The sequence below is a fragment of the Eumetopias jubatus genome, unplaced genomic scaffold (assembly GCF_037043125.1).
Source record: "Eumetopias jubatus isolate StellerSeaLion01/CBP00866 unplaced genomic scaffold, mEumJub1_p1.0 scaffold_1, whole genome shotgun sequence".
NCBI classification, from domain to species: domain Eukaryota; kingdom Metazoa; phylum Chordata; class Mammalia; order Carnivora; family Otariidae; genus Eumetopias; species Eumetopias jubatus.
In genome coordinates this window covers 29,082,192-29,226,370 of record NW_028274807.1, presented here as the reverse complement: position 1 = coordinate 29,226,370, position 144,179 = coordinate 29,082,192, and the positions used below count along the sequence as shown (strand labels likewise).

Sequence of the window (144,179 nt, the reverse complement as noted above, 5' to 3'; positions counted from 1 at the left end):
AAAGAGGCAAGCCTAAAATCATTTTTAAAAGATGAGTTTACTTGATTTTGGCTCAGGTCATGATCTCAGGGTCATGGAATTGAGCCCTATGTCAGGCTCCATGCTGGGCATGGAGCCTGCTTAGGGTTCTCTCTCTCCCTCTCCCTAGACCCCTCCCCTCCCTCTCTTAAAAAAAAAAAGGATGAATTTATTTGGGAATAACAGAGGAAGTGTAATTTGGGACAGGTAAACTGTAGCAAGGTACAGGAAAATCCACTGAGGGTTTGGGATGGGCTGAATTTGTGGGCAGGGGTTATAAAGAGGGGAGAGTTCAGTTAAAGTCTGATAAAATCAAAACAAATGGAGACTACTCTCGAAAATTCGCCAAGCAGACAAAACTAGTCCAGTCATGCAGACAAAGTTCAATTCAGCTCATTTGCCAGCCCAACCCAACCTGGGACATTTCTTGTTCAAGACTCTGAAAAATAAGCAAAATTCTCCAAAGTCGATATGAAGCAATCCCTGATTACTTCCTATCATTTTAAAAAAATCCAAATATTACCAGTTTTCTATAAATTAGGTATTTGGGGGAAATCAGTCTCTCAGTCCTTAAGTTTTGCTTTCCCCAGGGCACATGTATGAGATTTTCCGTTTATATTCTCCAGTTCTGTTTAAATAGACATTCTTTCATAGTACCTTTGAATCAAGTAGACTGGGTATTGATTTTTCTTAGCACTCATCTGATGATATCATTGTCTACTGGTACTTAATACTTAAGTCAGTGTGCATTGATAAATAATTTGATTGCAGGAACATATGCAATTAAACTGACATATCGTTTCTTAGGACATTTTCAGAAATTGCCATATGCCAGTTGTCCTAAATTCTCTGGATAACAACAGATCCTTTAATGTTTCTTCAAGAAGCTGAATGTCTGAAATCTATATCCAATCCAAATCAAATATAGAAACATAGGCCATGAAACCTGTACCATTCCTATTCTTAGTTGATTCATATGTGAAGTGGAAAACAATGATCTATTTCACATGTTAAGGATAAAAGTAACTAAGAATGTCTTAGACAACTTATAAATATTTAGTAAATATTTTTTTCCTTAGGACTACAAAAAAATCTAATTCATCATATTTATTGGAAGAGTTCTGTTTGTAATCATAAGAGGGTGCATGGAAAGGGACTGATACTTTTTCCATACAAACACTTAAAAGCAAAGCTCTGTTCCACGTCAGTGAGAAAACACTCAACACGGCAGTACCATTTAATAGGTTTCAATATTAATACAAGGATGTGCTCTAGCTTTTTCGTATCTCTGGTTATGTTTACCCACTGAGTCAGATAATTGATACAATTCTCCAATTCAAGTTATCTGTGTAGGGATGAATTTTAATATTTTTTATCCTGTAGAAAACATGATTAGAAGAGAAAGCTCATTCCCTCAAATTGTTTACCCATTATCTAACTAGTATAGTCAGATTGTAAGGGATAAATTGCTAGCAGGAAAGAGTTAAAATTCTTAGCAAGTCCAAGGCAACTATTTGGGTATTCCAGAGTGCAGTAAGGACATGGCCAGATCATGCAAGTGTTCACCAGACAGCCTTACTTATTCTATGGTTTTATTGTTGCAAAAACATTAATGTTTTGACTCATTATCCCCTTTGCTACCATGGATATAACAATCATGAAGTCCCTTCCAAAATTCATTTCTGTAATGAGAAATAGGAAAGAGAAAAGTTACACCTTACATGTGTCTGAGAGTTGTAATATTGTAAAATTACAGCTTTCTGAGAAGAAAGATGGCACTCACGAATACAGAATAGTTATACTGAGTCACTGATCCTTCTTAGCAGATGTCAAAGGAAGGCTAAGAAAATCCTGCCAGTCCTAAGAACTATAGGGCAAACTACAAACTACTTCCAGAGAATAGGACTCTTGAGTTCTAACCATGGGCACTTACTTTGGAGTTTTATAAATATGTGTAAACAAAGAGTTTGGTAATTAATCCAGCTAATCCTGAGTAGAGGATTTTTTTTTTTTTTTTCCGGTCTGAATGATCAAATCCTGAGATTTTCTTTTTTTTTTTTTTAAGATTTTATTTATTTATTTATTTGACAGAGAGAGACAGCGAGAGAGAGAACACAAGCAGGGGGAGTGGGAGAGGGAGAAGCAGACTTCCTGCTGAGCAGCGAGCCCGATGTGGGGCTCGATCCCAGGACCCTGGGATCATGACCTGAGCCGAAGGCAGACGCTTAACGACTGAGCCACCCAGGCGCCCCTCAAATCCTGAGATTTAATAATCACAATTTGTTATCTATATATTAAACAAAATCAAACTTCACTACTTAATTCAAGAAGCTTTAGACGTTGAGCTTCTAGTAAAAGGTACAGAGTCAAGGGCACTCAGTATATTTTAGGACTGACCAATACATCTCCTTTAATCCTTTGTTCTTTTCTCGCTATGTTCTTTCTCAAAAATATCTCATCCATAATCTCTGTGAATCATACCTGTAGTCCATATTCCAGTACTAGTCACTTGTTCTCTCCTGACCAGTCACTTGTTCACAAGTACCTATAATGTGCCTTAACTGCAGATATTTGATGTAGTTGATTGTTTTGCAGAACAGAAGAGGAAAAGTGGAGGTTACAGCTCTGCTCCAAAAAAATAAGTCCTGTTCAGATTCAGCAGGGAACCCTCCTGAGTTGTATCTCAGGGGTGACAGTGGACACCTTTAAAATATATACATATTTTTAATCGCACGAGTGTTTGTATAGGTGTTTGACCGGCACCTGATCATTGGGAATGAAAAATATCATTTCGGCCAACAGAATTTTACATATGGGTAAAAAAAGCCAGTTGTCGGTGTCATTAAACAAAACAAATAAAATACAAAACCCTCCCTATGGCTCCTTTAAACCTTCTAATTTTAATGATTTCCTCTGTTACACGGAACATGATGAATCACGCTGGTATGTGGCCTAGTGAATTACTTCCTGGAAGATATTTTTATTTTAGGTTGTTCATTGAGAGATCATTTCTTTTCAGAGAAACCATGTTCTTGCAAAATATATGGAAAAATACTTAACGTCTTTCTAATCAGTTCCTCAACAACTTAAATAAGTTACAAAATAAAGTTATATAAAAATTGTGCTGGTAACTGGCTTAATCTATTGTAAGTGAACTGTTTAAAAATGAATTACGCTTAACAGCTGACATGAATGATTAGGCAGTAAGTCTTTGTTTAGAATACCTTGAGACGCCGTTAGAGGGCAATGCTTAGTGGGAAACTGGGAAAAATATCAGCCCTGCATAGAAATGAATAGGATAGTGTGGGAGAGAGTAAAGAAGGGAAACTTAGGAAAACAGAAAAGAGAGCAAGAGAGAAGACAGATGATCAAAATAGTGCGAGACTGGACCCTTTGTTGGTGGAAAGCACCACTAGATGGTGTTTTAGACTCAATTTCAAATTATTTACAATTTCAGGTTATTTTACAGCAATGTCAACCTACGTCATCTGTCCAGATTATCAGTAAAGTCAACTAGGCCAGTAAGGACCTTCTGTGCGTGTGCGCGTACGCATGTGTGTTGAAAATGAGGAAAACCAAGCTCAGTGTTTGAGTTAATAAGGTGTGGAGCAGCGCCAATGTATTATTTGTACTAATTTAGTGGAAGCAAGAATTTGAAGATAAAGATGACTATAGCTATGACTCTGCTGGGTATTCCTAGGAATCTTGAGGAGCCCCCTGCATACTTCATAAGATTTGGGATTTGAATCAATCTTACAATCTTAAGTAGTAGGAAGAGTTTAGCTATCACAGAAGATTCTAGATGACACACACGTACACACGTCTTTTTATTGAGACAAAGATTAGCATGGAGCTTTTAAGGGGTTACTGGTTCACGGTGACAGATAAAACAGTCTCAGAGGCAAGTAGACTCTCCTAATTACTAGAAATGTATCTGTATCTACATCTATCTGTCTGTCTGTCTGTCTACCTACCCACCTACCTACCTACCTACCTATCTATCATTTGCCAAAAATGAGGGATTAAAAACCCATAAGGAATCTTCGAAGAAAGAAAAGCATAGCCCAAACAATCATGGAATACACTGTTCCTAATGGTGGAGCAACAATAAAAGTACTCTAGACCCAGAGTCTGTAGAGAGCGAGAGCCAAAGAAGGTGCAGGTGTGACTCACAGTGTGATCTGTTGGGTTATTTGCGGAAAGATCCTCCAGATGGGATGACCCCCAGCCCATCCACTGTGAGCACCCCCTTTCAGCAGCAGCCCTAGGGCCTCTGTATCCTGGTAGCTCTGGAAAGGTGTGTCACACCTACCAATGACTTTGTGAACTCTTCTTTGATTCTATTTCATTTATATTTAAATTTTTATGATAGAAAGAAAACTATAGTGTTAATACATCAATAGTGGTACTAATTCCAATGCTGTGGGCTTAAGAAATAAATTTAATCAAAACAGTTTTATGTTACAAAATTCCTGACAGATCTGAAGAGTTGTTAATATAGTTAGAATATAGGGAGGTCAGTATATCATAAAGCACTAGGGTGATACTTGGTGCCTTCCCTTAGAAAACGATTCCTTTAGAATTCTGGACCATAGCTCTCAAATTTGGGGCAATGTTCTGTCACCTTGAAACTCAGTTTTGGGTTCATTTGATTTTAGTGTTCTGCTGGTTGGGAGGAAATACAAACGGCTTCTTAATGGGCCTAGGAGGAAATCTATAAATAGAGCAGTATTGGGTATTGAAGGATTTGGCTATTAAAAGTTGGAAGCTATTTGCCCTGATAGAAGGCTGGTCTCCCCCTCTAAAGGGAAATATCCTGTCCCCAATGGGTTATTGACTTAAGGGTTAAGCCCAATGGGTTAGAGAATGAGAAGCCTAGGGATGTTAGAGGGAGATATGTTGTTCATTCACCTCATGTTTCCATCCCATGGACATCCCCAAAATAATTCTTCATGGCCTTTTATCCTAAATCTTATTCACTTGACCCTATGAAGGTACAGGGTTCTTCACTGAAAAAAACCTGTTAATCCACATTTTCTGATTATATGGACATATTGATAAAAACTAGATGTCCTAGATATTTAACGCCTATCTTCTTCCCCATCTGCCCTGGACTCGCATGAGGCCACAGTCCTGGGAGCTTATGTCAGCTCTGCAGAACCAAATTTTTCATTGCTTTGTTGTGTCAATGTCTACACTCGATGGGAGGCAGTGTCCACAGGTCTTTCCAGTTTGCCTTTGTTCTTTCAAAGGCCCTCCTTAGAATACCTGTTTGCAGTTTTCTGTTGTGTTTCATAATTTTTTCACCTTGGAATTTGAAGCTCTGTTTTTCAGTCAGGGTCAAGGAATTGAAACTGGGAACTGCAAATTCTGACTTTGCACTCCCACTATGTCCAGTCATGAGAGCTAATGCAAACCACAGGTGGTGAGGCCAGGAAGACAACCCAACAAGGAAATGCATGAAAGCTTCAGTAATAAAATACCAATATAAGATTTCCTCATTTTAATATAATCCCTTACCAAGTTCCCAGGGAGAAATTAACAAAATTAATCTCTTCACAACCTAAAAGAAATTAAAGGAAATTAAAATCCCACAGACTGAAATCAAATAATCTTGTCCTGTGAGTTAAGGCCCCAAAACTCTCTAAAAATTTTAAGTTAGAGTCCAAGGAAATTTAAATATTTTGTGGTTTTGTGTTCTTCTCAGTAGCAGCCTGAGCAATTCTCCACATCATGGAGCTGGGTTTCCTTTGTGGCTACATCCTGGGTTCTGCCTCACAGTCCCCATAAGTTTTCCAGATCCAATAAAAGCAACTGGAGAGCACTCCCGTCCAAGGATTTATTATGGCAATGTGTTTTATCACATCTGGAAGGAAAAGTTGATCTGTGTACCCATTACCTTTCTCAGAGGTATTTAGAGATTGCTGCCTTATAAAATTTAGAAAATCCCTAAGGTAATAGCCCTGGACCCCAGGTTTTTTGAGGTTTCTTATTTTGGTACTCCCCCAAATATTCAGAAGTTTATCACCTCAATTGCCCCCTTTCAACCCTGATTACTCATCCTCTAAGCTTGCATGGAGAGTAAGGGCTCAGTCCCACAAGTCTGAAAGGAGTTTAACGACCTCCATTTTGACCTTAGTCTGTACTTTCTAACTGATTAAGTTCTTCTTTCCAGCTTATCTCTTAACTTAGGCAAAAGACCTGGCAGACATAGCATCCTGCGATGGGAACCTGAACTACCCCTCAAGCAGTAACGACCGCCCTGACTCCAAGACCCCACATGATTGACCCCAAGACAATGATCTATCCAACATTTACAGCCCCGCTGCCTATACCCACTGACCTTTGTCCCACATCTTCCTTATATAATCCTAGAAAGTATTTTCAGCAGTTTGGAGACAGTCTTTGAGACATTAGTCTGCTGTCTTCCCAGTGTTGGCCTCACTGAAATGAAATCCTTTCTCATGTCACCACCACTCACGTCTCTGCCTTTGGGTTTTGTCAATGGTAAGTGGCCGAACATGGTCTATTTGAGACCCCTGTACCCAGGTGCTCTTGCACCCTTGGGTCCCAATTACAATATCCCCTCTTCAGACACCACTTACAAGTCTGGGTTATCATCTGTGCTTCTGAGCAACTGGCTCTGGATCCCATACCAACAGCTCCCTCCTTGGTTCAATTAATTTGCTAGAGCAGCTCACAGAACTCAGAGAAATGTTTTACTTACTAGAGTACCAATTTATTTATATATATATATAAATAACTATATATATAAATAACTATATAAATAACTAAGGAACAGCCAATAGAGATGCATAGGGCAAGGTATGGGAAAACCATGCGGAGCTTCCATGACCTCTCTCTGAACACATCACTCTCCCCAAATTTCCACGTGTTCACCAACCTGGAAGCTCTCTGAGCCTATCCTTTTGGGTTTTTGTGGAGGCTTCAGACCATGGGCATGGATGACTAAATCATTGGCCATCAGCAAATGATTCAACCTCCAACCCCTCCTCCTCTTCTGAGGTCAGGGGGATAAGATTAAAAGGTCCCATCTTCAAATCAAGAGTTAGGTCTTCTCTCAACCAGCCTCCACCCTCAGGTGGATTCCAAATGTGACCTCATTAACATAACAAGAAACTCCTTTGTAACTCTCATCTCTTAGGAAATTCCAAGGGTTTTAGGAGCCCTGGGCCAGAAATGGAGATCAAGACCAGACATTTCTTCAGTATCCAAAGTCATACCTCAGAGTCATCCCACTGGAGGGTGAGGAGTCTGGCCATTTATCCTTGGACTCCCATCTGCCATCAGTTAGGAGTTGCCCTGGCACATCAACTTACCCATGCCAGCCTTTCTAGGGCACTGGAGAAGCTACAGACAATCGCGAAAGAGACCTGCAGGGAGAGAGCTGTGAGCTATGGGGCACTCTATTCAACTGCTGGGGAACTCAGACGTGCTGGGGGTGGGGGGTGGGAGGTATGCATGCAGTGAAGATGCATTCACAGCATCTGCTACATACTGTAGCCTGAAATTTTCCTGTGCTATCCCCCTACTGCTTCAGCTAAATTCAACACTGTCCGGGAAGTTTCTGAGAATTTAACTTTGGAGGATGATTCTTTTCCTTAAGTTAGCTGAACCCTAGTGCTCCTTTCATTTTAGTTTTTTTTTTTTTTTTTTGCTTTCTGGTCCTCTGGTCCAGATACTAGTCTTGTTTGCTTTTTTTTTTTTTTTTTTAAGATTTTATTTATTTATTTGAGAGAGCATGCCCAAAAGAGAGCACATGGCGGGGAGGTGTGGGGAGAGGGACAGAAGGAGAGGAAGAAGCAGACTCCCTGCTGAGCCAGGAGCCTGATGCAGGGCGTGATCCCAGGACTCTGGGATCCTGGCCTGAGCGGAAGGCAGATGCTTAACTGACTGAGCCACCCAGGTGCCCTTGACGCTAGTCTTGTTTTGAAAGGCCACCCACAGTGGGATATTTATAAAGCATGCACAATAAATTCTGAGTCTGTGAAAAAGACGGATTATACAGATCTTTCTCAACTGCACCTCACTCAACTGGATTGTGTCACCCAGAAGGTATTCTCTTATCAGAACAACATCTAACCCAGTCTTGGACTCTTCTTGCTCAGATCCCTTCAATATGTATCAATTCTACCATGCCTTCCCTTTGAAAACTATTCGCTTAGATTCTGGAACATTTCTCTCAGAGTCAGGGCAATACTCTGTCACCTCGGCATTCACTAAATAAAGGTTTGTGTATATTATACTGATTTTACTTGTTTTCCACTTTCACATTTACCCATGCTTTATACAGTCCTTTGATATGGGTGTTCTGCTTTTTAAAGGATGTGTCACAGTTTGGATTCTCCAGGAAGTAAATTTTGAGATGGAGTTTAGTATACAGGATGTTTATAGGAGAGTATCCTTGGGATCAACACCCAAGGAGGGAGATGTGAGCAGTAATGGGCAGGGAGACACTGAGTGTCCTATCATGATCAGAGCTAACCTGTTTTGGACTGAAATGACCTGGTCTTTATACCCCAACCTCTATCAGCCTACATTTAATGTAGCCTACCCCAGAGTGCATGGCCTTGTGCAATGCCATAAAGGCTGAATAAGAAACACAGGACAAGAAAAAAGAAAGAAAAAGGAAGAAAGAAAGACACAAAATAAGATGGCATATTTAAACCCAAATACATCAATAATAACATGAAATATGAGAGCTCTAGATAAATGACATTTTCACACCAACTTTTTTAGAAGTCCACATATCTGTTATTTACAATAAACCAACTAAGGGAAAAGGATACTGAAATGTTGGAAGTAATGTAATGGAAACATAAAGAAAAGACCTAGCATAAATGTATTAATATCAGGAAATAGAGACTTTAGGGGCGCCTGGGTGGCTCAGCCATTAAGCATCTGCCTTTGGCTCAGGTCATGGTCCCAAGGTCTTGGGATTGAGCCCCGCATCGGGCTCCCTGCTCAGCGGGGAGCCTGCTTCTCCCTCTCCCTCTGCCTCTGCTTGTGTTCCCTCTCTCTGTCAAATAAAAAATTTAAAAATCTTAAAAAAATAAAAAAGGTTGCGGTGCCTGGGTGGCTCAGTCATTAGGCGTCTGCCTTAGACTCAGGTCATGATCCCAGGGTGCAGGGATTGAGCCCCACATCGGGCTCCCTCTCCCACTCCCCCTACTTGTGTTCCCTCTCTCGCTGTGTCTCTCTCTGTCAAAGAAATAAATAAAATCTTAAAAAAAAAAAGGAAATAGAGACTTTAAAGCAAACATGATTATACACGATAAATTGGGCACTTGAAAATAATAAAAGGTTCAATTCATTAGCTTGATACAAATCTCAGGTTGTATGTACCTAATATCATCCTCAAAACACATAAAGCAAAGCACTGCCAGAGATATGAAGAGAAATAGACAAAGTCACAATTATACTGGGAGAATTTTTACACATTTATACATAATATGAAGAAGCACATACACAAATCAATCAAGGATTTAGAAAAGTTGAACAATGCAATTATCAACTGTAATTAATTGATAGTGATAGCAAAATATTGATAATTCATATTTGCTATTGATAACAATTGTAACTGATAATTCAGTTTTTGACTATTTATCTCTGTCTCTCTCCGTATCCATCTATCATCACAACAAGAACACTAAACAATTAAGAAAGCTGAACTTAGGCTGGGTCATAAAACAAGTCATTAAAAACTATAAAGATTTATATCACATATATCAGAGGTTGGTAAATGATGCACCACAGGCCACATTCAGCTTGCTGCTTATTTTTCTAAATAAATGTTTGTTGTAGTAATAGAGCCACACCGTTGTCTATGGCTGCTTCCGTTACTGCAATGGCAGCGTTGAGTGGTTTCGTCCTTAGGGCCCTCCGGATTTGTGCTTCTGCTCATTTAGTGATCTTGATTCCCCATGGAGTAATTCTTTCATGGGGAACCGAGTAATTTTGTGCCATTAAATTGGAAGTTGAGCCTACCACCTGGCCACTTTGAGCTCCTCATGCCTGTAAATCAACAGGCAAAAAAGGGGGTAAATGTCCTGAGCGGGCAATTAATTCTGACTAGGAGAAAATGGATTGCTACTACACAAGGCGTTAAGTGGAATTCAGGAGTTCTCCCTGCATGCATCTCGGCATTCTCGAGTTCACAGCAAATGGAGTATTATTAAAAGTGTCCAGCAGATGGTGCCCAAGTAACATGCATAGTTGATTTGGGGGCTCCTGCAGGCTAGTCCAAGACTTGATTGGCTCCCACGGCCAGCTGTCCTTTGTCTTGGAAGGTAAAGTCTGCATTTGCAATTGTAAATGCTAGCTGGACAGCCTCCTGCCTCTATATAGAAGCTGAACGTAATTGCCGGTTTTACTTTGGGTGTAGAAAGAATAAAGGTTAAACCAGTATCTTCCAGCTTTTATAGACTTACTGATACAGTTTTTATAGAACCATAAAATATTCTTAAAATTAAATCAAAAGTGTGTGGGCCTAAAGACCATACTTTATAGCCATATATCATATATTTTAATTGAAAAGTCACTTTTGAAAGATGTGCTCAATTTTTAATCCATACTATGCATACGATTTTGTTCTACGGTTAGTGTTTAATCCTGAACAAGAACACTTGTTAAGCTTTATTTGATTTTTTATAGGAATTCCCCCATCAGCTGAAATGAATAGCTGAGATTTTATAAGGGATTTAATTTAAATTTACAAAGCACTTGTTCAACAAAGTTGAAGTTATAGTATATAAAGGACTTAATTGTTTGGGGCAAAATGGTTGAAAGCAAAGCCTCAGGAGACAACCTGGGTTCATACACTTCTTCTGTACAATTTGGAGCAAGGTTCTTAGACTGGCTCTATGCCTCAGTTTCCCCAGCTATAAAATGAAAATAATTATAGTTTCTTCTTCATAATATTACTTTGAGATAACATGAGTACAAATAAAGCACTTAGAATATGTCTGGCATATAAGAAGCACTAAATAAATGCTGATAATATTATCACTATTATTTAACAAATTTAAATTTCATGAACATGTGTCTAAATATTAAAATTTTACTGTATAATTTGGACCACTCATTTAGGGTAAATGTGTCCTTATTTCTTATTTGAATATTTTATGCAAATCAAATTTCTTTGTGGGATGCAATGTTATTATCTTTCATTAAGTAGCATGACAGAGTAAATGTAATTAAATTTAAATGAATTTCAGGTAAATCAGGATTTAATTCAGGAATCAGAATTAATTTCCTCTTTCTATTTTATAAATGGCACATTTTGGCTCGGTATACCAATATTTACATTCTTGATAATTGAAATATAGTTGCAAATTTTATCCTTAAATGTCATAAACAGTTGGAATGCATACCTTATATATTTCAAATAAGGTATCCAATTTAATATATTTCAGTTAATCCTATAGCTACAATCATATAATTCTATAGCTATAATCATATAATCATATCATATAGCTGTCATAGTTATAAAAGTTTATTCAAGTGACTTTGATGGGAGCACCAGAAGGTTCCTCACTCCCCAACAGTCTCATTTAGGGAGATTGCTGCACCTGTGTTACATTGAGAACCTAGCAACAAAACCTTAACAATTTCACTTTGGTTATATTGAAAGCATTTCAATACTCCTGACGTTAACATATACATTTAACACAATCCCACCCTGTACATTTATTTTACAACTAAAGAAATTTTCTGGTAAAAATAAATTTGCAAAACCAAAGAATGTATAGCCTACCAAAGAATGAAACATATTTTGACCCAGTAGTTACTAAAGTATTATTGTACAACCATAACAATATATCAATGAAAAAGAATAGAAATTTTAGAAGTAGATACAATTGTATATAAAAATTTAGAATATAAGGATTATATATATCTTTTTTTTTTTCCTTTTTTACTTACATTAAATACATCGGTAAATCAGCAGTCGCATTCTGTTACCACGATTGTTATGTTGGGAAAGGAAGAAAAGGGGAAAAAGGCAAATGCTTTCTTAGAAGCAAAAAAAAGGACACCCCTTCCCCCAAAAAACTGATCAGAAAAAAAATGAAGAGCTGGGAAATAAAAAGTAAGATCCCCAAGCCCAAGAGAGCTCAAAGGAAAGCAGAAGAGCTGGTAGGAAATAGAAGGAAGGCAGCAGATAGGCCCAGAAGCTAAGGCCAATCCTGTTCCTGAGGGGGCTGGGGAGGGGAGAAGAAGCCTGGAGAAATGGTTTCCCAGCCCCAAGACAATGAAACACTTCACTCCTGTTCCATGGGGAAAGATGCACAGAGACAAAACAAAACAAAACAAAACTTCATTTCTAAGGAATTTAGGAGAGCTATCCCAGTTCTTCCAAGATAAGGATGCACTGAGTGCTTTGGGAGGCTGGTGGGTGCTGGGAAAGGAAGGGGAACATGTGTGTGTGTGTTTCAGGGCCACGGGAGCTAAGGCTGCCCCTGGAAAAGGAAGGGAAATGAGTCTTAAGTGGAAGAACCTAAGCTGGGTCCTTCAGAGTCTCAGCCGCAAGGATTTTTCAGCTGCTCTGGGACAGAATAATGGCAAAAGGGATTACTTAATTAGCAATGTTGTGATAAATGAAAAATTTATCTAAAAGGATTATATTCACGTATTTTAACATATTAAAAATAAATTCCAGTTAGATTAAAGGGGTAGATTTTTTAAAAAATTCAAGTCTTAAGAAAACCAATTCTCTTAAAAATCCTGCAAGATTTTTAAGTACTAATTGCATAGCATAACTGGGGAAACTTATCTCAAAGAGATTAAGTAACCTACCCAAGGTCACTGAGCTCATTAGAAGAGTAAAGAATCCAACACAAGTTCATTTGAATATAAAATCTGTAATTTTCCATTACAATTCTATATAAGGTGCTTAGAATAGTGCCTGGCATGTTTTGAACTGGATTAAGGTTATCATTGTTAGCAGTATCCACAGAGCTGGAGGAGTGTTGCAGAACCAGGTAAAATAATATGTTAGTAGTATATACTTTTGCATAATGCTGCCAAAGTTAACTAGAGCCATTGAATGTTTAAACCTCCTGAACTAATAATTCTTGGTAATTCATTTCAAGGAAGTAATGAAAAGACGTGGATGGAAACACTTTCTGCACAGAGTCCTCTGTGACAGTACAAATTTGAAAATAATCTAAAATTTACTCCATTACTTCATTAATTAAATTATGCCTCATTAGCCATAGAATATTGGGTAGTTATTTTAAAATAATTATGTAGAAACTGTAGCAAAGGGAAGAATATAAATGTAATCCTGGTAAAAATTGCAACTAAATTCAGTAATGGTGCTTATAGAGAGAACTAGAACATAAAAAATCATACATAGAGTGGCCATTAGAGGAGGATGGAATTTGGGTGATTTTTTTTTTCTTTGCTCTTTTTAAACATCTTCTTTATGATTGTTCAATTCATAAAACTGTGAGATAATACATCAGGTGATTTGCTTAATATACTTATAAGCGTAATTATTTCAAACATGAACATAGGTATATTTGACATTTAAATTCAAAATAATGTGACCTTTAAATAGATAGTGTTACCTATTAAGAAGAAATAAATTTAACATATTAAATAATACATATTTTCATTTTCTCTTCCATTTTGTCCAAATCAGATAAATGTTTTTTTCTCTTTAATCCTTAAATTAACTCTCAATTACCAACTAATCATTGCAGGGAGAACCCATGTCTAAATTTTTGTAGGGTCTACTACAATTAAGGCTAGATAATAGTCTTGGAAGAATCTAAAGCTTTTTTGACTTTTCTCTGTTCATTAATGTGCATTTTAAAAGCCAAATTAATAAAACTCTTGCTTCTATGGCTCATCCTTATCCCACAGATTCATCTTGTTAATGTTAATGGGAAGATAATGACTACTGTCTTGTGTCATAACCACCACCTTTTCTTTAACAGATAAAGATTGATGGTGATTCTGAGTAAGAGAATGTTGGCCAAGCAAGGGACAGGGAAAGAGGCAGAAATTGTGCACAGCCTGTCATGACCCCTTTTCACGCTTTTAAATACATGTGTTTTTATCATTTCTACTTCTAGGTACTTGAAAAACATTAGCTTTATTTTGAAAAGATGTCTTTTTAATAAGAAGCCTCATTTGCAAATCTCTATCCTTTACAGAATTCCACTATCTGCTGTTCCCAAAACTGTAATTCATTGGATCTAAGATGTCAATGATTAGGGATTTACCTTTATTTCACGGACCACTAAGGAAAAACGATATTACCAACTAAACTATGAAACAATGTTTTCTTACCTAGCAGATGTGTTCTTTTACACGTACATGGAGAATATTTTTAGGCTTTAGACCGAGGTTTTATTTATCACTCTTGTGCCTACAAGAAAATGATATACAGAAGTAAACCAAATCAATTGACACATTTCTAAAACTTCTTTGTACTCAGATCCAACTTTTATGACTCTCTCTTCCAGTCAGAGCTGCTGTGGTCCTCTGTCTGCACCCTGTCGGCCTCTGGGCCATCCAGAACTGGTGTGGGTGGACGTTCTGAAAAGTGTTCCACTGTTGTCCCAGTTTCTTCCAAACCGCAGACGCCCGTTCTGCAAATTTTCATTGCAGAGTTTCCTTGAATTTTGCCAGATACCACATTCCTTGTTCCTCTTTTCCCTTAGGTATTTGCTTAAAATCGTTTTTCAGAGAGACCTTTGCTGATCACCACATATAAATTGCAGCAACATCACTCATCTTCCTTTGCTTCTTCCCCTCAGCATCTCTCCCCATAGCATGCTATCTGACATCAAAACATTTCTTTATATGTGTGTTCATTGTCCCCCCAAACATAAGACTTGCAAGATTTATGTGGGCGGGATTTGACTGCCTTTTCTTTTTTTTTTTTAAAAGATTTTATTTATTTATTCATGAAAGACAGAGAGAGAGAGGCAGAGGAGAAGCAGGCTCCCAAGGAGCAGGGAGCCCAACGCGGGACTCGATTCCAGGACCCTGGGATCATGACCTGAGCCGAAGGCAGACGCTTAACCATCTGAGCCACCCAGGTGCCCTTGACTGCCTTTTCTAATTTTTTTAAAAAATTGTATCCAACACCTAACATAGTGCCTACTCCATAACAGATATTTAATGAATAACAGATGAATGACTAAATGACCATTCACCTGCACTGGAAAATTCAGAAAAGGTAATTTGCAGGAATTGCCCTCCCTTTGAAATGCTGGGTTTATACAATGAGAAAGTGTCTTCCTCTCTGAAACCTATTCTATGATAAGAACCCCACCCCTTTGTGTTGACACCATCTTCCCCCAGCTGTGTTAATATCACTGTGCACGCAAGCTGCTCCAGCCTTTGGGCTTTGCTTGCATGGTTATTACCCTCTATTCTAAAGAGCTTGATGGTAAAACTGCTTCTGGGCAATTCTTAAGTTTATCAGCCAGGTGACTCTTTTCAAGTTACTTAGTTTCTCAAAAATTCATGGGTTTGGTTGTGTGGACTTAGATTATAAGTGTAAATAGTATGCCAACTGGCATAATAATTGCACTATGAATATTAGCTATTATTAAGTTTGGAGCTTAAAGTCTTCAGGGTTCTGTCCTAGCATCTTACATGAGTTTGATCAAACTATTCAAATCTATTGTAATAGATGTGCATTATGCATGATGCACAGAATGTACAGAAATAAACATGTGCAGACATGTGTAATGTGGCTCAATAAATGTTCATTTAAAAAAGATAAATGTGGACTTTGCCCCACATACGTCTCTTTGGAAACCAGATAATGATTCAGGAAACGGTGGGGAAAGATAGAGAAATAAAGAATACAGTCCTGGGGGTGCCTGAGTGGCTCAGTTGCTTAAGTGTCTGCCTTCTGCTGGGGTCATGATCCCTGGGTGCTAGGATTAAGCCCCTGCTTGGTGGGGTGTCTGTTCCTCCCTCTTCCTCTGCCCCTCCCTGCCCCACTCATGCTCTATCTCAAATAAATAAAATCTCAAAAAAAAAAAAAAAGTATACAGTTCCGCTGCGGGTTTAGCAATACCTAGTCATGGGCAGATTATATGTTTTATATGTTTTCAAGTAATTTGCATCATAAAAAGCATGAAAAAAAACACAAAGAAAAAGTGTTTAGGTTTCTGCCTACAGTATTTCCTTACCTGAAATTGATTGCCTCCTGCTATTCCTGTGGCTGGCTATAGTTTATCATTATGTTCTAACCTGTGAGTCTTCCCCAACTAATTTGGAAGGTGATCCATATCTTGATTCATTGTTCTCTAATACTGCATCTTGTTCATTGTCTTCATAGCACCATACATTTTGTAGTTATTTATTTACTTGGTGTACTTGTTTCTTCTTGGTCTCTCCCACTAGTGTATAATCCAGTGAGGATAAGTACAATTCACTACATTTCCAGCACCTACCAGAATGCCTGGCACATAGAAGTAGTCATTTAATGCTTGTTAAATACATTAATTAAATAAAGCAGTGCATATTTGAAGAAATTCTCTGGAAAATATTTGGAAATTTCTTTTAGCTAAATGATGTGCATACAACTTTGGGGGGGTCAAACAAATATGATCACAATTAAATTGTACCAGAAGATGAGCAGACTTAGTAGCTTCTCTTACATGTTTGCAAATCATTAGTTTTTTGAAGAAAAATGAAAGTGTAGCATATTGGTATAGCGGCACAAAGAATCCTGGATTCAAGGAAATCTAATACTTTTCCCTGGTTTTCTTTCTAACTGTAATGGTGGGAAAGTCATTGAACTCTACCTCTGTGACATGGTGGATTTAGAATAAATCCTTTGAAACTTGAGACCTTTTCTACTATTGCTTAGTTTTTAACTTCTCTGGTGTTGATTTTTAGCTTTTGTAATGCAGTCGAAAGCAGAGCAACTTGCACTTGCTTTTAATACATGGAATTAATAAGTGATTTGACTATTTCGACTATTTTTGGGAAAAATATGTAAAAGAAGCCACATTTAAAATAGAGTCAAGAATCCCTGACGGGGGCGCTCTCGTGCACTACAACTCAATGAAAGAAGCATATTTCACATTCCGCAACTGAAAGAAACTCGCTTTACATAACCCAGCAAGAAGAAGGCTTTCTCTATGCCCATCAATAGCTCAGCCAATGAGAAACTGCCACACTGAGCCAATGAGAAGCCATCACCACCTGCACGCAAGAAAACAGCCCCGCCCAGCTTCTTCCTTCCTCCTATGAAAGCAAGCCCCTCTCCTGTGTTCTCCTGCCGCGGCTCTGCTTTGCCAAAGTTTGCTAGTCCCAAGTTGCAATTCCTCTGCTGTTCTTGAATTAACTCATTTTGCTGGTAAAATGACTGGCTCTTTTGTTTTTTAAGGCCAAGATGTTCTGCTCACTTCATTTTGCTATTGGCTGTCATTTTAGGAAGAATGCGGGGATTAAAAAGTTGGCCATTTTCTCAATGGTGTCAGATTCTGAGGTCTGAGCTTCATAGAGAAAAACCTGTGCATAGTCAATAGAAATAAACCAAGGCATTCTAACTTTAAAAATGTTTGATTCTCCCTGTCAAAATCATTACCTGCCCTTTTGCTACTAAATGCTATTGTGATCGGTATGGAAATTCTGAGGAGATTTGGTTATGCTTACTACTGGGAAAAAAACAGTAGCCATGTTCAATCAAGAATAAAGCTATCAACGAGGTACCTGCACATGCCTTTCCATGTATGTAAAAGAAAGCCAAGTTCACCTTTAACAGGCAGCAATCTGTTGGCTGACTCAGGTGGAAAGTTGTTCCATTTATCCCTCCAAGGGCATATTTGGAATTGCGATCCGGTGACTGGTTAAATATAACTCATAAAGGTTTGTATCTGAGATGTTTCCATCTCCAGTTGCCTATCACTTTTCTATCCAATCTGGACAGGCACAGTGACACTTGCAAGCATTTTCAATTCTTGCGTCTTTTTTTTTTTTTTAAGATTTTATTTATTTATTCATGAGAGACGGAGAGAGAGAGGGAGAGAGAGACAGAGAAGCAGAGGGAGAAGCAGGCTCCCAAGGAGCAGGGAGCCCGACGTGGGACTGGATCCCAGGGACCCTGGGATCATGACCTGAGCCGAAGGCAGATGCTTAACCATCTGAGCCACCCAGGCGCCCTTCAATTCTTGCGTCTTAATATTTTACCGGTTCTCTTCGTCAAGCTCTCAATCATTCCTTTAAATACTCTTGTTCTCCTTTTGAGAAGCAGATCTGGAAAGACAGCCTCATAATTTTGCACACTGGCCGTGCTTTACATTTCTGGTTTCCAATCCGAGCTGAGCTCAAAAGCCTTTAGACTTTTGAGATATGACTCTAAATGTAATATGATTGCAGTATGTACTGAGTACGTAACCGCATGCCAGGTTCTGTGCCTAACATTTTAAACTGGTTTCTAATTCAGTTTCTAATATAGTACTTTTGGTGCCCTGTGAGGTAAAAGTTAGGCTGAAAAACTGAGGCTAAGAAACAAGAAGCTAGGTGATTTGCGTAGTTTCACACAGCTAGCGAATGAAAACTGAGATTCTACCTCTGGTCTCACATTCAAGCCCTGCTTTCAGCCACGCCCTCAATCATCTCCTTTCCTACGCTGATAAATCATTTGGGGAAACGTGAGCCATGGAGGTGCAAAGTTTGTGTTGAAGAATTATGTGCCTGTTTATAAACACATGGGCCTATTGGCGAAACCGCCCTTTTTTTTTAACATTTATTTTTGTCTACTTTAAAAACTAATGCAGGGGCGCCTGGGGCGCTCAGTCATTAAGCGTCTGCCTTTGGCTCAGGTCATGATCCAGGGTCCTGGAATACAGCCCCCTCTTGGGCTCCCTGCTCCGTGGGAGGCTTGCTTCTCCCTCCCCGACTCCTCCTGCTTGTGTTCCCTCTCTCACTGTGTCTCTCTCTGTCAAATAAATAAAATCTTTTAAAAAATAAAAATAAAAAAATAAAAACTAATGCATGCTTGCTATAGGGAATTTTGAAAATATATAAATACAGAGAATAAAAATCTTTCATAATCTCACTATCCAATGGGGACCACTATAAACATCTGATTATTTGCGAACAGTAAATAATTTAATATTTTAAATAATTTAACACTTTTATACTATAGTAATTTAATTAATTACATATACTTGATATCATCTATAAAGGCTATATCCTTTAAAATTATATAATTATATTGTCATGTTCAGATACTTTTATCATAGATGTCATTTTTTATCATGACATAATATTGCATCATGTGGATGTATATATAATTAACTCAACAGTTGTCCTATTGTTATAATTTACTTTTTCTTTGTTCCAAATATATATGTAATGACCCAGTGAAAATATTTAGCAATAAAGTATTTGACTTCATTGCTGTTTATTCTCTTGGGAGAGAATATGAATCAATGGTGAATTCTGTTATTTAAAATTAAATTTTAAATTTACATTTCTAAATTTAATGTAAACCCTCTTCAGAACTTTCTTGGATGGTAGTCTTGTTATGCACCAGAAACAAATAACTAGTCTTAGCACCTAGTCTTTTTTTCACCTGTCCTTCTCACTTTGTTAACATTTGGACCCATGATGCAAAAGTAATCATGGGTAAAACTGCTGGCTCTTTAGAACAAATAAATGCAGCAAAGCCAAGTACAAGTAGTCATCGCATTCTTTACCACTGTGCATTCACAGTAGGTTAAAATGTGTGTGTGTACAGCTATTCAGTTTTGACCCTTGAGTATGTGTTTCTAATATTTTGTGTGATGAAATTCAAAGTACCCACAAAGCACTCCTGCTGCATGACAAAGTACAATGGTAGCTTTGAGGAAAAACACTTAGACAGTAGTTTGAATGGAAGCTGAATTGGCCACTATTTCATGGAACACCATTTTTACACGAAAGAATGACTGAAGACAAACTATGGTTATTCAGATTTGGATATCTGGCAGAATTTGCTCAAGAGAAAATAAAGTGATTCTGCCATTTCAAGGGATACAACTGATGGTGTTTGTTGCCAGTGAAAACTTCAAGTTTTTTTTTTTTAAGATTTTTATTTTTTTATTTATTTTTTTATAAAGATTTTATGTATTTATTTGAGAGAGAGAGAGCATGAGAGAGAGCACGAGAGGGAAGAGGGTCAGAGGGAGAAGCAGACTCCCTGCTGAGCAGGGAGCCCGATGCGGGACTCGATCCCGGGACTCCAGGATCATGACCTGAGCTGAAGGCAGTTGCTTAACCAACTGAGCCACCCAGGCGCCCAAAAATTCAAGGTTTTTAGAGAAAGTTATATTTTTAGAATACCAGTATCCAGCATTATGAGCTTGACATCTTTCCTATATTTAAAGAGTTTTTTGATGACATTGGTGGTGATATCAATAAACTTTTTTTGATATTACATAATGATATGTGTCAACATTTGGAAGATATTCATTACTCAGGGAACTAATACATTCCAAATAACCAAGACATCATGTTACAAAATCATACAGTTATAAAAGACTCATTCAAAATGCAAGAGAGACCAATGAATTTTAATGTAGCACAAAAAGTTTACTGATAGGGCTTCAGCTTCTACATTGCAACTAACTTTTAAGAAACTTACAGAGTTTTGCTGTTCTATCAAAGAAAAATACCCAGAACTACCCGAAAAGCAACAAATTAATCTACCTCTTCCAACTACATATGTGTAGGAAGCCAGATTTTCTTCATCTACTTCAATCAAAAGCATATATTATAATAGGTTGAATGCAGACGCAGATATGAGAGTCCCACCATCTTTTACCAAACCAGACATTAAAATGTAAAATAACGGGATGCCTGGGTGGCTCAGTGGGTTAAGCAGCTGCCTTCGGCTCAGGTCATGATCCCAGGGTCCTGGAATCGAGTCCCGCATCGGCCTCCTTGCTCAGCAGGGAGCCTGCTTCTCCCTCTGCCTGCCGCTCCCCGCCGCTTATGCTCTCTCTCTCTGACAAAAAACTAAACAAAACCTTTAACAACAACAAAAGATTCTCTCTCTCTCTCCCTGCTCCCCACCCCCTCACTCTCACATCTTTTTCTTAAAAAAGGAAAAGAACATGTAAAACAATGTCAGTATTCTCAGAAAAAAATTTCATTCTTTAAATATAGCTACTTTTCATAAATAACCTATCATTAATGAAAACATGTAATGGGTTTATTATTATCTTTAAATAAAATGATAAGTAAAAAATTTTAAACTTTAAAATTTTTTAAATTTAAAGAAATTACAATTTCTAACATAGTGAATATCCAGAGATACTCCATATACACAGAAGTTAGTTAAGTACTCAATAATTTTGAAGAATGTAAAGAGTTCCTGAATCCAAAAAGTTTGAGTTAGATCTCTTGGTCTAAGAGAAAGTTACACACCAGTCCTCAGAGAGATATTCCTCACAGCACTGACCAGGGGAATAAGGAGTTGGACTTAGCCTACATCTTGCTCAGTAGGTGACTAGGTAAGTCATAATCATCATAATAATTCATTCAATATACACCATGTGCTCTTGCTGTCCTATGTGTTTTACTTATTATATGATTGAATTATGTCATCCTTACAACAAATCTATGAAGAAGGCATCTCTATCACTTCCATTTTATAGATGGGAAAGTGAGCCCTGAGAAGTTAAATGACTTGCTTTCATCTTCCACTTCTTAAATGGTGGAGCTGAACTTTAACCTGAAGTCTTAACTTCAGAGTCTATGTGCTTAATCACTTGAAAGTTCTTCTAAGTTGTGGTATTTGCATAGAACAAAGCACCATGGAGAAGTCAGGAACAATAGGTGAGTACTGCATGGCCTCACAATAAGTTAAAAAATAAGGGGGGAAGGGAAGGAATTGTATTGTAATGACTGCATAAGAAAATGCCATTTGTATACTTTTGTGTCACTCTAGTTAAATGACTTATGGTGGGTAATAAATGGTTGGAAATTCAGTCAGTGGGGAAATAAAAAGAAAACAAAACAAAATAAAAATGGTACTTCACAAAATGATGGTAGTATGCCAGGAACTGAAGAGTACTATTAATTCAATTTTTAATACCAAGGTTAACAAGGACAGTGAAAATAATGTCTACTCCAGACTCCACCCCGTATACAAACACAACCTACAGTTGCCTTGAGGAAAAGAATTCTCCCCTCTCTGCCATGGTGACAACCATTTGCTCAGCTAACTATGGGAAACACGCAGCTCTTTCTTTCCAGGCTTATTCTAATCAGGCTCAGGGATTCTGACCCTGATCTGTGAAGCTCTCAACAAGAAAGGATGAGCTGAGTGCCTGCAGAACTTGTAAAGTAAGAACAGAATCCCTGGGAGGACAAGAGTCCTCAAAATTGGGGCGCCTGGGTGGCTCAGTCGGTTAAGCGTCTGCCTTTGACTCAGGTCGTGATCCCAGGGTCCTGGGATCGATCCCCGCATCGGGCTCCTCTGCTTCTCTCTCTCTCCCTCTGCCGCCCCCTCTGCTTGTGTGCTCTCTGTCTCTCTCAAATAAATAAATAAAATCTTCAAAAAAGAATCCTCAAAATGAGCTTAAAAAAAAAAAATGGAATACTGTGACATAAAACATGCTCCACCCATTACTAAACCCACATACCCTTTTATTCCATCTTTCCATGATTTTATTTTTCCTGAGGAGGAAATATTTATTTCACAATTCAGCTGGTGTGAGAATTCAGTGATAGAATGCTAACTTGGCAGCAATGCTTTGCTTATGTCAAGGTCATTTTATTTTATACTTTCCGTTGCCTAGGCAAATCTGAATATTTTACTGTTTCTTTCATTGAAGCAATGAAAATGGTCATTCCTTTCTTGAAAATTCTCATGCCTTCCTTCTTATTAGCACAGTCTTACCTTGAGCCTCCTTCAAAATGGAGAAACTTAAAATGGAATCCTGTGGCGCTCCCAGAGATTTTTCCCCCAATTCCTTTGAGTGGAGACTTCATCATTCCAGTTCCCCAACGCACTGATAGCCCTCTCTCACCTTTATTCATAACTTACTAATAATTAATTACCTTGGGGATCTCTGCCTCCTCCCACCAATCAGTGGATTGTGTGTCTATATTAGAGTGTGTATAGAAATCTGTCTGCTTTCAGCTGCCAGAACACCAGCCTTTTCTGAGGGGACTGATTCCAAGAAGAGGGAGGAAAACACATGTTGAATTTAAAGCCTGAGCTATTTTTAGGCTTCTTCTTCCTGGCTTCCTCCTCCAAGGCACAGGTTCCAAGTTCCTTCTTTCCTTGTATCTGAAAAGCAAGGACTAACTCTACAAAGATCTCGTATTTTCCACATGGAATCCACACAGTGAGCATTTTATAAGTACAGATGGAGCAGGGGCCCCTCAGGCCGGGCTGTTGAATATGAAATGTCCCCAGATTGCACTTGAGTTTGTATAAAGTTCTGGAAGAAGTGAGACAAAGTTTCTAAATCCCAAGCTGCAACCTCAATTCTTCACAAACACATTTGTTTCAAACTAAAATCTACAACTTCCTCTTTGCAAAGGGCCAGACAAATATGGTCTAAAGAGAGGAAGAAAGCCAAATAAACTGTATTCTAAACATCCCCCAGAACTTTAATTCTCGGATGAATCATTTAGTCTAATCCTTAGATAGAAATTGTCTGGTTTCTCACAGCTTGGCCCATTCTATGGGCAAGCCAAAATTTCCTCTGGGTATCATCTATGGGCCTTTTTTCTCCAGGAAACAGGCTTTCTTCAATCCTAAATCTCAATTCTTTTTTTTTTTTTTTAAAGATTTTATTTATTTATTTGACAAAGAGAGACAGTGAGAGAGGGAACACAAACAGGGGGAGTGGGAGAGGGAGAAGCAGGCTTCCCACTGAGCAGGGAGCCCGATGCGGGGTTTGATCTCAGGATCCGGGGACTATGACCTGAGCTGAAGGCAGACACTTAATGACTGAGCCACCCAGGCGCCCCTAAATCTCAATTCTTTCCATGTACCTCTAACATTAATTTCAAGATGCAGACAGAATCTTCCTTAGTCCCAAAACGTAATTACCCATCCTTGTGATATTATCACATTGCTTTATCTTTATCCCATTATTCAGAATTTCTAAAATTACTCCCTCTTAGGATGCCTGGCTGGCTCAGTCTTGGAGCATGCCACTCTTCACCTCAGGGTCAGGAGTTCAAGCAAAAATAAAATAAAATTACTCCTGTTGCTTCAGGTCCTAAGTAAATTGAAACAAAATATTTTCTCAGACCAATGACACATCGCAGGGGTCAGCAGATCTTTCTCAAAGTACTGCATACATCAGTACTTTATACAAGGCTCATGGTTTGTCAAGTTATTAAAACTCAAATGCCATCCTTAATATTCATATTCCCTTTTATATGTCATGTTTCTCATTTAGCCCTTTGCTGATTCTAGTTACTACGAAGTTTTTCATTTATTATGTTGCTTTATAACTAATATGAAGAGTAAAATTTAGATTTCATATACTGTTATGGTTTCCTAATATTAGGAAGTATTAAGGGAAGTATTTCATTTGTTTCTAATTTTAAAGTCATTGCAATAAAATTCGCTCCATAAAGTTCTACTGACTCCTGTTGTCCTCAACAGTTTTCTGTTCCGGACCGCTGTAATGTTCTGTTTATAAACATGTCATCCCAGGGAGAAATGAGCTTTGTGCTTCTATAATAAAGAAGGGGCGCCTGGGTGGCTCAGTCGGTTGAGCCTCTGCCTTCGGCTCAGGTCATGATCCCAGGGACCTGGGATGGAACCCCGCGTTGGGCTCCTTGCTCAGTGGGGAGCCTGCTTCTCCCTCTCCCTCTGCCCCTCCCCCTCGCCTGTGCTCTTTCTGTCAAACAAATAAATAAAATCTACAGAAAGAAAGAAAGAAGGAAAGAAAGAGAGAGAAAGAAAGAAAGAAAAGAAACATTTTCTAACAAAGCAGTCCTGCCAAGTGAAGAGTGGAGAACTTACTGAGTCAAGTGCAAACTGCCCCGGAGGCAGAGATCATCGCCCTCTACAGAAGGTCCCGCCTCTGCTCATTCCGCCCCTTCCCCGCCCGCCCCGGGCCCGCGAGGGTCCGCCCGCCTCGCTCCCGCCCCCTGCCTCGCCCCGGACGCGCTCCCGGGAAGGGCCGGCTCAGGGCAGGGCGACAGCCAACTACGTCTGGCTGAGTGCTCGCGTCCTCCCAACTTCTGGGCGCCGGACCGGCGGACCCCAGCCGAGAGAGAGGTAACAGCCTCGGTACCTGCCCCCGCCTCCCCTCGCCAGGCGCCCGCGGACCATGTTTTCCAGCCCGCGGAGGTGGGGCGACGGCAGCGACTACGGGCGGGTCCCCGAGGGGCCTGAGGCGCAGGTAATGCTCATTGGTCCTGGGGGACGCTGGGGGGAGGCGGGCGGTCTTCGCCACTCTGGGTGGGGAGAGGGAGGTGGGGGAGAGCGCCGGTTCGGACGCTGGCCTGTGAACTGATGTTTTAGAGCCCCCGTTTTAGTAGTAATCACACACAGACGGACGGACACACACGCGCGCGCGCAGTCGTGAGAGCTGACACCAGTCCTCAGGATGATGTGAAATCTGAACCATCAAGATCTCAGTCAAGGTGGCTGCTGGAGGAGAGAAAGAGGCTTCTTTGAAGGGGTGAAACACTCCCCCATCAACAGAAACAAGCATTTGAGAAAAGAATGAATGGACCTGGCATCAGCGGAGGAGGAGAGGTTGGGATGGACTTCCACAAGCAGTGGCAGAACCCACCGAAACTGCAGGGGGAGATTCGGCATAAATACCACGGGGTTAACTGACAGGTGTTAACTGACCGGGTATTGGGAAACTGCGGTTGGGGCAATCCAGAAACTGCAGACACTTAACTGTGTCTTGCTCTGCCCCCATGATTAACACGTGCTTCTTCCACAATAGAAGTCATGTGCTAGGACCGTAGTACAGGGCGACCAACGCTGCAGCGGTGTGTTAGGAGCAATTTCCCTAACAAAAATTCCACTTGTTTTGTTTTTCACTACTGTACAAGACAAAGTCTTAGAAATAGCCCCTCACATAAGTAGTTCTGTAATTCTAAAAAGGAGAAAGAAAAATTCAGGTTCAGGGGATCTTGTTTTAATCCTGGTTCTTGTTAGTGGCTCCAAGTGTCAAATAAATATGACAGCATTCTTCTAATTACATATAAAATGAAATTATAAATGTCTTTAAAAGTAAAGCAAATTATATGTAAAGTATTCTTTTTAAAAGTCTATAAAATATAGATGTTGAATAAATCCCTTGAAAATGTGAAAGAGCTCCACCAGGACAATACACTTTTTTTTTTTTTTTTTAACTTTACAGGAGAGATGGCAGACTTAAGCAGGGAAATGGGTTTAACATCATTGGTGCAACTACAGAAGTGGCCAAAGGCAGTGAATCACAAACTTAATACAGTGGGAAATTATAAAACTCAAACAATTCTCTCACCCAAAATTGTAGTCAGTTCTTCCTGTAGGATTCCAACAATGTTTATATCCTTGACTATTATTCAACCTGGATAGCTTTACGGACCAGGAATCCATTTAGACAGGACTAAAAATACTAGTTTTAATCGCATTTTCTTTTTGTTACTTCATGATGCCAATTTAAAAAAAAAATTGATGGCTTCAAAGCATATTGAAAACCTTATATGATTTCATTCTGAGACTATATTTTGACATAATAGATCTCAGAGAAAAATCCCACCTACTTATAAGCTAAGAACATGACTTTCTGGTAGTTTCTAGGGTTGGCATGGTGACCTATGAATAGAATACTTCTAAATACTTGTGATTAGCGGGGGCCATTCATTCATCACCCCGCAACATGTTTATTGTGAGCTAGGCCCTGCGCTAAAACTGAAAATATAAAGATAAATCGAATACAGTTTTCTGTCTTCCAGAGGAACTAAGTCTAGCAAGAGAGAAGCACCTGTCAGCAAATGATTTGATAGGAAAGAGTGAGGGTACATTCAGTGAAGACAGTTCTGAAGAGTTCCTTAAATCCTCCCTGAGGCATATGTTGAGATTGCTATGGTAACCCAGAACAAGAATATAAGCCCTAAAAAAAAAAAAAAATATATATATATATATATATATACATACACACACACATACACACACACACACATATATAAGCCTTGAAGGCTGGGATGGGAGGAAAGGAATTATCAAAGGCCATAAATTTTTTTTCTTTCCCAAAGGCAATAAATCTTAAATAGGATTGAAGTACAAGTGAGAATTAGCCAGAAGTGAAGTAGAAGGATGTGGGCAGGAGGAAAGATATCTCAGTAGCAGCAGCTTGTAACAGAGTTGAAGAGTGTGGAATTATGACTGGAAGATAGAATGGACTAACTGGATTAGATCCAATCTCTTAAACTTCTTTAAGTTTCTTAAACTCTAGGCCTTAGTTTCCTCCGCTGTAAAATGGAGTTGACAAAAATGGTTTCACCACAAAGACATGACAGATATATATATATATATATATATAAGATTTTATTTATTTGAGAAAGAGAGAGGAAACATGAGCAGGGGGGAGAGGCAGAGGGAGAAGCAGATTCCCCACTGAGCAGGGAGCCTGCCGGGGCTTGATCCCAGAACTTGAACCAAAGGCCGCCACTTAACCGGCTGAGTAGTCGGAGCCCCACAGACATGTTGTATTTAATGAGATAATATACTTCATACAGAATCTGGCACATAATAAGTGATTAAGAAACATAAATTATTTTTGATTTCTGGGTGTTTTCCCTTCTCCATGAGGCTGTCCTTCCACTTCCCCTAACTTCCTCCACCAATCCCAGAACCTTGCTCCAGTATGCACAAAGGAAGTTCCTGAAGTTAGGCTTTACGAGATACTGTTAAATGTAGCAGTCGCACAAACCATATCCTTGTGGGACCACATCTCAAGGTTGAACCCAAGGAAGATTGAAAGCAAAACACTTCACTAATCCTGGAGCCTGGCTATGGTGTGGTCTCACGGTCTAAAAATTTCCTGCTCCTCCATCATAATCCAAAAATAACAGGACCTCCGTTCAAATGAAAATTGCCCTCAAGTCAGCAATGTTAAGGTATGTTGATAGGATACCTGCTATACCTGCAATGGTAGATAAGTATAATAGATAAGAAAATGGATTAGAAAACAAAGGCCTGTAGTGGGCTTGGGGCAACAAGGGAAATGGGAAACACTGGGGTCAGTTAGGTCTGCAGACCAGAAGTGTTGTCAGAGTGAGATAAGTGAGTTAGAAGGATTGAGAAATGTTTAATGGACAAGATGGGAGTAAATTAAGACACTGGAAGATACTCGTTTCGGAACCTGGACTGGATCGCCTGATGGAAGAACCAAGCGGCACTCGGAGATCTTGGAGGATAGGAGGTTTAGTTAATACCAGCGGGCTCAGAGAAGAGTGATCTCCAAAGGTCTGAGCCCCGAGCTCAAACAAAGGGGGTAATTTATACACTTCCGCATACTTGGCACATTTGGCGCGTTTGTGAATCCGGGCAGGGAGAAGACCCCGCGCGGGAAGCAGAGCAGGGAGAAGAACCGGAAGAGCCTCGGGGCAAGGACTGGGAGTCCCTCGCTGGCTCGGTGGGCCATCTGAGGACGCAGATTTTCCTTATCACTCTTAGAATTGTCCTGTCTTGGTTTTCTACAAAGAAGTTACTTTGTAGCAATATATCAATAATGAACTCAGTGAGACCCATGCTATGCATTCAGTATTTATTGAAAAGTCATTTGTATATTCTTGGTGCTTGATAAGGCTTATTACCTTCACCAGATATTTTACCTGTCTACTATAATTTTTTTCTGGGAGGTAAATTTGGAATTTACGTGATAAATTCAGTGTAAGAAGCCTGGCCCACATCTAAGGAGGCTACTTACTAAAGGACTCAAAGGGCTTCATATGAGATGCTTTCACTTGGAAAATGGGCCTACAGGGAATGTTAAATCAAATACCGAGGTTTCGGTCTGCTAAAATAACCCTCTCTAGTAGCTTTGCTGGATATGGGTGCTGAAAACAACCACCTTTTTTACTTAGCTCATGATTCTCTGGATCAATTGGGTCATGACCTGGTTTGGGTCAGCTTGGCTGATCTCTGCTGAGCTCTTTCAGGCACTAAAGCCAACTGGAAAGTTGGCTGGTGACAGGATCGTCTAGGACTAATTTACTCCTATGTCTAGCACTTGTTCCAAGCCAGGACCTGTCAGATGAGCACCTCATTTCTCTCCTATGAGGTCTCTCATCCTCTAGCAGACCAGCTCAGGATCAGACACATGGTGCACTCAGGGTTCTGAGCACAGCAAGCCTCTCGACACTTAGAATTGGAGCTCTCTTGGTGTCACTCTTGTGGCATTTTCATGATCAAAATTTTCAAGGGGTGGAGACTAGCGTTTACCTCTTGATGGGAAAAGCTGCTAAAGATCTGTAGCCATTTGCAGTCTGCCACAGAAATGCGTGTGTTTTGGAGGTGAATACGATCTTTGCTTGGTGCTAAATTATCAAGTTGGCAACTCCCTGTGAAGTAAAATGTGACTTGCAGGTTCATTCAAGAATTTTCAGAACATTCTCCACAATATGTGCACTTATTTTCCAAATAATATGTTTGGTAATAGTAGTGATGATGATACAGTTCACATGTGCCAAGTATGATGATGGTTTTACATCTGTCATTGCATTTACTTTTTGCAACAATAATATAAGGATAGATAGCAATTGAGTAAATGATTTATAGTAGATCATTTGCTATAACTCGGAGAACAGATGTGGAGTGAACAGTGTTTTCTCAGGACATTTTGCTGTATAGGTTGGAATTTTGTTGCACAAATTCCTTCTAGGATAAGAATTTTTTTAAACATAGTGAACACTTTATGTCTGAGATCAGAACTGGATTAGAGAGGGTCAGTGCTAAAATTGTTAAATATGGACAATTTCTCATAATGAACTTTACTATGGTGATCAGTTTTACTTTTTAAAAATACAGACATTGGTGCTGACTCTAAAAATATAAAATGGTTAGTTTTGAGGCCTTTTTAAGCCCTTCTTTTGGTTGAACTCACCAGGTCAACAGGAAGAATTTTATGGTAATGTTGTAAACTCCCAAAATAATATGTAATTGTGATAAATAAATGTTTATATCTTTATACCTTTATACTAAAATATGTAATTAAGCACACAGATGTAAACCAAGTGCCTATTATATTCTCTTATTTTTATATTTTTAGAAAAAAACAAAACTATCTTTAGTGATTAAAATGTTTTAAGTTTAGCTTGTATAGAGAGCTAAATTATGTATGTATACATAAGCAAATACATACATATATACAGAGTCATAGGAATTCAAGGAGATATATATATATACAGAGAGAGAGAGAATGAGAAGTAGAAATTTCAGAAATGATTTCCCTTTCCTACGTGATTTCTTGCTATGTAAACAGAGTCATAATGATAATGTTGGGAGAAATCTTAAAATGCCTCTAGTCCAACCACCATTCTCATATCTTAATTTTATTCCTTAGGGATTATGATAGCAACATAGCTGCAACTATTGGTAGATGAAATTATTTCATGTTTACTTTTCCACCTGTTGACAAAGATATTTCAAATTTGAAATAAAGGCATTTTCTTCATAGACTGCTTGTTATATTTTTCTTTTTAGAAATGCAGTCCAGAGAAAAATGCTTCATTCTTCAGTAGGATGACATATTCCTGGTTTAGCAGGTAGGAATTGTACTAATTTGTTTGTAGCATACCATCCTGAGGAAGATTCCAAGGAAAATGACATCTAAATGTTATTCCTCCAGTCTAAAGCATGGATATTTTTATAAATTGACTTTGTTAAGACTTTTTTCTTATATTATTTATTACAGAGAAATCACAAGATAGTAACATACTAAGTAGTTCCACAGATAAGGTTGCTAATATTCCTACGATATGTCTGTCCCTTCATAAGATTCGTAACCCTGTTAGGACTATGCAAGGAGAGAAATTTGAATTTTTTTTTTTTTTAAGATTCTATGTATTTATTTGAGAGAGACAGAGGAAGAGAGAGAGAGAGAGCACACACGAGCAATTGGGAGGGGTGGGGGGCAGAGGAAGAGGGATAAGTGGAGAATCTCAAGCATACTCCGTGCTGAGTGGGGAGCTCGTGGGGAGGCTCTGTCCCACGACCCTGAGATCATGACCTGAGCTGAAACCAAGAGTCAGGTGCTTAACTGACTGAGCCACCCAGGCACCCCAGAAATTTGAATTTTTTTTTAAAGATTTTATTTATTCATTTGACAGAGAGAGAGAAAGCACAAGCAGGTGGAGTAGCAGACCGAAGCAGAGGGAGAAGCAGGCTCCCCGCTGAGCAAGGAGCCCGACATGGGACTCAATCCCACGACCCTGGGATTGACCTGAGCTGAACGCAGACGCTTAACCGACTGAGCCACCCAGGAGCCCCAGAAATTTGAATTGTTTTTAACATCCAGTATATATGTGCATATAATTTCACTTAATTCTCCCCCAAGTCTTATGAGATAGGATTTACATATAAGAAAATTGAAAATTGAAGCTTAGGGAAAGGAATTAACTTGTCCATTGATACCCAGGAAGGAGCACACCAAGTTGGTGTTGGAAGTCAGTTTCCTTGAGTCCCTGTTTCATGCTTTTCTTTTCACTTTGATTAGTCTACTCTTTACTAGGAATGCTCCCACAAATATGTGTGTGTGTGTGTGTGTGTGTGTCTGTGTGTGTGTATACTACTATTAAAACACATAGTCATTTTTATAAGACATATAATGTGGTTTATCTCACAGAATAATTCATCTATAATGTGTGATGAGGGCTTTAACTCAGAATTAAATCATATTAAAAGAGAAGAATTGATTTTTCCAATTTTATAAATTCAGAAGCTTTCTTTAGAAATGTATTTCTTTCCCCCATAACAGAAAGATTATGATACTTAAAACTATTATCTTTATGCCCCTTGTTTTATAGTTAGTAGAAACAAAATTGCCCAATATGATCTACAAATATGCTCTCAAGAGTAGATGAATGCTTAAAAAAAAAAGAAAGGTTGATTGTATGCTGGATGCCCTGCATTATGTTAACCTTTAAGAATGCAGAGATAGGGGTGCCTGGGTGGCTCAGTCATTAAGCATCTGCCTTCGGCTCAGGTCATGATCCCAGGGTCCTGGGATTGAGCCATGCATCAGGCTCCCTGCTTGGTGGGAAGCCTGCTTCTCCCTCTCCCACTCCCCCTGCTTGTGTTCCCTCTCTTGCTGTGTCTCTCTCTGTCAAAGAAATAAATAAAATCCTAAAAAAAAAAAAAAAAAAAAGAATGTAGAGATAAATGCCCTAGTTCCTATCTTCTAGGAATTCATAGATTTAGAAAGATTCAAAAGTATGCTGTCAATTACCCAAAAAAGGCAAAAGGCAATATAAGCATGATAGAGAAACACAGTTTTCAGGAATGCCATCTAACCACATTTGCACAGTTAGGGAATGTTTACAAGTAATTAATGCTTGAACCCAACATGTAACAATGTAAGAGTGAACCAAGTGTCATTCCAAGTTGAGCAAATACTGTATGCAAACCAGAGAGGCAAGCGTGGACTGACACCTCCCACACTGCAGCCTGTTGATGTGGCAAGAGATCGAGCAGAGTGTCATGTAATTCTTGTTTGAACTTCAGAAAATCCCCTTTGCAGATGTGTGGATATGGTATGTACCAGGTGAGAATGGAGACAAAGGGAGTGGTTAGGAGGTTCTTCAATTATGCTGTAAATTTATGCTCATGGTCTGAACTATGGTAAAGAGGATGAAGAGGAAGGAACAGATTCAAAAGCTAATGAACCACTAGATAAGGAAATTGAAGAACTGGGAAAAATTTTAATCAGTTTCTGGCTCAGATAACCGCCAATTCAGGTGTGGTGGAAAAACTGTATGTTCAGTTTGGAGAAGCTTCAATTTGAGATGTCTGACTCATCCCCATAAAAAATATCTAATAGGTGTTTGGATATATAGGCTTTTGATCTATGGATATGGATTTGGGAGTCATTGACTGCATGTCAGTCGTTGAAGCCATGAGTATGAATGAGGTCATCCAGAGGGGAGAGGCTATTGAACAGGATGAGCAAACAGAACGTTGAGAATCCTCAGTATTAAATGGTGAAAGGAGGCGTAATCTACCGAGGAAGCTAAGGAAAGGCATTCCGAATGTAAGAGACAAACCAAGGAAAGAGTGTGTTTGAAAGCTAAGGAAACTGTCAAAAAAGGAGGAAAATAAGGTGATGAAATAAGGTGATCAATAAGTGCCAAATACTGAAAAGGGGTAGATTAAAAAATGAACTGAGTATTCTTCATTGAATTTGGCAATGTAAAGGTGATTGGTGATTTTTATGAAAGCAGTTTAAGTAGAAAACTGATATACTTGGTGAGCAAATAATTGGGCAGAAGCAAATAAATTGCATTAAATTATAAGAATTCCAAGTTAACACAAATCTAGGAATCACTTAAAGAGGATGGCAAAAATTTTACATCAATATGCTACATTAAGTTACACACTAGAAAAAAGAGTGGTTAAATAGGAATTATGTAAATGTGGGCTATTTACATTTAATGATTTTGATATTTCAAATTTGTATATGTATAAATATATTTTCCAAACCTGAGTTATAGTTCATTCATGTGTTGAGAGGAAGAGTGATGTCTATTCTGGCTTTAAAAATTTCAGACTAAAGTCACGGGATATCATAGAATTTAAATAATGCAAATAAAATTAATTTTAAGGAAATGTACTTTCGAAACTTTATCAAACTATAACGACTATATGCATTTATTTTAAATATTACAAACACCATTTTAGGAGGCCTAAAATATGAGCTGAAATTAAATATTATAAGCAAGATAAGGCTTAGCAAATTTTAAAATACAACTACTCAGTGTCTTGAACGAAGCAATAAGCTGTAACTGTTGAACATCACATTTATTTCCTGTTTGGATTTAACATCCCAGAACTAGATAGGAAATATTTGTATAGCATGCTGCTATCTGGAACTGTCATTGGCATGAATCTAATTTGATTTCTTATCTGGTAATTAAACAATTGCAGCTAAAATATAGCTATTGTTTAAGAGAATGTCTCTTTGAAGACAGTGGTTAATTGTGTTCTCAGATCTTTTCTTTGAGTTACAGAATAAAGTCAAATTATTTCCTAGGCCAAATTCAAGCTCCCATAATTATATGAATAATTCAATTAAAATGTGCTCAGATGATATAAATAATTAGGGAATTATATGCTTAGGAGCCTTAATTCCTAAGGCAGGAAATGTCTAGATAGTTTTGATGATCAAATAATTATGAATCCTTTATTAGCAAATATAATCTGTCATCAGTGTATATTAATCATTGTCATAGAATAATCCCCTTGACATACATGGAGAAATCTAGTTAAACTTTTTTTTTTAAGATTTTATTTATTTCTTTGACAGAGAGAGACACAGTGAGAGAGGGAACAGAAGCAGGGGGAGTGGGAGAGGGAGAAGCAGGCTCCCCGCCAACGCGGGGCTCAATCCCAGGACCCTGGGATCATGACCTGAGCCGAAGGCAGATGCTTAATGACTGAGCCACCCAGGCGCCCCTAGTTAAGGTTTTTATAGGTCACAGTTGAATCACTATTTTAACCAGGGATACACTATTCAGTCTGTCCTCCCTTTCCTTACATATTAATAAAACTTATATATTACCTATGTCATATCTTGTAAGTTTTGGATAGACTGACCTTTTGCCTTTTCCCATAACACAGTCACCCCTTTCCAGAAATGTTTTAAAAAGTGATTAACAGTAATGAAATTGATGATGCAACTATATATCTATATTTTCCAAGTTTTCCAATATTACTCATCTACAAAATTTATATTTCATCTCATCTTCCTAGCGAACTGCTACTGGTTTGCTGCTCTTAAGATCAGTTGGATGAGATGTTTACTCATATTCGTTAATGTCAATATCAAATATACTCAAAAATTCTCTCTAAGATCACAAAATTGAAAGCAGAGTGGAACATGACACTGAACGGCATTGTCTGCCTTTGGTTAAGTTAGCCTTGGTTTATGTCACATTTAAAGAACTGACCAGTCTCTGGAGTTCTTGGTGTTTAACCACCTATAATAATGGAAAATTAATACTGCTCTATCTGCTTTAGAAAGCTGAATTTAATTTAACTGAATGACCTTTGAAAAGAAATATCAGTCTAAAGCATACAAGATGCATGCTTAGGAATCAAGTGCACAGGTTTATGGGATCTGGTGCATGCTACATTCCCCTTACTGGGACAGTCACTTCTTGGTCTCAGTTCTTCCCAAACATAACAATAAAAAATTTAAAAAAAAAGAGAGAGAAGCACTCCTTCCTCTTTTCCTGGATGCTGATGTGTGATAGAAAGACCAGCCAGGGTGATGAGAGTATTTAAATTAACCAAAAGAGAGCAAAAAGAGGAGGAGGGAGCACACACCTGGGAAAAGGGAAGTCACATTAGTTAAACAGCTGAACCACGGGCATCACAATCAATTCATCTGAAGTGTCACTTTTAGATGCTGCATTATTTGGAGACTCAGCATGAAAGCCAGGGGTCACTTATCCCCGTGAACCAAAACCGCTGAGTTTTGCACAGTTCTAACTCAAAATGCTGAGGCAGTAAATGTTATTAAAAATGCTTTTGTGAAAACCAATGCAATCTTATTTTGAAAATGAATATTTATTTTGTGGAATGGAATAGAAAGACTTAATATGACATAAAAGTAGTTTATTGCTTAATATGTTTTTGAAAGTGCACTGCAGGAAAATGTCCAGGGTATTTGAGCCAACAGAAACATGATTACTGAAGATCCTTTCTTACTACATTTAAACCTTTTTGTTAAATGTGAATTGTAATATGATATTATGTAGTATAATAAAAGTGAAATTGAATCCAGTGCAGACTCTGGTTACCATAGGGTTTAAATCCATCTCAGGGTCAATCAATAGAGATTGTTCAGTAATAATGACAATGAAACCAGTCCCGTTGTGGAGTAGTGTAATACTTTGTTACGGTCTCTTGGACTAATAATGTATTTTATAATGGAAAGAACAGAAACTATTAAGTCAGAAGGCCTGGGTTTAAACGTGGGTTTAATTTCTTCCTGAACAAGTCGTGTCACCAAGCTCATAAACTGAGCATGTCTGAACTACATCACTTAGGAACTTGGCTGGCTTTCAGATCCTTTGGGTAAATACCTAGTAATGCAATTGCTGGGTCCTAGGGTAGTTCTGTTTTCAACTTTTTGAGGAACCTCCATACTGTTTTTCAGAGTGGCTGCACCAGCTTGCATTCCCACCAGCAGCGTAAGAGGGTTTTCCTTTCTCCACATCCTCACTAAGTGAAATAAGTCAGTCAGAGAAAAACAAATACCATACCATATGATTTGACCCATGTGTAGAATTTAAGAAACAAAACAGATAAACATATAGGAAGGAAAAAAGAGAGAGAGAGAAGCAAACCATAAGAAACTCTTGACAGAGAACAAACTGAGGGTTGATGGAGGGAGGTGGGTGGGGGGTGGGCTAAATGGGTGATGGGTATTAAAGAGGTCACTTGTTATGATAAGCACCAGGTGTTATACGTAAGTATAACCAATCACTAAATTCTACTCCAAAAACAGATATTACACTATACGTTAACTAACTAGAATTTAATAAAAATTTGAAAAGAAAAAAAAAAAAGGAACATATCAAGCAACAGAGTAGCCAAATAATAACAGCTGAAACAAATAGGTATTTATTTTCTGGTTATTGAGCAGAAGGCGAGGAATAAGCGGGTAAACTATGTTATAAGGGGCCCAGAGTTTTTCTGCTTTCCACTTCCCTTCCTTATTATTTGGTGTTTCGCCGATGGTGGCAAAGTTGGCTTCTCTGTGTCAGAGCATTATACCAGTGCAGGCAGAAAGGGGGAAGGGAAAGGAAGAAGGAGGCAAAACATTTTCTCCTCTTGAAGTTTTGTACCTCCTTTTGAAAAAGAAAGTTCTCCTCAGCAGACTTTTGTTTAGGTATCCCTAACCATAACTGAGTTAAATTATTAATGCTAAGCAAAAGATACTGAGATTACCAGGACTACTTTAGACCAATCATAAGTTATGATTGGGATAAGGACTTACCCTGAGTTTGAGAGATTTTCTGGCTGGGATAAGGACTTACCCTGAGTTTGAGAGATTTTCACCTGAATAAGTACCACATTCCTGGTGTAAGAAGATGATGGGGCAGAAGAATGGCTGTAAGTATAATTTATTGTCTGCCACAACATTTGTGGTGTAACTAGACCATGAATCATAGTTTGCCAGGGACAGTCCTGATGTAGACCCATTGTTCTTGCATAATTATTCACAGTGTCCTTTGGGGTAAACTCACTGAGTGGAAGTACTGAGACGTGCAGTAACTTGCCATACTCCTTAAGGCATTTTAAGAAACAGCACTGTCACACTGGCTCATATTCTGTTGGCCAAAGTAGGTCATATGGCCAAGGCTAAAGTTTATGTTGCAGAGACAGGTACTCTACATCTAGTTGGACAATTTGTCAAGTCAAGGGGCAAAGGGTATATAATGTCCCAGTGGAATAGGAGAAGTTGCAAATGCAGAGGTTGGATCCCTTTCTCCTCTGATACAAGACAGAGGAGTTGTGGTTTTTGTTTTTTTTAAGATTTTATTTATTTATTTGACAGAGAGAGACACAGCGAGAGAGGGAACACAAGCAAGGGGAGCGGGAGAGGGAGAAGCAGGCTCCCCGCTGAGCAGGGAGCCCGACAGGGGGCTCAATCCCAGGACCCCAGGATCATGACCTGAGCCGAAGGCAGACGCTTAACCATCTGAGCCACCCAGGTCCCCCAGGAGTTGAGGTTTTGAAGTGAACACCTGACTGTGAAAGTTAGCTATGTAAATTTCAGTAAGGGAGGTAAAGTAGTAGGTGCCTCCAATATGAGATGAGTAAAGGAAGTTGGTGTTTCACTGAATAATTGGATATCCAAGTAATTCTTCTAAAAGCTACAAATGATTATTGCACATTATTGAACTGCAGGATATGTTGTATGATTTTTCACAATACAATCTAGTCATTGCAGCCTGATTTAAAAAATAATTTATAAACCAAGAATAAGATAAATGCATGCAAAGTTATTTTTAACTTGATTATTGGTTTTGCTGAATTGTTTACCTTACTCTTTCATTTTTAGAATAATTGTTTTAGGCTATAAGAGACCTTTGGAAAGAGAGGATCTTTTTGAACTAAATGAAAGTGATTCTTCCTATATTGTGTGTCCCATCTTTGAAAAACAATGGAGGAAGGAAGTTTTAAGGAATCAAGAGAGGCAAGAAGTAAAGGTAATTAATTCTTAAAACCTAAGTACCTAATTACTACCTAAAACTAGAAAGAGGTTCTTCCAAACATGAGATAGTATTATTATGAATTTAGAAAGTCCTTAAAATATGTGCAATGACAAGCCATTTTCATAAGTACAGTTGGTTGTTATTGCAACGAATTTCTGTCATCAAATTATTCGGCAAACCTTCCCTTTAATATTAGGAACAATGTGTTGATATGTTATCTTTGGCTTTTTACCAGTATCTTTTGCTCAACTATCATGGCAAAGATGGTTTCTGTATCTCATGGCCTCATATCTGTTGGTCCAATTAATAACATGGTGATCAAGACCAAAGCTTATGGGGCAGGGATGGTTACTCCTTATCTATCTAGTATCATATATACACACATATATATCCTCTTTAGAATTCCCAAAAAGAAAATACAATTTGAAGATAAAACTGTATTTATATTAATTAATTAATTAATTAATTATATTAATGAAACAGTTTCAGCATTCACAAAAGTAATAAAATACAGCTGTTTCTCTTGCCCATTTATACCACGTGTAAATAATACCTGGTGGTCTGGAGACATACAGTTCCAATGATATAGGTCATATTTTCAAGTTTAACTGAATTTATCCCTTCTTACCTTGTTATCTTTGGAGTACATTATTAATTTTATGGCTGGTTTATATATATATTTCATTTTTTACTTCTATTAGCTCTATCCAATTTTCTCATTGTTTCTTATTTTCTTTCATTATGTAGGCACCCTTTCATAAAGAGGCACATGCCAGGAAACCATCTCTGGTCTATGCATTGTGGAACACCTTTAAGTTTGTCCTGATTCAAGTTGCTTTATTCAAAGTGTTTGCTGATATTTTGTCCTTCAGTAGCCCACTCATAATGAAGTAAGTTGTAGTCTTGTTTTTTGTTTTTTTTTTTTTAATCTCCCCATAGGTAAATGATAAGCAAGTGTTCCACTCTCAAAGTTGTACTAAAAAAGAGTAGGGAAGGTCCTTATTGCAAATTTTATGTAGGATATGGACATTCTGTTAGCTTTGCTATAATACAAATGTGAATGATGGTAATATAGTCAATATTTACTGAAGTCAGCCATGTACTAAACACTGTTCTAAAATCTTTATATTAATTATCTTATTTAATCTTTACAACAATCCTATGAGACAGGAAATATTACACTCATTATCACGATGCAGAAAAAGAGGTTCAAGTAATTTGCCTAAGTTCACACAGCTAGAAAATTCCAGAGTTATGATTAAAAGCTAGGAAGTCTGTCTTGAATATATATTTAGAAAATGAAATGGTACATACCCTTACTATTTTTCTTAGCTGTGGCCTTTTGGGAGTTGAACTTTTATCAGCCAGGGTAGTGATATATAAATATAAATAAATATAAATGTGTACATATATATATACACACACATATACATAGAGAGAGACATAATGTTTGAAGAATTTCCTTGATATTTCTTTAATATCTATATGCAAGGGTTTTTTGTGTGTTTTGGGTGACCCTACTGAAAGAGGTCTTTTGGAAGCCTGTATCTGTTTTCTCCTGGACCCATGTATCTTTCCTCTTTGTTGATTTTTTTTTTGTAACCTTTCAACATAGTAAGTCATAGTCATTAGTATGACTAGATGCTGACTGTTACAAGTCCTTCTAATGAATCATTTAACTAGGGAGTGGCCTTGGGGATCCCTGACAGCTATCTAGCCAATCCAAAAAGATTGAGTGAGTAATTATCTACATAAGCATGGAGTTAACAAAAATATTGGCTGGAGTAATAAACTGGGGAACTGTTCCAAATTATACTGGGTATGACAAAATGTTCCAAATTATTTCTGGATGAGACCACCTTAGCATGGATAAGGAGAAGTAAAGACATCTATAGACAAACAATCCAGCTATTCCAATTTGTGGAGTTAGTGAAGACAGGGAAATCCACCAAAGGACAATGAGAAGGAGTGCTTAGTGCAGAGAAAGGAGAACCAAGAGACCATGGTGTCAGGGAATCTAAGGCAAGAAGGTGTCCCTTTTTTGTCAGAAAATATGCACCTGTCATTTTTCACGCCAAGGTCTGTTTGGCTCCCTTGTCTATGTCTGTGTTATGGAAATATGAGCCAAATGTCTCCTGGATTAAAACCCCCCACAGACAAGGTAACATAGCTCTTCTTCCCCTGCCTCTGCCTCTCGCCTTTGTATCTCACAGCTATTTTTAAGGAGTTGCCATAGAGTTCTCTCATCTGTGGCCAGAAATCTAGCTCTTAGAAATGTATTGACCAGCATCTTCCTTTTCTGCCCAACAGATCACCATGATCTGTTACTGTAGTATTAGGATTGTCAAAGTTTAGTGGCATAAAACAATGATCATTTTATTATGTTCACACCAAAATCTATGAGGCAAACATGATAACCACTAAGCTACAGAAACAAGGCATGATTTTATGGATCAGAACTTCAGAGAGGGATGGGTTTTCTTTGATCCACCATGATGAGGGCCCTAGCTGATTAGCTCGGCAGGTGATAGCTCTAGAAGTTCAAGTAGAGACGAATGTTTGGGGCCTTGGTTTTGGCTGTCAGCTGGGTTACCTTGGTTCTTTTTTATGTGTGCTGGTGCTGAAATGTCCAAGATGGCTTCTTAGCTTACATATTCATGCCTGGGCTAAGATAGCCAGATATCCATCTCTGTCTATCTGTCTGTCTGTCTGTCTCTCTCTCTCCCCAAGCCTCTCGACATGGTTAGCTTGAGCACAGAAGTCTCAGAGCAGTTGAACTGCTTACGTAGCAGCTGGATTTTTTTCAGAGTGAACATGCCAAGAGGTTCAGACAAATCATTTTATGATCTAGGCTTGGAAGCCCCAGAATGTCACTTCTGCCACATTATTTTGGTCAAGCAAGCCCCTAAATCAGCCCAGATCCAAGGGGAGGAGACTTCGAATGGTTAAGTTTGACTTCTGAGTGGAAGGAGTAGCAAGAGATTCCCAGCCATTTTTAGTCATGCTCTGATTCCTAGTTTTCAATGTCTACTGCTCAAAAAACGCATTCTAGAATCTCACTGTGGCCACTTTTTTCTAAAATAGCTACAGGTCGTGGTAATTCAGTGTCTCCAAATATTTGCAGTCTACAGGGTGCTAAATAATTACTAAGTCCTTGTCTATGGGGTAAGGAATGGTCTCCCTAATTTTGTGACACACTTTTGTAACACACTAGCCTGACCATACCTGCAAAATAGTAATGTCAATATTGCATTGAAATCAGTTGGTTGATGTATCTTTCTTCCTGCCTAAACTATGAGCTCCTCATGGTAACGGATTCTATGTTACTCAGTGTCTGTGTCCTTACTGCCTAGCACAGAGCCTGGCACGTAGAACTCAAATACATTTCCTGAATGGAATACTGAATAAATGGGCTTATCCAAAGTCACACTTTTTCAAGAGATTCTCATTCTAGAGTAGCTGAATAGCCTTAATATTTCCACATTGAGGATTAAATGATCAGAAATAATTTTATGGGTTTAACATTAGAATTTAAATAAAAACTTGAAACATAAAGAATTTTATGAGTTTATATGATCATAAACTGAGCCTGGGGGAGCTAACTTTATAAGCTAATTTTGAGATGTATATTTTTCCTTTTGATAAGGGAAATTACTAGAGACTACTATTTTTAAGGATGAGAATACATTGTTGTGTTATCATGACTCATGTGTAGTAATCAAACATATAAAAATAATACTTTCATTAACATACTATTAGAAGAAATGTTTCTTGTTGATTGTTATGCTTACTCTTTCCCATTTTCTATGAATTTTATTATTATATTCGTCAAACCAATGAGTATTCATAACCAATATGATGATTTTGGTTTTATGGTCTTCACCATTTCTTGATCACAGATTATTTTTAATATTTCCTGATTTATATGTGTAGAACCACTAAGGTACCTGTTGATAGTCATTTAGTTGTTTGATTTTATGAGAAAGGAAAAAAGTCCAATTGGTATATATCCACAATAAGAATAGTGCACCTCTTTCAGGAAATTTAATTCATAGACCAAGAAGACATTTAGTAAGTTGCTCTTGTAAAAATAATTTGGTGTCCCAATGGAAAGCATCTGATAGAGATCCACTAAGAGATACAGAATTTCCTGTTATTTCATGTAGGTGGGCTGTGGTATAATTCAATACTGTCATTGAGAATACACAATGCTCTCAGTAATATTCAGTGACTAGAGGTTTTAATAGTAATTTTAGAAACACTGGTATATATTTGACTCCAAAGTACAATTCCAATAAAGTTAATCTCTTGAAGTACTTGGTTTATAAAGCAATTTGGGAAACACAATTGCTTTTAATTTTTTTACCCATAAGTTGTCCAAGCTGCAAATAAAATAGATCAAGGCTTAGACATTAATTTTTTATTTTTTAACAATGTAAACTTTAAAAATGTAAACTCACATAAAGAATGAGTTTTTAAAGTCAATGTTCTTAAATAGATATGGTCTTACCTAATTACATGTGGCTTCCTTCTGGTTATAATCTTAAGTTAACTCAAAATTGCTGTTTACAATAACAAGCACATTTCTGCATTTCCAGAACTCAGAGTAAAAAAAATGTACATTTCTAAAACATCTAATATTATACTTTTTACCTATAAAATAAATAACAGGAACTACTTCAACCAACCAAGAATTGAGCCTGCAAAATAAATGACATATTAATCTGTAGTATCTGAGAGAATATATCCAAGTTGTTTTCAGCATGATGTAGAGTATATGTAGACTTTTTACATTAGTATTATTATTAGTCACACAGATGCGGTTTAAAAAAAGTTGAGAGCATGTATATAGTATTAACAATGACATAAGGCATTTTAACCAGTGTTTACAGTTGAAGGGCAATAAGCAACCAAGGGAGCTATGATTAGAACTATCCCCATTGTCTAGCTGTACCCCAGCATTGACCATGATCATCATGACCATGCTATCGCCAAACTTAAGAGAAAATAAGGGAAGATAGAGTAGAGAGAAACTGGATATGGATATAAGTAATAAGAAGTGAGATATAATTCAGGCCTTTGAAAAAACTGTGTGCCATTCTGAGAGATTCACTACTTAACGTTCTGTCATGTTTCCCTATATTTAACAAAATGTATGATTATGATAAAAAAGAAGCTTTAAAGGTCTTTGTGTCTCAACTTGTATGATGAAGTTAGACCAGAACAGTTGGTGAGATTACCATATGAAAACTAGAAATTAACCTTGTACTCAGAAGCCTCTGAAAGTAACTGTTGATTCCTTGTACTTTATATAACACTTGAATTAAAAATAAAGGGGGGGGCGCCTGGGTGGCTCAGTCGTTAAGCGTCTGCCTTCGGCTTGGGTCATGTTCCCAGGGTCCTGGGATCGAGCCCCGCATCATTGGGCTCCCTGCTCCACGGGAAGCCTGCTTCTCCCTCTCTCACTCCCCCTGCTTGTGTTCCTTCTCTCACTGTGTCTCTCTCTGTCAAATAAATAAATAAAATCTTTAAAAAAATAAATACATAAAAAATAAAGGGGCGGGGGGAAGAAGCCAAATTGGCAAGAAGAGAAAAAGAGCAGGCAAACATGTGAGTATGTGTAACATTTTGACATTTAACTTTCATAAGTATTTAACTACTTTAGATGTTTAACATTTCTTACCCTTTCTCAATTTCTATATGACGTTTAGGCAAATGATCATTTTCTGTGAACATCGCCCAGATTTTGGATGGAGTGGCTACGGTTATGCTTTGGCACTTTTTGTTGTAGTCTTTTTGCAAACCTTGATCCTTCAGCAATACCAACGTTTTAACATGCTCACTTCAGCAAAAATTAAGACGGCCGTAATTGGACTCATCTACAAAAAGGTAAAAAGTTAAGGAATTCTCAATTTGTAAATGGATTCTTTCCTTGCATACTTTAAAATAGGAGAGTACGTTAAAATGTTCCTAGGGTGCCCTTTGAGTGTACACTTGTTTTGCCTTAAAATAACTGACTCATCAATGTTGGTTGTATTAATTTCTCTATAGTTCTCTCTATAGTCCTTACAGCCCCTGCAACTTCCAGTGAGCCCTAATCCATGAAACTAGATGATGGTTTCTGTCCACTGTGTCACTGAACTCCTCCTCCCAAAGTGAATGGCAATGAATGTTTTCATGGTTGTCTATGTTTATGTATCAATAAAGTTTCTTCTTTTCATGATTATTTTCATGCTGCATGCTACTTTTTTCTTCTTCCTCTGCTGACTCCACTTCGCTTTCTCATGCGACAAAGCCATCTTTCTCTATGTAATCATCTACTTCTCTTTTATTCTAAGCCCTGCCTCTGCACCCACCCACCCTTCGGAACAACCTGGCTGATTCTTATACCTGTGATAACACTGAAGTTCAATTTGTTCTTTCTTGAAAATGGAATTTTAAATACCACTTCTTTACCATCCAGAGCCTTTTATTTACATCATAATTAAAAACAATTGAAGAATATCTTCCTTCCCGTAGTTATCACCTGAGTTAGTCAATCAAGTGTATTTTGCATTCTTACTCTGTACTCTTCTGTAAATTGTGGGCCCTATAAGATTTGGAATAGAAGCCTATTTACCTATTGTGCCTTTATCATCTGGGAGAGTGACTTTTATACCTTTTTATAAAAGTTGGATGACTGAGTAAATGAATAAATGAGCCACTGCCTTCAAGAAATTGGGGGGGAATTATTAGCATACATAATAAATGTGTGGAACTAAATGCAGGTTTTATAAGAGGTCAGATGAGCAGGAAATCTACAATGATTGTGTGCAGTTAAAGAAGGTTTCACATAGAAAGAAAGACTTGAGATGGTTTGTGGGAAAGATGTAGAATTTGTATTAGTGGAAGGAAGTATTATAATTTGGGCTGAGCTGTGCATGAAGCGTATAGGCCATTTGGCCATATTGGGCCAAAATGGGGGTATGGAATGGCCTTAGCCCAAATGCAGGGACATACCGCTATGGTCGTGATTCTAGAGGCTGTAAATTCTCAGAAATCCTGGTTTGGATGAACGATATCAATGAGTCTAGGAATCAGTTTAAATGTTAACACTTGTTTTTGATATACAGTCCATATGGAATAGGATTTCATTCAGTTATTAAAGCATTGGAACTTGGGAATAGGATTTGGATGGATTTACAAATATAAAAGAGTGGACTGCAGTAGAAATTAGAACAAGCTGTCAAATAAAAAAAGAAAATCAAGGGTTGTGGGTGAGTCTGTTACAAGGGCAGGGAGACCCCAGAGATAATAATGGAAGAGGTAACACTGACTATAGGGATGAAACCATAGATTCCTTAGAGAGATTGTTTAAGAACAAAGAGCACTCCAGGGCGCCTGGGTGGCTCAGATGGTTAATCGTCTGCCTTCGGCTCAGGTCATGATCCCAGGGTCCTGGGATCGAGTCCCGCATCGGGCTCCCTGCTCCTTGGGAGCCTGCTTCTCCCTCTGCCTCTCTATCTCTCTCTCTCTGTGTGTCTCTCATGAATAAATAAATAAAATCTTTAAAAAAAAAAAAAGAACAAAGAGCACTCTGGATCAAAGGAGTACAGCAATCAAGCCAGCTCAGTAGAGCTGGCTCTATGGATTACCGTTTAATGCCAAGTCCATCAAACAAGCAGTAGAAGACATAGCCTGTGTTGTTATAACCTGTATTGATGCACTGAAGTAGCATGTGCAGGTGGCACTGATGTAAGGCTGGCCTTTTTTCTTAGTCTCATATCCTACACCTGTTTTCCAGAGAGTCTATCTCTATGGGACTAATTAGGGTAGTTGGATTTCCATTCTCTTTACGGGTTGTAGAATTCTGATTTTTATCATATTTAGAGAACTTCAATATCCAAAATGGCTTTCAGAGTGGCACCAGATGACCCATATTAATCTGACATTGGCTCTACTACATCAGGGACTTGTTGTTAGAGTGGGGTAAACGTGGTCTCAGATCCTTTTCTTGGTGAGGAAGGGAGATGTTAGGACTTTTCTTGTTCTCTATCCATCCACATGACTGCTGCTAGTTTGGAATAGAAATACCATTTTTAAGGTTTGTGGGAAAAACATGGGCCCCATTCCACTTGATCACTTTAAGAGTTCATGAGTCTCAAAGCTCAGATTTTGTTACCTGTTAGCTCACAGGTGCAGGCCCCATGACAATTCTTGAGGACTAAGAAATGGGATATGCTTCAAAAGCAGTATCAGTTAGTCCTGGGTTTAATATGGGAAGTCTGGGGGCATTCTTCCACCAAACAGTAGAATCTTTGTGATTTTGAAAATGGGTAAAGATGATCAGAAGGTACAAAACTTCTAGTTAAAAAAATAGATGTCATGAGGATGTATTGTGCCGCATGGCAATTATAGTTAATAATACTGTATCGTGGGGTGCCTGGGTGGCTCAGTCGTTAAGCGTCTGCTTTCAGCTCAGGTCATGATCCCAGAGTCCTGGGATCGAGCCACACATCGGGCTCCCTGCTCAGCGGGAAGCCTGTTTCTCCCTCTCCCACTCCCCATGCTTGTGTTCCCTCTCTCGCTGTGTCTCTCTCTGTCAAATAAATAACATCTTAAAAAAAAAAATACTGTATTGTGATGGGCACTTGGGTGGCTCAGTTGGTTAAATGTCTGCCTTCAGCTCAGGTCATGATCCAGGGTCCTGGGATCGAGCCCCGCATCGGGCTCCCTGCTCAGCAGGGAGTCTGCTTCTCCCTTTCTCTCTCCCTCTGCCTCTCCCCATGCTTGTGCTTCCTCTCTCTCTCAAATAAATAAAATCCTTAAAAAAAAATACCATATTGTATTTTTGACAGCTGCTAAAAGAGTAGATCTTAAAAGTTCTAATCACAAGAAATAAAACTTTTTAAACTATGTGTAGTGATGGATGTTAACTAGTCTTGTGGTGATCATTTGACAATGTCATTTTGCATTGTATATCATTTTGCAATGTATACAAATACTGAATAATTTTGTTACACACCTGAAACTATATATGTCAATTAAATATATCACAATTTTTAAAAAAGGGGAGAGGTAGGAAAAACAAGAGATTTGGAGCATGGGGTGCTGACAAAGAGAACAGGTTTGAGTTAGAGACCAAAGTTGAAGGAGGTATCTGGAAAAAAAAAAATGAAATAAAGTAAAATAAAGCAAAATACAAGAAAAACTTCCTGACTTCTAAAACATTTTTTTTTAAAGATTTTATTTATTTGACAGAGAGAGACACAGCAAGAGAGGGAACACAAGCAGGGAGAATGGGAGAGGGAGAGGGAGAAATAGGCTTCCTGCCGAGCAGGGAACCTGATGCAGGGCTCGATCCCAGGACCCTGGGATCATGACCTGAGCCGAAGGCAGACGCTTAACCATCTGAGCCACCCAGGCGCCCCTAAAACATTTTTTTAACAAACAAAAGTAATATATTCAGGGGCACCTGGGTGGCTCAGTCGTTAAGCGTCTGCCTTCGGCTCAGGTCATGATCCCGGGGTCCTGGGATCGAGCCCCGCATTGGGCTCACTGCTCAGTGGGAAGCCTGCTTCTCCCTCTCCTCCCTGCTTGTGCTCTCTGTCATTATCTCTATAGCTCTCTCTGTCAATGTCTCTCAAATAAATAAATAAAATCTTTAAAAAAAATAAAAAAAAATAAAAGTAATATATCCACATTATCCAGTTTGGCAGCCACTGGTCACATATGACTATTGAGCCCTTGACCTGTGGCTCTTAAGACTAAGGAAGTGAATTTTTAATTTTAATGAAATTTAATAACAACACATAGCTAGTTGCTACCATTGTTGGACAGTAGTGCAGTGTCTAAACTGTCTATATTTGTAGTTTAAAGATTTGTTCTTAACCTTAATTGGGATAATTATAAAATGCAAGAAAATTAATAAAATATAGTAAATTTAAAAAAATAAAAATATGTAAGTGTAGTCAGGAAGAGGAGAAGCAGAATCCAAATCCTGCACTTAGAGTCAGAAAGAGAATCCTGGCATACTTTTTTTGCATACAGAAGAACTGAAGAAGAATGAGTTCTTATAGATGTTATGAGGGTCCACCTTTAAGTCCACCATATCTCTTGAGAAGTGTAGTAACTGCTGGCTTAGAATCACCAGGTGAGGAATTTTTAGGACCCTTCCAGCTCTAAATTATGTGATTTCTATGCCTTATAGCTAGGATGGTCAGGAAAAACGTAATGGTTAATATTGCATAATATTGCATGATTTAAGTCAGAAGGATGAATTGCACGAGGCAAAGACTCTACTGTGGAAATGTATTCTGGGTGGGAGTACACAGATGAATACATGGCTTGCTCAGAAAATGATGAGCAGATTAATTTAGCTAGAGATAGTATTTTTATGAGTAGGATGGTGGGGTGGGGTAGGATGGTAAAATAGAAGGGATTGCAACTCTTTTTTCAAAAACTTGAAAGATACATTGTAAAAACGGACTTTAATTCTAGAGGATATTGGAACTCATTTGAGATCAGGAGAAACTAATGAAAATAGATAGGGTTGGAAGTAAGGAGTACCTTAGAACTATTTCAATAGTTCTGGAAATAAAGATATGAACCAGGACCATGGCAATGAGTCTAGAAAGGAACAAATATATAAGAAGGAGAATGTGAAATTGCAAACAGATTTCATCATCAGATGATAAAGTGAGATATTAGTGAATTGAGTTCAGGGATAATTCAGATATTTCCAGTCAGTAAGAGAGGTTTTTGAGGCTGGAGCCTTAATCTGGTTCATCTTGGTCTTGTTAGAGTATAACTCAATAAATGAAATCAATGAAGTTTCAGGAAGTGATAAGTCACATAGTTGTGCTCTATGTGTGTATGTGTGTGTGTGTGTGTGTGTGTAGACTGGGTAAAGAAAATATTGTAGAAAAGAAATCTCAAAATTGGATGAAATTTAAAAATAACAGAGTTCTGTGAAAGTGATTATGATTAAAATATAATTGTAAATGAAAATTTGTTAATTGTCATTTTGATTGAAGAGTATTTATAAACTCCCAACTTTTTATATGGTTTTAGATTTTACAGTTGGTTTTTTTTTCTTTTTACCTCACTCTGGCTTTCTCTCTTTTATCTCTTTAAATACTCTTTACTAGACAATTCTAGAACATGTTGCATCATCCAGTATAATTGTGGTGTCATATTGAAGTATTCTTCCAAATTGTTTCATATAACAAAGAGGCAGTTTAGATTGTATAATTTAGCAATAAGCGGTAACTAAATTCCCCTTCGTGGCTTGTGAATTTTGTCCCTTACAGAAATGTAGAAGTATATTTGGCAGAAAAAAATATTGAAAGAGAATTCAGTGCTCCTGATGTTAAAAATGCCATGCAGAACAAGATCCAGTTATATAGTGCCCTTTAGTCTTTTCCTTAATATTTTGAAAGCTATTAATTTTTAAAGAAAATTTTCTCTTGTATATTGAAGAAAATATGTATAATGCATAAAATAGGAAAGACAAAATGGCAGCCATTCATAATTCTAGATTGCAAAGATAAGCATTGGTATATTTTCCCCTAACATTTATTTTACCTGCATACATATATATTTGTAATACAGTTTTATAATCTATTATTTACTTCATAATATATCATGACCAAACATATTGACAAAATACATTGTTATATGATTTCTTTATGATTCTTTTTTTGTATTTAATCTGTTTGAGGGGAGCGCATGGGTGGCTCAGTCTGTTAAGCACCTGCCTTTGCTCAGGTCATGATCTTGCTCCCTGTTCAGCACGGAATCTGCTTCTCCCTCTGCCCCTCCCCCTGCTCTTGCTTATGCTCTTTCTCTCTTTCTCAAATAAATAAATAAAATCTTAAAAAAACAATCTGTTTGATTTTGTTTTTAAGTACATTCTTACATATAAGCATAAATTTAAATAAATACATAGCAGAAACTTCCATATATATATTAAACTCTTTTCCTACTATTGTCATTTTTTTCCCTATTTTGCTTTCCACCTTGCTTACCATCTTCACTCATTAATATATATGGTTCACTCAATAATATATATGGTTCACTCAATACATATCAAAGTACCTTTTCCACACATTCTTTATAACCATTGCAACATTGTCTTCTGAAAGTTGGTATGACAGGTAAAGCTACTCCCAACCCCCACCTCTTACCCCACCATTTTAGGATAACCTGTTTTGTTTTGATTTTTCTGTGTTTGGGTGCTTGTAAGTATTTCTTTTTAAGGATAATTTTAACATTATAGAATTTACAGATTTCACCACGGTAAGAGGAGGTATACTGTTTTCTAATTAGACTGCTACTTCCTAACTGCTTTTGGTTTGAAATCTTTCCTTCATTCAGAGAGATTGTCTTCTAATTTTTTCTTTAATTATTTCTTCTCATTCTTTGCTTGTAAAGTAATTGTGTTGTGTGTTGTGTTTTGTGTGTATGTGTATGTGTGTGTGTTGTGTTATGTTTTATCTGTATATATAATACACATATGTAATAAACACATTTATAATACACATATATAATAAACACCTATTAACATATCTGTTGCACTCTGTTGCTGTTTTAAGCACTATTATGTGCATAGAAATAGATATACAATCAGCTGTAGATATAATGTGTGTGTGTGTGTGTGTGTGTGTGTACATATAATATAAGGAAACTTAAATTCAGAACAGTGAGTAACTTACCCATAGTCAAAGAGTTATGAAACAGAGTAGCTGGCCCTGGAACCCAGGCATTCCACTCTAGAAGTTGTGTTATTCATTATTCTGAATTTATAAAGAAATATAAATGTAAATATATTAATATTTATATTAATATAATATGTTTATGTAATATATACATAAATGTGTATACATTTATGTCTTTTTAGAAATTTTTTTATGTTATGTTAGTCACCATACAGTACATCATTAGTTTTTGATGTAGTGATCCATGATTCATTGTTAGCGTATAACACCCCGTGCTCCATGCAATACATGCCCTCCTTAATACCCATCGCCGGACTCATCCATCCCCCCACCCCCCTTCCCTCTAAAACCCTCAGTTTGTTTCTCGAAGTCCATAGTCTCTCATGGTTCGTCTCCTCCTCCGATTTCCCCCCCTTCATTTTTCCCTTCCTTCTCCTAATGTCCTCCATGCTCTTCCTTATGTTCCACAAATAAGTAAAACCATATGATAATTGACTTTCTCTGCTTGACTTATTTCACTTAGCATAATCTCCTCCAGTCCCATCCATGTTGGTGTAAAAGTTGGGTATTCATCCTTTCTGATGGCTGAGTAATATTCCATTGTATATATGGACCACGTCTTCTTTATACATTCATCTGTTGAAGGGCATCTCGGCTCCTTCCACAGTTTGGCTATTGTGGACATTGCTGCTATGAACATTGGGGTGTATATGGCCCTTCTTTTCACTACATCTGTATCTTTGGGGTAAATACCCAGTAATGCAATTGCTGGGTCATAGGGTAGCACTATTTTTAATTTTTTGAGGCACCTCCACACTGTTTTCCAAAGTGGCTATACCAACTTGCATTCCCACCAACAGTGTAAGAGGGTTCCCCTTTCTCCACAACCTCTCCAACATTTGTTGTTTCTTGCCTTGTCAATTTAACCATTTTAACTCGTGTAAAGTGGTATCTCAATGTGGTTTTGATTTCAATTTCCCTGATGACTAATGTTGAACATTTTTTCATGTGTCTGTTAGCCATTTGTATGTCTTCTTTGGAGAAGTGTCTGTTCATGTCTTTTGCCCATTTTTTGACTTGATTATTTGTTTTTTGGGTGTTGGAATTTGAGAAGTTCTTTATAGATCAACAGGAAGAAATTGACAACCTGAATATATATTTATATCTTGTGTGTGTGTGTGTGTGTGTGTGTGTGTTTGTGTGATTTCCTGAAATTTCTCCATGCTTTAATTCTTTTTAAAAAGTTATTTCATTTTGGGCGCCTGGGTGGCTCAGTCCTTAAGCGTCTGCCTTCAGCTCAGGTCATGATCCCAGGGTCCTGGGATCGAGTCCCGCATCGGGCTCCCCGCTCAGCGGGAAGCCTGCTTCTCCCTCTCCCACTCCCCCTGCTTGTGTTGCCTCTCTCGCTGTCTCTCTCTCTCTGTTGAATAATAAATAAAATCTTAAAAAAAAAAAGTCATTTCATTTTAAAAATATGTTTTCTCGGGGCCCCTGGGTGGCTCAGATGGTTAAGCGTCTGCCTTCAGCTCAGGTCATGATCTCAGGGTCCTGCGATCGAGTCCCACTCCCTCTTCCTGCCACTCCCCCTGCTTGTACTCTCCCTCTCTCTCTCTCTGGCAAATAAATAAAATCTCTTTGAAAAATATGTTTTCTCTAATTTCTGGGAAAAGTTTTTGAACATATCTACTCATAGTTTAAGAATTCCATTTGTTCTAATATCCATTTGGATTTTTGGTGCCTCCATTACATTTTTAAAAATTTGACAGTTGTGCTTTCAATTTGAAGTAATTTTTCTATTCTTACTCATTTTTAATGGATATCATGTTCTTTCACTATAAAGATTACAAAGAGATATTCATATATTTTTCATGTTTCTTGTGATATGTTTTTTCCAATAGGAGGTCATTCATTTGATTCCTTGGCTAATTTAGCTACTTTGAACTCTTCAATCTGCTAGTATTTTCATAAATACTAAATACTATTTATCTTTTCCTTCTAGAAGTATGAGAGGAAATATATTTGTTTATAATTATCAGTTGCTGGTGGATTCTATTAGAGATCAATGGACCTCTCTGAAGAAATATTAGAGACTTAATGAAATGAGAGTTCCTGTGCTTGGATTTCCATTGTTTTACTTGGCTGCATTAGGTGGTTAGTAACGTATCAGGAGGAGATTAAAGAGCTACCTTTGGAGGAGACATGGCTAAAGCTTCATTGTCATAGTGACTAGTATTTTTTCCTTTTTTTCTCTCTTGTGGCAGTAGTGGTCATTCTGTTTTATCATCAGCACAACTGTCCCCCCTTACTAGTCAGTAACAGAAATGTTTCCAATTTACTGCATAGAAATTTAAATGAGGATTGAACACTGCAGTAGCCATAGAGCTTGGGGGATCCTGGCACCTTGTGAACCTCCTAGTGCTGAGCAGTCCCTCCGGTGGGCCCCGTGGCCTCCCCCTTTGCATGAAGCCCTCCTGCTTTAAGCTTCGGAATGTTAGAAGAGGGCCACTGAAGCCCCTGACTACTTATTTTCCACATGAGCCTTTTATTGGGGGGTGGGTGTGGGACTTTGTATTATCCATTTATTGAAAAAACAGACTTTGAGTGCCTCCTGTTTCTCATTTACTCTTGCTAGTTCCACCTCTCTATCCTGTCTCTTTATTTGTTTTGTTTTGTTTTTAAGATTTTATTTATTTATTTGACAGAAAGAGAGAGAGAGCACAAGTAGGCAGAGTGGCAGGCAGATGGAGAGGGAGAAACAGGCTGTCCGCTGAGCAGGGAGCCAGATGTGGGGCTCGATCCCAAGACCCCAGGATCATGACCTGAGCCGAAGGCAGCCGCTTAACGGACTGAGCCACCCAGGCACCCCATCTATCCTGTCTCTTTAAATCAGTGTAGTGGAAATTCCTTAAAATTCTTGGCATATGAACGGACTTTTGCCTGGCTTCCAATACACATACCAATTCTCCACTCCTTTGACAATTTATTTATGCATTTCACTGGGAATTTTAAATGGGTGGAGAATTTAATAAATGAATTTCTGAGATCAACCTTAGTAAGAGTTACCAATAATTAAGCTTCAGAATATTGAATTCAATATACAAATATTAAAATAATTATGCACAGAAAGTGAGAATTGGGCTTTGGAAGAAAAGATATATTTCCATCTGCTCCAAGAAGCCTTTCCAGTATTTTTATCTCTCTAAATTCCCATGGCCCTTCTTAACTATTTTTATGCTTACAATCATCCTGTGTGGGAGGTATATGTGGGTGGGTGGGGGGGTGGACTCCACAACCAAATTATAACTTCTTGAGAATTGGGACAGTGTCATTTTTAAATTTTCTAGTTTCAAGCATAGTACATAGCATCAGTATTCATTAGATATTTATTGAATCATTTATGTACTTTGTATTGATAAAATTTAGATGGTTTAGCATTATAGGGGTGCCAACGAATAGAGGGGATCCTCAATGCTAGAAATCTAGAGTAGATATTTTTGTGTGTGTGAGTTCTGTGCCCAATGTGGGGCTTGAATTCATGACCTGGAGATCAAGAATCACATGCTCTCCTGACTGAGCCAGCTAGGTGCCCCTAGAATAGATTTCTTTTTGCAATTTTGTAATCAATAACTTGTAGAGGGTTTTTGGTGAATATATTTGCTTGGGAATCCAAATGTTACTCTCTACCAATATGCAGTGAAGTTTAAAACTATGTGTTTTGATCAGTAATTGTATTTTTCTTCATCTAAAAACATTTTTAAAAGTTTCAGTATTTCATAATCCTAACACATAAAGAATCTTGTAGATGTTCCTAAATATATATTGAAAATTGATATTAAAAGTTACCATTGTTTGACGATAAAGATGCCCTGTGATCTACAGAACTCTTTAAATATTTTGCCTCTCTTTTTTCAGGCCCTACTTGTATCTAATGTTTCTCGAAAGAGGTTTTCAACTGGGGAAGTTATTAACTTGATGTCAGCGGATGCCCAGCAGCTCATGGACTTGACAGCAAACCTCAATCTCCTCTGGTCCGCCCCTTTTCAGATCCTGATGGCCATATCACTTCTTTGGCAAGAGCTGGGTCCAGCTGTGTTAGCAGGGGTAGCAGTCCTTGTGTTTGTTATACCGATAAATGCTTTAGTTGCAACTAGAGTAAAAAAGCTAAAGGTAAGAAAAAGACTGCCTCATGTTACATATGTCAAACAGAAGCTGAATTTTCTGACTGGAGTTGACAATAACCATCTAGTTAATTCTGTACATGTGGAAATAATCCAGATTTATCATTCATTCATTCATTCAACCAGTATTGATTGGACATCTGTTCTGTGCCAAAGTACAGCAGTGAGGAGAACTGATAAGTTCCAGCTTTCATTAGAGGAGACAGGCATTAAGAAATAAATAAAGAACATAATGCCTGGTGTTAATTTGTATACAAAGAAATATAACTTAGGCTAGGGTGATAGAGTAACAATGAGCGCCATTTCACATACAGGGACAGTAAAGTCCTCAGGAAAGAAACAATACATCAGCAGGGCAAGGGAGGAAATCCATGTGGATGTCTGAGAAAAAGATTTACTAAGCAGAAGAAACAGTGTGCACATAGCCTGGAGGTAAGTGTATACTCATTTTGTCTGAAGAATGGGCTACATTGAGCGAGACGTGACTGCATATAGTAAGTAGATAGTTAAGTGCTTAACTGAATTCATTTAAATATTCTTCCTTTACATTCAGTCATTCATCTTACTATCAATACGTTTTTTGACATCTGACATGTACCAGACAGTGTGCACTATGCCGTACCGTAGGAATGGAGAGACGAGACACAGTTCATTGCACTGAAAAGCCACGTGCGCTGTCAGGGGGGAGACAAATGATTTCACGTGTTAAAGTAACCACACAGGTGCAGATGTATTGCTTATGACACTTACTTTATTATTTTAAACGGATCAAAGATTAATAATATCTATGTATGCAATAATATCTATGTATGGACATGGAAATATGTCAATCATATGTTAGGGGAAAAAAGAAAGAAACATGTATGTATGTACATGTGTATATTATGCATATATGTACATAAATATCCTTAATCCAGTTTTGAAAATGTGAATATACCAATGCACGTGGGTGTGATAGAGAGGCATAAATGAAGTTATGTAGATATAGATATAAATGGATTTGTATAAGCATAGAAATAATCTAGAGATAAAGCACCAGTCTTTTAAGAATAGTTACCTATAAGGGCGCCTGGGTGGCTCAGTCAGTTAGGTCGTCAGCTCTTGATCTCAGCTCAGACCTGGATCTCAGGGTCGTGAGTTCAACCCCACACTCAGCGTGGAGCCTACATTTAAGGAAAAAAAAAAAAAAAAGATTACCTGTAAAGTAGAATTAGATGGAAAGAGGGAAGATTTTTCACTTACTACTTTAATACATTTTTTTTAAAAGATTTTATTTATTAATTTGACACAGAGAGACACAGCGAGAGAGGGAACACAAGCAGGGGGAGCAGGAGAGGGAGAAGCGGGCTTCCCGCGGAGCAGGGAGCCTGATGTGGGGCTCGATCCCAGGACCCTGGGATCATGACCTGAGCTGAAGGCAGATGCTTAATGACTGAGCCACCCAGGCGCCCCTACTTTAATACATTTAAGTGATGAAGGTTTAGGCCTTCTTTTATATTTTCTGAATTTTTAAAATTCAAATTACCAAATAATTACCAAAATAATTACCAATTACCAAAAAGATGACTAGTCTTTAAAGGTGAGACTAGAATATACCATATAACTATGAAATAATTATGAATTATTAACACACTAGTATTTAGAATAACAAGCTTGTTTATAATTTTAATAAATACTTTTAAACTAGCTTTTTAAAAAATTCTGTATTTTAAGTAATTTAAATTCAAATATTTAGGAATGGAAATAGATTTGGGGACCTTAATATAGGGCCCTAAAACTTTCAAAGAGACTGCAATATTATGGACAAATATGCTAAGCAGAAAATATGCCTTTAATCACACAAACAGTATTATGAATGTTAACTTGTTTTTTTTTTTTGAATGTTAACTTGTAAATGTGTCCTTTGTTAGATATACAAATATTGTACTTATTATTATTTAAATCATAATTATGACAATATTTTTGGAAGAAATCCTTAAGAAGCAATACCCAAGCAATGATAAGTATAAAATAATATAAATGTTAAATATTTGAATAAATATACAGTAATTACATAAGATTTGCCAAAAAAGTCAGTATTTGAAAATATACATTTTAATCACAAGTATTAACACTCAGGATAGTGTACTTCAATATACAAACGTTTATTTTTATTCCTGTGATACTTCTCTTATAATATATATGTATTATATATGTAAATAATTGATAGAGTTTGGGGAATTTTACCCCATTTTAATAGAAGATGGATATTATTTTATTATTCAATTTTAAACAAATTACATCTAAATAAATATTATATTTTCTACTATTTTGCAAAATACACACCTTGCTTATATTCTGCTACTTTTAAGTTTTAAAATATCTATTTATAACTAATTTTAACATTAGCAATAGAATAATATTATATGACTATTTTAAGATGGTTTTCAACTAAATATTATATAAAATGGAGAGAATAGGCTGTATTTTGAAAAATAGCTGTGGCCATGTAAGTTAAATTATTAACAACCTTTGTCAAATATGCCTTCATTTTTTTCCCCTTAAATAGAAAAGCCAAACGAAGAACAAAGATAAACAGATAAAACTACTCAATGAAATCTTACATGGAATTAAGGTAATATACAAGGAACATGACTTTAATTTCACTGTTTAGAATATAGTCATGTTAGTCAATAAGTGAATTTTTATCATTCTTAATATCAAAGTAATTATACAGGTGTATATAACATTCTTGGCAGAGTATTTCAGATGTCAGATGTATAGGAATGCTTCTTGCTAAAAGAGTATTTAAATAAAACCAATAAAGTGCAGGTGTTTTCTCTTTGTTTCTCACCCAACAACTGAACACAAATATCCCCAAAGACACAAAATGTGACTCGTTTGAAGGGATTGGGTAGAAGAGATGGAATGAAGTAGGCAAGAATGGCCCTAACATCATCTTCAGTGTGAAGGCAGATTTATATGGGGGAATGATGACATGTCATTCCGGTTCTTTTATGTGGAATAGAAATGATCATACAAATGTGATTCTGCAAAAGGTATGTTATAAATTATGTGTTCCATAGGAAAGCTACACCCCATGCCATTAATATTTTCTCTATGATAAAAGAGTGAAACCAACCTCATGAACTTTTAGATAGATGATAGATAGAAATTCAAAACCTGGATTATGCTTTATCAGATTTTTCTAAAGGGCAAAATTTACAAAGCCCACATGGAATTTCCTTCTGGAATTGATAATTGCATAAGAAATTTCCTCTGTCTGGTGCATCTATCACTGTAAACATAGGTTATGCCCATTATATGTACACATTGATTCACTGTAGAAATCAATAAAAATTATGCTGTATTGTGCTGTGTAGAACTTTCACAACATTGAAAATTACTAAAGTGAAAGACATTGTTAGATAAAAGATACCCTGAAAGGAGACTGATACTCATTTATTTATCTAAAATTAAGAATAGCCTTAAGTAGCTCTGAAATTTAACTCAGATTAAATTATTGAATAACTGAGATGATGTAATAAGGTCATATACTCCCAAAGTAATGTGATCCAAATGCATCTTGTACCTCTCAGTGGGTTTAATTGATAACCCCTGTATTCATAAAAAGGACAGCGATGTATGTTTATAGGTTTTAAATATTGATACTCTTAAAAGGAAATTTATACTTATTAGTAGGACTAGGACAGTGTAGATAAAATAAAGAACATCTCCTAAAGATATGAGCAAAGTCTAAAATTTGAAATAGCAGTCCCAGCAGTGAATACACTAGAATACTGGTAGAGGACCAAGTATAGGCAAGTTGAAAGTATAACATAGTTTAAAGGTGTGGAGGGTCAGCATCCCAGGGGTAAGGGTAACAGATACCATGGCCTCTCTCTGATAATGATAATAGCTACCAATTAGTGAACATTTTCTATGGATCACACACTGTACTTATCACTTTATATCTGTTTCCTCATATAATTCTTATGAACCCCAAGAAAATAATTTCTCATTCTCATTATGCAAACAAGGAAACAAAGTGTGCAATTACGGGTCATGTGTAAGTTCACAGAACCAGTGGGAGATTTTTTAGGGTTCTCCAGAGAAACTGAACCAAGAGGATGTGTGTGAATATATATATATATATCCCAATTTACAATCTCAAAAACACCAGTCACCTTTCCGAAAATGGCTTCTAGTCCCATGCCATCAGTTTCCAAGAAATTGGGAGTCCAGGGAGAGGGGCATAGCTATTAAGAAATGGGGAGTGGATTGAAGTGAGAGTTGGACCAGCAGGAAAAGTACCAAGATTAAGCTAAACAGAAACTGCTATGGAGTTCATGCCAAGAGCTGGGATGTTGCCAAAGTCTGACTCAAGAATAAGCTATTGGTGGGTAAGAAGGACATAAGGCTCGAGAGAGATGGTGATCTTCCTCTCCCAGCCACCTACCCCACCCCCCGCAAAAAAAAAGCCCACAATTCAAGGAAACATTTTGACTCAGCTGAAAATAGGAGCACTTTATGAGTTCACCATATTTTTTTTTAACTTTCACAATTGTGTGTGGGGGTATGCTGTGTATATTTGCATGTATGCATGTTTTTATTTTTTCTATGATTATGATTATCAAATAGTTATTGTCTGATTCCTTTACAGATCCTCAAACTTTATACATGGGAACCCTCCTATAAAAAGAAGATTATTGAAATTCGAGAGCAGGAATTGGAAGTTCAAAAATCAGCTGGGTATCTTGCTGTATTTTCTATGCTGACATTAACTTGCATTCCATTCTTGGTGAGTGCATATAATATTTCCTGTTTTGATTTTCAAATTTGATTTGCAGATTCACCTCCAAATTACTTGGAATTGCAGTGTCCAAAGTGAAATCTATATCTGAAATAAAATTTTCAAGAAATGCAGTCATTGACTTATGTAGATTAGGGAATGGAAGTTTTAAAGAAGGGGAAAATATGTGCATTCTCATTGGTCTGTATTTTTTACACATAATAAAATTTTACTTCTTTGTAAATTTCTCACAGAACAAACATGTGCTAGTCTATTCTTAAACAATATAACCTGCATTTCAGAGGTTCATTTCAGCTCTAGAATGTCTTGATTTGTGTGATTAATCCCTTTTAATTAAGCAAGACCCAACACACACCATATAGAGTTGGGAAGAGAATTAACATTCATTGAGTGTTTCTCCTGCATGCCAGATAAGTTATAGAGATTGCCTTATTTCATTCTTGCAATAATAAGGCCTTTGCTTTTTTCATTTTACAAATAGGGAATGGAAGTCCATTCTAGTTTGGGAAACATCCTCAGAGTTATAGAATTAGTATTTGGAGGCAAATTGATAGGAACTGAGGGCATTCTCCATCATTACCGTGTACACATTAGGAGCACTATGCTATTTAAACTAGAGTATAAATTGCCTTGAGGTATGAAGCAATGAGTGAAAGCAAAAGGATAACGAAACCACATAGAACTGAAGCATCAGTTTTTTGTTTTTTTGGTTTTTTTAAAGATTTTATTTATTTTCTGACAGAGAGAGATAGCGAAAGAGGGAACACAAGAAGGGGGAGTGGGAGAGGGAGAAGCGGGCTTCCCGCGGAGCAGGGAGTCCAATGTGGGGCTCGATCCCAGGACCCTGGGATCATGACCTGACCCGAAGGCAGACACTTAACAACTGAGCCAGCCAGGTGCCCCTGAAGCATCAGTTTTAATCAAAGTTACCATTCCTGGTGGTCATAGAGTCAGGAGAAATTCCATATGTCTCTTTTATTGGTAATTTAAAATATTGTTATTTTTTATTTAAACAAATATGTGGGGATTATGAAAATAAAAGCAATATTTACATTTGGAATTCTTTGGTAAAAATGTCCAAGAAGCATTTGCTTAAGGTAAGTCCTAGGTACATGATACTCAGTACATTCTCATGCATACATGAACTTTTCTGCCATTTCTAAATGCAAGTTACAGGAGTAAATATAAATGTTATGAGCCATAATTTATTCATACTTTCTTCAGTTAATTTTATGACTCACAGAAAGTATAATCATTACATATGAATCAGAATGTATACACATACCATTGGAAAATAAATTTACATAATAAACCATTTTGAAAAAAAGATCAATTAGTATACATTTTATTTTATTTTACTTTTTAAATTTATTTGTCAGAGAGAGAGAGAGCACAAGCAGGGCAAGCGGAAGGCAGAGGGAGAAGCAGACTCCCCGCTGAGCGAGGAGCCTGATGCAGGACCTGATCCCAGGACCCCAGGATCATGACCTGAGCCAAAGGCAGATGCCCAACCAACTGAGCCACTGAGGCATCCCGGTTAGCATACATTTTAAATGGGAGTAATAACTCTAGTAAGAACACAGTGTCTTACAGAAGAGAGCTGGACCGCATGGTCTCAAGGATGCCATGGTCTAAGATACACAATTGTATGATCTGTATATCTTAGTGAACTGAACATTTATTTTCTATTCTTCAGCAATCGTACTGAATAGTACTGAATTTTGGTAAACAACAATAAAAAAGGTTTTAAATTTTTTCCCCTAATTTTTGGAACCTTAACTCTTCCTGTCATTAGCACTGAGTAATTGAAGGAAGGAACATGTCTCTATTTTTCAGGTGTCCCTGGCGACATTTGGCATCTATTTCTTATTGGATGAAGGAAACATTTTAACAGCCACCAAAGTGTTCACATCTATGTCTTTGTTTAATATTTTGAGGCTTCCTTTATTTGATTTACCAATGGTAATCTCAGCTGTGGTCCAGGTACATCCAAAATATGTTTAAACTAAGAATCATTCATCTACTGGAGTCTATGGTTTTGCACATTTTCTTTCTTTCTTTTCTTCATTATTTATTTCTCTTTCTGTGGTTGTTTTACACTGCTTTCAGAATTACTCTCCCTGAATTAATGAGTAATAGAAAACATTAAAGAATGGAAGGAATCATGTCTTCTTTGCCTATGCTTTTCTTCTATCAAAATGACTTTTAAGTATTTTAATATAAGATTTTGTTTTCTTTGCTAAGTGTTAGTTTCTTTTATTTAGCTTTTTAAAAGCTGGGGTCAGACGCTATGCCATTAAAAGGCTCATTTTCTGTTTTCAATTGAAAAATTTTTAGCGAGGTGCTTTCCATGGAACTGGAAAGGAATGTTCTCCCAGGGTTCAGCAACATTTCATCTGCACTGAGTGAATAAAGCAGGGAGACAAGTGCATTGCTAGTATCAGTCTGTCAACAAACCATGTATGAGGTATTTGGTTCAGCCTACCTTCACCATAATCTCCAGTCTCTGGAGATTCTTGGAATACTATAAGGAGTACAAACCTGCTAAAACCACAGGGAATGTGAAGAAGTGAGTTCCTTGAATCCTCTGCCCTGAGATTTTCTGTTAAATTTTTTGAATGTCAGGTTTGGATTGCCTGGGTGTCCCCCACTGAATCCTTTTTCTCAAGTCTGTGTTCATAAACAAAGTGAAGCTTGGCTTATTGGAACCAAGAACAACTTTGCCTTTAAATTTTTATATTATTTGAATAAATAGTAATTTACAGTTACTTCATAGTAACTATAATAGTAATAATGATATTAAATTATATTGAAATTATAATAGTAATAATAGTATATTATTTCAGTAAAGAATTAGATAGTAAATACCAAGTAATCCACTTTTGTTATAGCATGCCTTTTTTTGTTGTTGTTATTTTACTAATAATGACCAACAGAGGGCATAGAAGTACTATTGATGTGACTTAACAGTTGTTTCATAGCATTCTTCTCTTAAGAAAAATGCCATTCTTAGAATAAGTTTTGTTTTGCTTTTGAAATTGGAATCTAGCTAAAGGTCTGGTATCTCAAAGTGTTCTCCAACTCCTAGTGGTACACTTCTGCTTTCACTAAATAAATACAGAGAGCAATTATCAAAAGAAAGAAAGAGAAGGAAAGAGAGAAGCAACCCTGCATACTAATATGATACACTTGGTAAACAAAACCATGGCCCAGTTTCATCTTATCCACTAACAATAGATGTCTTCTAGCGTCGAGTGAATAAAAATGTACTAGAAATTTCATGTAAGTTAGTTTCAGGAAAACAAAATTGATTTTATTTATCCTAATAGTAGCTAAGCATTTTGTAGCTATTTTACTGAAACTCAGTGTTATTATTGCCAAAGCTATTGTTTAATATTCAGAAGCCAAATTCATTCAACAGTTCTGATGTTGTTTTTAAAAACTAATCTTTCTATAATTATTAATTAGTTATTATGGTTTTCCTAGAGTGTTAAGAAGGAATTTTTGTTTCTTTTTCTCATGCCTTCCTGCATAAATGACATCTGTTTTGATCTTTGATTCTTGAAGCCGTTCTTTCTTTTTAGGAATGAAATTATTTATAAACATTAGAACAATTCAAACTATGCTTGCTGAATATTTAATCCGTATCTTCAGTTTGCATCACAAATTTTTAATCGTGCTGTAAGTCTTTTTAGTTGAAGTTCTACTTGACCCCCAAATAAATTCTATCTGTGTTTATTTTGATAGACAAGAATATCATTGAATCGTTTGGAAGATTTTCTCAACACCGAGGAGCTTCATCCTCAAAATATTGAAACAAACTACATAGGAGGTCAGCATTTCCTCTGTACTCAATATTTATTTGACTTCCGGGCTGAAGATAATTGGCTCTCAAATGTATTTATTTTTCTTCTCAGATCATGCCGTTGGTTTTACAAATGCTTCCTTCTCTTGGGGTAAAACAGGGATTCCAGTACTAAAAAAGTAAGTCATGGTTTGAGAAAAATGAAAAACAAAAATTTTTTTTTAGCATTGAATTCTAAAGTGTTCCATATTTTTATTTCTTAGCATTTTTAAAGGAAAAGATGAATATATTGAAATTTACAAGACTTTTCTTTTTTAACCTCTCATAATACCTTCTGTTTTTATGGATTTTTTTTTTTTTTTTTTTTTTTACTCTCTTGTTTTCTATTCATTTCCTCTGTTTCCTCTGCAGCATTTATTGTTTGCATTTTGGAAGGTTGGGTATTCATAGAATAATTTAATATCATAGGAATAGCAGCAATTTCAAGGACAATGCTCAGCACTCTAACTTATCTGGGAATAAACATTAAAAATGTAACAAGAACTCCCTATATCATCTCTCTCCTTTTCTTGTCATGCAGCTTGAACATAAAGATTCCAGAAGGAGCTTTAGTGGCTGTTGTGGGGCAAGTTGGATCTGGAAAATCATCTGTGCTTTCTGCCATTCTGGGGGAAATGGAGAAACTTACAGGAGTTGTTCAAAGAAAGGTAAAGCCAACAGTACATTCAGTCCACATCTCCTAGTGTAATAGGCTATGGCCAACACATGGTTAGCGCCAATAAGAATTTATCAAATCAAATTGAAGATGCAAGTATTTAATGGGCATTTCTAGTTTGTAGCAAACATTTCAATTTCCACAAAAATTGATTAGCTATGGATGGATTAGTAATAGCATTCTGTCCTCCAAATACTTTAGCGAATCATTTATGAATGATTATGGTAATTGTTTGATGATATTAACTGAATTGCAACCAATTATAGAGAAACTAACACAATTTATATTTTAATTTGATTTGGTTTCTAATTATCATTCATTGCAAAGTTACCTAAGTAATTACAGGCACATTTCCAAGAAGTCTTGTAGTTGCTCAGGGGTAGGGTCTTTGACCCAGAAAAAAAAAATCAGAAAAATAATAATATTATTATTTTTTATTTTATTATGTTATGTTAGTCACCATACATTACATCATTAGTTTTTGATGTAGTGTTCCATGATTCATTGTTTGTGCATAACACCCAGTGCTCCATGCAGAACGTGCCCTCCTTAATACCCATCACCAGGCTAACCCATCCCCCCACACCCCTCCCCTCTAGAACCCTCAGTTTGTTTCTCAGAGTCCATAGTCTCTCATGGTTCATCTAAATAATATTATTTTTAAATACTTTTAAGTTTCAGCCCTTGGACTATGGAGAGGACTACTCCAAACCTTTTGTTCTATTCTTAAAAGTCAATAGGAATAAGAATTCAACAGGTTGTTAATCAACTGTTATTTTTTTGAAACACTAGACTAATGAGTTTTAGATTTAACTAACTCTTAGGTAAAATACTAACCTAATTCTTCCTTCTCATTTCTGACAAGATGGAGAAGTTCTATGGATGTGAGACCAGTTACTTCACAGTTTTTCTCTCTAGGAAGAATCAACTCCAACTCTTTCATTTTTCTTCATAATATGTATTTCCTCATATCCTTATGTCTTTTCTGATTCCAGTCCTCTAATGATTATCCCTTTATTTTTTCTTTTCTCTTTCAGTATTATTATTATTATTTATTTTAGGATCAACTATGGTATCTGGGACTTTTTCTGATAAGATTATACTTAATGAATACCACTACTTTAAACCTTAAGTATACTGTCTTTGTACCCTTATGTTCTTCATAATGATTGTAGTGAGTCATTTGTCTATAGTTGAAGATGACTGTAACTTATCTTAGGCCAGTGAGTATCCTTTAAAAATATGATTCTCGGGCGCCTGGGTGGCTCAGATGGTTAAGCATCTGCCTTTGGCTCAGGTCATGATCCCAGGGTCCTGGGATTGAGTCCTGCATCGGGCTCCCTGCTCAGCGGGGAGCCTGCTTCTCCCTCTGCCTCTCTCTCTGTCTCTCATGAATAAATAAGTAAAATCTTAAAAATAAATAAATAAATAAAATCTTAAAAATAAAATAAATAAAAATATGATTCTCATATTGACTTTATTTTCATTTATTTAGTGTCTTCAGCTGTTTGTACCGAGCAATTATTGCACACATACTATGTGCCTGGCACTTAGTACTAGGGAAACAGGCATGAATATGATATACCCTTCTTTTTACTGTTTATTGTCTAGTGAGGGAGATACAAAATCAATTATGACAAGTGTTTAAATCAGATAAAAAAATGAATCAAAGTATAAAAAACAACAAACTCTGAAGAGTTAGAAAAATTATCAGATTTTTACTTGATCTTAAAAAAATATTTAGGAATTGATCAAGATAAAAACAATATCAATTCTGGATTTCATCTAATGCATTAATGTGCAAAGACCTAGCCTGGTTCTTGGCACAGAGTCAGCTAGCTCCCTGTGAATTTTTATGGTTATTGTTATCTTTATTATGATTGTTGAAGTACTCATGGTAAGATTTAAAGATTATTTCTGATCCTTTGAAGGTTTGAAATTAAGAAAACGTTCATGGTGATGCAAGAAATTATAACAATGCTGTTACTAATCACAAGACAGAGAGGACAACCTTTGTTTATATTAAGCGAGAGTTGTGGAAGAGACAAGATATTATCTATCAATAAAATTGACAGTTTTGTCCTTCAGGAAGTTCTTTGGTCTGGACCAATGGCAGGATATGAGGATATGGGGATAAATTATTTCCCAAAACTTTTTTTTTTTTTTTTTAAGAGAGGGAGAGAAGGGCAGGGGAGAGGCAGAGGGAGAGGGAGAGAGAGAATCTTGAGAATCTTAAGCAGGTTCCACACCCAGCGCAGAGGCTGTCTTGGGGCTCAATCTCACAACCAGGAGATCGTGACCCAAGCTGAAACCAAAAGTCAGACGCTTAACCGATTGAGCCACCCAGGAACTCCTCAAAACATTTTTAATCCTGAATTTATAACTGTCATTCTTATCATCTCTAATTTAATAATAATAATAATAATAATAATAATAACGAACTTAACACTTAGTGTTTACAAGGTGCTTTTATGTTTTATCTTTCTGTTCCTCAAGGTTTCCTATGAGCACTTTTTTGAGGCATATCATATCACAACATTCAACCTTCAGTCTCCTTGTTCTCAATATCAGAGAACACACCAGGTACCATTCATGCAAACTTTTCAGTATCCAGTGTTCTTTAATGGAACCTTAGAGATTTGGAAGACAGTTTTTGAGTTAGCAAAACTTCTGTTATGGTTTCATTATTAAGAATAAAATGAAATAAAAACACATTTTCATTTGTATATGAAATTGAAATAATAATTATTCTAAAAATTAAAGGAAGAATTTATACCTTGTGAAAATGGATCAACTCTTCTTCAGCTCCAGTCACACCAACACATCAAGTCTATAGCTCTCAGTATAGTATTTAGTTTCTGTTTTATATTTTGCACCATTGTTCCTGTTCTTCAGTCTTTTTTTTGGTGTTCTTCCTCTGTTCCCCTTATCTTGCTAAGTATATAAGTGTTCAAAATCTCTATCACTTGAGAATTGATTTAATATTATTTTAGTCAAAGGTTATTCAGGGTAAGGCAATTCAAGAGCAATTACTTTTGTGTTCAAGATCAAGTCAGATCAGAATTACATTGTTTGGGATCGAAAGCCACTCCATGTCTTACGTGCTCAACAAAGAAGAATTAAAAGTTAATCTTTGATTTATAAAGTACCTGGAGAAATCAAAAGGCTAATAGTTACACACATATCTGTAGGTTAGTAGGGCAAAAAGTACTTTAAGTGTCTTGTATTGTGTAGTCAAAATAAATTCTCTAAAATCAGTGTATGGATAGAGTCCATGGGGCAGATCGAAAGGTAAGTCTCTAGTTTAAATTTTGTGGGTCCTTTCTAAGAAAAGAAGGGTTAGTTAAAAGGATTTATTATACAGTAAACTGTCATATATTCAGGAATCATTTTGAGTCATAAAATCATCAAAAAGTAAGCATAGGAGTAGTGAGTGTGTGGAAGATACAGATGTGCCACCCAGATACCCTAGGTCTAGCAAGGGCTTGCCTCCCAGCCCTGGGAGTACATACAGCAAGTTAGCTCCTTCAGGGTTGGCCTGCTAACAAATGGCCTGGCTGAGGCCTCACAACTGAAAGCCAGGCCAATTTAGCCTAACACGGAACAACTCTGATGGGTAATACTCTATATCTCTCTAGAGGGTTGGTCAAAGCTTTGTTGGATCTGGATCACGGTGTGACTTCTCCATCCACCCAATCCTCCTACCTTCTTTCCTTCCACAAGAATTGATTCCAAATAAACAACTTGCACTCCAGGCTCATTGTTATGCACTAAACTGTGTGTTCCCCCAAAATTCATATGTTAAAGTCCTAATCCCAAGAATGTGACTGTATTTGGAGATAAAGTCTTTAAAGAGGTAATTAAGATATAATAGGGTGGGCCTTAATCCAATATGACTGGTGTTCTTAAGAGAAGAAGAAATTAAGACACACATACCCACACAGAGAGGGAAGGCCATGTGAAGACTCAAGAAAAGGCAGTCATCCACAAGCTAAGGAGATAGGCCTTAGAAGACATCAACCTTGCAGACAACTTGTCACACTTCTAGCCTCCAGAATTGTGAGAAAAGAAATTTCTGTTGTCTAAGCAATCCAGTCTGTGGTATCTTGTTAACGGCAACTGGAGCTGACTAATACAATCAGCCTCTGCTTCCAGAAAACTCCACCAGAGACAGATAACTTTGATAGAAACTACAGGGAAAGCAAATAAGAAGTACAAAGTAACTCCTTTGAAAGGGGCCTCTACGAAACATGTATAAAATTAAAATGTAAATAGGCTATAGTTACAGTTAAGAAATAACCTAGTTTTTTAAAAATTCAGTTTAAAGTTAAAGCAAAACTGTGGACTGAATATGTTCCTTTAATGTAGTATATGCAACTTTTTCTTTTCCCTTGTTAAGAGCATGTCTTTTATTTCTTCCCTTTTTAGGGTTCTGTGGCTTATGTTGCCCAGCAGGCCTGGATTCAGAATTGCATTTTACAAGAAAACATTCTCTTTGGCTCCATCATGCAGAAGCAGTTTTATGAGCGAGTATTGGAAGCCTGTGCCCTCCTTCCTGATTTGGAGCAGTTACCAAATGGAGATCAAACTGAGATTGGAGAAAGAGTAAGGAAAATATAATTTATCATATGCAGGAATAAAACTCCATTCAGCCGTGCTAATAAAATATTTATAGTCTTTTTCCTGAGGTCCTAGAGAGCCATACACAACTATAATTTTTAAAAATCATTGCAGAATTCCTATGAAGGAGATGGCAATATTAAGGACAAATAATTATCTGTAATTGACTATTTGGAAAACAGTTTTAAAATCAGCAGGAAATTCTGTCGTTAGGATCTACGTGGGGGAATGAAAGCCCACCAACTGGATCATCAGCACTTTGTTTTCATTGCTGGCTTACTATCTAACGAGTGAATGATAATTTGTTTTGTTGTTTTTTTTTTCCCTGTGTCTCTTGTGCACAAAGTCAAGCCTAGGACAGTAGCAACAGAGCACCAGTCTCCAGCGGTGGCACCGAGGCCAGGTTCTAAAAAGGCTCAGGGACGATGCTGTCATTAATGTGTCTTCTCCGTGTTTGCTCATTCTTGCTTAAGAGGATCTTGTTTCCCATAGTCTTTGTTCTATTTTATTTTCATTGCATTAATGAGTAGTCATTACGCTGCCCAGTGTTTTGGAGTTAAAACAAAACAAAACAAGATAGCGTGAGCCAAAGCATGAACCCCAAGAGATTATCTCCGACCCGTGACTAAAATCTCCATTAATTAAACATGAATGCAAAAGCAGCCTCTGCCCATGATTCACGTGTGCTGTGAAGATGAGTAAATAATCCTTGCCAAGTGCTTCGAATTTCTGAAAAAAGAGCATAGCATTGTTAGGCATTTTTACCCCTGGCCCCCTGTTGTTTAATAGTCCTCTTATATAAATTGATAAATAAAATAGAGAACAAAATCATAGAAAGTGGGCATATTAAAAAAAAACTCTAGAATGAGGCAAAATTTATCTCTTACATAGATTTATGTTGGCTTCACTCATAGTCTGTTACTTTGCAGATGTATTTTCTCAAGTTATTAAATAGATTTAATTTTTTTCCCCACCTCTCTGGTTTTTTTCTGGTGTCTTCACTGTCTGTAGGCAAAATGGCCCCATAGCTAAAATTTTGCAGAAATGTGACTTCTTCAAACTTGTTAGTACATATTGAATATTATGCCAATAAAGCCAATCTCTAATAACATGAAATAGTTGATAATATGTAACTAAAAATAATCTAAAGAAGAAAAATTTTCAAAATATGAAGTATATATTTAATATAGGCATAAATGTTATTGCTGATTATAACTTTTACTTTTTATTAGTAAGTGTCTCCCAATCTGATGATATACTTTAAAATAAACATGTAATTGAATATTCCAAAAGGCAATCTGTTTACAGCTGTTTAGGAGACAAGCAAGATAACAAAGGTAGAATTTTCCTCACTTTCCTTTATCTTTTCCTTTGGCATTGTTCAGTTGACCACAAATATTTATCAATGTATTATTATATGCCTTTATTCTGCTGTGGGGTACACAGTGGTGAGCAAGAGAGCTATCACCCTGCCTTCAAGAGATTTTCAGTCTAGTGAATCTCTGCCAATGAAATTATCAGTTGTCCTTTATTAATATTAATCATCAGACAGTCTATGTGCTGGGAATGCAAGGATGAATTTAGCTCATAGTCTTGTGAGGGAGACTGATGTGGATATAGCCATTTCTGGCAATGGGATGAGCAAATGGAGCACCATCAGGACAGGAATGGGGGGATGGAATCAGTTTACTTGGAATACTGGGTGGAAGATTCCTTTCAAAGGGGACTTCCTAGAGTGAATAGCTTTTGAATTGAAAAGGGAAGATATGGGCTCCCTAGCAGAGTGACCAGCCTCTGCTAGTCTGGTTGGCAGGAAGCATTGGGAGAGTGATTGAAAGATGAGTTAATACGAGAACATAAGTATTATACTAAGGAACTCGCTGTTGCTCATGGGTGATGGCAGATGAGATGTGGGCATCACAGGTGTTTAAACAAGGTGATTTCATAATCACAGGATATGCAATGACAAGGCAGAGGATGCACTGGAGAGAGGAGTGATTGGGTGATGATAGTGAGGTTGATTGCATCTGTACTTGGGTGTTGGATTTGTTGTAAATATTTTACATTCTTCTTATTAAATGCTCATGACACACCCATGAGTTGGGGGCTGTTATAATCACACACACAAGCACACACACACACATACACACACACACACGTATCATATTACTTTATATATTTTTTTCATGCCTGTCTCCCCTGCTAAACTGTGACCTTCTCATGATAGAGGCTCAGTTTCATTTATCTCTGAATCCCAAGTGTTAGCGTAGCACCCAGAATATGGTTATACAAAGGAGGTATTTTTTGAGTAGGCGGAGGATGAGAAAAGCAAAAAAGCAATGGCATTTTATAATTAGAGGTAACTGGCTAAGTTCTGTGCTGCAAGGAGGGCTTTTAAGCCAGATCTGTAAACACTAAATATAAAATAAATAAAGTAAATTGGGCCTGGCCCCATAATTCTGTATATGTGGCTGTACATGTCGACTTTAATTCTCACACGGAATGATGTATATTCCTTATTCTTGCTTCTTAGAGTTGTACTTTTGCCAACAAGACTTGTACTAATCTTTTTACAGAATAAAATAGGACATGATGATTACTGCTTTGGTAATTTAGCTATTATTCTCAATTTTCTATGTGTCAATTTAAAAATGATCACTGGTGTTGGTATATGGTTGGCAGCCAAAAGTCTTATTTAATATTTCAGAGGCATGACTTTTCAGAGTTAGGGGATTGGAAATTTTCTCCTTAATTGTTAGTATCTACTTTTGAGAGCAAGCAGTTAAGAAAAAGTAGATATATCTGTTAATTTGCACAAGTTAGTAGCACTTCGAAATAGGGGGTGGGGGTAGGCCTTTGGATTTTGTAATAAAGAAGGGTTTGAGGGTTAATCTTGAGTTTTCTATCCATGCTGCAGAAGAGAAATTGGATGTCACTATACGTGCTTTGAGATTTACACATTTATGGTCTTGGTTTTTTCCTCCTGCTCCATCTGCAGGGTGTGAATATAAGTGGGGGCCAGAAGCACCGTGTAAGTCTGGCCAGAGCTGTGTATAGTGGGGCTGACATCTACCTCCTGGATGATCCCTTTGCTGCAGTTGATGTCCATGTTGGAAAGCAACTTTTTGAAAAAGTGATTGGGTCCTCGGGTATTTTGAAAAACAAGGTAGCCATAGTGTCACTTATGCTTTTGGGGGGAAAAGGGAAGATGATAATCTGTATAGCATTGTGCCTAAAATTCCAACATTTTGTTCATTTGTTGAAGTAAAGTAGTGATAATTCATATGAAAAAGGGGATATCATACTGACCTTTTTACAGATAAACTTTAATGAATATTTTTTAAAGTTTTTTTTTACAAGTTTACTCTGACAATAATTTATGTGATTGTTACCTTATAGACTGATACCATACTCTAAGGGGATTTGTATGTCAGAATGAATTGGTTTTAGTTTACTTGATTTTTTTTTAAGTGGTATTTTCATACATACACTTGCATAAAAAAGTATTATTTTACTGATTATTTATTGCTTAAAACTATGGTATTATTAACATAGCAGTAACAATTCAGCTCTCTTGTGAAAGGGCCAAGAAGAAAGGAATTAATATTTACCAAGTGCATACCATGTCTGACACTAAATTAGTTAATTTAGTTCTTATAGCAAGTCTCTGAATAGGTATTATTATTCCTGTTTTACCTATGAGGGAACTTGGGACTCAAAATGATTTGATACAGGTAGCTTAGCTTAAGAACAGCAGAGGTTTTAATAACATGTAGAATTGTTGAACCACTATGTTGTACCCCTGAAACTAATGTAACATCGTGTGCAAACGTATTTTAATTAAAAAAAAAAAAAAAAAGAACAGAGATTTTAAAAAGTCTGTCTGACCACAAGGCCATACTCATTCCTTCATAATATGCATTTATAGACTTGTTAATATAAGGCACTCTGGAAAACATTGAATACATGCATGAAATGTTAAAGTATATATCTAAGTAAATAATAGATAAATGTCTTTACTTATTAAAATGAGCCCAAGATAAAAACCTCTGGTTCAATCCTATGTGTATGTGTACAATAATATGGAAAGACTTAAAAAATAAATACTATGAATTATGACTGGAATCACTTTGTTGTAATGCTATAGGACCTTTAAAAAGTAAGCATGAATGACAGATATGAAATTTTTAAATTTGTTATGAAATTGATTCATTTTTAATGAATGAAGACTACCTGAACCAGAGGGTTAAAACACTTGCAATCTTTGTTTGTTTGTCTGGTTTTTGTCTGACAGCATATAATCATTCATTGTGAAATACATATATGCTGCCTTATACTGGTACCTACTAACGATTACACTCTGAAATAGTAAAAAAAAAAAACAAAACCAAACTGCAGCTTTCTTTAAAATAGATTATTTTTACCTTTTTTTTTTTTTTTGTAACCCAAGGAATAAAATACTGTTTTTCAGACTCGTATTTTAGTGACACATAACCTCGCACTTCTGCCACAGATGGATCTGATTGTTGTCATGGAGAGTGGCAGAGTTGCACACATGGGAACATACCAGGAGCTGCTGTCGAAAACCAGAAACCTCACAAATTTGCTTCAGGCCTTCAGTGAACGAGAAAAAGGTGAGACGCGATGAAAAATAAGCCTACAATGCCGTGTGCCTAGCCATTCCGAAAGTCCATTAATTGTGTGATTTCTTACAATGCATTTTTCTTCATTCATCCTGCTTAAGTCAGGAGCTGGGCACCTTCCTTTCTCTAGAAAAGAAACAAATGTTGGGACACAGCAGCTAAAAATTACCCTCATTTATGATTTTTTAAGCAAAATGTTATGCCCCACGATCTGTTTGTTCATCTCTGAAATAAAAGATTAGTTGATTTATAAGCTCTACTGCAGGTCTAGAATATAATGGGTCTAAACATTCTACTTTCTTTAAAATTAAGAACAGGGAGCATAAATCCATGTCAAGTAAGTAATAAATATTTTAAACATATTGTTGCATGCTGAGGAGGAGAAACGAACAAACAGAAAAGGAATCTGAGGAAAGACAAAAGGGAATGATATTTGTCTAACTTTTATGAGACAACAGTTGAGTTTACTTACTGATTTTTGTTAGTATACTCCTACCATTTTAAATTAAGATTATACATGTTTATGTAAATGAAGTGGTTTGATCCTTACCTAATTAAGACACAGGGATGTTTGAAGTTGAGTATTAGCTTAATATTCTAGAGGTCAGTTATTTCCCATCTTTGAAAGTGTAGGGGCGCCTGGGTGGCTCAGATGGTTAAGCGTCTGCCTTTGGCTCAGGTCATGATCCCAGGGTCCTGGGATGGAGCCCCACATTGCATTGGGCTCCCTGCTCAGCAGGGAGTCTGCTGCTCCCCCTGTTTATGCTCTCTTGCTCTCTCTGTCTGTCAAATAAATAAATAAAATTAAAAAAAAGAAAGAAAGTGTAATGTGCATCATCTCTTTTTCCATCTATAGATGCTTTCTCAGGTAGACCGCTATGATACTTGTCCTATAACTTCCCAGAATACCACTGGGAAATGACTATAAAATCAGTTGACTACTTCATAATTTCAGGATAACAGAGGAAATATAGAGCTATATCTCAGTATTTCCTATATGAACTTGTATCCACTAATCACTTTACATTGTACATAGTTATAAAAGTCATAAAAATATGAAACCAGTTTATAACAGCATCGGTGCAATTTATTATTTGAATGTTGTGAAATCAAAGTGATTTTGTTGATGTGTTTCTTTTTTTGGACCTAAGCTAATACACTTTAGTTATATACTACTATTTTTTGTCTTTCTTGTCTTTATTCCTTTCTCAAATTCAAATATTCTATTTGTAGATGCATTCAGAAATATCTGATGCATCATCAGATGGCTATGGTCTTTTTTTTTTTTTAAGATTTTATTCATTTATTTGAGAGAGAGCACGAGCAGGGGGAGCTGCAGGCAGAGGGAGAAGCAGGCTCCCTACTAAGCAGGGATCCCGATGTGGGACTCGATCCCAGGACCCTGGGATCATGACCTGAGCCAAAGGCAGACGCTCAACCGACTAAGCCACCCAGGCATCCCAGCTATGGTCATTCTTAATAAAAGAAGCACCTTCTCTTCTCTTAATGGCTAACAATTTTGAAAATGATCTCTTGTCTTCTTGGCCAAGCTAAGTAATAATTTATGCTTACTGTATGTATAGGAAAGAGGTGACTGTGAGTGTCTCCTAGGATGAAAGTGTGGTCTGTCATTTTTCTCTATTCCCAGCACTTAGGTAGCTTCATGCTAGGCACATTACTGGTCCTCAGTAGCTGTTTGTTAAACAGGTGAATCTGCCAGAAGCATGTCTCCTCAGGAGTTAATGGGATGATTTGGAATGCTATGAGCCAGTGTATTTTTCATGTGGCCATTTATTTTAAAGGCCACATGAAATATAAGTTGTATTACTTTGGAAAATATAGCTCGAAAAGCAGGCAATGCATAAGTTTTATGGTCAATATTTAATTTACCATAAGATATAAACAGTGTATCTTTTGAAAGTTGTGGAATTTGCTCTTGTTTAAAACCCCAGTTTTGGAAACAAATATCATGCCTTCTCTTTTATTTCTGTATAACTTCTTATGTACATGAATCCTCTCTGGTAACAAATGGAAAGCAGTATTATTCTTGAAGTTGGCCTGACATTAATAGACGTTACTACCTCACTGTCAGAAATATGCCAGAGTTAGAAAAATGCAAATTGAACTTTTTTTTCCCTAATGACTTCAATATTGTGTCTTCTCTATCAAAATTCAGGAAGGTGATGAGTAGAGATAATTTTTGTACTAAAAATATAATACATTTTTGAAAAAGGATATTTCTGGGATTTTGATTTTTTTTTGGATGCTGAATAAAAAAATGTAAAGGCTTTTTAAAGGCCACCATAAAATTGCACATGATGATACTAGATGTTAGATAGATATTTGTAAAAGGTCTGTCATGTATAGTGTAATTCCCTTAGGGGCCACACAGAGCAAGGCAAAAGTAGATTTTGATGATATAAACCACCCCACTAAATAATAGTTTCAAACCAGGTTACATTCAGTGTCAAGTTCCTATTTTTTTTTATTTATTTATTTATTTATTTATTTGAGAGAGAGAGTGCACGTGAGCACGAGTCGGGGGAGGAGCAGAGGGACAAGTAGACTGTGCTGAGCCCGGAGCCCGGAGCCCAGAGCCCTACGCGGGGCTCCATCTCAACAACTCTCCGATCCTGACCTGAGCCGAAATCAAGAGTCAGATGCTTAACTAACTGAGCCACCCAGGCGCCCAGTGTCAAGTTCTTACAGTGCTGCCCTTAGATCTGGACCAACATGACCTAGTACTATACTCTACCTTATTCTGGCCTTTCTTAGCTGCCTCTCTAGTCAAGAGCCCAAGGATTGTGCCCATCAGGGGTCTCCTTCCAATCTTCTACTTTTTGAGTATTCCAGGTATTTGGGGGTTCCAGAATTCTCTGCCCAAATAACATAAACTCGCTCCTCAATCCTTTCCTCCCAAAGGCAGGCTAATCTACTGGCATTTGCCACTCTTTGGCCTGAGGAATTTTTTCTTTCTTGGGGAGATAGGTTAGGGTGAACAAAGCCTGGACATATGGGCTGAGGTGTCCACAGACATGGAGCAGGATGGGGTTGGGGTGGGAGAGAAGGGGACAAGGGCCTTTACTGGGACTAGCTCACCTAGGACTGTTAGGTTTCCAAGGAGCTCTTAGGATTTCAAACACTCTCACGTGGACCTCAGCTTTCGGGTGGTTGGGAAGGTGTATTGGTTGGGATAAGCAATAGAACTTATTTATGGTACGTTGGTTGGTTCCATCTGTTACTGTTAAATAATTAGGAATATGGTGTGTGGGCCTTCATTTATATTCTTGCCCTGGTACCCACCAATGTGAGGTGCAGGCCTGTCCCTGTGGGGCATTTCTTTTTCTTATTTGTAGAAGTAGTAGGGAAAACTCACATTATATCTGAGAGCATTGAGAGCATTTTTATTGGGATTTAGGGGAAAAGAATTACCTAGACAAGGAGTGGCATTTGAGAGGTGTGATCCCCGGTACTAAAACACCCTGTGACCTGTCATTTATGTTTTAACTTATCTTCTCTGATCTTGAGTCTGTTCAAGAATTTTTTCAAAAGGTACACAATCCTTCCATTTTAAAATTCATGTTAACTTATGTGACACCAGCGTGGGAGTAAAAGTCCTGGGCCAATTTTAGGCTGCCCCAGGCTCTAGTTCTGACTCTGAATAACTATGTGAGTCTTCAGAGAGTTGACTCAACACCTCTGGTTCTTCCCATTTATGAAAAATAGGACTGAACTAAGTCTTTTTTTTCCTAGTGGCTGATGTGGAATTGAACAATGCACATTTGTATCATTCCCTTGCCTCCAAAACTACTTATGACTTAGCCACTTTTTCTTCTTTTCCTACCATCCTCACCTTCACTATTAAGGTTAATAACAGATAACCTAGAAAAAGTAGTTTTTATAGTATAGTTTGGGTTTGGATACATCAGATCTTGGAGACTCCATCCAGCTCTGAAAAATCTACAAATCTCACCTTAAGGGGATTTTATATTAGAGAATCAGTCAGAGGTGAGAAGAAAGATCAATGAAGAAAGATATGAAGACTACTGATAAATTTACATATTTGTAGGTTTAGTCTAGGCTACTTCTTACCCACACTAATAATCCTGGTGATAGCTAGGAGGATGTCATGGGTAGTAAGTCAATATATTCACAACTTTTACCTTTACTTAATCCTCCCCGAAACCTCCTGAGACTGCATGGTCATGATTTTACAAAGATTAGGTATCTTGCACAAGTTAAGACAGATTGTAAGTGGCAGAATTTGAATCTGATACTACATCTGTTTCATGTGAGGCCAGCCAAACTCTTAAACATTATATCAAATGTGTAGGAACAAGTCCGCTGACTTGGTGTGAAGAGACAGGAAGGGGTGTGTGGCTCAGCTCACTCTTGTTTGCTCTGTCTCTGTCTCTTTCCCTTCCTCTCTGTCTCTTTGATAACTGCTGGTTTCAGCAAGTCACCTATCCTACCTGAGTTTTATTTTTCCTTTGCAAAATATGGATAAGCTTAACTATTCTCTTTATCTTATAAGCTCATTTGGTATTCAAATTATGTAATGTATGTGAAAGACCTCTATAAATTGCAAATATATAAATTTTAAAATTATTATTATAAACTATAAAAATGAAAACGGTCCTTAGGCAGGAGGGGGCTGAAACATCTCCAGATCAAATTTTCATTCTGTGAGACATGGAATACCATGTTTCATAGAGATGGTTGATGTAAGTCAGATTTTTCCATTAAGGGCTATTAAGATGTTTACTTCTAGAAGTAAGAAAACATAGAATTCATAGAAGAGATTGTAGAAATTCCCAGGTCCAGTTCCTTTCTTTTAAAGATGAGAAGTCTGAAATCCAAGGAGTTTAAGTGTTATACTGTAACAAAACACAAAACTCAGCCAAGCTCTGAGATGTTTCCCGTCAAATTCACAAGTAGTAACTTGAACCTCAATCTTGTAGCTCTAGATGTGAGACCTTGTTTTGTGTGACCTGCTTAACTGCTCTATGCCTCAGTCTTTTCATCCCTAGAATAAAGGGATAATTATAGTATCTTCCTCATAGGAATCCTCTTGAGAATTAAGAATTATATATATATAATTTAGAAAAATGCCTGCCATATAGGAAGCTATTATTAGTATTAGTGACATTAGAAAGAATGTGACAGAGATTTGGGGAATTTACCATTGTGTTTCATTAGTAATCTTCATAATAATCAAATTGTCTATAAGGCTTCATTAAATTGCATTTTTCTTTTAAAGACTAGAGTCATGTTCCTCTTGGGCAGATACCTAGCCGTTCTGTGGAAGTCCAAAACAAGTTAGCACTCCTCTCTAATGTCCAAAAAAATAATTTGTGTAGGCTTTTTCATTATGAAATCTTAGTTTTAGAAGATGTTAGAAGATACTTCAGGTGAAGGGGAAATAATGGGAAAAATGAAAGGGCTCTCTGTATACCTGTGGATCCAGAACACAAAAATTTCTCCAACTGGTATAATCTTTCATCATAGCTCTCTATTTTATGCATTGTTTGCTTATATGTATATAAAAGCACTCACCATCTTCCTCTCCAGCTCATGCTTTAAAGCGAGTCAGTGTAATCAACTCCAGAACTATACTGAAAGACCAAATCTTGGAGCAAAATGATAGGTGAGTATTAGGATAATACCAGGCTCACTGGAATTATTAATAATTAATTACAATCCTTTTAACATCTAAAATGCTTCCTTTATAAAGGATCTACACATTATAATGGCTACAATATGTACTTAGTGGTCTCCAGATTTTAAATTCTAAGTTAGATGGATGTGTCTAAGGTTTAAGAGAGATGGATGTGACTTAGTTTGGGAAATACATGCTCATTAGACTCTCAGTAACTTCTAGACAAATTCTAGTAGCAGAATTGTGTATGTGTGCGCCCTGTCCCCAACCCATAATAGTCATACCCACTGCTGATGTGAATGTGAAATAAGCTTTAGACGTGAGAATTCTACAATGGACTGGTATGGTTATCAGGCCAGGATATGTGACCTAGAAATAGGGACTTGGTGTAGGAATTGAAGAATCCGTTAAATGAAGCAAGAGAGAGGAAATAAAGAAGAGAGGGAGGGAGGAAGTGAGGGAGGAGGTGGGGGAGAAGGTACGAAGGGAAGGAGGGAGGGAGGAAGTGAAAGAAGGATAGGAGAAAGTGAGAGAAATAAAAATCATAAAACATTGACCCTGATTGGATTTTGTTACATTATACTTCCTTTTTTTTTTAAAAGTGACTAAAATGAACAGTAATTAAAGCAAATTACCCTAATCTGTTATTTGCCCCAGTATTCCCCATAGCAGTTGCAAATAGGAGACTGAAAGAAAAAAAAAATAGGAATAAACAGAATTACAGGGAGCAGCCACTCATCAAAATTGCTAAAATGGAGAATCGGGATGCATTATAAGGAAACAAGCACTTTGGGATCCATTGGCTCAGAATTTTGTAGATTTGACCTTGAATTAAAAAATGGACCTTGAATTTATTTATTGATTTTGAAAAGAGTAGATGTTCCTAAGGATGTGTGCATGATGTGGATGTTGCAGGTTTGAGTTTTGCCTCTATATCAGATTCAGCAGAGTCAATAGATCAACTAAATCATTCTCCCAGATATCCATACAACTTGCTCACCCACCTTTTGCAGGTCTTTGCTCAAATATTACCTTATTGATGAAGACTTTGGGTTTAGCCACCCTATTTTGTCACAGTACTTCCCAACCCCTTCCAGGCTTATTTTTTTTTCTTATAATTCTTATTAATTTTCAGTATACTGGAGAATTTATTTACTTTTATTTTGTCTTTCACTTCTGGATTTTAAGCTTTATAACAGCCTAAATTTTTGTCTCTTTGTTCATTGCTTTATTGCCATCTAAGAAGTTTCAACTAAACACTGAATAAAAAGCTGTGTTATATGTTATAATAACATATAAGCTGATGTTCAATAAATAATTGTTGAATGGACGAATAAGTAACTGAATTCTGAAAGAACACTCAAGGGTCTTTTAATCCATCATTTATTCTATACCTTTCATTTAAATGAGTGTCCGTTTTTAAGGATCCCCAAGAGAAGTGAATCTAGAAGCACTGAACCAGACTTTGAAATTCATGTGCTATAGGATCTACACATCTCTAATCCTTAGGAGAATTTTCACCTGTGTATAGTTTCACCATGTAGTCAATATGGAACTTGTTTAAAAGCTTAGAACTTAAAAATCAGTAAGTATTGTTGTTCACTTAATGATACCCTTCTCTCTATAATAAATCAGTTGTCCTTATGTATAAAATCATTGTCAGTCACAATATCTAAATTGAACCCCTTGAAGTTTTTGTGAATCACTTTTGGAAAGTTTCTTCTTGAAACAGGAATCCCACTCCCTATAAAAATTTATTTACAGAATCGATTTCTAAACATTTCTCAAGTTGTAGAGGCTCAGACTGAAGCCAGCATTCTGAAACTTACTTCTCCAGTGATTGAGTACATTAGGAAGATCGCCTCAATTCCAATATGTTACATTCTTGTCAACACAGCGCACTTTCAAGCTTACTTCTTAATAACTGCGATGAAAATGTTATTGGTGGTCCATGAATTCCCCATGCTGATCTTTTCTTGTTTGTCATCATAGTATTTAAATCATTTTTTTATCTTGTGTTTGAGAGACCAGAGACCTATTTCAGTTTTTCCAAAATATGTGCATGTTTGGCTACTTCCTATGTATGTCCTTCCTATGTATTTATTTTCTGTGCTACTTCTCATTTTAGCTTTCATTTTTTATCTGCTTTACTGTTTGGTAAGATAATATTACATGGAGAAAATTTCCCTGGCTTTTTAACCTAACTTTCTATTTTTTAGAATTATCCAATTTCCACTTAGTGCAGCATTAAGATAGACTAGGGCCTGGAAGATACACACAGGCAGGAACTTTACAGCAGTTAGAGACTCTCTACAGTGGGATGTGCTGAGATAGAATGCAGTGAGTCTTCCTCATGGAAGAATTAGTTCATGGGGATAGTGGCTAACTGCCCATCAGGAGGGGGGTAAAAAGGGAGTTGGACTAAATAATGTCTGAAATTTAAGACTTAGAATTACTTTATGATATGTTAGTTCAATTCACTAATAGGGACTAAAATAATTTGAACTGTTTCTACGTTTTGCTTTTCACTTCTTGGTTTAAATTTACATGGTATATATTAATTATTTTATTTCTTTAAATATTTATTAATATCTTCCTCCAATAAAATAAATCAGGAATGTGATTTCAGTATTAGACTGCCCCCTTCTGTCTTTCATGTCAGACTCTTTTAATCACTTTAATCCTCCCATACATACTCCATACTTTGCAACTGCATGCTCAGTTCAGGGATAATGGTTTCAGTATGTTAATTTTATATCTTTTATACAAAAATATGCAGACGGGTATTGTGCCAACTTTCCTGAGGTTTTCTGAAGGACAACACAAGACTCATTTTTAAAACTTCTCTACTAGCATAAAATAATTTGCTCTTTTAAAATTCAGATGGAATCTGTTATTCATAACAGAGTGCCCAGAACCAAATGCAGTATTTTTGTGGAAAAAGAATAAGTAACATTGTAGTTTGCAAAAGCAATGCCCTCCTGTATGGTGTCCAATAAATTCTTGGTCTTTGTTACTTATGTCTAATTAGGATGCTTTAATTCCCTTTTAACAGTTGGGTTTCATAGCATTTTATATCCAACTACATTAAGAATTAATTTTTTGGCTTGACAACCAATGCTGAATTTGCTTATCCAAACAGAATCCATGCCAAGGGCTTGAAGGATGATGACAGTAATTAACCCAAATCATATACCAGGAGCTGTTCCAATGAAAATGTCTGTTAAATAGTGTATCTTTTCCTGATGGGGAAGCTGATTCTACAAAGATCATGTATTGCAACCTCCCACAGAATGTTTCTTGACACTAGCGCCAGAGATAGAAAGGGAAGAGCCACCAGACTGATCAAAAGCCTTTCTTATTCTGGTAAATAAAATGGAAAACATGGAGAAATGGGGGGAAATTAAACTCAATTCAGACCTTAACATACCCCATGCTTCTGTGTCCCTACAAGGAACAAAGAGAGATGTGTAAAAAGAATGATCATTACAGCAAAAAAGTAGGAAAAATCTACAGCCACTAGAACTACTGAGTTTGTTAAATGAATCTTAATATAGTAAAATGAAAATATAATGCAGTTATAGAATAATATTTTAGGTTCATTGCATACTGAGTTACAAAGACCATGTATAAAATTGTTTAAAAGTTGAAGAATGGTTTTAGAACAACATTTGTATTATGATACTACACACATGTGGAGGAAAGACTGGCAATATTCACAAACATGTTAGCACCAAATGTCTCTGGAACATAGGATTATGAATCTTCCTTCTCCTGCTTCTCTTCTTCCTCTTTTTTTCTCTCCTCCTCTGCCATTACTTTTCTTCATGCTGTTAGGTATTTTCCAACTGTTTCTCCAGTAATACAGTTCTAGAGGAATTGACACATACCAGGTGATTGGTTAGAAATGTACCAAGATTGAGACAAAGGAAGTGTTTGTGGCGCTTTACAAAGTCAGAGAAAGCTTTAAAGGAGGTAGGAAAATATCTGGTTCAGTTTAGGGTGGTATAGAGATAAACAAGCAAGGAAATGAAGTAAGCATGTTACTGTAGAGATCTGGAACTCAAGGGAGAGGTATGGACTAGAACAATCAGTTTGAGAGTCACCCACAAAGAAGAAGGTCATTGAAACTGAGTGAATGAGATTACTCAGAAGAGTGGAGCATACAAAGGAAATAGAGTTGGCCCTTGAACAATGTAAGGGGTTAGGGCATCAACTCCCCCATGCAGCTGAAAATCTGAGTATGACTTTTGACTCTGCAAAAGCTTAACTACCAATAACCTATAGTTGACCGGAAGCCTTATTGATAGCAAACAGTCAATTAATACATGTTTTATATGTTATATGTATTATATACTGTATTCTTACAATAAAGTAAGCTAGAGAAAAGAAAATCTTATTAAGAAAATCAAAAGGAAGATACATTTACAGGACCATATGTATATTTATTGTAAAAGAAATCTGGATATAAGTGCACCTGTTTAGTTCATGTCTGTGTTGTTCAAGGATCGACTATAATGACTAGAATTGAGCCTGAGGAAACATAAACATTAAAGAGAATACAGAGAAAGGAACCTAAAGAGAAACTCACAGAGGGCCAGAGGGGGGTGAAAAAATACAAATGCATGGTGGTAGGGAAGTTAAAGGAAATGTTCCTTAAACAAGGGAGTGGTCAGTGATGTTAAGTGTCATGAAGAGTTTAAGTGAAATATTTTTTAAAGTATCCCATGGATATAACAATAAGTATTTTAATCATTTCATCAAGGCACCATTGATGGAAACACTTTCAGCCAGGTGCCAGACAGTTGAAGGAGGCAAAGTGGTTCAGCAGAAAAATGTTTGGCTATAAAAGGAAGGTAAGATAGGATGGTAACTGACGAAGGACATAGAGTTGAGAGTAGTGTCATTTTTGTGGTGCTGGTTTTAAGATGAGAATAATGTGTTGTTGTCTATGGGCTGATGGGAAGGAGTCAGGAGTAGGGAGGAGAAGATGAAGATTAGAAAAAATTGGGAAGAACTCAGGGTTTCTTAGATTTGCCTTAAGATGAGAATCCCTTGGATCATTTGTTTGAAAGGCAGGTTTCTAGTGGGGGAAATCCTATAATCTGTATTTCTTTTTTTTTTTTTTTAAGATTTTATTTATTTGACAGAGAGAGACACAGCAAGAGAGGGAACACAAGCAGGGGGAGTGGGAGAGGGAGAAGCAGGCCTCCCGCGGAGCTGGGAGCCCGATGCGGGGCTCCATCCCAGGACCCTGGGATCATGACCTGAGCTGAAGGAAGACGCTTAATGACTGAGCCCCCCAGGCTCCCCTATAGTCTGTATTTCTAACAAGTACCATCAAGTGACTCATTGACAAGACAGTGTGGAGACACTATAGTTAATAAATGTCTTTTGAGGAAATGGGACAGAATGGGATTCAGATCATATGGTTATTGAGGAGAGAATTTCCTTTGTTTGCTATAGAAGGAAATTAGAAAAGTCTGCGCAGAGGTGCATGTAAATGTAGAGATTTGGTGACTGACTTTCCTGTCTGCCCTTACTTTCTCCATCAAGTAGGATGTGGGCCCCTTCTGAGAGTCATGCAAGAATTTCTAAGCACTATTAAGAGCCCAGGTAGAGGGAAGATGTTAATTCATGGTGGAACCAATTTATAGAGCTGCATGATTTTTTTTGAAGCAAGTGTGATGAAGATTGACATGTGGGTTCTAACATGGAGGTTTAATGGAAAGAAAGGGGAGCCTGACAGTTCTGAGTATTACCACAGTTTGGATAATATTGTAATCATGGAGTACAGGCTGGATAATGAAGTCAAAAGAGAGACGTAATAGGTTTGCCTGGGACTGAGAGTTTTTTGGAATATGGGACAGTCAATGCTAAAATCAGGAATATCTGGGAAACCAGAATCATTGATCAGCCTAAGAGAGCAAGGATGGTAGGAAAGTTGGATTCAGGAGCTGGAAGTCTAGATGGAATTAAAACCAAATGTAGTGAGAGTTATTGAATGTACAATTTAGAAATAGAAGGGGTTATGGCCAGAGATTGAAATGTTTAGAGTTGGGTTTTCCAAGGTGGCTTAGTTCCTGATTATAAGACTCATGGCTTAAAGTCCTGACAGTTGATGATCAGAGTAGAATGCAGAGGAAGGACCTGGAAGTATGAAGGTCATGAGATTGAAAAGAGATTGAGTTTAATAAGCTGTCTGTGTAGACTATGACATCACCCAGGATGGTGGCAGAACAAAGTGGGACGATGAGCCCGATGCCAGTCTTTTTATTTATTTGCTTGTTTGTTTATTTATCTGAGAAAGAGAGAGAGAGAGCACATGAGCAAGGGGAGGAGCAGAGGGAGAGGGACAAGCAGACTCTGTGCTGAGCGCAGCCCACCATGGGGCTTGATCCCATGGCCCTGAGATCATGACCTGAGCCAAAATCAAGAGTCAGATGCTCAACCAACTGAGCTACCTAGGTGCCCACTTTTAAAAAATTTTTTTTCTTAATTTTTATTCTTTTTTTAAAATTTTTTTATTGTGTTAATCACCATACATTACATCATTAGTTCTTTTTTTTATTTTTTATTGTTATGTTAATCACCATATATTACATCATTAGTTCTTGATGTAGTGTTCCATGATTCATTGTTTGTGCATAACACCCAGTGCTCCATGCAGAACGTGCCCTCTTTAATACCCATCACCAGGCTAACCGATCCCCCCACCCCCCTCCCCTCTAGAACCCTCAGTTTGTTTCTCAGAGTCCATCGTCTCTCGTGGTTCGTCTCCCCCTCTGACTTACTCCCCTTCATTCTTCCCCTCCTGCTGTCTTCTTCTTTTTCTTTTTTCTTAACATATGTTGCATTATTTGTTTCAGAGGTACAGATCCGTGATTCATCAGTCTTGTACAATTCACAGTGCTCACCATAGCACATACCCTCCCCAATGTCTATCACCCAGCCACCCCATCCCTCCCACCCCCCACCACTCCAGCAACCCTCAGTTTGTTTCCTGAGATTAAGAATTCCTCATATCAGTGAGGTCATATGATACATGTCTTTCTCTGATTGACTTGTTTCACTCAGCATAGCACCCTCCAGTTCCATCCACGTCGTTGCAAAAGGCAAGAGCTCATTCCTTTTGATGGCTGCATAATATTCCATTGTATATATATACATACACCACATCTTCTTTATCCGTTCATCTGCCGATGGACATCTTGGCTCTTTCCATAGTTTGGCTATTGTGGACATTGCTGCTATAAACATCGGGGAGCACGTACCCCTTCGGGTCCCTACATTTGTATCTTTGGGGTAAATACCCAGTAGTGCAATTGCTGGATCGTATGGTAGCTCTATTTTCTATTCTTTTTTTTAAGTAGGCTCCACACCCACTTTGGAGCTCAAACTCACAACCCTGAGATCAAGAGTTGCACGCTCTACTGACTGAGCCAGCCAGGCGCCCCTTGGTGCTAGTCCTGATAGGCCAGGAGGCAAGTAGATGAGAAGACATAGAGTATGGTACAACTGGGTAGCATTAGCTTAAATAATCTGGGGATTTGGCTCAAGTTTGAAGGATAATTATCTAGAAGAAGCAGTAAAAAAATCAGACTATATGTTCTGACTTTAAAATATATGGGATATGGGAAGATAAAGAATCTCCATTTGAAAAGATTAAAGGAACAATGTTATCAGGGCAGAAGATTATGCAGTAAAATGGTTGCCAATGTATAACTTTAAAAAATGTGGTTGATCTGAAAACTACAAAATGTACATTGTCTTGCTTTATTAGGCCCTCACTGGATCAAGGAAAACAGTTCTCAATGAAAAAAGAAAAGATCCCTATTGGTGGGGTAAGCACCAGAATTACTAGTATTATTTGTTATTAACCATGCAAATACAAAAGATTGCATTGCATTATTAATAAATATCATATATTTTTCATTTGAGGAGGGTTACTATATAGTAGTTTGAAGAAATTACATTAAATGGAACCGTTGGTTTATTATAGTGGTGTTTAATTAGGATTACATGTTACTTAGCTATGTATATTCTTTTTTACTAATGATAGTAACCAATATTATTTGAACATGCATCATTTTTAAGCACTCAGGACTATGCTGGCACTTTAGATGTACTTATAAGGTGACTACTGTTAAAATTCCAACTTACAGATGAGTCATCTGGGAGTTAGAGGAGTTAGTAACTTGACCAAGATCACAAAGCTTAAGAAATGTCATGTAGGATTTAAATCTACCTGTCTGACCTTTAAGCACAGTAATCTAATTCCACATTAATTTTGCCTTTAGGTGAAGTTCCCAATCATTCTGAAGTACCTCCAAGCCTTCGGCTGGCTCTGGGTGTGGCTGAGTGTGGCTACTTACCTCGGGCAGAATTTGGTGGGCATTGGACAGAATCTATGGCTTAGTGCCTGGGTAAAAGAAGCAAAACACAAGAATGAGTTCACAGAATGGAAGCAAATAAGAAGCAATAAACTTAACATCTATGGATTACTGGGATTAATGCAAGGTAAAAAAAAAAAAAAAAAGTCCAGGGACTTCTTTTTTCTCTTTCTGGCCTAATTTATTCAAATGTAAGCATATGGCATCATTTTATTTCAGATAAAATCTATGCCATATTTTTCAAATATTTTGAGATAATTCAAATGCATATGTTTTTAATTCATCGTATTTGAGAAAGTAAACCAAAACTTATGTGTATCTGCTACATGGCCCACACTAAATAATGTATTTGTCTCATTTATTCTTGACAAAAAGTATTTGGAAAGGTGTTATTATTCCTATTTTACAGCCAAGGAAAATGAGACCCGTATGCTAAGTCATTCAGAACCCAAAAGTCTTGACCACATGGCTACTCACTGTATGTGAGACCTGTGATTGATATGAAGATCAATAAGTGAGTCAGTTACAAACTACACTGTAAGTAAAGTCTAAAACTACGTGGCAAGAAATAAGTGCTATAAAAGTAATAAAAGAAAACCTGCGAGGACACAGAGCGAGAAAAAGCCATATTTGAGAGTTAAGATAATTTCCAAGGAATAAGTGTCATTTGAGGTGTCACTTAAAAGAATGATTTGAATTTTGTGAGATTGAGGTCACAGAAAGGAGAGTTGACAGATGCAGAGAGAAAGATGTGAGTAAAAACATGGGTGGGGAAGAAAGGGGGCTGTAGGCATGAGTGAGGGAGCCAGTTTGAGTGGTCTTCAGGTTACTGGTAGGGCAGTAGGGGACCTAGAGGTGGGAAGGTAGTTTGGAGATGTGTTGGAGATGATAGTTGGAAAGGCAAGTGGAAAACTTTGAGAATTTGAGGGAAAAGAGGTGAATTAGAGTTATTTTTCAAACTAAGAATGAATTAACAGTGATGAAAAAGAAAGATGGACTTTTACTGGAGGGATTAAATCAGAAACCAGGGAGAATTTGGGATCGATAGGGAAGGAGTAATCAAGTATCTTCCAGGTGGAAGTCTGCATGGGAGATAATCTACTATGGAAAAATCTCTTCTCTGATCTATCTCCACGTCATCCAAGGCACCTAGTCCAGTGCTAACCAATGAGTAGGGAATGGAATAGGATTGAATGAATAAAGGATGAAGGAAAATAAATGAACAAACAAATGAATGGTCAGAGAATGGCAATGCAGTTGGAGAAAAGGGATAGAGAGGGAAGACACTGCAGTGAAAACATACGTAAGAATGGGTGATTTGAAGCTAAGAAGAGGGCCTCATTCTTGGTTTCGAAGTTCATTTTGGGTAACTGGGGAATGATGAAGACAAAAATAAGGAAACCGGGGGGGAGTCTTAATACGTGGGGCAGAGAATTCAGGTGACTTCAACTCAATTCAATGGTGAATTCAATTTTGGAAACATTTAATAGAAAGGGTAGATGCATTTTTCTACTTTTTTTTTTCCTCCCAGTAGGCAGGTTTAAATGCATATCTGGAAGTTTGGGAAGTAAATTTCATTTATTTGTAAAATGGAGGGCTTAGACTAAATAATGTCTACATTTCCTCCAACCTCTAACACTCTATAGCTCTGTGGTTCTACCGAGACGTTGAGTCATTCTAATAGAGATAACAAGTGAGCCATAGAGAAGATATATCACTATGAATGAGGATCAAGAGCCACAAGGGTGAATGATGGGTACTTGGGGAATGCCCATGTACAGCCAGTTAGGGGATTGGCTTCAGAGAAATTGAACAGAGATAAGTTCCTGATCAACAGATAAAAAAAAAAAAAACCCACAAAAGCACAATAATGTGAAGGCTTGCTCTGTTCCTAGAAACCCAAAGCATTTTATAGAGGTTAGATACATGAAATTGCCTATATTTGACATTTTATGACACACAAAAATGGTAATTTCATATGGTTTAAACTAATTTATTAATTCATTTAGCATACATTCTAATGAGGGACTCCTTAAGTTTGGGCATGTTACTTAAACTTTTAGTTTTACCATTTATAGAATGTAGATAATTTCTGGGCACCTGGGTGGCTCAGTTGGTTGGGCGACTGCCTTCGGCTCAGGTCATGATCCTGGAGTCCTGGGATCGAGTCCCACATCGGGCTCCCTGCTCAGCGGGGGGTCTGCTTCTCCCTCTGGCCCTCTTCCCTCTCATCCTCTCTGTCTCTCATTCTCTCTCTCTCAAATAAATAAAATCTTAAAAAAAAAAGAATGTAGATAATTTCTACCTAAATATTGTTCCAGTGATTAAATTAGCTAATATGTATAGAGCTTACAGAAAAGTGCTGAGCGTATAACAAGAGTGCAATAAATGTTAGCTATTATTTAACAATAGAGGAAATGAATACTATGCACGAAGTCTTACAGATAAAAGTTTCAGAGCCAGGTTTGAATCCATGTGTACCAGATTCCCCAAACTATATTCTTAACCACTAAATTAACATTTCCAAAAGTTTTACATGAAACGGTAGAGATGCTCCACAAATATAGGGTTCTGTACTCTAGTAGGTCTGGAAAACTGAGGACTATATTTTTCTGTGCTTCTGAAATCTTTTTTTCTTTCACTAAAAGTTTCCAGATATTCTTCAGTAAACTGACCTCTTTCGTTCTAACTAATTTGATGTTTCTCAAATCCATTTGACCATGGAAAAAATGTTTCTTCTTGTATTGGCCATTAATATCTTGAGCAACTTGTTTTCCATAGAATATACTTTGGAAAACTCTAAATGATGATACACTGCCTTCCAAGTGAAAAGTATGATGTAACAAAAGCCAAAAAAAAAAAAAAAAAGAAAGAAAGAAAGGTAGCACCTCAAAGAAGTTCTCACTGGTTCTGAAATGCTGCAGAAATGTGAAGAAGAAAAAAATTGAGAAAAGACCCATGATTGTAGTCAAAGATGTATCATCTAGAAAGAGATAGAAAGAGAATACAGATTGTAGGTAGTTGAACAGTTGATAATTAAAGAGTAGATACATATTGTCCTTCAAAGAAGTTAGGTGATTTGAAAGAAAAAAAAGGATATTGAAAAGTATGGTAGAAATAAAGAGAAGATTTTTTAAGTACAGACATTTTGTGTATGTTTGTAAAAGGAAAGAAAGGCACCTTGAGCGAGAATGATATTCAGGGAGAATTCAAACAAGAAAAAAAAATATGTGGAAGTCATGCTATCTAAGGATATTCATAAGGGAAAACACAAAGAGATACATGCATTTGGTAAAAAAAATAAAATGAAGATAAAATAAAAAGTATGAAACTTGGGGCTTCGCTTCTCTTCTCCTTTCCCATCTTTATTGTGTGGCCATAGTATTGCTTATAAGTGTCTCCATCAAAAGTATGCAAATATTGTGAGACAGATTTATGTTTATTTTGCCATTCTGTTAACAATATTCATTGGGGAAAGAGATGTTGTCAATGACTAAAATGAGATATAAAGAATATTTATAGTATGAAAGATAAACAGTGTGTTTGGTTTTGAATCAGTGAGAGTCAAGTTTATTGGCTTGCAATTCGCAACTAATTGAGGAAAGAATAGATATAGCAGTCTAGAATTATGAGCAGCAAAAGAAACATCCATATATACAAATATCTCTCTATCTGTGTCCATCACATCTACATATGAGAGTTAAACTCATACCAATCCAGGAGCTCATGTTACAACTTTAGGGGAAATTCAATATACTTTGGAAAGTATTTTAAATGAGAAAATATCATTTCCCATACTAGACAAGCTATGTAAGTTTAATGTTCACAATTTTACCATTGTAAAGTCTTACTTTTTTATCAGAACTTTTAAACTTTTTATTTAAATTCCAGTTAGTTAACATACAGTGTAATATTACTTTAAGGTATACATTTTTTTGATTTTCCATATATCTTTTTCAAGTTTTTATTTAAATTCCAGTTTGTTAATATACAGTGTAACATTAGTTTCAGGTGTAAAATTTAGTGATTTATCACTTACATACAACACCTGGTGCTCAGCACAAGTGCCCTCCTTAATACTCGTCAATAATTTAACCCATTCCTCCCCCGCCAGCTCCCCTCCAGTAACCCTCAGTTTGTTCTCTACAGTTAAGAGTCTGTTTTCTGGTTCATCTGTCTTTGTTTTTTCTCTATATTCATCTGTTTTGTTTCTTAAATTCCACATATGAGTGAAATCATATGGTATTTGTCTCTCACTGACTAATTTTGCTTAGTGTCATACTGTCTAGCTCCATCCATGCCACTGCAAATGGCAAGATTTCATTCTTTTTTTTTTTTTAAAGACTTTATTTATTTATTTGACAGAGAGAGATAGTAAGAGCAGGAACACAAGCAGGGGGAGTGGGAGAGGGAGCAGCAGGCTTCCTGCTGAGCAGGGAGCCCTATGTGGGGCTTGATCCCAGGACCCTGGGTCCATGACCTGAGCCGAAGTCAGATGCCTAACGATTGAGCCACCCAGGTGCCCCAAGATTTCATTCTTTTTTATGGCTGAGTAATATTCCAGTGCGCGCACAAGCATGTGTGTTTGTGTGTGTGTGCTACAACTTCTTTATCCATTCATCAGTGGATGGACATTTGGCTATTGTGGGTGATGGTGCTATAAACAGCAAGGTGCATGTGTTGTATCCCTTCAAATTAGTATTTTGGTATTCTTTGGGTAAGTACTTAATGCAATTGCTCTATCATAGGGTAGTTCTGTTTTTAACTTTTTGAGGAACATCATGCTGTTTTCCAGAGTGGCTGCACCACTTTGCATTCCCACCAACAGTGCAAGATTTTTTTCTTGTTCTCCACATCCTTACCAATACCTGTTGTTTCTTGTATTGTTGATTTTAACCATTCTGACAGGTGTGAGGTGATATCTTATTGTAGTTTTGAGTTGTAGTTCCCTGATGATGAGTGATGTGTATGGTGTAAGAAAGTGGTCCAGTTTCATTCTTTTGCATGTTGCTGTCCAGTTTTCCCAGCACCATTTGTTGAAGAGACTGTCTTATTTTTAATTAACTATCTGTAGATATAGGAAATATTTTGTAATGAGGCAACAGATTATGCAGTCTAATCAAAAGGATTTTTTCCTGATTGGATCTTTGTGTAGAGTGGTCTTCAATCATTAAAATTTGAATCTTCTCGGGGAACCTGGGTAGCTGTCGGTTAAACATCCGACTCATGATCTCAGCTCAGGTTTTGATCTCAGGGTCATGAGTTCAAGCCCCATGTTGGGCTCCACTCTGGGTGTGGAGCCTATTTTAAATAAATGAATAAATGAATGAATGAATAAGAATCCTCTCTAATTTTTCTTTCATTTTTAATTTTTTTGCATTAAAAATTAAAATTTTTCTGAAGACTTATTTATTAGATGTAATTATAAGTTTTCTATAAGTGGGTAAGCCTAAGAAATGAAAATGTATAATTTCTGTTTTTTTCAGTAGACCACAGCTGCATCTTACAGAATCTTGTACAATGAAGAGCAGGCTATATTCACTTACATCATCATAGCTCACAAAATAAAAAGGGCAGGAGTACTTTAAAGCATAAGCAGCATTGTCTGTCACATGTTAGTACCACAGGCCTACTATGAATAATATAGAAAGCTAACATTCAAAAAGAAACTAGAGTTCAAAGCACAATGTTAGATCTATATTTTGTAACAATAATAAAAATTTTAACCTCATTTTCTAGACAAGAAATAGTTCTGAACATTTTCTTCCTAGGTCCCAGCTATTCTCCTTAGAATCTTTAGGACACTCTAAACATCCCCAATCTATTATCTTTTATGCCTCATTGTTAGGAACTTCCTTTCTCCAATCCAATGTGAAAAATATAGGCACCTTATTTTCAAGGTGCACTGTTTAAAGAATACACTGCTGCTTCTAGTTTAAGATGAGTGAGTGGATCACCTGCTTTACTTACCTCACAAAATTCCAGTGAGATGACGTGAATAAATATAAAAGGGAAGACTTCAGAAGATTTTGGAGTGATAAATTTCTACATAAGCAATTACACTGATAGGTGAGCAAGGGTAGAAGAACCTGCAGTCAGAAATGGATAGGGGAGAAGCTATAACACAAGAGGGAGATGTTCATTTGGGCAGTAGAGAAACACTAAACTCATGGTCACAGGTAGAGAGTAGGATCGAGTTGCATGGAAATAATCAAAATAATTCACTAGACCATTGTTCTCCTGGCCCATCAGTCTCTCCTAGAACACCCACCACCATCACCACTCATGGTCACAGCAACTGGCATTGTAGTAATACAATGAAAACTAGAAAGCTGATGTCTAAAGAGGAAATTAGGGTTCCTAGTGTGTGTGGCCTACATAGAAGAAATCCTCCTTAAATGGCTTTTGGAAAAAGTCCAGCCTACATGCCTGGATCCCAATATTCAGACTCTCTGTGTCACATCTGCCCACTTATGTGGAATTTGAAGCAATCCCTTCCATTCAGAGGAAAAAAATGTTGGGGGAAATTAATGTGTGCAATAGCAGAAGGAAGCCACACCAGATACTTCTATTAATTAACCATGTGTTTATCTCAAATGTTTAAACTGATAATGATGGATGGCCTTGCATTTTAATTAAACCAACAGTATAAATAAGAGCTAATAAATAAAGCAGTGGAGTCCAGAAATAAAATAATCCTATTTGAAATAGAAGCTTAAAATGTCAAATTAGTGTCTTCAGAGATTCAAAATATTATATCCACAAAGCAAGTGTGAAAATGTGCTGAAATAAGTTCAATCTTAGACAAAAAATTCTCGAAACATTTAAGGAATTTAAAGAGATTGAATGGGGTGCCTGGGTGGCTCAGTTGTTAAGCATCTGCCTTTGGCTCAGGTCATGGTCCCAGGGTCCTGGGATCAAGCCCTGCATCGGGCTCCCGGCTCCGTGGGAAGCCTGCTTCTCCCTCTCCCACTCCCCCTGCTTGTGCTCCTGCTCTTGCTATCTGTCTGTCAAATAAATAAATAAAAATCTTTTAAAAATAAAGAGATTGAACAACTGTGAGAAGATAAATTAGAAGAAATTATTCCAGATGTATACCATTGAAGAGATGAAGAAATGTTAAATAAGAAAATTAGAGGAATAATCCAGGAAGTTCAACATTCGCATAAGTCTTTCAGTAAATGCAAGTGAAAATGATCAAATTCATAATACTTAACATTTCCCATAACTGAAGAATGCAAGTGTCTGATCTTGCAACCATTCCAGTTTAGAGTGGAAAGAAAGAGGGTTCCAAGAGAGTAGTTTATGTTGCAAAGAGAAGGGGGCTAAATAGGATGAAGGAAATAATAGGGTATCTGATGAGTTGGAATATATTCAGAAGAGATTTGCTGACTATTGAAGTGTTTGGGAATAAATTAGTGCTTGTTGCATAGGAAACTAAGAATATGGAAAAGAGTGGTGAACTTCATGCGTAATGTATGCTTAGTGGCAATATAAATATTGAATGTTTATTTGAGGAAAGAGGGTGACAACCTGTTTTTGAAAGGGGAACAAGGAAGTTTGGGGGGAGTGAGGTAGGAAAAAAATAGGAAATATTCAAAGCTAACAAATCATTTAACAGCAGCATGTGATATTATTTAAAATATAAAGGAGTTAGCTGAAATAATTTAAGATGGTCAGGGTCAACTATCATTGTTTTGTTTTGTTTTACACATACTTACAAAGGAATAAGAATCATATTGGCAATACACTTTTATTAGCAATTTTGTGTATTAGAGAACAGTGGAGCAATTGTGTATCCCCTATGACTCAGAGCAAACTAGCTTAAGTAACATGGAATTTTCTTGACTCCCCAACCTGAAAAGTCCAGGCATAGTCTTTATACACACTCCATCCCAGTGCTCAGATGAAGTGTTCACTACTCTATTTTAATCAGCTCTGCTTGTTGTCCTCATTGGCTTAATTCTTGGGCTTCACGTGGTGTTGGAAGTGTTCTCTCGCAAAGAACTTCCTTCCATGGAAATCCATGAAGTTACTCTCCTTGAAGCAATTTGAGTCACATATCCATCTTTGACCAATCACTGTAACAAGGCACGTCTTCTTCCAGCCCTACAAGTTCTCCAGTTTGAGAACTTTTTGTCCTTTCATTTCTTCTCACACATGGATAGCTCTTTTATGAGCTTGTCTCTTTCTTACCATAGTTTGTCAAATGTGGGTAACAATAGTTATATTATTGTAGCATCAATAGATGCTTATAACTATTTCCAATCACTTCCGCTACAGCTATATGTCTATTATTTATATGTCTGCCTTTTCAGTTGTTGCAAGAACAGCCCTTCCACCAACCAAATCTCAGTAGCTTAATAGACCCAAATAAATAAATAAATAAAATAATAAAAGGTTTGTTCCTTATTCTTGGGACCCAAGTTGAAGAAGCAATCCATCCACCATTATAAATATTGGCAGGCACTGTACAAAGGTAATAAAATTTAGCAGTTCTGATATCAGCAATTAAGTGCTGTAACCGGGTATTACGTGTTGTTTCTCCTTCAACTTGTTCAGAACTCCTCATAAGGTCCCATAAATCACAAGGAGGCCAGAAAGAGCTATTCTACCATGGACCTAGAAGCTAGGGGAACTATAATTATTTGGCTAGCAGCACCAGTGAATACCGTCTTGCCCCATAGGACATCACAAAATTAATAGGTTGCTAGTATTCGGTGAACCTGGTTCTGTTATGTTTTGTGCATTTCTGTAGAATCTATGCCCATGAATAAGGAGAGCCCTTCTTTGATGAGATGGCAACCCATCAGAGTGTATATTTATTATCAATGCACCATATACATCTTATACTTAGTTTGGTCCACAATTACACATTGTTAAGTTTGTTCTTTGAGTTTTCCATTTTAAAAATGCTATGATAAGCAACTTTTTGGGAGTTAAGGTACAAAATTCCTTTAAGAGATTAACATACCCCTGATAAGATTTTGTCTTTAGGTCTCTTTGTCTGCTCTGGAGCCTATATACTCACCAGAGGATCCCTGGCTGCCTCTCGAACTTTGCATACTCAACTATTGGATAATGTGCTACACCTCCCGCTCAGGTTTTTTGAAACCAATCCCATAGGTCAGATCATCAGTCGGTTCACCAAGGTCAGTAAAGCCACACCTTATTGAATAGCATACCTAAAAATGATGATCCATATTTAGTACCTTGTAATAGTATTTGTAAATATATATAAATATATATATGTATATCACCCTGAAAAGATGGTATTATGTTTAGTATAGATTTCCTTATTATTTTATTTCTAATTCTTGGGACATTTATAGTTGATGTATAGCAGCACCACACCTTACACACATAATCAAAATAACCCTTGAAAATTGCTGAAAGGATCCAAAAAGCATATGTGCTCTGGTGTCTATGACTCCAATTCTTACATACATTTAGCTTGAGAATCGCTGGTTTGGGCTGAGAAAGTAAAGAAAATATGTCTATATGAAGATAACTAGATATTAAGCATTCTGCTTTTAAGAAAACTGTCAGCTCACTTCTGGTGAATGGTGGATAGGTGGGGCTTCCCAGAGTGTCTCTGCTTACCTACAGGGTTTTCTTCCTGGTGTTTACTATCAAACACCTACAATTGCACTGTCCAACAGAAATGTAATGCAAGCCACATAGGTAATTTTAAATTTTCTAGTAGCTGCAATAAAGAAAAAAGAGACAGCTGGAAATAATTAATTATAATAATATATTTTAACATAGAATGTCTGAAACATTTCAAACTCATTTAAAATTATTAACTAAATATTTCACATTCTTTTTTCTACACAGTCTTCAGAATCTGATTTGTATGATTTGCTTATGGCACATCTCAGTTTGCAGTAGCCACATTTCAAGGGCTCAATAGACACATATTGCTAGTGGTTCCTGAATTAGATAGTACAAGCCCACAACTGTAAAATATGCCAATATATTTGTGTGTACATGTAAAAAATTTTTGGTGTGTGTATGGGGGGAAGTGAGGATAAAACATGAAAGTCAAAGTGAAAGTACCTAGCATAATAAATGTTTGGTGGAATATTAAATCTTGCCTCATCATACCAATGTACATGCTGTTTTTTAAAATGTATGGAAGAACTTGATCTTCAGCATTTTTATCTCTCAGTGGACATTTCTCTAGGACCCTACTGAATAACTGTCATTTTTGTACGGTAACATGTCAAATGCTTGGGTCTTAAACGGATGAGAATATGGGAGAATATGGGAGAATATGGGAAGGTTGTTCTAAAGACAGGCAGACAACTTCATATGGATATGATGCTCTTATACTATTTGGTATATGAGATAATCAGAGAATTCCCAAAGCAAGACTGAGATTAATAAAATTCCATCTCCACTCTTTGTGTCAGTTTTGTCATGAACTGAGTTGTCCATCCCTCTAGGTTGGGTATCTTCCTACTCCCTGGGATTTCTTAGATCATACCTTATGCCATAGATTTGACAACATAGATATGATTAAGTTATATGTGAATTGATGCCTGACCTTCCTATGATCTTCTTTCATTGTCCACTTCCATCTTTCAGTTTCTAATTTTGCAAATGAAGATTATTTTGTTTTCCTGCCTCTTAGAATCTTGACAGGATCCACCTACCCAAAAGACCACTGAACATGTTCTCGGTGGATAAGAATGGCTCACTAGTATTTTACAGAGTAGTAAATAGTGGTAGGCCAATGCCTCTGAACACCCAACTACTGGGGTTTGGATCTTTTTAAGCAGAGTCTGACATTAGTCATATAAACTAAGTGCTGTGTAGTTGTCATTGGGAAATGCAAATTGCTTGATCATGGGCATCTCGTTACCAGAATGTGTTTTTAACTATTACAACTGACCACAGGGGAATAATATACGAGCGTGGGTTGGGGAGGGCAAAGACCATGTAGTTAGACTTATTTGATGATCAGATTGTCACATCTGGGTAATTTTTTAAAAAATGTTTACATTAAACATTATATTTCTTCTTTTCCTCATTTTAAATCATGAAAAGTTAAAAATAAAATGACCTGATATCAATTTTTTCAGGACATGTTTATAATTGATATACGTTTCCATTACTACTTACGGACCTGGGTGAATTGCACATTGGATGTTATTGGAACAGTTTTGGTCATTGGAGGAGCTTTACCACTCTTCATTCTAGGGGTTATTCCCTTGGTGTTCCTCTATTTCACTATACAGGTAAGTACCTGGATTTTTATGTGTATTAATAACATAAGTTCACAGTCAAATATAGGTTCAGACCCACTCCAGTGGCCCATTAGTTCACGTTCTCCAAAAAGCAGATTCCAAGAAAGGATTCCAGATAGTAGAGAGTTCCCAGGGAATGCCTGTAATAGATAAAGGAGAGGGAGCAGCAGAAGGATGGGTGAGCCCTCAGACAGTGATGCAGGTCTAATTCTGGTGAGGGAGAGAAGAGGATTGGGTAGGAAAAATGTTGGATTACAGGACTGGTCCATGAAAGATTCATTGCATGAATGGGAAGTCTACAAGCAGTGTCGCCCATTGCAGTGTCTCATGTGTGCCTGAAATGGGCCTGCTTTAGCACCCCTGCCGTACTCAGTCATTGGCTGGAAGCAGCCTGTGGGAAACATGGCCTCCATGCTCATGGAGTAGTAGATCCAGACGGGCAGTGGCTGGGCTGCCGGTCATCTGTATCCCCTGCCACAGCAGAACTGAGTTGTGCATTTTTAAGACCACCACAGAATCTATATGGTATTTACGTTTTAGCAGACAGCGAATTTGCCTGTAAATCCAAAAGAGAAACCGGTAACTGCCTTTTTTGTCCGGTTATCCCTAATATCAGCAAAGGATTCCTAGAAGAAGGAAGCAGATCTCTCATGATACATATCTTTATATTCCAATTAAAATGTGGTCAACCACATTCCAAGATTATGTCCCTGGGAGGCTACAGTGTAAAAGGAAATGTCTTAACACATCTTTAATTTAAAAATGAAAGTATTTTGAGGCTCTTTACATAAAGGATGCAGTTCTTGTAGTTCAATGCTTTCCCCAAACTCAAGTTTTAAAATTCATATTGGAGTTTAATCTGCCCAAACCAGAATGTTAATCATGTTCTCATTTCTACACCTATGCTATTATTATTCCTCCTACTTCCTGTGTTTTCCCTGTTCTCTCTGCCTGACTGGATCTTACTTACCCTTCATGGCCTAGGTCATATTTCATTTCTATGTGAAGTATTCTCTACCAAAATAGTGCAAAGACATCAGATTCATCCAGGTATTATGGATTTATCATACTGGTAGTATTACAAGCTATTTTTTTAGACTACAAATTGTCTCACCAATGAGATTGTAAGTCCTCCAGGGAAGACACTATGTCTTAGAGCTAAAAGAATTTAGAGTATGAGAGATGGTATTGAGAATCAATTGTATCTGCTTAAAAAAAAAAAAAAACAACCCTCATATCACAAGTGAAAATGTATGTGATAGTCTTGTGGTGGGTAAATTATAATAGGATGACCAGGCGTGGAAATGAGTCCAGAAACCGTATCTTGTTAGGGGACACTGTATAGGATGAGCCCTGAATGGGAATTCAGGAGCCTCAAATTCTACTTCCCTGACTCCTATGCTTGACACATCACTTCCGTTTCCAGGCTTCCTTGCTTCCCCCTATAAAATACGAGATTTGCTTTATATCAGTGCTACTCAAAGGATGGGCCCTGGACCTATGGACCATACCCCAGACGTATTGAATCGGAGTCTCTAGTTGTACCTCTTTTTTAAGAAATCACAGTTTACTAGGTGTGTGTGTATTGTTGTTGTTGTTGTTGTTAATCACATCCTAATAAAACTGGGAGGAAATAAAGAATCTATCAGGGTGAGGCCCAGAGCCAAAATGTCTTTATGATACTAAGTCCCCTTGCAGTCCCAGAATGCTACAATCCTCTGTGTTCTCCAGGGTACTTGCATAGAGCAGAGTTAGCTGCAGGGTGACATGTAGTTTCACATAGGTTTTTGTTCAGCTTGCTCATTTTTACCAAAATGAAGACATTTTAAAATCAGGGATTTTATGTAAAACTCCAGATCCAGAGATTTTCTTGAAAAAATTACAAGATGTGGAAACTCTTGATTTTCATTTCCAGTTTGTAGCAATTATCTGGGGCTGATGGATGATGGCCCAGTTAACTCAGGGCATGCTTTCTCCAGCTCTCCAGTCTCCACTCATCCCAACTAGTCTCAACCAAGCTAGAGGAGAACTAGCCAATTATATTTGTGGCTGCACTGGTGGGTTTTTTTTTGGTCACAAAATAAAAAAAGTAAATTTTTCCTCATGATTATATTTAGGTACAAAAATACTATTGTTTGTACACTTGGTTGACTTCCTTCATTTAATGGGTTAACTCCCTGGTCACATTTCCAACCTGTGACATTGAGCTTCTTCCATAGTAGGTACTCAATAATGGTTGTATGAAAGGATTATCGAAGTGGAGCTTTGTCCAATTCTGTTCTAGTTATGCTGTCCAGAATTTGGACTTTTTACTGTTCTAAGCGTGTATTCATTTCTTAAGTCTCCTGTATGTAACAAATTTGGTAGCTTAAAACAACAAATTTTATTCTTTCACATTTCTGGAGGCTAACAGTTCAAAATCAAGGTATAGGCAGGGTTGGTTCTTTCTGGAACCTTTGAGGGAACATTGGTTTCATGCTTCTCTCCTAACTTCTGGTGGCTGTCAGCAGTCCTTGGCATTTTCCTTGGCTTATGCACACATTACTCCAGTCTCATCTTCACATGGCTTTCTCCCCGTGTCTTTGTCTTCTTTTTTTCTGTCTCCTACAAGGACACTCCGCATTGGCTTCAGGCCCACCTTAAATCGAGGATGATCTCATCTCGAGATCCTTAATGACATCTGCGAAGATTCCATTTCCACGTAAGGCCACATTCATAGGTACTGGAGTGAAAACTTGAACTTCACTTTTTGGGGTCACTTAAGTGTCTTGCCATTTTCACACCATTGAAGCAATTTCTGCTACATCTTTCCAACTGCCTCTTTCTGTCTTTGGGTTAGAGATACTATGTGGCGAGTTCTCGGCAGATTCGTCGGTTGGCAGGAGCATCTCGCTCTCCTATCATTTCACACTTTAGTGAGACTTTATCAGGGGTGTCCACTATCCGGGCATTTGGACATGAACAGAGGTTCATCCAGCAAAACAAAGAGGTGGTGAATGAGAACCTGGTCTGTTTCTACAATAATGTAATTTCAAACAGGTAAGTCATATCAGTATACCTAGTTCAAGACCAGTCTCTTTTTAGATGTCTTGTGCACTAACTTTTAAACGGAAAGAGTGTTTTGTAATGGCATTTCATCAAATTATTTAAAAAAAGAAGAAAACCTTAAATGTTTCTAATATTTAATATACATGTAAGTTAAAGTGCATCTATTTATATTCAAATAAAAAGTACATGCTACTTTACATGAAAATAAGGTCCCAAGTTTTTTTCTCTAAAGATTTATTTATTGAGGCACCTGGGTGGCTCAGTTGATTGATCCTGGGGTCCTGGGATCAAGTTCTGCACCGGGCTCCCCCTATTCTTTGGGGGGCCAGCTTCTCCCTCTCCCTCTGCCTGCTACTCCCCCCTGCTTGTGCTCTCTCTCTCTGTCAAATAAATAAATAAAAATCTTAAAAAAAAATAAAAAAATTGAGAAAATAAAGATTTATTTGAGAGAGAGAGAGATGAAGAGAGTGAGTGGGGAGAGGGGCAGAAGGAGAGAATCTTGAAGCAGACTCCCCGCTGAGCATGGAGCCTGATGCGGGGCTTGATCCCATGACCCATGAGATCATGACCTGAGCCAAAACCAACATTTGGATGCTTAACCCGCTAAGCCACCCAGGTGCCCCAGGTCCCAAGTTTCTGAAGGTTATATAGGATGCTATCAGAATTACTAATAATCCGATTCTATGTTATATTTTGTATTTGTAGAATATATTTTATTTGCATACAATAATTTATATTTTAAGTTTGAGGTTATCATTTCACATAAAGGAGAAAAATGAAATATTAAATGGTAGCTGGACACATTTTAACTTTTGGAGACTCATTTTATCATGTAAAAAAGGGTATGTAATTGGAAAGGTGATTGATTTTCCAATAGGATTTTAAAATATGACGAGTTTTAGCTGGTGTTCTTTTTTGATTTTTAATTCTGATTAAGTTTTAAAGCGAAGCTCTGCAAAAGTAAAGTGTGTTTTTATGTAGAGGGCATCCTTTAATCTATCGTCACTGCAACAATCCTATTTTGATTGAGTTCTAAGTAAGTGAGGAAAGAAAGGAAGCAGCTATTGATGTTTACATTTTCATTTCCCAGAGGAGAGTTCATACTAAGTGCACCAAAACTTCTGCATCTCAGCTGAGGAGTATTTTCCATTATTACAGGTGGCTGTCTGTTAGACTTGAACTCCTTGGCGACTTAATGGTATTCTTTGCTGCAGTGCTTACTGTGCTCGCTGGCAAGTCTATAGATTCAGCAATAGTTGGTTTGTCCATATCCTATGCCCTAAATGTAAGTAAGAATGATTTTGTGGTATATGATATGTTTATAATCCAATTAATTAAACTCTCTTCTCCTTTGCCTGTCTGAATTATATATGGTATTAACTAAGTAATGAGAGACAAATCAGGATTGCCCTGGAGGCTCATTTCTTCCTCTGTTGCTACAAGCAGGAAGCTGGCTCGGCAGTTCTAAGTGAGCTCACAGAAAGAACAGGCTGAGTGCTAGAAGATTCAGAAACTCCTGGGGTTGCATAGTTACCTAGAAGTTTCCTGTTCTCCTGTCCGTATAGATTTATAGAATATAACAGTGGTAGGGCCTCTCTCCACCATGGCCTGTCCTTCCAGTCTGCCCAGCCTAACCAAGGAGATGATGCAAACTCTGGGGAGAATATAGGCTCTGGTGGTTCTTTGCTTGTAAGTTTTTCCCTAATAAGCCCTATTTTATATTACACTGAAAAGCACTAGTGGTATCAGTGTGTTCATGCCCTCTTTGTAAAATAGAATATTCCTTAAACTACTAAATATACTTACACATTATTTAGAAGATAAGTCTAGATGATTTGAGTACCTACCCTTCGTCTCTTATCCAAAATGCTTAAGGCCAGTTGCATTTCAGAATTCAGAACTTAGGCTTGTAGAAAGGAAATATGATACACATACCATAGTCAAGGTTTGGGGCAGAACCCCATAATCAAACTACTTGTTTTGCAGTGAAATATGTGCATGTTTACCCTAAGTGGGTTAAATGAAGACTTTAAAGAACCCCAATCAGTTCTCCAGTCAGGTTGGCCATCAAATGATTTGGCACCAAACTTGAGAAAAAACTGAATTGGCAGAGTTTTTTGACTTTTAGAATTAGGCTTGAATTACAATCTATATTTGTGGGTATGGTGAGAAGAAAGTAGAGTTAAAAAAAAAAAAAGAAAAAAGAAAAAGAGACAGTGGTGGTCAAAACTTAGGAGAATCCTCCTTCCCATAATGAGGAATGCCAAAGGTAATATTGTGCACAACTTTTTTCTCACTTGGGGTGTACATGTCTTTCTTTCTTTCTTTCTTTTTTTAGATTTTATTTATTTATTTGAGAGAGAGAGAGTGAGAGCGAGAAAGCACAAGAGTGGGGAGGGTCAGAGGGAGAAGCAGACTCCCTGCTGAGTGGGGAGCCCAACAGGGGACTTGATCCTGGGACTCCAGGATCGTGACCTGAGCCTAAGACAGACGCTTAACTGACTGAGCCACCCAGGCACCCCGGGGTGTACATTTCTTGAAGCAGATCCCATCAATATTGGTATTCATCATTCCTTACACCAAGTAGGGACTCCTTCAACATATGCTGAACTAAATCTTCTGCCAAAAACACCATTATTTATGATATGTATGAGTTTAATATACTTAAACACTTGTGTGTTTATGTATAAATATGCTTACTTCTAAAGTTGTTGAATAATCAGAAGAGATAAAGCATATGAAAACCATGAAAAGTGAAACTTTATAAAGTATTATTAATATTATGTAAAAGACTAAAGAACCATTCATGAAGGTTGGGTTTTTTTTTTCTCCAGATTACTCAATCTCTGAATTTTTGGGTGAGGAAAGCTTGTGAAATTGAAACCAATGCAGTTTCCATTGAAAGAGTTTGTGAATATGAAAATATGGATAAAGAGGTAAGCACTCCTAAATAACCAATAAATAGATGCAGGATTAAGATATTTTAATGCACCTTAAATTGACATTTAAAAAAATAAATCTTAAACAAAACCTGCTTTTCCAAATTCATGTTGTAATATTCAGCATTTCAATGAAATTAAAACCCAATCTACTGTTAAATACACCATTATTTTATATATCACTAAAATAGAAAAAATATCAGAGTTAACTAAGTTGCAATAGTACATAAATTGGAAGATATGTTATATTGTAAAGATTAAATATGATTACCTGTTTTTAGAAGGCACATTTGTCCTCCACCAATGTAGAGTAAAATATGCAACCTAAGATTATAACTTTGTGAAGATTTTACATTGTGAAAAGTGTCTTAGTATAGTCATAATTGAAGTCTGTGCAATTTTTAAATTAACTACATCTTTATTATTTATACTTTCTGTTCCATTTACTCATCATTAACATCTCTGTGGATGGAAAGGAGGATAAGAATAAATCAGTCTGTTTTGTTCCCTTTAATTAATTATAATTTAGAAAGGAGAAGGATTAGACTATTGGCAGAGTATAATATTTGAGTTATCTTCATATTTTACTAATCTGGGTTACTTCTGCCTCCCAGTTCCATGAATTAACAAGGCAAATGTTAAAGTTGACTTGACTTTCTTTATCTTCTTCAATCCACCTATAAAGGTATCTGAATCATAAAATGTTCCTCTTTTGCTTATGACTCTCAGGAAGAGGTGTCCCTCCTTCAAATAAAAACCTGAGTTTCCACTTATATTTTTGGTAATATCTGTTCACGTCTTCTGTCAGACTTTGCTCCATTAACCACTTCCTTTAATTTCTACATCTCAGGACCCTGACCCCCTTGCCCCTCTCAACCTATAAATAGGCTAAAATATTATCTACATCCTCCAACTACTACTTAAATTTGTAATCTTCTCCTAGATTCTTCCCCAGGTCTTACCTTCCTTTTTCACACAAATTTCATGGAAGATTAATCTACCTTCACAACCTCCAATTATCAGTATTCAGTTTGCTCAGTCTATTGCCATGTGGTGACCACTACATAACTTTATTGTTTGCTGTGTCTTCTAATTTTTTGTATATATATTTTTGTGTATAAACTTCTTGTTTATGTACGTATAAATTTTTAATATATATTCTTTTCATATTGAAAAAACAATAAAATGGGTAAAGCACATACACCCACACATTTTTTTTAAATCATCTTTATGTAATTTGATGCAGGTGTGACAAATACTGTTTCAAAAACTCTTGACGTGGAAGAAGTAAATTGTTCATATAATTCTGTTTACCCTTCCATAATCCCATTTCTCTGCACCTTTTTACAAAAGAATTTTCTGGAATAGCCTATATGTCTCTCATTCTATTTTGGACTCTCTCCAAACAGGCTTTAAATCCTACCACTCCACTGAACCTGCCCTTGTCAAGATCACCAGTGGTCTCCTGTCAGTCCTCACTTGACCTGATCCATCCTCTTACACTGGTGATCACTCCCTCTGATGAAAACACTTCACCTCGCTGCCCAGACACCACACTCTTTTGCCTCCTGTTCCTCCAACGTCCCAGGCAGGCCCCTGTCTCAGGACCTCAGCACGTATAGTTAGTCGTCTGCCTGGAAAGCGCTTCAACCCATATCCACATGGCTTGTTCCCGTATCATGTCCAACCAAGACTTCCCTATCTACCCTACTTAAAATTACACCACCACCACTAACCTTGCCTATCTCCCATCCTCTGAAGCTTTATCACTGTCTAACATTCTACATATGCTATGTGGTTCCTTCTGTCTCTCTCTGGCATCCTGTCTGCTCTGTAAGGACAAGAATTTGTATCTGTTTTGTTCAATGATGAATCTCCATCAACTAAAGCACATATTTGGGCAATGAATGATTGACAAACTGTTCCCCATCTCAGCTAAAATTTCAAACAGGTTACCTTCAGCAACTTTGTAGAGTTTTAGAAGATTCTTCTTAATAACTGTATAGGAGATGGGAAGCCTTGTTACCTTCAAAAACTTATTTCTAAGCTTTTGTTTAACTAGATGAGAAGTTTTATGTTGGTAATATTTAAAACTATTTTCAGGAGATCATAATATCCACGAATGTTTTCTATCACTTTTGTTTATATGCATGATAATTACTTTTTGGAGAGAAAGGTATTTTTTTGTGATTATTATATTTCTTTGTTTTAAGGCACCCTGGATAATGTCTAAAAGACCTCCATCACAATGGCCTGATAAAGGGATAGTGGAATTTATTAATTATCAGGCTCGATACCGAGATGACCTTGGTTTAGCATTACAAGATATCACTTTCCAGACTCATGGTGAAGAAAAGGTACCATATATATTTCAGAAGTTTCACTTTCCCTTTTATCTGAATTCATTCATTGTTAAGGTCAAACTATGATATGGTATTGAATATAAGATGGTCTTTGTTCAAATTTCATATAAAAGTAATAAACTCATGTGGTTGGTATATACAGAATAAGTTTTTCCTCTTTAAAGAAAGGTATTTTTAAATTGTGCATACTATATTATGAAACATAATTTTAGCATACTTTGGTTTTTCAGCTTTATTGAGTTATAATTAACAAGTAAATATTGTATATATTTAAAGTGTACAACATGATGGTTTGACACACACACATATATATACATATATATATATATATATATATAGTGAAATGATACCACAGTCAGATTAACACATCCATCACCTCACATAGTTACAAGGTTTTTTGTTTTTGTTTTGATTTTTTTTTTTAGATGTGGTAGGAACACCTAAGCTCTACTATCTCAGCAAATTTCAAGTATACAATACAATACTATTAACTATAGTCACCTCACTGTACTTTAGATCGCCAGAACACATTCTTCTTATTCATCTGAAAGTTCATGCCCTTTGACCAACATCTTCCCATTCTCCCCACCCCTCAGTCCCTGATAACCACCGTTTACTCTGTGGTACTATGAGTTTCACTTTTTTAGGTTCCAAATATAAGGAAGATCGTACAGTATTTGTCTTTCTCCATCTGGCTTATTCCACATAGCATAAAGTCCACCAGGTTCATCTGTGTTGCCACAAGTGGCTGGATTTCCATCCTTTTTATGGCTGAATTATTCCAGTGTATATGTGTGTGTGTGTGTGTGTGTGTATATATATGTATATATACACACACATTTTCATTATCCATTCTATGGACAGACACTTTGGTTGTTTCCATATCCTGGCTATTGTGAATATGAACATGGGAGTGCAGATTTCTCTTCGAGATACTAATTTCATTTCCTTTGGATATATACCTAGTAGTGGTATACTTTATTTTTACTTCCTTTATTAAGTAAAGAGCAATAATAAGACAATAAAATTAGGTTACCTAAAATACAGTAAATCCATAGGAGAGAATATTTGTGTAGTCATTGACGCCATGTTTTCCAGGATTATTAGTGAGAAGGGAATATACTTGAGATGTAATTTGGTTAATAAAAGCTATATACAAAACTGTTGATAGTATATCAGTTTTCTGTTTTAGAAAAAAGCAAACAGGTAGACTACATTAGCAAAAATCCTAGAAGAACAGTAGTAAAGCATATATCATGGTTCTCTTCAGGTGACAGGATTATAAATAATTTCGACTACTATAGTTTTTCTCACATTTTTCAAAATGTTTTATGAAAACACATTATTTCCTTAGGAAGATTTTACAAGTAAATAAAAGTAAAAAATGAAGAAAAAACTTGACAACAGTGACCCACTTTTCCTTTTTCAAAGACCTGGCTTTTATAACCCCAAACATCTCTTTTTCTAACCCTTTAAACCATGTCCACTGCAGTAACATCAAGGATAAAAAATGTCTTTGGAACAAAGGAAGTCATTGTGGAGTTTTGATTATCCCAGTTAATTCAACAGATTCCTGATGTTTCTGGTATAGTGTGTCAGATTTAAGATTTAAGATCTTTTATCGGGGAAAACCAACCTCCTTAATGTTTTCTCTGCCTAATGTTCCCACTAAAACCAAGACACAAATCAACACCCAGAGGGATTGCTTTAGTCCTCATGGTCAGAGGAATATGTGCAGTCACTTGATGTTTATGACAAGTTGATTATTTTGTCCATGAATCTAAGATCCTCAGATGTTACCCACAGCCATCCTCAATAGTTTTAATGCCAGAGTTATTTTGATACACCAAGGAAATTTACAAACATCCCTTTGGATTTTCTATCCTGGCAAAGGGTTCCTCTCCCCTTTGTTTGTTAGTTTGTTTGTTTTATTTGGAGAAGGAGAGTAGAGAAGCCTCATTTTGAAAGGCCCAAGAAAACCACCCCATTATCAGAGTCATCTTTGGCCGCACTCTGAATAGCTAGTCCCAGGTTCAGGGGTGGTCTGCTCTTCCTGGGGCTGTTGGCATGCTCTAGTCAGGTGCTCATTAAATTACTCAAAAGTAGAGAAAAGAAACATATTAACCTGAGCCTTTCCAGGGAGTAATGAGTATTTGGATAAAGACTGATCCTTAGAAGTCAACATTACGTCTTCCATGCCAGGCAGGGTGATTCAGTTTGGCAAAATTAAATCCCGCTGACCTGACACCTAATGTATTTGTTGTCAGTGCAAAGTTCCCGGTCCCTTACCAAAAGCACAGTGCAAACCGTTTATGATCATTTCGTTACAGATTGGAATTGTGGGACGGACTGGAGCAGGCAAATCAACGCTTTCAAATTGTCTGTTTAGAATTGTGGAAAGATCAGGAGGCAAAATTATTATCGATGGTATTGACATATCCACTATTGGACTTCATGACCTTCGGGGCAAACTTAATATTATTCCACAGGTAGAGCCTATTTTGTCAGTAGACTTTCTTAACTCCCTTTAGGTGATCTTCTTTTTTTTTTCTTCTTTTTTTTAAATGTGTTCCTGGGCGCCTGGGTGGCTCAGTTGGTTAAGCGACTGCCTTCAGCTCAGGTCATGATCCTGGAGTCCCGGGATCGAGTCCCACATCGGGCTCCCCGCTCAGCGGGGAGTCTGCTTCTCCCTCTGACCCTCTTCCCTCTCGTGCTCTCTCTCATTCTCTCTCTCTCTCAAATAAATAAATAAAAAGTCTTTAAAAAAAAAAATAATAAATAAATAAATAAATGTGTTCCTTCTAAGCATCTAAATTCATTTTTAGAAGCCAGAGCATTTGAATGTGTAATGAAAAATCACTACATAGCTGTAGTGATCACTACATAACTGAATCCTGTTAAATACTCTTACTCTAAAACATTCTTCCTAAATGCATTTATCCATTTTAAAAACTGGTATGTTGCTTTAAGTTTCCTTCATAATAGTAAATGCAAACAAAATTTGAATGAGATCAGACTGAAATGCGTTGATATTTTTTGAAAGAAAAAATACTGAGACTTTTGCCTAATTGGTAGAGGGAGTGTAGAATTTTGTCTCTTTGATTTGAAGTTTGAAAACATTTCAAAGATGAAAAGAACAATAATTCAGTGAGATCATTTTTTTCAAGTCCTTTGTCTATGGCATCAAAAGAATTTGATCATTAACAAATATGCAAATTGGCTCAAGAATAGGCATCTACAGTCAAAGATGACTTATTCAGTTGAGTTTGAGAGATTTAAGCTGAGTATTTATGAGATACCTTTGTATTTACATTGAAAAAAATCTTAAAATATAATCTATTTTTCATACTGTTTAGACATATACCCGTCCGTATTCATGAATTTACTTCAAAAGCAAATTTGAATGGAATTCTAGCAGAGAAAAAAATTTAATGAAGAAAAGAGATATTAGTCATTCCTCTCTTAGAAATAAATACAGTTGTAGTAAACTACAGTTTCACCAGGCATGTTGGTATATTGGAAAGAGTGTGACTTGTCCTATTCAAATTCTACTCAACCACTCACCTTCTGTGTGGCTTTGAACAAGAGCTCTTTGGACCCACCAGTTCAGTCTCTATAAAATGGGGATATTGACTTCCATCCTTCTGAGTTGGTATGCTGACTGATAATATTATATACATACTATAGTTTGCATTTATTCTGTTCTATGTTCTATCTCTGACTAAATGGCAGCTATGGCAGCTATCGTCATTATTACTGTGGCTGATGTTGACATTGTTAATGAGAAGGAGAAAGATGATCAGGAAATTTATAATGATTTAATCTCACTTACAGGTTATCCTGATTCTTTTCTGCTTTTGTTTTCAATATAAAGTGAATTTTATAACTATTTAGTTTTGATTGTTTTGCTTTTTGTTTTCTGAATCTGATTTTTTAAAAATGTATTTGTGCCTCATGGGACAGTAAGATTACTGGTGACAATTTTATTCTCTAGGATCCTGTTTTATTTTCTGGTACCCTTCAAATGAACCTGGATCCCCTAGACAAGTATTCCGATAGCGAGCTGTGGGAGGTGCTAGAACTGTGTCACTTAAAAGAGTTTGTGCAGTCCCTTCCCAAGAAGCTGCTGCATGAGATTACAGAGGGAGGTGAAAACCTCAGGTAAGCTGCTAAGAACAAAGCTTGGCCAAGTTATTCATTTCAAGGCTCCTTAGAAACTTTGAGTTAGCCTCAAAGGTAAGTCACTCCTGAGTCACCCAGGACCTCTTTTGGTCTGTTCAAAGCACACGATTGCTGATTCCCTCTAGGGAAAAGGGACGAGGAATATAATGGTAACCACTGGCTGGGAAACCTCTGGTGAAGGAAAGAAGGGAGAAGAAAGGAATGATCCAGTATGGAAAGTCACTGTTTAATTGACTCTTCTTTTGTAAAGACTCCTATTCAAATAGCTTTCTTCCTTAAAAATGTTATAAAGGACTCCTTTCTCCTTCATGGCTGTTTGATACCCGATGACAGTCCCTTTCGGTCTCTGATCGAGACCCAAGGAAAGTGAGCTAGATCCCTTCAAGCCCTGCACTGCATGACTCGGTCTCCCTGATTGCTCTCCTTACCTCTGTCTGTTTCTGCCACATTGGCCTCCTTGATGGTTCCTGAATATGCCAGGCAAGCTCTTGCCTGCCTCAGGGAATCTTGCACCCACTGTTCCCTTTTCCGGGAACAAGTTTCCACTGGAAATCTGCATGGCTCACTCTCCCCTTCCAAAGGGTCTTGAATTAAAAGGCAACGCCCTCAGTCCAGTGAGGCTTTCTTTGGCAGGCCTGTCTAAAATGTCCACCCCAGGCCCACACTCTATACCCTCCCTTTCTGTGTGCTTGAATTCTTCTTATTACGATGCATTTTACCCATGTATCATATTTATTTTTTTCTGTCTTCCCACGAGAATGTAAACTCCACATAGAGATTTTTGTCTCTTTTGACAAAATAAATATTTCTTGAACAAAAGAATGAATGAATGTGTGACTTAGAAAGAGAGTGAGTAGTGATATAATCAGAATTTTAGAACAGGAAGTGTGTAACCATAAAGTCCACTGTAGAAATTATTTTACTATTTTTTTTTTAACAGTGTTGGACAAAGGCAGCTTGTCTGTCTTGCTCGTGCTTTGCTTCGAAAAACAAAAATTCTCATCTTGGATGAGGCAACAGCTTCCATTGATTTTGAGACTGATAACTTGGTGCAGACCACAATCAGGAAAGAGTTCTCCGACTGTACCATCCTGACGATTGCTCATAGACTGCACTCTATCATTGATTCAGATAGGTATGCTTTATTTGTTTTCAGAAACAAAACTATACCTATAAATCTCCACAGAGATAGCCACTGAATATACCAAACAACTAATTGCCACTAATAAAGGATTGTATCCGTACTGATACAAAATTTTCCTTAATAGTAGGAAACATATTTTCCAGACAATTAGAAGAATATGTTAATGCTAAAAGAATATTAGAAAACTGGAGGGGCGCCTGGGTGGCTCAGTTGGTTGGGCTACTGCCTTCGGCTCAGGTCATGATCCTGGAGTCCTGGGATCGAGTCCCACATCGGGCTCCCGTTCGGTGGGGAGCCTGCTTCTCCCTCTGACCCTCTCCCCATCTCATGCTGTTTCTCACTCTCTCTGGCTCAAATAAATGAATAAATAAAATCTTTTAAAAAAAAAAAGAAAACTGGATATACTTCTTGAGTTCAGTAGTACCCATATTTTGTAATGATATAACTCACATGGTAATTTACATTTTACATTAGCAAGAAAAACAAGGGTAAACCGGAAAACTGATTAAGGTTACCTGACTGGATTCTTTTCACATTGCAGGGTACTTGTTCTAGACTCTGGAAGGATTACAGAATTTGAAACACCACAGAATTTGATATGCCAGAAAGGACTTTTCTTTGAAATGCTAACAGAAGCTGGAATACCAGAAGACTCAGTGACAAAATAATAAATACTTTTAGCTATAGATTGATTATACTGAATAAAAAATAGATTCATATTTCAAAAATAACAATGGGGAGAACTGCACAAAAGCAGGCCCCTGGCTACACGTTGGCATAAATACCAAAAAGCATCAGAGTTCCAGCTATCCTGGGCTGCACCCAACCTTCTCTCTTCTACTCATGCCCTCCGGAATATCTGCCTTCTCCACATTGCCCAAAGTACTACATGCCACGTATCCTTTAAGTCTCTGACTTCATTCAGGAGTCACCTTCTCCGTGGAGTGTGCCTTGATTTCCCCCCTGCTCTCCGATCTGATCTAGCTGTCCCTTTTCTGTACTCTCACCATCCCTGTGTGCATAACTGGTGTCATGAGACAGGGACCATACTCTATTTTAATTGTTTTAGTCTGTCTTCCCACTAAAGCTACTTGAAGGCAAGTACCCAGTGTCAGTCATCTTTGTATGTTGGGTTCCTAGCATAGTGATTTTCATCTAGTTGATATCCAACCAGTGTTTGAAGAATTAATGACTTGGCATTTTCGAGTAATATAATACAGGTATTTATAGACAGACATATGTGTTGAGCTACTGTACAGTATATAAAATGATGGGGAAATCACAGAAAAAATATTAGGAGTTATTCAGTTGCTTTTTAGAAATAATATATTAACTGTATTTTATGGTATACTTTATTTTAAAATAATATTTTATATTTTTTACTATTGACTTTGAGTAAAAAACAGTACTTTCTATGCAACATTATTTTTGGCTGGATTAACCTCAGTGACTTAGGTATCAGATAGTATACATTCACAAGAAGATTGCTGACTTGTAATACTAATCATATTTTGAAGGAGTTTTTAACTTAGTAGTTTTATGTATTAGAAGCAATATTATTTCTTGAATTGCCCTTCAAATTTGAAGTATTCAAATTTTAATGATATTTTCCTTTTAAGATGATTTTAATAAAATATGTTAACATGTTCTTGAAGACCTATCAACTGTTTCTTTTATTCACCTTTTCTCCTTCCTGTGCACAACCATGTACAACCTAGCTTCATCCCCTACAGGTATTTATGAAAAGTTGCCTGAAGTTATAAAACCCTATATTATCTAAAGCCTCCTCCCATTAGAATCTAAGCCACTAGAAATGTTTTTCCTTTCTTTACAATCCCTGCCGTGCCCATCAGTATGTTTTGTACTCAGTAAATAATGAATAAATATCTGTTGAATTCCATTAAGAAAGGGATCTAGACTCCAACAAATGGTGCTGGGAAAATCGGACAGCTACCTGCAAAAGAATGAAACTGGATCACTTTCTTAAACTATGCACAAAAATAAACTCTAAATGGATTTTTAAAAAGACCTAAATGTGAGACCTAAAACCATAAAACTCCTAGAAGAAAACATAGTAATTTCTTTAACACTGGCCTACCAACATTTTTCTAGATATGTCTCCTCAGGCAGGGAAATGAAAGCAAAAATAAACTATTGGGACTATATCAAAATAAAAAGCCTCTGCACAGTGAAGGAAACCATCAACAAAACGACACAGCAACCTACCAAATGGGAGAAGGTATTTGCAAATGATATATCAGATAAGGGGTTAATACTCAAAATAAAGAACTTTTACAACTCAACACTCAAATCAAGTAATCCTATTAAAAAGGGGCAGAGGACCTGAATTGACATTAGACCTGGCCAACAGACACATGAAAAGAAGGCTCAACATCCCTCATCATCAGGGAAATGCAAATCAAAACTAGAGTGCGATATCACCTCACTTCTGTCAGAATGGTTAACATCAAAAAGACAAGAAATAATGAGTGTTAGGCAAGCATGTGGAGAAAAAGGAACCTTATGCACTGTTGGTGGGAATGCAAATTGGTATAGCCACTGTGGAGAACAGAATGGAGGTTCCTCAAAAAATTAAAAATAGAATTACCATATCATCCAGTAATTTTCCTACTAAGTATTTACCCCCCAAACCCGAAAATGCTAATTTGAAAAGATATGTGCACCGCTATGCTTTTGTAGCATAAAGTCTTCCAGTGTTTTCATTATCAATAACCAAGATATAGAAGCAACCCAAGAGTCCATTGATAGATGAAAGGATAAAGAAGATATATATAATGGAATATCACCCAGCCGTATAAAAAATGAGATTTTGCCATGTGCAACAACATGGCTGGGAGGGTATAATGCTAAGTGAAAGAAGTCAGTCAGAGAAGGACAAAGACCATACGATTTCACTCATATGTGGTAGTTAAGAAGGAAAACAAAGGTGAGAAGAGAAATTAAAAAAAAAAAAAGACTCAAATACAGAGAACAAAGTGGTGGTTGCCAGAGAGGAGGTGGGTGGGGGGTTGGCTGAAATAGGTAAGGGGGCTTCAGAGGACACTTACTGTGATAAGCACTGAGTCATGCAGAGCATTATTGAATCATTATACTGTACATTTGAAATTAATATAACACTGCATGTTAACTATCCTTGAATTAAAAGAGAAGGATCTAGATATTTCATTGTTAAAAGTTTATGTTTTAGCCTCTTTATACCTATAGTAAATCAACCAGAGACTCTCCGTAATTTATTTTTTTAATTTTTATTATTATTTTTTGAGACCCTCTGTAATTTATAAAAAATCTAATGGGAAATTGACAGTAGCCTGGATAAATTATAGTCTAGTCACACAGTGGAACTCTATACAACTATGAGAATGAATGAAGAACACTTAAAGGCAACAGCGTGGATGAGTCTCATGACTATGTCGAGTGAAAGAAGCCAACCCCCAAAAAATATTAGTATGTGATTCTATAATTCTGTTTGTACAAAAGTTTTTTAAAAAGGAAAACTAGTCTATAGTACTATTAAAAGTCAGGATACCGGCTATTCTTGGTAAGGAAGGAGGGGTAAAGTTTGAAGGGGTACACCGGTGGGCTTCTGCAGTAATGGTTATATTCTGTTTCTTGATCTGGGCCTGAGTACTGGTTCAGTTTGTGAAAATTCATCAAGCTGTATACTTAGGATACGTGCAGTTTTGTATATACATATACAGATATATGTATAACGTATAATATACTTAAAGAGAAAAATAAGGCAAAAATAAACATAAAAAATGTTACATTATATATAAATGATGGAATCATTAAATTCTACTGAAACCAATATTACATTATATGTCAACTAACTAGAATTAAAATAAAAACAAGCAAAAAAGACTAAGCCAAAATCACTGAAAGATAATTTCGTCGTTTTAAGAAGCTATATGTTACTATGGTAACACTGTATGTTAACTAACTAGAATTTAAGTAAAAACAAAACAAAAAAAAGACTGAGCCAAAAGTACTCAAAGATAATTTTGTCATGTTTTAAGAAATTAATATTACATTTTCATTTCAATTATGTTCACCAAGGTTATTCAGTCACTGAAGTACACTGGAAGCAAAGTGCAGGGTACTCAATATGACTGGATTACAGAGAGGTAGTTTGTTTGAATTTTGTAAAAAGAAAACACCTTTAGTCAATGATTGATTTGTTTAAAGATTTTAATTACAAAATATATTAAGAAAATAATGATTATAATTTCAATATGTAGAAATTTTTACCTTAGCTAATAGAAGGAAAATGCTAAGCAGGATTAAGTTGAATTCTTTTAGGGATAATGAGGATATTTATTATTGAAAGCATACCATATGCCAAGTAAATGTGCAAGGCATTGGAATCTTTTGTTACTTCAGTCTTCACTAAATATAAGAAAGGTATTATCTACCCCATTTTGTCAAAAATAAGATTTCAAGAGGATCTTGGCCAATAATATGTAGAACCCAGGTCTACATGGTGAGAAAATTGATGGTCTTTCCAGTTCCTACTAATATGTCTCATTCCTGGGAGAGCCAGTTAAAAAGAGTCTGGTGGTTAAAAATGGGGGAGAAAGATTTTAAACCAAGAGCTTTGAAAGCATAGTAAATGGAATTAAAGTTTGGGGGCAGGCTGCTTTTTCAAATATACCATTAGCTTGAACCATATGAAATAGCCATTTTTGTAGGTCAAAATGGTTTAATAATGGCAATTTCATATACTTTTAAACATAGCTTTGATATCAAACAGTATTAAGACATAATGCTATATTTTATTTTTTTAAAGATTTTTTTTTTTTTTTTTGAGAGAGAGAATGGCAGAGAGAGAGCATGAGAGCGGGGAGGGTCAGAGGGAGAAGCAGACTCCCCGCTGAGCAGGGAACCCGATGCGGGACTCGATCCCGGGACTCCAGGATCATGACCTGAGCCGAAGGCAGTCGCCTAACCAACTGAGCCACCCAGGCGCCCCATAATGCTATATTTTAATACACACAAATAATTATAACTGATCTGTACAGGCTTTTAGGAAAAATAATCAAGAAAAATAAAATAAAATACAGTAAGTTAGAAGAGTTCAGGATATTGGGACAGGGTGCCTGTGTTAAAGCCCACTCCCACCACTTTCCAATTGTGTAAACTGGGGCAAGTTAACTTACTCCTCTGGGCTTACTTGGGAGTAACAGTTTTATCTACCTCCTAAAGTTTTTGAAAATTAAATCACATAACACATAACACTTAGGACAGTGTCTGGCATGTAGAAAACATTCAATGGCATGTTAGCTATTATCTAAATATCAACAGTCACAGCTCCTTGTAATTGTAGTCTCATATTTACAAACATCATGGAACACACTGTGAAGTGAATAAAAAGGACAAAATCGAGCCAATGTTTATAAAAGTCTATTCTATATGCAGCAATTTTGGGGTAACGAGATTAAAATAAGATCTAGTCCCCAGTGGTACACAATATGGTATCATATTATTATCAGGTTATTATATTATGTCACTTGAGAAGGCAGCAGTCAGGACAGATCTAGTTCCTTCTAGTTTTCCTAATTCACCTTGCTGTCATTTTGCAAGCACGTGGGCCATCTGTAGAATACTGAAATCAAGACTTATAGCTATTCTGTAAGCTACATTTCTCTAAATGTGCTTATGGAGATGAATGGTATCTAGGTAATTCATGTGACTGCTCTGCGGCTGAATTAATAAGGTAATGGGTATGAACTGGGAAAAGGCTGACTGGCTTCTCTTGATGATTGCTGGCGAGGTAACCAGAGTTGCTCGCTTGTTATGTATAGATTGGCCACTCTGAGCACACAGTTAGTTATACAGTTGATCAAAGCTAGGAATCTTTTATCTCCTGAGCGTGGTACAAAGAACAAAATAAATATGAATAGACCTAGGAGTAAAATGTAAAAATAGGTCATAACTTGAGAAATATTTGTGGTATTTATAAAAAAAATTTGAAAAATTTGACAAATATTTGCTCCACAATGTTTAGAAAGAAAACACCACACATGCGTTGTTTTGTGTGCGCCAACGGAAGTGATATAGGTTCAATTTTTGAAGTCATGCTTCAAAAATGTAACTCATCATTAATATACTTATGAATGACCGCTGGTTTATTGCCAATATGTGTAGTAGAAAATGTCATGTGGTGATCAGAAAGCAAGGCTGACATAAATGATTTGGAATGAGTGACAGTGGAGGACAAACAGGAGCTAGGTATACATATTGATAACACTTCAGTTGCCACTGATTCCCTCTGAACACCTGCTTTTAGCTCTCTGTTCTGAGCCTTTGTGCAACAATCTCCCAGTATTACAGAACAGCCATCTGCTTTCCCTGTATTACCATACCAGTGATTCCACGAAGGTAATGGATATGTATTGATGTTGACCATGATGTATAAAGTCCTGTTGTTTCATGTATTTTGTCTGATTATTTAGTCAAATGAGTTCCTTCTTATTCCATCTTGGCCAAAAACAGAAGTCCAACAAATGACACTTTGGCCAAATGTTTAACCCTATAGTAAGGGTCGTAAGTTTAAAAGCAGAAGGAAGAAAAGAAGGAAAACAAAGAAAGAAGGGTAAACAACTAAGGGGTTTATTTTTATGTTTTTATTTTTTATTTTTTAAAGTAATTTCTATGCCTAAACCTTGAGATCAAGAGTTGCATGCTCTACCAACTGAGCCAGCCAGGACCCCTTGTGGGGTTTATTTTTCTTAAGTAGAAAGAAGTCTCAAGGTAGAGAGGACAAAGCTGGGCAGGGTGGTTCCATAACACCACCAGGCTGCTTCTATCTTTTGCTCAAACATCATCCATAGCACATCTTGGTTGGTAGTTGCAAAAACCCATTGCTTTAACCCCAGCATCATGTCTGCATTCCAAGAAAGGAATGGTGAGGAACAACACATTTAACAGCACAAACGTGTAAGCTTAAAAAAGGGGGGGGGTGGCATCTGGGTGGATCAGTCGGTTCAGCATCTGCCTTCAGCTCAGGTCATGATCCCAGGGTCCTGAAATTGAGCCCCGCATCGGGTCCCTGCTCAGCGGGAAGCCTGCTTCTCCCTCTCCCTCTGCCTGCTTGCCTGCCCGCCTACTTGTGATCTTTGTCAGATAAATAAAATCTTAAAAAAAAAAAAAAAGCCTGTGGGGTTTTTATCTACTGATTTATGCTTACATGTCAGTGGTCAGAATTGTATCACTAGCCACCCCTAGCTGCAAGGGAGGCTGGGAAACAGTTTTTAAAGCAGTGGATGTTGCTGCTCTAAACAACACAAGTAAGAATGAATAGAAAAGATACTGCAATAGCATTTAGCAGGTTCTGCCATAACTACTTTTTGCCACAAAGTCTTTTTCAAGACTTACCTCAGCAAAATAGCTTGAGTTTAGCAAACTGGGAGACAGAGAAGAGTAGCGATTACAACTACTGAGATCCAGGTTCCAATTTCCAATACTATAGAGGCCATGTTAGATGATTTAAGGTGAATGGATGATTAAGGTGAACTCTTAACAGGGGAAATGTGTGTTTATGTGATATACATACGTTTATAAAGTTACAAGATCTTTTACGTAAGCCAAATGATAGTTAATTCAATGAGGTGTAAAACAAACAGTATTTGGTTCTGCTTTAACACCCAAGTAATGTCAATTTTTTTTTTTTTACTTAATGTCCGTTAATTCATATTACAAATTAAGTAAATGCTTTACCAAGGCAAATTTATTTTCTTTCATACTTCATCAGGAGAATTTTTAATAACTTGCAGAAACTTGAGAACTACAGAATCAGGAGCTTCAGAATCTTAGCTAAAATAATAACCTATTTTATTATTTTTATTTATTTATTTGTTTTTTTAAGATTTTATTTATTTGAGAGAATGAGAGAGAGCATGAGAGGAAAGAGGGTCAGAGGGAGAAGCAGACTCCCTGCTAAGCAGGGAGCCCGATGTGGGACTCGATCCCGGGACTCCGGGATCATGACCTGAGCCGAAGGCAGTCGCTTAACCAACTGAGCCACCCAGGTGCCCCAATAATAACCTATTTTATTGTGGCATTTTCTTACAAGCCCACATAAATTGGCAAGTCACTGAACTTCTTTGCTTATTTCCTTATCTTTCTACCATAGCCATTTGTAATATTATTTTCTTTGCACTAGGTACTCACAAAAACCAATGAATTAGTCAGAAGTGTAAGGGACTAAATAGCATTATCAAAATCTGTAATTTTAATATCATCAGCTAAATAAGAAGTCTTTCATGGATACCATCCAGTAGTTTAGTAACTGAATAAAATCGGTACTATGGAGTTGTATTATGTGATGGATAAAGCAGCACAGCACTGCGTTTGAGCATGGATTGGATTTAAATCCTGACTCTGCCACTTATGAGCTGTATAATCCTAGGGAAATTTCTTGACACATCTGTGCCTTAATTTCCCTATCTGAAAATGGGGATAATAGTACCTACTCGTAAGTTTGCTAGAACAAAACTGAATTGGTTCCCACTAAAACATTTTTTAAAGATTTTTATTTATTTACTTATTTGAGAGACAGTGAGAAGGGGGTAAGGGCAGAGGGAGAGGGAGAAGCAGGCTCCCCACTGAGCAGGGAGCCCGACACAGGGTTTGATCCCAGGACCCTGAGATTATGACCTGGGCTGAAGGCAGTCACTTAACTAAGCCACCCAGGCGCCCCATTGCTAAAACACTTAGAACAGTACTGGTACATAATTAGTACTCTATTATCTATTGCTCAACAAATTAATCCAAAACTTAGTGGCTTAAAACAACAAAAATATATTGTAGTTTCCATGGGTCAGGACTCCACTTAGCTGGACTATTCTGGTTTAAGTCTCTCATGAGATTATACTTAAACTTCAACCATGGCCACATTATCTGAAGGAAGAGAGGGCTCACTTTTGAGAAGGCGCTCACAGCTGGAAGGTGGAGCTGTCCGCTGGGTTGCTTATTCACCATGTACCTCTCATCATTAGCAGGGAGTCATCAAATCTTGCCCAAAGTCAAGAGAAGATCACAAAAGGAGATGAATACCAGAAAATAGGGGTCATTGGAGGCTACGCTGTAGGCTGCCTACCCTCAATGGGGTACTGTGTTTTTGTTGGTTAAATAAACGAAATATGGGAGTGTCACTATATTTCTTCATTTGAGTCCCTCAGCAATGGTGGTTAGAAAAACTATGAAGGAATCACAGGAACTATTGGAAAGTCAAGTCTACTATCTTTATTTAAGGGCTCATCTGAAAAGACTATACTAATCAAATGAATTTCTTTAGATATATAAAATATGTATATATAGTTTTTGTCCAAAGAGTAAGACAGACTTTATTACAAAATTATGAAGTATTACTGAAATCAACCAAAGGATTACAGTAGGATTATTCACTAACTATAGATTAATTTAGGTCTTCGCTCCATTATAGTCAAAGGTCATGAATTGGTATTCAGAATTCTGGAGCTCCTGTTCATATGATACAGGAACTGTCACTTCTAAATTAGGAAAATAAGTGGAAAAGGATATAAAAGCAACCCCAGAGTCAGGATGCAGGGGAGCAGGCAATAGCTGCTGAGCTCACATGCATGAGCATCACATCAGCTGTCCCTGCTTCCCTTTTCACTTATAAACCTTAAATATGTACTCTGGCCTAGCCGTGAATGGAAGAGAAAGGACACAGTTTAAAAAACTGCAAAGTGGTATTTATTTACATTAAAATGTGAATTACCTGTCTACACACAAATTTAAGAGGCACAATCTGTTATGCACAATAACTATATAATCTTCCGTACATGTTATTATACACAGTAGCATCTGTGAAGTCAGTGGTTGGAGTGAAAACACAGTACCGAAACATTCCTGATACAGAATAAATTACTCATTCACATACTCTAACCATACAACAGTTAATATTTAAAAAGTTAATGCACTTCAAAAAACACTAGTTACATGTACAACCAGAATGTACTGTTTTATGAAAAATGTCTTAAGATTATTAGGCATAAATGATCCCTTTCGGGATCCCTTTCTCTTTTAAATAAATAAACTACATTGATTTCAAGACCATTTATATATAGGCCCCTAAAATATGACTGACAGACATTACTTCGTATTTTTAAAGGTGTAACTATACTAGAGAATATGCTAAACTATTGCCCCCAAATTCCAACACTGCCATTCTATTTTTCAGACACATTTAAATTCCAATTTTAGTATATGAGATTAGCTGCCTGTTCTGCAAATTGTTTCCACTAAAAAGTGGTAACAGATCTTCCTGAACTAGCTCATGTATTTGAAAGAGTCAAGATTTTTTTTTAAAAATGTTAAAATGCTTTAGGTTAAAGCTGATAATGTAAGTGGAGATTTTGATAGATTGAACACTTTTCTCTTAAGACCTTTGCAAAAAAGATCTTTTCCAATTCTAAAATCTATTAAAGATTCATATCAAGTCCAAGAGAACACTTGAATATTTTCATAACGCAGTGAAGGATTCATCTTTGGCATTTCTCTGTTAGTTCTAAAATAAATTATGTCAACAAACATTTTTTATTTTTCTATCTACTTACTAGACATTCTGTACACAAAACTATGTGATTGAAATTGTGTTTTAACAGCAATCTCATTGCTAACCTTTTTTTTTTAGATCTGCAAAAAATATTAACATTCAGCTTTTTATTCTCAGAAGCTGAAATGTTTCGATGTTGCTGAAATGAGTTTGCTTAGTTCTGTTTTTCAGTGATTGGAAATTCAAAATCCCTTAAATTCAACAACAGATAAAACAGACATACTTTTTACATCAACAAAAATGTTGACCAGAATGTAATCTTTGAATATTAATGTGAAGCATGCATGAAGAAAAAAAAAAAAAGTCTTTAATATGGCCATCACAGAAATATAACTGCTTGCTACATTTTCTTTCTTGGTCCCTGTAGCATTTCTAAAAGGAAACAGACAAAAACAAAACAAAACTGCTACAAATACTGATTTGTAGAAATTCTTCCACATTGCCCTCCACATTAGATTGCCACATTATTTCCAATATTCAAAATTTTTTTACTCGCAACACATACTAACCTTAAGGCTAAAAACAGTCCAAGTGTGACTACTGTAAAATGATAGTGGGGAAACAATAAGGATTTTACAACTGAGCACGTTTTCCTCATTCAAAACTAATATGGGGAAAAATCTCTGAATCAAATATGATTTGATAGTTCAAATGCAAGCTACATTCTCCAGGGCTTACTCAAAATAAACAAAGAAACAAAAGCAAAAACATAAATACTGTAGCTAATTACTGGTACTTACCAGTGTCTGCAAAGGTCTTGGGTAACAAAAAAGAGCTGGTAATGATGGCTTTATTGTGACATCAAGACGTGTAGAATGAAATTATTAATTCCCTACTGTTTTCTAACCAGGCAGAATCATGGAAATCCAAGCAGAGAATGATGCATAGCAACAGAAGGAACTGGAGTATAAATTGGTTACGTTTACTGTCTGGTATTGAAACATCTGAATAAATCTACAGCTATTTTAGAAAGAAAATAAGTTAATACAATAAATAATTTTAAAAATCTGGAGAATGCAGATTATGTAAATAGGACACATAACTGAATTTGTGAAAGTCAATTTATTATATGGCAGTTACTGAACATTATATATATATATATATATATATATGCAGCTTATATTACTAATACTGCTATCTCCCAGCCAACGTAAAAACCTGACACCAACACTGTCCTTCAAGTATAGTTCGAACTAATAGTTACATGTGATAACCAAGCAAATCAATTACCAGCTCCTGCTAATACAATTTAGTAAGAACTGGGAATCGTAATATTGATACTAGGCAATGTTTACAGAATGTAATTTTAAGTGCATATCGTTATCTACTTCCAGATCCCAGGAAACAAAACCACCCATGCTCCTGTAAGTTTTACTTCAATTCTATCATCTTAAAAGTATTTGTTGGAGTGAGATCTCTCCGAAATCAAAGAGGATCAATCCGGTCACATTTAATCCTAAAACAAAATGTTATGTAAAATTCTGTGTATCTAAATGTTAGCTTTCAGGTAAATTTGTGAGATGTTTTAAAGATTTTTCTTTATTGGAGGAGGTGGTCTGATAAGGAGGAAGAGCTCATCAGACAATCACAAATAATCATCCCTCCATAATTCAGTTGAAGTTGGTCTTTTGTAAATGCTTATTGGGAATTTCTAAAGCACTGACTTGGAGAGGCCAGGAGCCTCCATCAATCCCTGCTTGGATGGCTACTCCTGTCACCACTGCCAGGTCAGGGTCTACAGAAGTGTTGGGATCCTTTCCAAAGAACTCTTGAATGACTTGGCGGATTCGAGGAATACGAGTAGAACCCCCAACCAAAACCACCTCATCAATCTCAGTCTTTTCCAGGTGGCCTTCCTTTAAGACTTGCTGAATAGGTACAAGTATTTTCTGGAAGAGATCTTCATTAAGGGTGTCAAAGAGCTTCCGTGATATTTCTGTTTCAAATAACACCTGACTTTCTCCGCTTTTCTTTTCAGAAAGGCCAGCTCCCAACACACTGTTCACATGGTGGCCATCAGTGGGAGAACGTCTGTCCTTTGGCAGTTCAGCATCACTACTCTGAGGCTCCTTCTTGTCCTTCTCCTCCACTGTCAGTAATACTGACAACTGAGCCGACTGATGAAGAGTCAGATTTAATTTGACCATTTCCACAGCTTGTCTTAATCTGTGAATTTCCTCTTTCCGAGAGGGTAGAAAGCCATATGTTTGATATATCTGTTTATATAAATACTGAAGCAGTCTTTGATTGAAGTCCTGTCCTCCGAGTTTATTGTTTCCTAAGTTAAAAATAAAAAGGCGTATGTTACATTTATGTATTTGTAGGCATATATGCATATACATGTGTAGTATGTATGAAAATGATATAATGAATAAATCTCTTGCTTAATGTACTTAACTATTTAGATTTTATTCATACAAAGACTGATTAAAAATAACTGGATTAAAGTAATTTTAACTCAAATGTGTATGATTAAAAAACAATGCATATCTGGTTAAAATTTTTAAATAAAAAAGGAAATATCTCTTAATGATATCCCTAAATAATTTTTCAGAAGATAAAGGTTGACAAGAGATTAGCTTTTAATAGCAATTTAAAAGCACTGAATATCATTACTCTCAAGAGAAGAAAGTCTTTAGAATTAAAAAGTACCAGTAGGCATTTTATCTTTTTTTTTTTTAAATCGTTTTGTTTGCTAGATTAAGAGCGAAAATTTAAAAAAAAAAAAAGGAGAGAGATTTAAAAGGAAAAGATTAATGTTAATATAAATCCCTGGCACTGAATTTGGTTTTAAAGAGTCCAGTTAGGAAAAAGAAAAATGCAGAAGTTAGACAACCTATAACTTACAGCTTCACTTTTTAAACAGGCTCCATTCTTTAAAACAAAATACTTAAAAAAAAAAAGATTTAGAATACAAAAACCTATAATTTCCTAGAGAATACTATTATTAGATTTTCTAAGCATATCTATTTTGTAAAACATGTTAGCAAATGAAATAAACTGATCACTCTTCATTTTAAAGGATTTTTCTTGCTCTCGTTTCCTTCACCAAAGCCATGAAGTCCTACCGACTCAGTGAGCTACAACTGGCAGTGATACATTCATTTGCCTCGGTCATTTTTTTTTAGATTTCAGTTTTTGTTATTATATATATAAGTGGTGGTTATAAAATTACATATACAGACTACCAAAATGAAGTCAAAGTATACTGAAAAAAATTTTATTTTTATTTTATTTCTTTTGATTTGAGAGAGAGAGAGAGAGAGCACGTGCGCAAGTCAAGGGGAAGAGCAGAGGGGGAAATAATCTCAAGCAGAACTGCACCAAGTGCGGAGCCCCACGCTGGGCTCGCTCTCACAACCTGAGATCATGACCTGGGCTGAAACCAAGAGTTGGACGCTTATCCGACTGAACCACCCAGGCATCCCCTGAAAAAAATTTAAAAATAAATACTTAACACATTAGGTGTGATAATAAGGAAAGCATTATCTGAACCTCTTTATTTTTTTTTTAAGATTTTATTTATTTATTAGAGAGACAGAGAATGAGAGATAGAGAGCACGAGAGGGAAGAGTGTCAGAGGTAGGAGCAGATTCCCCGCTGAGCAGGGAGCCTGACGCGGGACTCGATCCCGGGACTCCATGATCATGACCTGAGCTGAAGGCAGTCGCCTAACCAACTGAGCCACCCAGGCGCCCCTGAACCTCTTTTAGTCTCTCTGTATTTTTCTTACCAGACATTGCTCGGGTTAGAAACATTCCTCCTTGTTTATTTAGCAGTGACACATCTAGAGTTCCTCCGCCCAAATCTATCACCAAGACATGAAAGACATCAGCCTTGTGGAGGCCATAAGCCATAGCTGCCGCTGTGGGTTCATTTATTACCCTCAAGATCTTCAGTCCTGTAAGATTGGTTGGAAGGAAGAACAATGCATCAGAGGACACCATTCTCAAAATTCCTTCCCCCTCAATGTCATACCATGTTAGTGTGTTTTATGCGACACGAACTCCACTGAGTAACAAAGACAGTAGTCACAAACCCATCAAAAATAATGAAATGGGAAGGATAAATATCGGTTGTTCTAAATGAAATCATTAAAATCATTCTAAAAAATTATTAATATACGAAAAGCCCAGATTCAGTGGAGTACATCATTCTACTCTGTATTATTTAATATTTAATTTTAAAAAATCCTAGCCCCTTTTAATTTTCATTATTTTACTTGGGAATATAAGAGCAATAAAACTTTAATCATTATGTGCTATAATAAATTGCTGTGGAAACGAAATAAGCTTACTATGCTCTTCTTTTTAAAGTGACTTTGAAAAAAAGCAGATAAGTAAACAGATGAGATTACTTAAAAAATCTAGATGAAATGTTCTAATAGGTAAAATGCCTCTTAAAAAAGTACGTAAAATTTAAGACCCTCAAATGTAAATCTGAAATATACAGCAAATCTCATCTTGAAAGTAATGCTGAACAGTGAAAGTTCAGGCAAAAGATCAGATTTCCTTGCGCAAACTTCCTGCTTTAACCTGTCATAGGTCATGAGTGGTTTGGAAAGTAATACAGCATTTACATATCAGGAGCCATAAAAAATTATTCAAATTCTGAAGAATTTATTTAAATTCATACCCTTTCCCTTAGCACTCTGACTTCATCACTCACTCTGCTCTGGTCACACTGACCAACATACCATCTTCAGATGTACCAGCAAATTCCCATTTTATGGCGGCTACACTGACCATTCTCTCTCCTGCAATATTCTTACCCTATGTATCAGCCTGGCTAACAAACGTGCTTCCTTCAAATCTCCTTAAACGTCACTTTCTCAATGAGGCCTACCTGACCACTCTAAAACTTACAAGTTCCCCCCACCTCCTGATCACCACCAGCAATCCTGTTCCTGTTCTACTCTTTTTCCTTCCATTGCATGTTACTTTCTGATATATAGTATATCAGGGTTTTCAACCAGGAACAATTTTGCCCCTCTGGGAGCATCTGGCAACATCTGAAGACAGAAGATTATCACTACCTGGAGAGGAGAGGGCCGCTAGCACCTCATGAGTAGAAGCTGGGGTGCTGCTAACTATCCTACAATGCACAGGACAGTTCCCCATTAACACAGAATTATCTAGCCCAAAATATCAAATGATGCTGAGACAGGGAAACCCCACAATATACTTATCTTTAATACAGATTTTGTTTCCCTCCAGTAGAATATAAGTTCCATGAGAAGAGAGATTTATCTGTTTTGTTTATCAAGGCACTCAATATTTATGGAATGGTTTTAAATGAGTTCTCTTCCACCTCAGATTTTAAAAAAATACTATATTCATCATAACATTAAAGAAAGTTTATAGAAAAAAATTCCTCATTGCTAACATGCACCCATGTTCTCAGCCTTTATTATATGCCTACCTAACTGGCTGTTTTCATACTATGTTGCATTTTACATTGTGCTATAAAATTTTCTTAATTTCTATTTCTAAACCTATATCAAAATCCATCTAATTTACCCACTTTGGGTTTATTTATGTGCCTCGTTAGGTGGTTTGCAAAGTGATACACCCTACTACAGAAGATTTTCAACCTAAGAACATTTTGAGAAAAATATAACTCAAGCAAGGGTGATATTACCTGCAAGGTTCGCAGCTTCAATTGTTGAATTTCTCTGTTTTAGATCGAATTCTGCTGGTACAGAAATAACAGCATTGGCAACTGGCATTCCAAGATACTCCTCTGCCATTTCCTTTAACTTCAACAGTAGTCTAGAGCCAACATATTCTGGGGAAACGGTGATGGTCTCATTACTTGTCACAGAAAACTCAACCATTCCATTTTTGTTTAAAACCTGGGAATAGGATTTGCCAAAAAAGAAAAAAAGAGAAAGAAATGTAAAATCATACATATACACATACACATATATACTTAAATACATACATACATACACACTGGACTTATTCAATAAAAAACTTAACTTTATAAGGTCATACAATTTATTTGTAATCTATCATTTACTAAGATTAGAGGTTATTAAAAGCTATACTTTAAAATCTATAAAGTAAATCTACAATAACAGCAGAATAATAAAATCCATCACCACGCATATAAATGGAATACAGAAGATTCTCAATATATATCTGTTAAATGAATGAAAGAAAAAAAGATGAAATATAAGGAATAAAAGTTGCTGGATCATGTATTTGACTTAGGATCTTCTTTTTTTTTTTAGTTAACTTGTTTCCAAAAATAATAGATACCTGAAAAAGTGTTCTGGCACATATTAACAAGAATAATTTTAGTACTTCATTATGTTCTTACCCAAGAATCAAATATCACTTATATTCTTATTTCCATGAAAACATGTATTAAGTCATTATCCCTGCTAATGTGGTTATACATTTAAAAAACTAGATTAATTCTAAATTATGCTATCCTACTTTCACCAACAGACTAAATTCATATCAAGAGTAAAGAGAATTAAGTCTTCTAAGAAATTGTAAGAATTTTACCCTGGTCATTCTAGACTACATAATTAGATTTCAATGAAGAAAACTTGACCCATCTACAAACCTATCTGGGAAAAACAAAAATAAGCTACAGATACTATTAAAATGAGGTTCAAAAACACTATACTGTCAGTTCCCACATGAAACAGAAACAACAACAAAAAATCACAACACTTAGAAACTTAACAGCAAGAAAACTCAAACTAACTCTTGGTTGGAAAATAGTACAGGGGTTCCTCAAAAAACTGAAAATGGAACTACAATCTGATGCAGCAGCTCCACTTCTGGGAATATACCCTTATGCAGAAGAGCTACCTGCACCCCATGGTCACAGCAGCATTATTTACCATGGCCAAGCCATGAATACAACCGAAGTTTCTATCAACAGATAAATGGATAAAGTTGTGATATACATACACAATGGAATGTTATTCAGCCATAAAAAAGAAGAAATTCCTGCTGCTGGTGACATGGATGGACCCTGCAGGTATTACGCTAAGCGCAGTTAAGTCAGACAGGGAAAGACAAATGCTGTATGATCTCTCACATGTAGAACCTAAAACAACAACCAAACTCAGAGATAAAGAGATTAGATAGGTTACCACAGGCAGGGAATGGGGGGAGAGTAGGGGAAATGGATGAAGGTGGTCAAAAGGTACAAATTTCGAGTTATAAGAGAAATAAGTACGGGGAATGTAATGTCAACATGATGACTATAGTTAATACTGCTATATGGTATATTTGAAGGTTGCTGAGAGAGTAAATTCCAAGAGCTCTCACCACAAGGAAAAAAATTTTTTTCTTTTTTTGTATCTATATGAGACGATGGATGTTAACTTATTGTGCTAATCATCTCACAATATATTTAAGTCAAATCATTATGCTGTACATCATAAATTTATACAGGGCCGTATGTTGATTATATCCCAATAAAACTTGGGAAAAAAATAATTCCTGAATCAGTAAGTAATGTACTCAAATTCTTAATTTTGAGGAAATGTACAGCTCTATATAATTTAATCATTACTTAAGAAAGACTTATAAATTGATAAAGGATCCTAAGAAAAAAGCTAAAAAAAGAACAAAGAAATAAACCTAAGAAATGCATGGGACAAACTTATTTTCTCCTTTGAAAATGTATAAAATATTTAAGAATTTTATTCAATAAGCAGCACTGATATAGCTATCAGTTTTAAAAGCTATTCACTTAGGGCACCTGGGTGGCTCAGATGGTTAAGCATCTGCCTTCAGCTCAGGTCATGATCCCAGGGTCCTGGGATCGAGTCCCGCATCGGGCTCCCGGCTCCTTGGGAGTCGTCTTCTCCCTCTGCCTCTCTTTCTCTCTGTCTCTCATGAATAAATAAATAAAACCTTAATAAATAAATAAATAAATAAAAGCTATTCACGTAGAATTCCACTTCACAATTTACATGAAAAACCCTCTATGGAAAAAACACTTAAATATTTAAAAGATATGGGTGGGGGGATGGGTGAAATGGGTGATAGGGATTAAAGAGTACACTCATCATGATGAAAAAAATGTTTTAGACAAAAAATAAAATACTGAAAAGAAAAAAACTGGCAAAACACAAACCTACATATAGTCATGTAAAAGCATTAGCAATAGAAGTGGATAGGATGGGAAAGGCTATTGTAAGCATGATAAGAGTCTATAACCATTTTTTAAAAAATTTTGAGACGATTTTGCCACATAAAAATTTAACATTCTTGACAGCTCAAAAGCAAAATTATATATCATCAGTTAAAAAAAAGAACATAAAAAAACACTGTAAACATATCACAAAGTATTTTATAAAGGAAAAGAACCCCCCCAAAAATAGGACAAAGGACAAGAAATGAATCACTAAAGAAAATAAAAATGCCAATAAACAAATTTTAAAAAAATCTGACCTCAATAAAAATCAAAGGAATGCAAATTAATACAAAAATACCGTTTTTCACTTACATATTGGCAAAGATTAAAAAATAGTAACTGGGGCGGGGGGGGTACCTGGGTGCTCAGTTGGTTGAGCATCTCACAGTTTCAGCTCAATCATGATCTCAGGGCTCTGAGACTGAGTATCGTGGCAGGCTCCATGCTCAGCACAGAGTCTGCTTGAAGATTCTCTCCCTCTGCCTCTACTCCCACTTACACTTACTCTGTCTGTCTCTCCCTAAAATAAATAAATCTTAAAAACAAACAGTAACTAGGGAAGGTATAGGTCCTCTAAAAAAAAGTAAAGAGTACACAACCGTTTCAGTGTACAATTTGCCAATATAAATCAAAGTACTTAAAGAACTCAAGTTCTTCTACTTCTAGAATTCAAGCTAAGGAAATCATCAAGAAGTACACAAAGATATATGTACAAGAATATTCACTGAACCCGCAACATAAGTGGAAAACCAGGGGAAAAAATGTGCCCTTACTGAGATTGGACAATTAAATATTGGAATAGCCATTCTAAGGAACCATGTCACATTGCTTAGTTTCAAACAAGTCATAAAATAGCATGCCTACTGTGATCTCTTTTTAAGTATATAAATATGTATATCCTACCACACAGAGCATCTATCCATCTATCTATCCATCCATCCATCCATCTACCCATCCATCCATCCATCCATCCATAGTACATGGGGCATCATTAGCCTTCTTGCTACAATGAAACAGCTAACCAGGCCGGCAGGCATCCATCCATCCATCCATAGTTCATGGGGCTTCATTAGCTTTCTTGCTACAGTGAAACAAAGAGCTAAGCAGATATTCTGAGGATTGCAAAGCAAGAACAGAGTAAGGCTCCAAGTCCATGATAGAGCTGTGGAGCCAATGAATTAAGTCATCCTGGAAATGCTGTAGGACTGCTTGTCATAATGTAGCTTCCATGCAGAGTAAGTAAGTTGAAACAGAATGTTTTATAGCTTGAAGCCAAAGCATTAATTGAAACAGTATGCTTAACTAAAATTAAGACAGATTATAGTTTAATCACTTACCTTAAATGGGTATCTGCCAACTTCAGCCTCCAGCTCTTCTGGGGTAAAAATCTTGCCTATGAATCTCTTGGCATCATATATTGTGTTCTGAGGATTTGAATCGGCCAGCTCTAAGCTTTCATAACCCACATATACATCGTTGTCAGTAAAGGACACCATGCTGGGTATACTGATATGCCCATTTTCATCTGGAATGACCTTTACTTTTCCTGTGCCAGGAAAAAACACCCCAACAGAACAATAGGTGGTACCAAGGTCAATGCCAATCACTTTAGGAGTAGGCAATGGTAAGTACTGTTGTGCCAAATAGCCAGCCAACAGGAGAGTCAAAACAGCTGATCCTGAAATATAGGCAAATGAAAATACATGTTTTATTAAACTAGTACAATAGCAAAGTCCTTTTAATAACACTCTTTGAGAAAAGACTAATACACTCTCAAAATATTTTCTTTTATAGTACTAAAGACAACACTCCTCTCAGACATCAAGTTTTTCATACGGCAAAACGACTGTAATACAGCTAAAATGAACGAACAACAAAACCAAAAAACCCCTGTAGTTGTATGTCTGTGTACTACACCTATGGGTGAAGAAAAAGTAAAAACATATAATTAATTGTGCTAATACTCACAGGAAAAGCCATTCATCTCTAGCAAAAGCTAGATAAATATAGATATAATTCAATTTCTTGATCAATTAATATTTAGATATTATAGCTTTATAAACAGCTTTAGTCATCATTTAAAAGAAACTCCATTATTAAATTTCCACAGCAAAAACTCTGTTATTGGGGGACTAAAACTTTTTATCCCCTCATCTCCTTTTTCCTTTCAAAAGGATGAACTGGATAAATTGGTAAACTGATTTTGAAAGTAGTTTAAATATGAAACTGCCACTTTACAACAGAACACAGTTAACTTTTTCTGTATGTAAATACAAATTAAGAAAATACTTCTTGCAGAAGTTAACATTTAGGGACGGAGAACCATAAATGTGTAACCCTAAATACAACATAAAGCTCCTTGAAAGCAGGTTTTGTTCACTTTTGTATCCCTTGCACTAGAATGGCTCCTAGCAAACAGCAGATGCTCAACAAATATTGATTTAAAAAAATCACACACACACACACACACACACACACACACACACACAAATATGAACAAACTCCATGCAGATTGTAAAGATAAAGGATGAAGAAAGAGGCCACTTCGAATTTACAATTAATATGTTATTTGGTTTCAGATTATGTCCATACGTGTTACATATGACCCAAAACGTCAATTTGTAGGAGTCTGTTTTACTAATTGTGAGCTCATCCTCATCAACACATAACTCAAAAAAAAAAAAAAATGAAATCAAGTGCCAACCCCACTTTCCTCTTGCTCCTACGTGGAAAACTTCAGAAACATTTCATTATTTTCTCGTTCGGGGAGGGTTAATTACTAACTCAGACTGGTGGAAAGTGCATCAGACTATACATCCAAGAGGCGGGGCTCTCTCAAACTGCAGCATCCCATGAGTCTTACAGCTCAGGCCGCCGGTACTGCTCCTCCCCCTTCCTCCACAAAAGGGTCTTGGAGATACATGTTCTTGCAGCCTCTCAAAGGCCCCAATTCAACCAACGATTCAAAATCGACGTTGTTTTGAAAAGAACCCTTCCCGAAGCCCGATGTCCCTGGGATGTACGCAGAAGGTCGCCGCCGGCCCTACATGGCCTACTCTGGCCCAGGCCATTTCTGGACGGACCCTCAATCCGGCGCCCCGAAAAACCAAAAACCGCCTCTAAGTCACCTTTCCCGAGTCCTTCCCACTGCACCAATTGGATTCGGGAGGTGACAACCACCCCCACCCATTCCGGCCTCCCCAAACTGCTCCGGTGCCCACAACAGCCATAGAGAAGTCCTGGTCACTGACCTAAGATCGTCATCTCTCCAGCCATCACAGTCCCGCCGAAGAGGCTTGGGATGACTGTACCAGACGTGAGGGGCCGCCCCCACGCCGCCTCCCAGCCCCGAGGCTTACTGGGTAATGTAGTTCTCTTGCTCCAACGCAGCTGGAGAAACTACAGCTCTGACCAGAGAAGGGACTTCATTTACCATCAGCTCGCGGGGCTGAGAGCCTCCATTCAACCGCTGCCAGTGACGTCTGAGCCGCCCTCCCACGCCCAGCTTACGGAGCCAATTAGGCTGAGGTGGAGGAGACCCAAGAAGAGAGACTGGAGTTTATAATCAAACCTGAAGCGCCTGGAGCCAAGTTGAGGTAAAAACACACTATCTCTTTAGCGCCGCCCCACCGCTTTGCATTCTGGGAAGTGTAGTTCGGGCCTGCCCCCATTCGCGGTAGGGAGAGCGAGGAACCTTACGTTATTGCTTTTTTTAGCCGTGTTCCTTTCCCAGGCCTAGGTTCAAGCCTTTGTCTTTCGTTCTTCCTACCTTTTAAAGAATGATCCTTTGCCTAGGATCTAGATTCTGGTTGGGGTTCCTCTAAACACCTGTCGTAATTGGCAGGAATTGCTTTCATGGACAAGTCTAGCATGCAATGGCCATTTAGGACACTTGTGAAGTGTTTTTCAGATTCGAGTCTATAAGAGACCCTTTTTTTTTTTTTCTTCTTGGTTACTGGTAGTACTTAATGGCTCTTTCTGAAAGTGTTTTGTCTGTCATTGCTGTTAAAGTTCCCCAGAACTATAACCCTGGAGAATTGAAATATTTTTCCTCACCTTAGATGTAAATCAAACAATCTGTGTTGACAACCGGTCAACCTGCTGGGGGTATATACTACTGGCTTTTTGCCGAAAAAATGTATATGAAAATATTGATGGTTATTGAGGTTGAAGTATAGTTAATGGGGATTCATTATAATCTCTCCACTTTTGTACATTTAAAAAAATCTTTCATAATGTAATCTATAAAAAGTGTGTGTATGTCTATAGTGAGTACTGTTCAGTATAATTTCCTTATGAAGAACATATAATTCAAACACTCAATTCATGAATATTATTAGGTATAGATCATACTAACCAACATTTATTGACCGTAGCAGTAGCCCCTGGTAACAACCGGAAGGAGAGACAGAAGGTAAACACATACATGTAGTTTATTATGGTATATACTGTGAAAATAAAGGAAATCTCATCATTTTTTAAAATGGAGCAGGAGAAGCCTTGAAGGGGGAGCTCTCTAGGACTACCACGGGTTATCAATTCCAGACCCCAGGAGGAAAAGCCATACCTTGCATCCTCAGCAGAGGGAAGCTTAATTTACTGCCCCAGGAGGAGGTAACTTTTCTCCTTGCCCAGCAATAGCAATAGTCAATGAGAAGTTCAAACTCTTCAGGGGCGCCTGGGTGGCTCAGTCAGTTGAGCATCTGCCCTCAGCTCAGGTCATGATCCTGGTGTCCTGGGATCCGGCCCCCGCCCGCCTCGGGCTCCCTGCTGTGTAGTGGGGAGTCTGCCTTTCCCTCTGCCTTTGCCTCTCCCTCTGCTTCTGCCTCTCTACCTCTCCCGCCCCCCCTCCTGGGTTTGATAGCTCTCACGCTCTCTCTCTCAAATAAATAAAATCATTAACAATTTTTTTAAAAAGTTCAAACTCTCACTCTACTCCAATGGACTTTTGTTCAGGGAAGTCCTTCACAATTTTGTCCTGTCCTCCATAGAAACAAGCCCCTCTCATTTGGTTCTCCAGACTTGCCTATGTTTCACTATAGTTTGCTTGTCCTGAATCACAGTTCCTCTGCTATTCCCACATAAACACATTTTGCTAGTAAAATAACTGGCTAATTTTAGGATTAACAAAACCATAATTGTGTATGGATAGAGGGCAGAAACAGAATTGAATAAACACTGTAATTTAATCTTGAAGTCAAGAAGACTTAGTGAAAGAATATGTGTAAGAAGTAGAAGAGTGAAAGGGAGCCGGGAGATGGGTTAATAGGAAAATATGAAGCAATTGGCTAAAGGTGTTCCAAAAAGAGGGAACTGAATTACCAAGAGCATAGAAGCAGAAGATAATCTCATAGATTAGAAGTGCTAGATCATAAAGTATGAGGTGAAAATCTGAGAGGTAGGGCTAGACATAAACCAAATCGGGAGGACTAGTTATTTGTGGCAGGCACTGGTTTTAGCAGGGAGTTATTTAGAATGGAGAATTTGAGACATAGGAGCTTAAATAGATAATTCAAGTTTATGAAGGCAACTTTCTGAAGGACTAAAAAATGATAAAACATATAAAAGAAGAAGCTATAGAGAAGAATAAGTGGAAAAAAATTAAAATGTGTACTTTTTTTCAGTTTTCCATAGGGAGGTGTCAGTATATATAATTTAAAGTAAAATTTAAAAATCCATATAGCAAAATATATGAACAAAGGAAGCAATAAGTCAAAAAATATATCAGATGACAGATTTAGGCTCAATTTTTATTATATGCATAAATATAAACGGGATAGACTAAAAATTGCCAGATTGCCTTTTTTTAATATACAGTTGTAACTATTTATTAGAGACTTTTAAAAAGATAACTAAATGAAGTTGGTAGCTGGAAAATATCTTAGAGGGCATCTGGACCCACCCCCTTATTTATAGAGAGAAAAACAGAGGCCAAGAGAAGTCAAGAAAATTATGATCTCAATTAGTGTTCATTCTCTTAATAAATTATACTTCACCTTCAACTTAGTGATTAGAGGTAATCTTTAACAATAGTAGCTGGAGTGAAAAATTATCTAATTATATATCCCAATATTTTGCATTATTATTTCAGAAATGTGCTCTGTTAGGAAAATCATTGCCAAATAACAAAAATCTTACAATATACCAGTCTAATTCAGGGGACAAATTATCCTTGTTGTTGTTTAATTCACACTTATTTCTCTTCTCTCATCTATATAAGAAAAGTTCATTGAATGGAGAATTGATCCAGTTCTCTGCACATTCATTAGAAGAATAAGTGTATTGAAATTACAATTTAGTTTGAGTTACATTGTTAGATTCTATGGAACACTGGAATATTTAAGCATAAAAAATTACTTCTATGTTAAAATTATGCCATAACAGGACAAATCTCATTTATTGAACCAGAGTATTTATACATTTTTCCCCCTTGTGCTAGACTGTTATGGTTCCATATATTTCTGTTTTCTGGGCATTGAAAATTTATTGCATGAAGATTTTTCATGTAAACGTATTAGGAAATAAATCTGATTTGTAACCAAGAAGCTGGTACCAGTGTTGTTGTTTTTTCAAAGAACCTTATCATACCTCCGAACTTTTGAAGGATGAGTATGTTTGCCCTTTATTTTAAAAATAGCTTATATTCTGGTTATTGTCTGTAAGTTTCAAATTAATTTAAGTGGATATGTATCCTACATATGTTTACAATAAGAAACAGATTGTTTTTAAAAAATCTATTTCCGATTAAAGCAAAACATAACAAAAACTTAAAGGCATATGAACGTATGAATACTTCCTACATGATCAAAAATATGTTCCAAACAACGAACCAACACCAAACTTAGAATTATTACCAGTAAAATTGAGACCGAGATAAGAATACTCATTTACAACTATTATATAACATTGCTTTGGAATTAACAGCCTGTGCAAGAAAATACAATAGAAAGTATAAATTCAGGGGAAAATAAAAAGGCAAATTTATCATCATTTTCTAATTATATGATTATTGTCTTAGTTCAGGCTACTATAGCAAAATAACACAAGCTGGGTAGCTCATAAACAACAGAAATGTATTTCTCATAGTTCTGAAGCCTGAGAAATCCAAGGTCAAGACACTGGCAGATTAGGTGTCTGGTGAAAGCCTGTTTCCTGATTCATAGACTGCTGTCTTCTCTGTGTCTTCACAGGGTGGAAGGGACACGGAAACTCTCTAGGGTCTTTTTCATAAGGGTATTAATCCCACTCATGAGGATTCTACCCTCATGATCTAATCACCTCTCAAAGGTCTCACCTTCTAATACTATTATATTGAGGATTGGGGTTCAACATAGATTTGGGGGGTGGGGAGGAGTGGAGACACAGTCTGTAGCAATTATATAAATTAAAACACACACTAAAAATGTCTGAGAAGGAATAAGAATTGAATAGAGGGCTCCTTTAATAATATTGTATAAGAATAACTTTTCTATATGCAAACAACATCCAGTTAGAAAAAAATATGGCAGGAAAGATTACATTTACAGTAGCAAACAAAATCCTTAGAAGTACATTTAAAAATAAAAGAAGAAAGCTTTAAATCTCTCCTAAAAATCAATCAATCAATCAATCAATCTCTCCTAAGACTAGAACAAAATATTGAAGTAAATAAAAAGACAACACCTTTTTGGACAGGAAAACTCAAGAAATTTATTATGGAAAATTTTAAACATACATAAGGCAGAGATGGTTAGTGACCATGCCCCTCATCCAGATTCAATAATTATCAATTGGTAACTAATCATGTTTTTTTTTTTAACAAAAATACAAGAGAACAAATCTACACCTTTATTTACTTTTCATTAAATTTAAATCCTTGAGGGGTACAGCATCACATGGATTCTGTGGCCAATGGCTTTAGCAGAAAGGTTGCTTCGGAATTTGGCACGAACCATGCCACTGTTCCCATGAGCATGAGTTACTTTTCCCCAGATTACTCTGGTTTTGTTTGGTTTACCACCAGGAGTCACTGTGTTGTTCTTTGCTTTGTACACATAAGCACATCTCTTGCCTAGATAGAATTCTGTTTCATCTTGAGCATAAACACCTTCGATTTTAAGAAGAGCTGTGTGCTCCCTCTGGTTCCGGAGACCCCGCTTATAGCCAGCAAAAATGGCCTTGGACCACAGCCTTCCAGACATTATTTTGCCTTATAGGAGTCCTCTTCCCAGCAGGCCTCCACAGACTCCAAGATGGCGGAAAAAGAAAGGTGAAGCCTAACCATGTTTTCTGTCTATCTGCCCTATTCCTCAATCTCATATTACTTTGAAGCAAATAGGAGATAAATTCTTTTATCCTTAAATATTTCAATAAGTACATGTAAAAAAATTTTTAAACACAATAATATTGTCAAACGTAAATATATTAAAAGTAATTCTCTACTATTAAGAATCTAGTCGGTGCTCAAATTTCCAATTGCTTCATAAATATTGTATTGTTTTCCAGTTTGCTCCTTTGAATTAGAATCCAAAAGTCTACCACTTGCAGTTTTCAAAGATTTTATTTATTAATTTGTCAGAGAGAGACACAGTGAGAGAGGGAACAAAGGCAGGGGGACTGGGAGAGGGAGAAGCAGGCTTCTGGCTGAGCAGGGAGCCCGATGTGGGACTCGATCCCAGGACCCTGGGATCATGACCTGAGCCAAAGGCAGACGCTTAACGACTGAGCCACCCAGGTACCCCTACCACTTGCAGTTTTTTAAAAAATAAACCATTTGTCCTTCAAGGCTTCCTACAGTCTGAATTTTGTGGATTGTATCTTAATCGTATAAACATCTTTGTCTCTTTTATGTATTTAGTATAAATTGCTAGTTGGATGTGGAGGCTTGCTCTAATTTAGGCTATTTTTTTATATGGCAGGACTACTTTGTCTTTGATCGTGTTTTTCCATTAAAAGGCAAATAATGTGTGGTTGCCTCTCTTTTCATTGATGAGTAATGTCCAAGCTCATTAATTTGTTAAGCATTGAAAAACAATGATATTCTATTTTTCCTTTTTTGTTAGCTTAAAGGGGTAGTTCTCTCATTTACTATTTGATCACCCATAGTATAGTTTATGTAGAAAGGAAAGATTAATTCTTGATTTGTTCTCTTTATTTTCTACTTTTAAAAATATTCAGCTTACTAGCATCATTCAATGATGACCAATTAATTTGTTGTTGTTACAGTTGTTGGGTGGTGTTATAAGATATGTGCCAATCTATTGTAATTATTATCCTTTTAATACTTAGAATATCCTAACTTTGGCCAGTGGTAAACATTTCAAAATTCACTCTTGAGTGCTTTTGACAAAACCCTAGTAGGCTTTACTTTTTTCTGTGCTACTTACACTGAAAGATGCCCTGGGATCCTCGTATTCATTTTTTGGGGGGGCCTTATAATTAGCCATACCTCCAAGGACCCCTACTTTCTTTTACTAGGACGCAGTATTTAGAGACCATAATGTGTGTGCTAGGGGACTATTATTTTTAAAGATGCTAGTTCTCATATTTTTTAATTAAGTGAGGTATCAAATAAAATGCCAGGAGGATATATTGGACAAAGTAACAATAAAATTCATTTGGAAGGTTTAAGAATAAGAATTTAATGGGGGAGGGGCACCTGGGTTGTTCAGTCATTAAGCATCTGCCTTCGGCTCAGGTCATGGTCCCAGGGTCCTGGGATCAAGCCCTGCAGCATCGGGCTCCCTGCTCAGCGGGAAGCCTGCTTCTCCCTCTCCCACTCCCCCTGCTCTCTTGCTGTGTCTCTTTTTGTCAAATAAATAAATAAAATCTTTAAAAAATAATAATAAAAAATTTTTAAAGAAAGAAGTCAATGGGAGAATGACCCTTTCACATGCTAAAACAAAAGACAAAGTTACAAAAATCTGAACAACTTTATACTACAGAGGAAATAAGAAATAGGCCAAAGCAGAACATGGCATTTCTTTTAAACTGAGGGGAAAGGGAGAGGCAAATTACTCAGTAAGTGTTATTGAGACAATTGGCTATTTATATCATTAACCATGAAAGGGGTATTACATGTTAACATCATAATCCAAATGGATGGAAGATTTAATTCAAAAAGTATAGATGGCTTTATTCATTAATTTGGGGGTGGGAAAAGCATTTCAAATTAAAATCTAGAAACTGTAAAGCCAAACTAAACTAAACAAAAAAGAGAGAAATTTGATATATAGACTTTTAAATTATTTATATGTAAATATATATGAAGTCAAGACAGAGGACAAACTGAAGAAATATTAAACACACATGATGTACAAAACAGATTAACTTTTTTACTTTATAGTAGCGCCTCAAAGTATAAATATTTACAACCCAATTGAAAAATCAGAAACAATACGAATAGGCAATTAACAGAAAATGAAAATGTGTAATAAACATGAGAAGATATTTTAATCACATTTAAATAAATGTAAATACAAATAATAGCATTTCATTTTCAGCTGTTTAAGTTGGATTATATGCCCCCTCAAAAACGATAGGTTGAAGTCCCATAACCTGCAGTACATTATCTTATTTGGAAATAGGATTATTACACGTGTAATTAGGTAAGATGAGTAGAGTGGTCTCTTAAGCTAATATTATGAAAGAAAACAGCCATCTAACAATACAGAGACACAGAAGAATGCCATATAATGACAAAGGCATGTTCTGTTACTGAGAGCGGTTATGTTAAAATATCCCCCTATGATTATGTTTTACTGTTTCCTGTGTGTGTGTGTGTGGGGGGTGTGTATGAATGTATGTTGAAGCTGTATCCATTATTGCTTTATATATTTCAAAGCTCTTTCTTTCTAGGCACATACAAATTTAAGATTGTTATCATCCTTTATAATCATGAAATAATCTTTTTTATGTCTAATAATACCTCTTGTTTGGAAGTCTGCTTTGCCATAGGGCTAGAACTGGAGTGCAAAACTTAAGGAAATGACTGTACGTTTCCAACCCTGAGGATAAGTGCCTCCTTAAATTTTGGGCCCTAGATGCTTCATTCTTCAGGAGGCACTCACTCTCTCTCATGCAAGTATCTAATGTACTTGTACTTGCTTGTCTTACCCTGGTTCCACTCCTCCTTTGTCTAATACGAATACGGCAACTCTAGCGTTCTTTGGGATAGTGTTTGCTTGGTTCATTTTTTCCCATTCTTTATCTCTTCACCCTTTTGTGTCCTTATATTTAAAATGTCTCAAATAATATACAGTTGAACTTACGTTTTAACTAAGTTTGACAATATTAGTCTTTTAACTGAAATGTTTAGTCCATTCACATTAGATATAATTATGGCTATAGATCTATACATAAGGTTGTCTACCAGTTTTTTAAAATGATTTGTTTCAATTTTTGTTCTTTTATTTTTTTAATTCTTCTTATTATTTTTTGTAAGTAGGCTCCATACCCAGCATGGAGCCCAATGCAGGGCTTGAACTCATGACCCTGAGATCAAGACCTGAGCTGAGATCAAGAGTCAGACACTTAACCCACTGAGCCACCCAGGCACCCTTGTTCTTTTACTTTTCCTCTTTCCTTAATATCAACCAGTATTTTAAATCCTTTATCTATATATTATGTATATATAGATTAGTTAAAACCCTTTTATTTTATTCTTTAGTGATTATTGTAGTGATCTGAACAAATATCCTTCATTTATATACAGTTGGTTCTCTTATCAGTTCTTGAAGACTGCAGAAATCTTGGAGTTTACCATTCCCACCTTTGAATTATTGATATGTCATATTTTGTACATGTAGTATGTTATAAACCTCATAAGGCATACTTACCACTTTTTTTAAACCATAAGTTTTCTTTTGATTTACTCACATATTTAACTTTTCTAGTGTTCATTTCTTTTTTTTTTTAAGATTTTATTTATTTATTTGACAGAGAGAGACACAGAGAGAGAGAGGGAACACAAGCAGGGCAGAGGGAGAGGGAGAAGCAGGGAGAGTGGCAGGCAGAGGGAGAAGCAGGCTTCCTGTGGAGCAGGGAGCCTGATGCGGGGCTCAATCCCAGGACCCTGGGATCATGACCTGAGCCGAAGGCAGACGCTTAACCAGCTGAGCCACCCAGGCACCCCTCTAGTGTTCTTTCTTTCTTTCATGTTTTCATCTGCAACCATTTCCCTTCAACTTGAAAAAGTCCCTTTCCTATTTCCTGTAGTGCTGGTTTGTTGACAGCACATTCTTTCAGATTTTCTTGAGGAGGGACTGAAAACATCTTTAATTTGCCTTCATTTTTGAAAAACAGTTTTATTGGATATAGGATTTTGGTTGGCAGTTTCAATTTTTTTCTTTTCATTGCTTTAAAGATGTCATCCAATTGCCATTGTCTTCTATTGTTTGTTTTGGAAAGTCAGTCATAAGTCTTATTCTTGCTTTTTGAAGGCAATGTGTCTTTTTTTTCTCTACCTGGTTAAAAAATTTCTGTTTGTTTTTGAGCATTTTACCTATGTCTTGCCATAAATTGTTTCTTTATATTTATCCTTTTTGGAGTTGGCTGAGATTCTTGGATCTCTGG

General features: G+C 36.9%; 2 protein-coding genes and 1 pseudogene across 2 annotated transcripts; 1 reads left to right on the top strand and 2 right to left on the bottom strand.

Annotated features, from left to right (window-relative positions):
- Positions 1-25,310: 25,310 nt before the first annotated feature.
- On the top strand, positions 25,311-113,529 carry LOC114219088 (multidrug resistance-associated protein 1-like). The gene is made up of 28 exons (XM_028116523.2): positions 25,311-25,382; positions 30,692-30,753; positions 38,277-38,424; positions 39,178-39,320; positions 44,142-44,319; positions 55,041-55,295; positions 57,855-57,920; positions 59,949-60,086; positions 61,935-62,081; positions 63,846-63,930; positions 64,016-64,082; positions 64,484-64,610; positions 69,047-69,223; positions 72,237-72,404; positions 73,710-73,872; positions 79,453-79,528; positions 87,324-87,384; positions 87,841-88,060; positions 96,931-97,085; positions 99,021-99,176; positions 102,025-102,224; positions 103,392-103,518; positions 105,068-105,169; positions 107,386-107,529; positions 109,866-110,024; positions 111,530-111,696; positions 112,658-112,852; positions 113,403-113,529. Exons 1-28 carry the CDS (start codon positions 25,311-25,313, stop codon positions 113,527-113,529), a joined length of 3,885 nt encoding a protein of 1,294 aa, XP_027972324.1.
- A 9,047-nt stretch (positions 113,530-122,576) lies between these two features.
- HSPA13 (heat shock protein family A (Hsp70) member 13) lies at positions 122,577-134,943 on the bottom strand. Its single transcript, XM_028116812.2, has 5 exons — positions 134,879-134,943; positions 132,965-133,305; positions 129,102-129,315; positions 127,195-127,362; positions 122,577-125,739 (listed from the first exon to the last, which is right to left on the bottom strand). Exons 1-5 carry the CDS (start codon positions 134,901-134,903, stop codon positions 125,072-125,074), a joined length of 1,416 nt encoding a protein of 471 aa, XP_027972613.1. The 5' UTR covers positions 134,904-134,943; the 3' UTR covers positions 122,577-125,071.
- Positions 134,944-139,439: 4,496 nt separating this feature from the next.
- On the bottom strand, positions 139,440-139,807 carry LOC114219308 (large ribosomal subunit protein eL33 pseudogene; annotated as a pseudogene).
- Positions 139,808-144,179: the final 4,372 nt, after the last annotated feature.

What these genes read in the sequence shown, in the direction of transcription:
- LOC114219088 (XM_028116523.2), top strand. Translation starts at nt 25,311, where the DNA reads ATGTTTTCCAGCCCGCGGAGGTGGGGCGACGGCAGCGACTACGGGCGG. An exon ending in AAGAGAGGCAAGAAGTAAAG is followed by an intron (nt 38,425 to 39,177) that starts GTAATTAATTCT and finishes TTCATTATGTAG; the next exon opens with GCACCCTTTCATAAAGAGGC. An exon ending in AGTAGCCCACTCATAATGAA is followed by an intron (nt 39,321 to 44,141) that starts GTAAGTTGTAGT and finishes TATGACGTTTAG; the next exon opens with GCAAATGATCATTTTCTGTG.
- HSPA13 (XM_028116812.2), bottom strand. Translation starts at nt 134,903, where the DNA reads ATGGCTGGAGAGATGACGATCTTAG. An exon ending in TGGAGAGATGACGATCTTAG is followed by an intron (nt 133,306 to 134,878) that starts GTCAGTGACCAG and finishes CCTATATTTCAG; the next exon opens with GATCAGCTGTTTTGACTCTC. An exon ending in TGAAGCTGCGAACCTTGCAG is followed by an intron (nt 127,363 to 129,101) that starts GTAATATCACCC and finishes CCAATCTTACAG; the next exon opens with GACTGAAGATCTTGAGGGTA.